The 144,179-nt window shown below is 38.6% G+C and overlaps 4 protein-coding genes and 1 long non-coding RNA gene across 9 annotated transcripts in view; 3 read left to right on the top strand and 2 right to left on the bottom strand.

The window, feature by feature from the left end:
• Nak (Numb-associated kinase) overlaps positions 1 to 29,588 on the top strand; it is a 94,056-nt gene extending 64,468 nt beyond the window's left edge. For all 4 annotated transcript variants that reach the window (XM_068347286.1, XM_068347285.1, XM_068347284.1 and 1 more), the window contains 2 exons: positions 23,787 to 23,937; positions 24,290 to 29,588. In XM_068347286.1, coding sequence (XP_068203387.1) covers positions 23,787 to 23,937; positions 24,290 to 26,684 — 2,546 coding nt within the window. In that variant the 3' untranslated portion in view covers positions 26,685 to 29,588. The remainder of the gene's footprint in view (positions 1 to 23,786; positions 23,938 to 24,289) is intronic.
• Positions 29,589 to 32,362: 2,774 nt separating this feature from the next.
• Positions 32,363 to 37,715, top strand: LOC137617287 (uncharacterized). The gene is made up of 2 exons (XR_011039603.1): positions 32,363 to 32,438; positions 32,595 to 37,715. It is a non-coding gene; the product is annotated as an uncharacterized lncRNA (long non-coding RNA).
• A 7,274-nt stretch (positions 37,716 to 44,989) lies between these two features.
• LOC137617286 (inner centromere protein A-like) lies at positions 44,990 to 93,323 on the top strand. Of its 2 annotated transcripts, none has more exons than XM_068347281.1 (17): positions 44,990 to 45,144; positions 58,816 to 58,895; positions 62,154 to 62,289; positions 63,864 to 63,970; positions 65,655 to 65,803; positions 69,261 to 70,817; positions 71,255 to 71,348; positions 72,032 to 72,085; positions 73,451 to 73,537; positions 76,487 to 76,558; positions 77,145 to 77,294; positions 78,350 to 78,564; positions 79,155 to 79,356; positions 81,934 to 82,067; positions 85,632 to 85,743; positions 87,984 to 88,167; positions 92,427 to 93,323. In XM_068347281.1, exons 2-17 carry the CDS (start codon positions 58,818 to 58,820, stop codon positions 92,618 to 92,620), a joined length of 3,525 nt encoding a protein of 1,174 aa, XP_068203382.1. In that variant the 5' UTR covers positions 44,990 to 45,144; positions 58,816 to 58,817; the 3' UTR covers positions 92,621 to 93,323. The 2 variants fall into 2 exon arrangements, with proteins under 2 accessions (XP_068203382.1, XP_068203383.1); XM_068347282.1 differs by lacking the exon at positions 44,990 to 45,144 and adding an exon at positions 45,230 to 45,249.
• Positions 93,324 to 100,044: 6,721 nt separating this feature from the next.
• On the bottom strand, positions 100,045 to 136,000 carry LOC137617285 (transmembrane protein 121B-like). Its single transcript, XM_068347280.1, has 2 exons — positions 135,910 to 136,000; positions 100,045 to 106,154 (listed from the first exon to the last, which is right to left on the bottom strand). The coding sequence occupies exon 2, from the start codon at positions 106,150 to 106,152 to the stop codon at positions 105,067 to 105,069; it is 1,086 nt and encodes a 361-aa protein (XP_068203381.1). The 5' UTR covers positions 106,153 to 106,154; positions 135,910 to 136,000; the 3' UTR covers positions 100,045 to 105,066.
• Positions 136,001 to 141,523: 5,523 nt separating this feature from the next.
• Positions 141,524 to 144,179, bottom strand: part of LOC137617021 (high mobility group nucleosome-binding domain-containing protein 5-like) — a 16,329-nt gene continuing 13,673 nt past the window's right edge. The window contains exons 5-6 of the mRNA XM_068346879.1: positions 144,176 to 144,179; positions 141,524 to 142,083 (exon numbers count right to left, since the gene is read on the bottom strand). The exon at positions 144,176 to 144,179 is cut by the window's right edge and continues 78 nt beyond it. Of these exons, the coding sequence (XP_068202980.1) occupies positions 141,727 to 142,083; positions 144,176 to 144,179 (361 nt within the window). The 3' untranslated portion in view covers positions 141,524 to 141,726. The remainder of the gene's footprint in view (positions 142,084 to 144,175) is intronic.

Raw genomic sequence — 144,179 nt, 5'->3', positions numbered from 1 at the left:
ACAACACATGAACATACACTAACAGGGTCTAAGCGATGTCAGGCTGTGCAGCCGATCAGGACTATGGTCTTCCCCAAAGCCAAAGCAAAGTCCTTCAGAAAGAAGGCAGTTGTGCTTACCCCATACAAATGGGAAAAACACATTAATAGAAGAAATTTTCAGTATTATCATCTACCAGGAGTAATGGTAATGAGAAATTCAATTTCAAGATGATGACATTGTAGAAACCTAAGGTTTCCACGTTTAAGTAACTTAGAAAAAGAAAATTCCTTGGCAAAGTAGTAGAGACTTTTAAATACATCTTGTGTAATTTCATACCAGCATTTATATAATATTTTAGAAACCCAAAACGCTCTAGATGTTAGCAGGAAAGTAAATCTTCAAAAGAATCAAGTTGCATTTATTGAAATATCCGAAGCATTTGTTTTTTTATAGTTAGCTCTCTCAGATCACCTATCCATTGCGGGAATATAGAATGCAAATGATAGGTTTTATAGTTTTCTATCTCATATTCAGTGTTGTTATGCTTGGCAATGTGAGTTTGACTTTTCATATACGATTTTCAGTCGGAATTCCTTTCCCTGTTTTCCCTGACCGTACTGAATAGAATGCTCGGCTCCTTTGCTGGTAAATAAGGACCACTCCATGTTTCAGGCCTTTTCGTTACCTCCACCAACGATGTTGAAAGGAGGTTATGTTTTCACCCCTTTTTGTGTGTATTTGTTTGTGAACAGCTTCCTGGCCACACTTTTCACCATAGAAAAAAGAAACTTGCAGGGATTAACAGTTTTGAAAGCTGGAAATGATTAAATTTTGAAAGTTCAAGGTTAAAGGTCAAGGTCATAGTCAAGCAAAATGTCCAATTCACGTAATCAGCCATAGATTTGGACATCGTTGTCACAAAGACTTCAAACTTGGTTCATATTTGAGTGTATGGAAATCCACGCCAATTAATACATGTTAAGGTCTAGGCTGAGAAATAAGCTGCCGTGGCGGAGGTCTCTGCTTTACTGAGTGCCCCTCTAGTTTCTGTTATAATCAGTCATAAAAGGAAAAAAAATACAGACTTATAAAACTGGTTTGTAGCAGTTTCCGATGCCGTTCTCTTTGAATATTGTTATCATTATTATTATTATTACTAGCCAAGCTACAACCCTAGTTGGGAAAGCAAGATGCTATAAGCCCAAGGGCTCCAACAGGGAAAAATAGCCCAGTGAGGAAAGGAAATAAGGAAATAAATAAATGATGAGAATAAATTAACTATATCATTCTAAAAACAGTAACAGCGTCAAAACAGATATGTCCTATATAAACTATTAACAACGTCAAAAACAGATATGTCATATATAAACAATAAAAAGACTCATGTCAGCTTGGTCAACATAAAAACAAATAGTCGTGGATATGCTTAAAGAGGTAAAGGATGTACAAGTGATGGGTATTAATACCTCGGGAAATCTCCCACTACGGTAACACAATAACGATTACTAAAAGGAAGAATAGCCAATACTATCTTTAAGTCTACATCCGACAAACTGCAAAAGAATCATGTATCTACAATTAATTGTAAATTATGTTTACTTTACAAAGAAAAAGGAGCTAACTTAAAACATTGAGATCTGTTGAATACTGTTTCTTGAAGAAGGCATGGAAAATATCTTGTCTATTTTGTCTTCATTTTACTTTCACATTTAAAAGTCTCTGAAATAGTTGATGTTATTTCTATTCCCATATTATGACTGTTCCACTCATATCTCAATGAAAATACAGCAAGTATAGTACTTTCTTCAAACGAGAAAGCATTGCAAACCAGTAGCCATCATGTTGATGAAGGTTGCAGTTTCTTTGAAGTATCATTTCTTATTCACCAGGAATAGTTATGTTTTTCGGTATTTATTCATGACCAATTATCCTGTTGACCCCATAAAGTATCATATCAGGTTGTACCACATTGCTGCTTGCCTTCAGGATCAACATCATCCGGATGTTTTGAATGAAACGGCAACTCCCAGTATTCGTACGAATAGGCCACTTGCCATTGAAAAGCCAAAACTTTACTAATGATTAATAATCTCTGACTTAATGCAGTACTGTACATGTACAGTAGTTCATTTTGAATGGTGTATTTTCTCCAACCATAGGAGAGCTGGGAGTTTAACAGAGATGTTGGAAGTTCAATAAGATATGGATTTTAGGACCTGAAGTACTCAAAGAAAAAAGTATTCTGCCGATGTACACTCGATTTACAGGCATTGCCAAAGTTCCGAAGCCTACAACAGTGGCAAAGCAACAGTGTTTTGCTTCCATCCTTGTCATCTTTTGTCTAAGATTTTGGGGCTTAGAATCTTGCACATATCATTACTTGCAACGGAGAGAATCTCCAGTATCACAGGCTTGAGTTTCATTCTGTTGAAAGCACTTTAATCTTGAAGCATTAGTTGTGCATTAGCCACAACATGATGTATTGTGGAAATAAGTGCCTTAGTAAATGAGTAAGGTTATCGAAATTAAGTGCCTTTTGTATTTTATTACACGAGACATTGGGTTTACTGCGTATGATTCTATGACTTGAGTTGGAAAATTTAGTAAAGAATAACAGCATAGTTTGTTCATTATAATGTAAATATAATTAGTTGTGCCATACTTTATTAAGTTGCAAGATATCCTGTACACAATTCTAACATTGATGTGCTGGGAAATACAATACTTTTGGCAAATTGTTGATGAAATTGGCAATAAGCTGCATCAATATACATTGTTTTATACATTATTATCAGAAAATTGGAAAAAAAGTACTAAGATTGTTCCTGTAATAATTTCTAGCGTAATCTATTATTCCTACTATCGTTCATGGATTTGCATTTTATTGTATTTTAAAGTTGAAAATTAGTATGAAATTGTCCCGTAAGACTCCATTGAATGGTGTCTGAAGATTGAAAGAGATCAAACAAAACTGATGAATTCAACAACTGAAATGGGTAACTGCAGTAAATGCTATGTAGATTCACAACTGAACATTGTATAGGTCTTTAACATACAAACACAAATTCTACTGAAAATAACAAAGACAAGATGAAGAAATACTGTAATAAAACATTATTATATTCTTTAACCCTTTTACCCCCAGGCTCTTTGGAAATTTCCAACCCTTAACCCCCAAGGGGTTATTTTTCCCCCAGAACATTTTGCAGTATACATTTTTTAAATTGCTCTAACAGCCTTAATTTTCGTCATAGAGAGGTCAGGTTGGTCTCATTCTCTTGGAAAATGCCTGAAGTTTCTCAAAAAATTATAAAAAATATGCAAAAAAAAATTTTTATAGCATTTTTTTGCAAGGACGTACCGGTACGTCCATGGGGGTAAAGGGATGAGTTTTGTGAAACGTACCAGTACGTCATTTGGGGGTAAAAGGGTTAATACAGTAGCAAAACAGCATATGTAATAACGTTAGATTTATTTCATATGAAACCCGACTATTTCTTGACTTTTGTAGCTGGAAATCATAGACTTGGTATTCAGGTTAGGCCTCCCCTAGGCCAAAATTTAACAAAGTTCGGCTTACAAACGACTTCTTGAAACCAATTAAGTTTGTTAGTTGAGGACGTATGTATTTGGAAAAACATTGAAACTTTCTTAAAGCCAAGTAGATCTGAACAGACAACAGTAACAACATTGAAATAGATCATTCATGCATGAACTATAAAAACTTTAAAAAGAAAATCAAGAGGAAGAGAAATAAGATAGAATAGTTTGTCCGAGTGTACCCTCAAGCAAGTAGTCTTTTATTTCTTCCTTCAGTTCTACATGGAATTATGATAATCCCTTGGTATCAGCCATGGCAATTCTGGGTCAAGTTGTTGTGTTTAACAAGCCAGCCAGAATCCTTCCACACTTTCGTCATTCCTCGCTTTGTAATGTTCAATAAAACTTTTTTTTTTCTAAATAAACTTCAGCCTTAAGCGTTGATATGTTTGTAACATTTTCTCAAGTCACACACTTGGTGCTCTCTGTCATAGTAAGCTCTTCATCATAGATTTGAAAGAAAATAATTGCTGTCTTAACTTGTGTACTTCCACAATTTCTTCTCTTTCGCTTTGTGGATGCTCGATTTTCTCGTAACTCACCTTGCATCTTCAGCCACTTCAGTTACTCAAGTCCTAGTCAAATATGATATTTTCATTTTATTATCTAGAGTCTGCACTTTCTGCAATTTTTGTATGCTTTTCATTAATATTTTTTACCCTTGACTGCTTCTTAGAAAGCATATTAACCCTTTTACCCCCCGGGGTATTTGGAAATTTCCAACCCTTAACCCCCAGGGGGTTATTTTTTCCCCAGCACATTTTGCAGTATATATTTTTTAAATTGCTCTAACAGCCTTAATTTTGGTCATAGAGAGGTCAGGTTGGTCTCATTCTCTTGGAAAATGCCTGAATTTTCTCAAAAAAATATCAAAAAATATGAAAAACAAATTTTTATAGCATTTTTTTGCAAGGACGTACCGGTACGTCCATGGGGGTAAAGGGATGGCTTTTGTGAAACGTACCAGTACGTCCTTTGGGGGTAAAAGGGTTAAAAAAAAAATGGAGCTCAACAGTAAGGAAGATTTGTACCCGACCCAGATGAGTCGTACAAAGAATGTTTTGATTCTATCTAGACCCGTTCAAATGCCACTCCGGAACCAGCTTCGGGCTGCAGCATATGTCGATAAATCTCTCTATTTCTGTGGATTTCACAGAGTACAGTACTTTGCCCTCGACGATTTCAGTACAGTACTTTGCCCTCGACAATTTCTTTGCCCCTGACAATTTCAGTACACTACTTTGCCCTCGACAATTTCTTTGCCCCTGACAATTTCAGTACAGTATTTTGCCCTTGACAATTTCAGTACAATACTTTTCCCTCGACGATTTCAGTACAGTACTCTGCCCTCGATGAATTCTGTTTTTGCATTTGAGGACTTCCTGATATTTGTTCTTATATGCTATGATACTCATAGTACACTAGTTAGATGGAAAACCTGTGCCAAATTGATTTTTAAAAAATCAAGTCCGTAGTTAGATAGCATTGACTGCACCTAGTTGTCAACTAGCGGCCTGTTTACATACATGTAAAGAATAAAGGTTATAAAGGTTTGCCTGAGCATTTACAATAGGTTAGGTTGGTTCATTCTTATGAGAGTAAAGTAAGCACTAAAAGGTATATCATAATATGATTAATAATTAAAGAATATATATATTTTTAAGTTTTTTTTATATACTTGTTCACAGTTTCAACACTTAGTGGCTATTAATACTTTTGATAGTCTTTCGTATGTGTTGAGTAACTTTATATTTAGTCCAAGTGGGTATGCAGTGACATTGGCACCATAATAATTATCATGTTTTTTTAAACCATTTTGATTTAGCAAATTTGTAATTTTATTAGGTTTGACTCTTGGCGGGATATCTGATACCATAGAAATGGTCAGTTTTGCTCAAGAAAATATCTCATTCCATCTTTTATCGAATAGGGTTTGTTTGGTTAAACTTTATATCATCTTGTATATAGTATACAGTGGCTTAGCTAAGACGGGGGCGCCCAGAGGGTGACCTCCGAAACTGGGTCCGAAAATAGACATAATGTAAGTATACTTTTTAAATTATAAACAATTCCGATAAATGCGTTCATTCATACTCCATTTGTTATTTTACTATGAATAGCTTTTTATTTTCAAAAGTTCCTATAAAACCAACCTTAGTAGCATCTTGGAAAGTCTAAATCTGCCCCTAAAAGTACTTAAAATTTGTATTCATTAGTGCCCCTTCCTCTTCAGTTAGGCTTTGTTAGCTTCTCACCAGGGTAAGGTGAAGGGGGTGCTTCTTCACTAACCCCCCCCCCCTCCTTGGGCCTCCAAGTCTTTAGCTACGCCCCTGTAGTATATCTTGAAGTTTAGTACCGTACTGTACACAAAATTTGAGTACCGTACATATCACTATCGGTTGTAAATACAGAATGGTTATAATGTACACACACTCAAGTTTCGTACATAACTATAGGTAACATTTTGACTATTCATCCATCTTATTGTAAATATTCATGACTTTGGTTCTTATACTTAACTCTCATTTCAACCTCATAGGTGTCGTTATTGATGCAAATTTCTACCTAAAAGTAGTCGACTGTTCATACTCGTACAGCGGTAGGGAAGGATTGTCACACACGCCACACCACACTCAGACACACATCTTTTCGTGCTCTCCCTCCTCATGTCTCATTTATCATTTCGTGTATATCCAATGAAGCCTAAGTAACGAGTTTGTTATTTTTATATGTTACCTTCTTTGAATTAATGGTCTTTTTTTTATATAATGTCACTAACTGTCTGTTGGAAAGTATCCAGACGTAAATTTAGTATGTGTGCATATTGTATTTGTAACTTTTAAAGAAAAAAATTATGTGGACCATTATGCTCGTAAGGTTTAGAACTCTGTGGGAAGTGTTTACGTATTCATTTCAGTATGAATATTTCTTTTCTGCCTTATTGATAAGTAGCTGATTCTTATTTTTTTTTTTACTTGAATCCTACAGCCATGTTTGTTTAACCTGTGTATCACTGGAACAGCCCTTGTTATATAATTTGATACCCTTTTCTTGTGTTCAATGTTATATATTCTCTTGTTTCGCAATCCTCCACTCTGTAATACCCCTTTGCACGTTATTAATATTAGTTCTCAGATTGCATTATATACATTACAATATTCTTAAATATTTAAATTGTTAGTGACCTTGATCCAACACTTTATTATTCTTATGTGTACAAAGGAAAACATGTTTTCTAAACCCGTGGATATTCACTTGTTACATGAACATGAACCAGAAGAAAAGGCAGTTTTTTTGCTTTGATCTTTTGATTTCATTCTGTTTAAAATGAAAGTTATATATAGATAAATTTATATGTATGTATATATACTTATATATATGTGTATATGTATGTATATACATGTATGTATATGTATAATATATATATGTATACATGAAATATATATATATACAGTATATTGGAATTCAGGCAATAAAAGTGAAATGTAAATCTTATTGCGAGACTTTCATTACATATCCTCTTTTGATACAGGGCTGTTCCAGAGATTTCACGGAAATTGTGTTTTCACGTAATACTGTAATTCTGTAATGTAGTTTTTTCGGTCTTGTCGTGGCGACAGTAGGGGGCCTCCCCGGGGCGTTTTATATTTTCTCTTTTACATTTGGTGATTGCTTTGAATAGCTGCATGGATTTTTTTTTTCTATCTCTTTAACTTTCTAATATACACAATTTTTGTACATCTTTATGGTCTCTGTAACAGCCTGAATTAACATTTAATGCCTTGTAGTGACAGTAGAGGGATTAAGCATGGTAAATTAGTCGAAGACAGCTCGTGCCGTTTTTCTTGCTGTTGCTGCCATAGGCAAAGACATAATGCACAAGTTATTTGGATTTTAATGTTTTGGAAGGCGGACATTTTGCTCGTAAATAGGTCCATTAGGTGTTTACAAAGATATAAGGTCAGCTAAATGTACTATCATTTTGTAGCCTCTTTTTATCTGTATTCTATGGTATTGGTGACGTACGCGTCACCAGTGTTCACATATGTTCATTTTATTGCTGAACATTTAAGTGCTTCACATAGAAAATAAAAAATCTGGAGGTAACCAGGCTAAATGCTGAAATGCTTTTATTTTAACAAAGGAAGAAAAAGAAATGCTTTTTAAAAAGATTTTTGCTTTTTTAATTCTATTTCTGCTAAGTAGAAGCTGTCATTGCCGACTTAATAATAGTAATGCCATAATCAAACTTTAATAAGTAGAGTATTATCTTCACTGTTTAATTACTGTACTTCCATTTTATAAATAATTCTCACAAACAGATTCAATTTAATTGTTGGTCCCCTCTGAAATCAACAAAAGCAAGAATTTTAATACAAATCTATTAATCAAATAGGCCTTATCTCTATGATGTATAAATCCCAGTCTAGCAATGCTCATATCAGTCAACAAATAGAAGGTTGTCGCTGTGTACACTTCATTCTACGTACTGATGCTGTCTCTTACAGTTCCTCTTTATCTTTTTGTGGAGTGAAAAGAAGAAAGGTTAAGTGGCAAGGAGGAGGCTGTTTACTCTTATCGTTAATTTCTATTTTGTTAAAACATGGTATGATTTATACTGTACAATTTCATTAATAACGTATTCTTGGTTCTTCAGTTATATTTGAGAATTGCTTGAAATGACTTGACCAACTGGAAATACTGTACTGTATTGTTGTAGGTCATGGATAGGAGCCAGATAAAGAATATTATAGCTATTTCAGCTATTTCACCTCACATTTTGCTACTAAGACCAGGATAAAGTTAACTTTGTATTTGGAACATGAATCAAAGTTGTGCCATGTATGCAAGTGTCCATAAATTAGATGAGGTGAATGAAGAAGAAGCCATCCCTTCCCATAGCCAAGACTTGACTAGCCTCTTGGAGCCAGCGAAGTAACATCAAGCTTCGTGCGCAAAGCAATCTGGCGGAGGATTCAGTAAAAGTTAAAGACCTCCTACAGGTATCTGCCGTTCAAGTGGAATGCAATCTAGTGAAGCATTTTATTCAAAGTCAAGCAATGGGGAAATCACACTGACTTTGTAGCTGAAATTCGCCTTCACCGCTTTCGCCTCAGTTTGCCGAATATATGGAATAACCTGTATAAGCCAGGGAGAGATTCTCTGTACTCTTTTGCTTCTGACCTTTACTCAGGAAGAGGCAAGGATTATTAAGTCAGACACCCTTTGAACTCTAGAAAATCTGTACGGCTTTCAAGGAATGAGAATCATTAATCTTCAGTGCTTTAACCCTTTTACCCCGAGGCTATTTGGAAATTTCCAACCCTTAACCCCAGGGGGTTATTTTTTTCCCAGCACGTTTTGTAGTATATTTTTTTTAAATTGCTCTAACAGCCTTAGTTTTTGTCATAGAGAGGTCAGGTTGGTCTCATTCTCTTGGAAAATGCCTGACTTTTCTCAAAAAATTATAAAAAATATGAAAAAAAAATGTTATAGCATTTTTTTGCAAGGACGTACCCGTACGTCCATGGGGGTAAAGGGATGGCTTTTGTGAAACATACCAGTATGTCCTTTGGGGGTAAAAGGGTTAAGCAATCAAAAATCAATGCAGTACCAATCTGGTGAAATGTGTTAGTCATATTTTGGCCATCAAAGAATCTAGTTGACCACAGTCTTTTAGAATCGTGATGGAAAGAAATCCATGTCTTTGATACATGGCCTTATATATAAAAAAACACTAAATGGTTGTGATATAGATTAATGGAATAAGTTGAGACTCGGGCAAAACCAACCCTAAGATGTAAACTAGCCTGGGATGTCTCATACTCCTGTGTATAGTCTGAAATGACACACCATACATGTCATCTGAAGTCTATACCTCAGCATGATGAACAAAATGACATAGATGAGTTACACGATATGCAGGGAAGTCTTGGGACTGATAGATTTGATGTTTTCTGGCAGCCTGACATCTTAGGTCATTGATGCCTATATCATTTATTATAAATAAAGAATAGAAGAATTTTCCATTAAAAAATAAAAGCGAAGATTTCATAATAAAAGTTAAATGGCTTTCAGAAGATCTGTTTCTGAAATGCATCTTAAAATGCTGCTAGCAAAATACTATACATGACCAAGAATCTTAGTAAGGATAAACCAGCCATCCTCACCCCGATCCTCAAACAGATATATATTTCTTTCGGTACTATAAGTGGGGCATTCCATCAACAAATGTTTCACTGTCAAGGGCACCAAACAGTCATCCCAATATGGCTGGTATTAGCCAGTTAGCAGAAATTCATGTCAATCGAATATGACCAATGCGGAGACGACAAAGAGTAGTCTCCCACTTTCGGGGACTTATGTTATACTTCCAAGGAAGTCTTGAGATGTACATGATTTTCTTAGACATATTATCAGTTAGATAGATGCTATTACAAAAAGCAAGCACTGGATCATAACACTGAATTAAACAAATTGATAGGCTACAAGTGAAGCCTTGGAAGAGGAAGTAAAAAAACAAATCAAATAAATAAACTTAACAAAGGGATACTTAGAATTAAATGAAGGATGAAAGGAAAAATTCACTATACTAGGCAAGATAAAAATAGCTTATGCCAAGGAAAATTTATATAACAGTACTTGAACCAATAGATGAAAGCACAAGAAAAAAATGTAAGATTTTCCTCAATAATTTACCAGAGGAGAAAATATGTAGCTCTTTATGGTAGCCCGAAAAGGAAAGATCCTAGACAACAACTCGTGTTCTTACACAATTGCAAATCAAATATATACGGTCGTAACATGGAAACAAGAATCCTATGAATAGGAAGCAAATATGCCGATATGATATGAGTCAGGACTGCTGCAAGTAAGCCTTGTCCTTAGAATGACGTGCTGGATCTGCTAAGCCTTTTAGTAAAGGATAGCTAGCTTGGTAGCGTCGCGGGCTTCTGTTTCAGAGGTCCCAAGTTCGCGTCCCCGCTAAGGCGCTAATAGTGTGAGACCTTCTACCGGGGGTACTCCCCAGGGTGGCACCTGGGGGGCGGAGGTTAGAGGGGGCTAGTGATAGTCCCAGCTGGCTCATGGTCGCCCGAGGAAGATGATGAAGGTCGTCTCAGGGGAGACCTAAAACCCACAACTTTAACTTTTGAAGTGAAGCAGAAATGGAGACTGTGTCAGTAATTAGTATAGAGTCTGTACAATAGACCTTTATGGATGTTGACTGGCATTATTATAATTACAGGTCCCAAACGTTCAAACGTTCGACTCCCAAACATTCAGATACAATCACAATTCCAACTTAAAATATTACAGAAGGTCCCAAACGTACAAACGTTCGACTCCCAAACATTCAGAGATACAAACACAAATCCCACTGAAAATAACAAAGATAAGATAAAGATGTACAGTAAAAAACGATATCATATCATTTAATACAGTAAAAAACAACATTTGTAATAACTTGATATCTATTTCATATGAAACCTGACTATTTGTTGACTTTTATGGCTAGACATCATAGGCATGGGATTCAGGCTAGGCCTACCTTAGGCTAAAATTTAACAATTTTATTTGCAAACAGCTTCTTAGAGCCAATTAAGTTTGTAGGTCGTGGATCTTTTATAGTATCATTGTTGATATTATTAGCTAAACTACAACCCTAGTTTGAGAAGCAGGATGCTATAATCCAAAGAGCTCCACCAGGGAATATATCCCAGTGAGGAAAGGAAATAAGAAAACAGAAACCGTAGAATAGTGTGCCCGTGTGTACCCTCAAGCAAGAGAACTCTATCTCAAGACAGTTAGAGACCATGGTACCAAGGCTATGACACTACCCAAGACTAGAAAATAATGGGTTGATTTTGGAGCGAGACTGGGATTCTTTCATCAAGGAAATAAGGCATATATGATTATTGGTGTTGTAGTAAACAAATTTTATCAATAGAAATTCATTCTGTAATTAGAAGCCATTGCAATGTTATAATCTTTTGGCTGATTTTGATTATGAAATTTCTTTATGTAAGTTCTCTAAAGCTTAAATCTTTCAGATACTTTTTTATGTTGAAAAATACTCTCACATTCCCTTGTTATTGAAGGATTATATATATTAGTTTTATGGCATTTAATTTTAAAGGCATAAAATGTGAAGATGATATTTGAATTCTAACAGATGCGATAACACCGAGGCTTATGTTTATGTACATATTGGTTTGACTGTAGTGTGGTTTTGATAATTAGAGAAATATATCAGAAACTTGCAAAATGGAAATTTGCTGAGATTAGTTTATTGAAACTTTGTAGTTTATTACATTAAAATGATGGCACACTTAGGTAAGCAACAAGCAAAGTTTTCATATGAGTATATTAATGTAATATTGTATATTAATAGTAAAAATATTTAGCCATGAGCAGTGAAACTCGTCATAGAAATACAAGCAAAAATTTTAAATATAAGAATGGAATAGAATATTGCTCATACAAAATATCTATTTAGTAGATAGAACCTGAATATTTTGAATCTTCAATACACATATTGCTAAGTAAACAACTCTATCAACAAGACTTGGAAGAAATTCGTGAGTCATCACCTCAGATGAGTACTTGATATGTAAGTGGTCCTTCGTCTAACCTCAAGATTTGGATAATGGTCAGAAAAAGTGAATTATTTTGCCGCTGCAAACCCATTACTTATTATTAATTCTCCTACTGAATCATCCCAGCTGATTCAGTGCCCCTAAAGGATAAAGAAAATGGTAGTCTGGTAGTAGCACGTTGCATGTGTGGGCTATATCCTTGTTTCAGGTGCAGGTAGCTATGATGCTCATTATTTATGCACTCGATCTGCAAGAGAGCTGGGTACTACAAAGTCCCCAGAAATTTTAATCAGTTGTGAGCCTCCTAAGGATTATTATTATTGTTGTTGTTATTATTATTATTATTATTATTAGCTAAGCTACAAGTCTAGTTGGAAATGCAAAATGTTATAAGCCTAATGGCTTCAACAATGAAAAATAGCCCAGTGAGAAAATGGAATAAATAAACGATTTAAAAATTAATGAACAATTAGAATAGAATATAAAAACATTAACAACATTAAAACATAAGTTTCATATATAAACTATAAAGAGACTTTTGTCAGCCTGTTCAACAAAAAAATATTTGCTGCAAGTTTTGATCTTTTGAAGTTCTATTTGCAAGAGCTGGATACTCTCATAGAGTCCCCAGAAATTTTAGTCAATTGTGATCTTTTTAATGATTGGTTTTATTCATTTACTGTTCATTCATTTTCCTCATGATTTATTGTTGTTAGCTCCTACAGTAAGGTGATTAGGGTTGTAATCTTGTACAACTCCTGGAAATAAGGTTGTCAACCATACTAGGTGGGTTTCCCTTCCAAGAGTATCATCATCTCCTCTTACGGCTATTGACGCAAAGAGCCTTGGTTAGATTTCGCCAGTCGTCTCTGTCTTGAACATTTAAGTCAATATTTCTTCATTCATCATAACCTACTTCATGGTTCATCGTCCTCAGCCATGTAGACTTGGGTCTTCGAGCTCTTCTAGTGCCTTGTGAAAACTAGTTGAAAGTTTGGGAGTGCAAAGAGCATGCCCAAATCATCTCAATCTACCCCTCACCATGATCTCATCCGCAAATGGCAAATAGCACTTGAGTAATGTCTTAAAGTTTCAAGCTAAGAAATTTTCTTTTAAAGTGCATGGCTCATGAAGGATTCGTGTTAATCCATGTCGTTTATGATTTTTTTCAAACACTGCCAATTCATAAAAAAAGCCAAGTTCCTATGTCAATTTATTTAAAATTCTATATTTCATTACAGAAAGGTGAAAATACACCATTACATATGTTTATTACACATTTGGTACTGCACAACCTTTTTATATAGGCCTATATCTAAACCACATCACAGTATATTGTACAGTAATCATTATTGATAGTGTTAGCCATGTAAAAAGAGGACGTGACTTTGAAATTACAGAAAAGTAGTACTCGAGCTGAAAAATTAAATAAGAGAGGAACGTAGAGAGGAGAGGTCCCCTTTTTTGTTTCATTTGTTTGATGTCGGCTACCCCAAAAAATTAGGGGAAGTGCCTTGGTATATGTATGTATGTATATACGTTTACCAAAATTGTTACAAACAAATTGGTATTGTGTGTAAAACCATTCACAAAACAGCATTACGAGATAAACAAATTTAAATTTGAATACAATAAAGGAATTTCATATCACTTACAAACTTGTAAGTCCTTTAATTATGCATAGATTGGAGATTATTATATGTGGTTTAGTTTTCTGTGTCGTATCTTCCTTTTCATCGAAAGATAACTCTTGTAAGCTAGTAAGACTTAAAAGTATTCAAGGAAATTGAAATAATTTGTTTGATAGCAAAGGTTTTTCACCTTAGCTCTCTGACTATCCGGCTGTGAATGATCATTAGCTCAGTGAAGTTTTTCTTATAAGAGAAGTTTTATAGAGGAACCTTAAGATTTAGTTGTTCAGCTTTTGTTAGTTACGGCACATGAATTCTTGACCATTGCCTCTTCCTGATCGACATCATCTGCATTGAGAGCATTTATCAAAAATTTTCCTTCTTTAGAGGACTTGTTGACTAGGTTACTGAGTGTATTTCTAGTGCCACTCCTGTTCTTTTATAGTTGAGCATTTTCCCATTCTTTCCTTCTAGTCCTACCAAGGCAATATAAACCTGCATTTCTGCAGGCTGACAACCAATGCCACTTACAGATCCTGCTTCTCATTGCATCCACTCTAAAACTAACACCATCATTATCATCTTCGATTATTTTCATATTAGATAATGTTTGAGGAAGCACTCGGTAGTGCTGGTGAGCTACATCACCACCATAGTGACTTGCATCAACAAGGAAGGTGGCATCGTTTCGTGCCCTCTTTGCAAGCTAACAAACTGATGTGCATCTGGGCGTCTTTCCACGCCTTAGAATTATCAGGCAGATGCATTCTTGGCTAGAGAAATGTACTGGTAGACATACCCTGCTGCTAGGGCCAGAGTGGTCCCTACATCCTTGCTCAGCAGAGATGCTTCGTGACCTTTGTTTAAGGTTTAGGTAAATAATATGTAGCATTATATTATCAGTTTGATTGTGTAAAATATGTTTTCATTATATTATAATTGAGTACAGTATTTGATGGCATAGAATCATTGATGAATATATATGCTTAGGGTTTAAAGTTACAACTCAGAATGTATGTGATTGTATGTGTGTGTAGATCATGAATAAGTTAAGTGTAAGTAAAAGTGTGTTTGAATCTGGTCCATAATAATTCCGAAGTCCACGACACCGTAGGAGCCTTTGAGAATGGCGTCAGACATAGATCTGACTCGGGACTATCTTTATGCTAGGCTTAGGATTGACAAAGAGAGAAGGAGACTAACATTCTCTCTTACTTAGTCACCTACCTTGAGGGGTGGAAGGAAGTCTCTTTTAGTGTGTGCCTGGCTTTTTAGCCAAAACACACAACCAGTTTGTGCGTGACCCCAGTTCGAGACCTTCTCCATCCCTTCTGTACATGAGGAGATGCTTTTGTTTCCTATTGGTGCTCTTCGGTGGTATGTGAAGAGAACCCAACACCTCAGGCCTGAGTGTAGGTGACTCTTTGATAGCACTGGTAGGAAAAAAAAAGGTGTCAAGGAACACAATCTCTTTCTGGCTTTGTGAGAAAGAGTCAATGTGTCAGCTAATACCAGAGCTCACAAAGTCAGGGTTATAGGCCCCACAGTAGCCCTCAAGAAGACCCTTTCAGTTGGTCAGTTGCTGTAAGCTGTGGTTTGGAAATGCTAGATCACCTTCGTAGCCCGAACACCTTAGTGCCTGGTCCTGTGGTGGCTACTCAAGTCGTCGTTTTCTAGGCAGCCCAGCTCTCACATGGGACTGGAAGTATCTATGGTAAGCTATAGATGTAAGTCTGGAATAAAAGGTAGAATGACAGGTTCTTCCTTTTTTTTCTGAACCCCCCTCCCCCCTTTTAGGGGCGAAGCTGTTGAGAAACATTATAGTACACACTGAATTTGACTTGAAGCTAGTAAGTTATACTTCTGAGCTCCATTCTTTTTCCAAAGAAGTATCTTCCCCATCCTTCCTAACTAAGGGGAGGATGGTGGAATTTATACCAACCCATTGATATGCCAAGTATATAAATCTGGACTGATGATTCCTTCAGGGGAAGGTACTCCTCAGTTGGCCACATTCAATCCATCTTGGACAAGCCAGGCCCTGTTACTACCCATCCTTATGAGAGGCAGATAAAAGTTTGCTAAAATCATCTCTTTCGCTCCCTTATGGGACCAGGTAGATTAACATTTCCTGGGAAGAAAGGGAACCAACCAGTTTGGTTCTAGTGGGACTTCCAACCCACCAAGCAGTGAGTCTCCCTATTTTAAAGGATGAGAAGTTTGTGTAGGAACAAATAGAAAATGTTTAAAGTAATTTTTATTTTTCCTAGCTATATAAACCTGACCTGTGGCCTTTGATTTAAACTTCCCTCTCAGTCCTTAGCTGAAAGGTCAGAGTGAAGAACTTTTGATGACAGTTGGTTGCTTCTTGCCCATACTCAACATCTGCCATTAACTGCCTCATTAATGAATTGAAAGTTCATACCAGCTCGCACTAAAAACATCTCCGTGTTTAAAGGACTTAAGTTGTATAGCTTGGAAAATACATATTACTTTGAATTTGTTTTTAATTTTATTCAATGAAGAATAATTCTAAATATGGTGTTACCTACGGATGGAAATATTTACGAGGCGTTTTTGTTAATGTAGAGCATCAAACATCACTAAATCCTTGATAAGGGTGTCACTAACTTTATTTTCTGTTGGGGAAAGACATTATTTGTGAGAAATTTTCCATCATCGTATTATACTTTTCCTCTTTCAAGACTGAGAATCAGGATGCTAGAAAAGACGGGAAAAGAAATTTAGCTGTTTCAAGCTTGAAATACAGATGACAAATATTATAGGATGTCAAATCGAGTTTACCATATCTATATTTTCATCAGTTTTTTCATCATATTCATATGTTTATTTCACTTTAGCATCATTTGAACATGTTATGGTCATTGTGTAATCCTCTAGTAATCCGGGCTGTGACAAAATTATTGTTAGGCTCAGGACTTGACCCAGGAGAAATGACGTGTCAACGTATTTATGTTTATGTCACCTTTCGTGTCAACTTATTTACGTTGATATTTTATAGTGTAATTAAGAAAGGAATAACGATAGAAATAAGCTGAAAATTGCAGTAGAAAGTTGAATAAATTCTCTATATAACACGTGAATGGAAGACGCCAAAGTGCGTCTTCGTATTCTCCGATACTAAAGAAGCCAAAATACTAGAAAGGGTATAATTTTCTTTTAGCAACGATCTGAATGATGACTTGGGATTTTAGTTTTAAACCCATTCATTATTATTTTAAGAAACCCCGTCACATATTTCTTATTTTGATTTATTAAGAAATATTTAAGCTTTAAGCTAAGTTTTCAAAAGGCAAAGGAAATCTATATGGAATAATATATTAAAAAGAATACAGATAAGTCCTGTATATCTCGCTGTTTTGTGTTCAACCTTCACACATCATTGATCTCTTGCGTATAGCAGACCACTTGGCTAGTACAGTACAGTGGTAACGTGTTTGCCTAGCGTTTGCATGGCAGCAGATCGATCCCAGCCTGGGACTGTGAGATTAAGCTGTTTACTGGGGAGGCCATTGCTATGGTTGAGCACCATAGTGGGGGTTTGGGCTTGCACGGCTGACGTTCTGGTGAGCATCTATTTAGATGAAACTGAAACCAGACGCCTTTAGCCTTTTGAAAACGTGATGGCTGTCATTTTTTCTTGGACATTACCCGCAGCATTACTGTTGTGGGACTACTTGGTCGAGACCTGCTATCATCACTTTTCTCTGTACGCACCAGGTTTCTCAATTTCACATATTGAGCAGCCCTTCTAACAATTCCCTTGCGAAATATGCAGTTCTCAGTCTTTTTTTTTCTTTCTTTTTTTTTTGTAACTATTGCTTTAATAATCCTGTGAACTTCATTTTAATTCTGATTTTCATTACCTTGTATGAGAAGTTCATTCCTACTAAGTTTTCTTGCAGGCCAAACTTTTCTTTTGGCAGTTTTGCCTATCTTAGTTTTCTGAAACATTTCATTAGAGATATTTTCTCATTCGTAAGCCCCAGTTGGCTTATTACAATTATAATTTTTTCTTTACATGCATAGATGGTAACTTGACATGTTTGCATGGAAATCCAATGTTTCAAAATGCATTATTTTCTTATTGTTTATGAAATGAATGAATTTAAGTGCAAGACAATTATCCAGTTTTACATTTGCTATTTCAAAAAAGATTTTGTTTTTTACCCTATACGCTATTTATGATTATTTGTTCATGTCTCGGTTTGTGGGTAAAGACTCCATATTATTTACGCTGCATGAGTTTTTATCGCCTTATGCCTAGTCGAAGAAATGCCATGATATGTATCCATCCAGAATCAGTTCTTCCGTATCTCTACCCGACCTTCCCGTTTTACCTCTATCACCTGGTCATTCATAAGATGTACTTTTTGTTACAACAACACATCCTACTATCTGATCTTTTTCCTATCTTGTGATTTTCTATCCTTTTTAGCTTGTCATATTATTTTTGCATTGGCAAATGCATTCCTGTGAAGCTCTTGTCAACATTTTATTCTAATCTTAAGACATTTGGATTTTGGTAATATCTTAACTCTTTTACCCCCAGGCTATTTGGAATTTTCCAACCCTTAACCCCAAGGGGGTTATTTTTTTCCCAGCACATTTTGGTGTATATTTTTTTTAAATTGCTCTAACAGCCTTAATTTTTGTCATAGAGGTGTCAGGTTGGTCTCATTCTCTTGGAAAATGTCTGAATTTTGTCAAAAAAATTATCAAAAATATGAAAAAAATAAATTTTTATAGCATTTCTTTTGCAAGGGCGTACCGGTACGTCCATGGGGGTAAAGGGATGGCTTTTGTGAAGCGTACCAGTACGTCCTTTGGGGGTAAAAGGGTTAAGTCTTAGTTGTGTGTATGGCAAACATCTTATTTACTATAAAATGCTTTGCACTCTGTATTCATTCAAAATGCAACACTGATGAACTTGTAGGGTTACTTTATGCTAGGCTCCTGTGATGTCATCATGACAGTTTTGGGCCTCTGCTTACGAGGGTTGGGCATGTATAAGAAATAGAGTAGCAGTTAGTATGAAATTCAGGAGGCATGGTGGAAATAAGACAAAAAAACCAGCCGGAATCCCCTTAAATTATGGAAGAAGGAGATGAATAAAAACATTAACTAAATAAGAATTCAAGTACAAAGTATGCAAGACAGGAGACATTTAAGAAAAACTCAGTTGAAACGCAATTCACTTAACCCTGAAAAGTGTTTAGCAGTTGTAGGGTGTTTCAGTTAATGCAAAGTTAAGTTAGCATGGAGCTTTTTGGGTTCAATTTACTGAATATTTGAGTTTTGAAGTTTTTTTCCTTAATTTGCAATTGATTGTATGTTGCATCTGCATGAAACGTTGACACTCAGTTGAACGTGATCAGAATCATGGCCCAAGAGGGTACAGAAGGTTAAATTTTCTATTGAATTAAGACAACTAACCTAATAAACTGTGAATAGTCTTATTAGTTTACTGTATTTCTTGAATTTAAGATGAAAATGTCTCCCATATCTTTGAATTGTCAGAAAAATGAACTACCTGTGGAATTATATTTTGGTATGTCAATTATTAAAGATAAATTTATCATGTCTCCTTTTCTAACAGCCACGCTGGGTAGAATCATTTGCCTAAATATTATAGTTGAATTCATTCTTATATCAAAGAACAGTTGTATTACAGTTTACTACAATGAATTTAAATGATGTACACATTGTTGGATTCCAGTAAATATTTTCTTTCGCAAGTTGTGTTAATTTGCGTGTGTGTGCATTAATATTTTATACGGTTTCATATCCAAGTTTAGATATTTAATCCAGGGTTTGGTAAAATAGAAAATACTTTAAGAAAAAAATCCTTACACTTTAATCCTTTGAAATATTTTCAAACACATCTACTAGTTTATGAAAACTTCTATTTTTCTGGTTTAATATTCTACAGTACAATGGAATTTCTTTACTTTATATATTCATTCATAAAACATTTTGTTTAGGAACCTCTTGTATCTATCTGATGACTTCCACTGAATGTCATATTTATTACAGTATGAAAGCTATTCCTTTTTGGTCGGCTTTGAAAGTCAAGTGTTTTAAATGTTGTTTATCCTCACTGATTGAAAGTCTATCTTTATCATTACAGTATTAAGTTAAAAAAGTATTTAAGCAGAGTAAAAGCATTTTCTATCAGTGACATATTTCTGACTTTTTTACAGAATTAGTATTGAGTTAATAATAAGTAAGATAAGGCTGTAGTGTGATAGTACCAATTCATAATGATACGTATTTCTATTTACTTAATTCAAGAATTGGGATTTTCACCGAGGGAACATTGTGAGTGTTGTGAATGTTCTGTGTTCCTACGTGTTTACAAACCTTTCGTCCTTTTAAATAGGGAATATCTTCAGCAGAGCTGGGACTGTTATTGAAATCTATGACAAGGAACTGTAATTAACAACACTTGGTGAGTGCAGGTGAAGCCCCGCACACAATCCTGTCAAAGACTCTTCACTTTTATCTTTTGCCGCAACGAGTGCTTACGTCCTGTTGCAACATTTTGCAAAGGCTTTTGATTCTTTTTCTGTACGGAAAGTCTATTGCTTGATTGTAGATTTAACTTGACGTACTTTTGGGGGAAAAGATGGTTGCGGCAACTGGTTTAAGACAACACCAGATGTAGACCCACACACTCTGTGATTCTTGAAGGAAGTATGATTGTTCACAGTCGTCCTCATGTGCCGAGTGAAGATCGTGCCCTCCTGTTCAGTGTCACTCTTGCACTTTGAGGAGGCTATGGTATACAAGTTCAAGACTTTCAGAATGTATGTTGCCTCGAAGGTGTTCATTCTAGCTGTAGCTTCGCTGTAGTTTGTTGATGTATCTCGATGGGTGGCTGGTCCTTGCCTCCTCTGTGAACCTGTTACTACAAGAGCAGAATTGGTCCCAATTTTGACTTCAAGAGCTATCTTGCAGTCGGCTAGTTGTTGAAGGTGGTAGTTTAAAAATGGTAAACAACATAGCTCCCACATGGGATAGTAAACTTCATGTCTATAGTAATGTGTAAATGTGAGTGCATACAGGCTTTTCAGCTTGTTTCCTTATCGTCTCTTGGGAATGAAGTGGTTGTACCGTTACCAGCTGGGTAAAACATTGATGCTAATAAGCTACACTTCTTAGTGTCGTTCTTATTAGAATACTGTACACCTATAAAAAGTAATTATCCCTTATCCTCCCGTAATAAAGGTGAGGATATGGAAGGGTTACCAACCCATTGGTCATCTCATACCAGGTATTTCAATCTGGATTTCATATTCCCCTCAGGGGAGAAAGGATTCTTTCTTTGACCACATGTCATGTATGTACCAAGTACATGCCAGGCCCCATCACCCTATGATATGATTGGCAGATAAGGGATAGCAGGAGTCATCTCTTTCGCTCCCGTCCGGGACCAGGGCGACTAGCACATCCCAGTAAAGATAAAGAACCAACTGTTTGGATCAAGGGGGCTACTTCTTACCCACCAATAAATGAGTCTTTATTTTAAAGGAAAGAATTTTAAAACTAATTTGTATTTTTTAGCTATACAAACTAGTGTCTTTTTAAAGTTGAACTTTCTACCTCAACTACCTCTCTCATTCCAAAGCCAGAGGTCAAAAGGGAAGTCTTTGACACAAGGGTGTAGGTGGGGCTACCCACCCACGCACACTGCCTGTCATTAACTATGTCATTAAAGATTTCAACGGCCATTCCAGATCTGCTGAAGGTTCTTTATTTTAAAGGGCTTGTGCTTTTATAGCTAAGAAAAATGCAAATTACTTTTGAAACCTGATGTATATATACTTTACTGTACAGTATATGCTATAGTTGAGTAAGGTGTAAAGCTTTACTTCGTTCTCCACTTTTTGACTGTGATTGGAACCAAATATATTTTTATCATTGGCCTGTTGACCAGTGTTGTACATATTCTGTTCTTTAGTAAGATTTGATTTGGAATTTATTCCTGTAAAAATGGAATGACAAGAATGAGATCCCATACCAAAAAAATAGGAAAACTCCTCCTTATATTTAAGATGGGTAAATCTTTGAGGAGTGGGCAAAAGAAAATAGCAATAAATCCTGAGTCATTTGAAAGGCAGGAAAATATGTAGATATGGTGTCGTGTTATGACTGTGCATAAGTTATGTGTTTGCAAGCATTTGTCCTTTTTCATGTAGGTAATTGTAGGAATAGAGTATAAATTTTCTAGTACTAAATTAATTAAAAAGAACATAAATGAAGAGAATAATTTATGTTCTGTAAATTGTATTGGATAATTACAGTACAACTTATTAATCATAAGATGATTATCTGCCATGAAATGGCTTTCCATTTCCACGCACTCTAGATGAAGTGAATTTTCCCACCACCTTTCCCTGGGCTTTTTCAACATATCCTCGTCTACCTTCATTTCATGTTGCAGCTCTGTAACATCATCTCAGTATATCTCTCAAAAGTTATCTTTGTGTCAGCATTCATTGTGTCTTTATTCTCATGTTAAGTCTTTCTTTTTTATCTTTTTTATCTTGACTTACTTGCTTATTGTGGGTGAGATGGAAAGAGCCTACCTCCACAAAGACATGGTTCTACCTATGGCAAAGCCTCTCACCACAATTCTTTGAGATATCCTGAGGATGAAGGGCAACAGCACCACAAGGAGGTATCACTACTGTACGAGTAAGCTCCATTTGTCCTCCCTCTCGGAATGAAGTCTTAGAAAATTTAACTAGATCCAAAGTCGTGATTCAGTCTCCTGGTTATACACAGTGGAATGAGGGTAGCGAGGAATATTTGTTAATCCGACCAGAGCTAATTATTATTATAACTAGGTAAGCTACAACCCTAGTTTGAAAAGCAAGATGCTATAAGCATAAGGGCTCCAACAGGGAAAAATAGCCCAGTGAGGAAAGGAAAAAAGGAAATAAACGATCTCAAATAGTAAACTATTAAAATGAAATATTTGAAAAACAGTAACATCATAACAGATATTTCATAAATAAACTATAAAAAGACTTATGTCAGATACATTCTTTTCATTTAAAGTGGGTATGATTGGAGAGGTATATGGCAGATAAGACATCTTTGTCTGAATGGGTCTGTATGAAAAAGGCGTTTATGTATTTTTAAAATATTGTACTTTTATTACTTACTCTCTATTTCCTGCAAGTTTATATGAAGTATACTTATTCAGTATTCTATTAATTGAATCTTCCAACAGTGTTATATACTTGGAAAGCAAAGCACATACATACTTTACAGTATCTGAATTTGCACACACTTTTTTTTAAGTAGAATTTCAAACGTAGAAACTTTCGGAAAATTATTTAAGGTGCATGAATTTTCCTGTTGTCATGTTGCATTTTTATTTATCGCATGAAATTTTGCATATTGTATTAATTAGTGCAGCAAATACATTTGAGAAAACATAGCATTTTGATTTTCAGTTTTTCTTTTATTTTATGGATACTTACTCAGTTGTTTCTTCCTTAATTTTTCTGTATTTTAACATTTCTTGTTTTTCTAATTATTTTCTTAACTTGTATAAAGTGTCAATTTATTCTGTAATGCAAACTTTCAGAAGAAATTGCCACTGATAAAATCTAATCGATTTGAAGAGAAAATTACAAAATAACTGTCAACGTGAATGCATTTTGTGCAAAAGTTTGAAGTAAAAATTACTGGTTTGTTCCGAGACAAAAATTCAGGCCTAAACAGTGATGTTCTAAATTTTTTCCAGAATCTTAAGTGGCAGTTCTCCTGTTTTGTATATAACTGTATAATTTTGTCTGCTAATATCTCATGATACTGTGTTTATTCATGCTTCTTCTTGCATTTTCCTGTACTTCTTTCTCCTATGATATGCATACAGTAATCCATTGTCCTTGTACAGATCGTCCTGTGTTTGTGTATTCAAGTGCAACCTTTCCTCCAGATTCTTCCAGGGAACTGATTCCAGGTCTTGGGGAAGGAGAGAGACACTCGAGTGCGTCGTCTCATTCGCAGGACTCCCAGGAAAATCCCGCCGAGCAAGCGTGCGGTGGCCCTTCGGCAATACTTTTTACGCGGCCTCCCCTTGAGGACAGGTAATTGTGGTTAGCCTGCAAGTTGAAATGAAATCATGGTGAGAGTGTATTGGGATGTACAGATTGTAGGTTGCATGTGTGATCTATCATGGAGATTGTAAATGTATGTAACAAACCTTTCTTTTTTTGTATATTTTATCTAAAATGTGTTACTGTGCTCTTTTCAGTTACATACTAACATCATTTTTGTATTTTATTATAATAATGATGATAATAATAAATAATAATATTATTATGATTATTATTTTTATTATTTTCATTAAGTAGTTCAGAGATCACTGAATCACTTCAGTTTTATGAAAACTCATCTGATATGAAATGTGAGTGAAGGAGATTTCTGTTTTTCTCGCAGATCCAAATACGAGAAGCTGCAAAATGCTCACGACGAAGAGAGCGAAGAGGAAGGAGAGGATGGAGTAATCAGCCAGCCTAGAGAAAGCCAAAAACAGTCATTAGCCCAGGTTCAAGCAAGGAAAGCACTCGAGGGCCACTATCGTAGACGCCGTAAAGAAAGGGCCCACAGGAGCCGTCATCATCCCCATTCCAAAGATAAAGAATCAGAAGGTGGTAAACCTGATGGGGTTTTTATTTGCAGTGTATCCGACGACGATTCAATCGGATCGGCGAGTGATTTAAAAGCTAGGATTAACGATGAGTATGATTACGATAACTGTGACAGGGGCGATATATCGGAAACCATTAGTTCATCTGTTTATCATGCTGAATGCGAGAGTGTAACAACACACGAAGACGATGCAAGGGCAGAGGGATGCGATCCGACCCAGTTGGTCCGTCGGGGCCCAAAACCGAGTCGAGCAGCTATGAGAGCTCGGGCTAAGGCTCTCCAAGAGCAAGAAAACAGGAAGTGTCCCCCTGATAGGTTGCTAGGTCATGAATATGGTGAAAAGCCTCTGCTTCAGGATGATGAGTTGGATTCTGGTGAAGAAGAAGGTAAGTTGTCGGAGGAGGATACTGATCACCAAAATGAACCTCAGCCGGTTCACCAACAGGATCAGGCACCTCTTCGGCAGAGTATTTTTCAGGTCCCCAGACCTTTCCGGAAAACTTCCTTGGACGAATCTTATAGGCAAAGAGAACACTGTGCAGATGAAGATGTATTTGCTTCAGCACCTTTCAAGACTTCCTTGAAGAAATTGAATAAAAAGGTTTTTCATAGTAGAAGTCAGCCTTCCAGTAATACCGTTTCTCCCTTAGAAGCCTCAAGTCAGCTTGTAACCCCTCCTATGGCTAATACATCCCCAGGGCCGGCTCATATGAGCAGCCCAGAAGTATTAGAGCAAGTTGTTGAACCTATTAGATTACCTGTACAAGCTGATATCATATATGAAGAGTCTCCGAGCGAGGAATATCCTATATACGAGAATGTTGTTATCAATCCAAGCAATAGTACAACTGAAAATGGAGTATTAGCTCCTAGGTATCATCATTATGAGAATATTCCAGGGCCTTATTCAGTCTTAGCTTCCTATGATAAACCTACTGTTGTTAATCCTGTTCCTACGAAAAACCCTTTTGTCAACCCTTTCATTGGTGATGAACAAGTTGTTTTGCCTACTGACGCAGTCGAGCCTCCCACTCTACAGTCATCGAGTGCTTGCATTAATGAACAAAATCACCCTAGTAATCAACCAAACATTGCTCAGCAACCAAATCACGGTCTGATGTCCCATAGTATAGATTCCTTAACGCCCACTTCGGTTGTTGGATCCGTAAGTTCTCCCTCTTTTCATAATACAGATCTCTTTGGTTCAACGCCTTTTAGTGACGTAACTATGTCATCAGCTACACCGGTTGATACCAAAGAATTCTCTTCCATGAATCAAACAGCAGTGAATGGAAGCATAGCACAATTTCCAAACAATACTCAACCTGCTTATTATACCCAACCAGTAGATTTAAATACCCATATTCCTGTACACACATCCACACCACGCTCACTGAAAATTCAGCCAATGTCTGCAAGTAGAGAGACATTTTCGACTGAAGTAGACGATGCAGACTTATTTGGTGCTGTGCCTTTTAAACCTGTAATTGGTCATCACCGTAGACCATTTCAGAGTTCTTGTGGTAAGAGTCAGACTTTACCTGCCAATATGAATTCGGTGTTTCAAGCTCAGATGGCTCAAATGGCGAAGGAAGGGGGTCAAGATAGATTTTTTGGAGATTTCAAGGCTCCAAAGTCTCTTATGAAATCGACCCCGCCTAGTTTCCGTAAACCTAGAACAACCCATCAGAAACTCTCCGATTCGGATACGTCGAGCGACGAGGGAGTTGCCATGGCGAGCAGAAAGCCAAAGCACAGAGACAGAAGTAAAGACAGGTTGAAATATAAGAATATAAGTGAAGAATTTGAAGAAGAAAATATGATGGTTCTTCCTATAAAACAATTTGGGCACTTAAAGAAAGAAAAGATCAGTAAAAAGAGTAAAAAACATGATAAATCTGACAAAAAAGTTGAAAAACCTGAAAAGAAGCCAGAAAAAAATTCAAGCTTCGAATCGGCAGGAATCTCTAACATGAGCTTTGAGGATTTTACGTTAGAGGAAAACCGACGCGAAATTGAGAGAAACCGACGAGAATCGGAGAGAAGTCGACAGGAAGTCGAGAAAGTCGAAGATTCTTTGCAGAGCCCCGAAGAAGACGACTCGGACTTGAGAATGACTGGCGGCACTAGATTCGGTTCATTAAAACGGGGCATAAACCCCTTCTCGAAATTAGGTCGCTAATAACGACGGTACGTAGTAGGGTATTGAGCTGTATATTCAACAAGAAATGATTCCAGGAGTAAAGTAGCTGGTGGTGTTTTTCTTCCATAGATTTATAGATAACGTTCTAAATCTCTACCTTAGCTGGAGTGGAAGGACTATTTTATGTGAATTTCCAATCATAATGGGTCCTTGACAATTGTGTGATATTGAAACAATTCTACAACGTTAGGCTAATCTGCTAATTTGTTTACTCTTTAAAAGCTACTTTTCATAATTTTTTTTTTTTGACTGAGGTGGCAAAAACATATCTGGTTTAAATATAGAATTAAAGGGTGTTAAATATTATTCACGGCATTTTTATCTCGATAAGTAGGATACCATATATTTTAAAGGTTTGTAGTTTCTGTGAATGTAGGATGATTTTGTTTTCTTTGTGGTAAACTGGTTTTTGGGTTTAATTTCCGGGAAATTGCAAACTATTTTCACACCTGCAAAGACTGGCAGCAATAAAAAGAAGCTGAAATCATTAAAATTTTAGTATTTTTATAAATCTTTGAATAATAAATGCTGATCTTTACAGGTTGGTCAGTTTTCTTTTGCTTTAATATGTTTTTTCCAAGATAATCGAAAAATTAATTTGGGATAATTGCGGAGAAAGCTAAAATAGCCTTTTTTGTAATCGAGTATTAAAGTGAATTTATACAAATTGTGTTTTGTAAAATTCAGTAAAAAAAATACGAAGAAAAGGAAAATAGCATACATATGTAGGAAAAGTTTACAAAGTATGTCGTAACAATTATCGTCACATCACCCAAAGAACAGTTTACCACGACTGGACGGATCGCAAGCACCCAAAGCAAAAGTTAAATGTTGGATAATCTTGCCTAGGCATAATAAGTTTTGATAAATGGAAAGCCAATTTTTTACTTCCGAATGCCAGTATTGTTGGGGCAGCTGGTGTTGTTATTAGTAAGTAATATAAGAAATAATTTTTGCAATAATATACATATTGTAACCATAGTTGGAGTGGCTGAAAAGAAGTCAAATATTCCTTCACCATATGTGATAGCTAAGGGTATTTTTTTGGATTGAGTATGGAGGCATGAATTTATTTATAACTTTATTGAATCATATATGATGGGTTTCTTAATATTTCAAAGCATGTGTGAAGCATATATTCCTTTATGTAAAATTCAGTAGCTTTTCGTTGATGTGGAATGGTGTTGATTACTCGCGAAAAACCTATTGGGCCACCTTCTCCATCTTCTCTGATTTCCGTCAACATATTGTTGTTATTTAGAGTCTGCCTTGGTGATAGAGTTATTATCATTGTTTAGCTTATGCTACTTAAAACTCAAGGGAAACCGTACTTTAGTGAGCGTTATACGCGTGCATCATAGGTGGCTAGTTTCTACAATCACCAAAAAGTCCATTACTGCTGGTACCTATCTCAATTAAGTGCTAAAACCTCAGTAACCCATGTGATGATTGATTGCATAGTTGAAATATCTAGAAAGTAATCTGTAATGTTCTGTATTGTGCAATGAAACTACCTTCTTTTTATAGTTCCCTTCGTTCGTGCTCCCATTTGTGAAAACGATACTAGGGTGAATCTTTTTCCTATTTCAAGGAGTCCCGGGTAATATCTAAACTTCCGATTGGTGATTCACTGAATTAACTATATTAAACTTTGCCTTATAGTAATGCTCATATACCAGATGTTCTTTGTACAAAGCATTTTCTTTTAGCAGGGCAGTATTGAATGTAAAGCATATAATAGAGTATAATTGTTTCAATATTTTATTGCAAATAAAGTGGCTGTGTAAGATTTTTATGGAAGTTTAAACAGTATTTTTAAAGTAGTTGGGTTTTATTACAGGAGAATTCAGACAATACAAATACCATCGTTTGGATTTTCAAAAAAGCTCCTAAGTTATACAAGAGATTCGCTGGAATCAAATTTCATTTAAGGCATTGTCTTGCAAACACGTTTATTGGCCTTGTTTTGCGTCTTGCCTTCAAATTTTGCGCCGAGTAGCCAATATTTTCCTCAAAATTTACACTGAGTAGCCAATATTTTCCACAAAATTTACACTGAGTAGCCAATATTTTCCTCAAAATTTACGCTGCGTAGCCAATATTTTCCTCAAAATTTACACTGAGTAGCCAATATTTTCCTCAAAATTTACACTGAGTAGCCAATATTTTCCTCAAAATTTACACTGAGTAGCCAATATTTTCCACAAAATTTACACTGAGTAGCCAATATTTTCCTCAAAATTTACGCTGCGTAGCCAATATTTTCCTCAAAATTTACACTGAGTAGCCAATATTTTCCTCAAAATTTACGCTGCGTAGCCAATATTTTCCTCAAAATTTACACTGAGTAGCCAATATTTTCATCAAAATTTACGCTGCGTAGCCAATATTTTCCTCAAAATATACACTGAGTAGCCAATATTTTCCCCAAAATTTAAATCTCGTGTAAGTGCTGCCTGTGACGTTTCCACGGCGAACATGCGTGACCTCAGATATGTACCAATATAGGAAAAATATCAGGTGTTCGGTACAGAGTTTGATGGCAAGATTCTTTTAAAAAGATGACTGAAAATATGCTTTGGTAAAATTGCCTTTGAACTAAGTGAAATTATTACATGTTACTGTTGTAGAAACATTGTATTGTCTGATGGCAGCTAATGCAATATCATCTTTAGTTTTTGCAAGGATAATATGTCATTTAATATTTTGTTGATGTGCTGATGATACTGTGCTGGGATAACCATAGCATTTTTATAACAGTTGGAGTTTATATTTGGAAATTTGTGAGATATTAGCATAATAAGCCATTTTCTTTTTTTAAGTTGTCATTAACATGGTGCATTGTCTGTTATTTTAGGTTATGTTGGGGGAAAATAGAAACAGGTTTCTAAAGAGAGTTATTGAAAACGGTTCCATAGTTTATGCACTGTTAATTTACCTGTGACAAAGATACAGTATATTTGAATTCAACATTCCAGTAAATATGAAAGACAAGAGACATTCCAAAACGAAATGATGTTTTTAAAGGTAAATAGTTCTGATGGTTAAAATGTTTTAATCTTGACTGTCTTTGGTAGGACATTTGAAGTATTTACTTTAATGGTTTAAAAACGGAACATTGTGGGTCCAAATTATGATACAGATTAACTTGATCAATGAAAGTTTATATAGATATAAGATTAACAGAAACAATTATGTTCAAATTTAACAGTACTGTATACCATTGTTTTTCAAGCATCGGTATAAAACAGGAGTGTTCATCATCATCATCTTCTTTACTTGTGTCTTAAGTTGTTTTAGTTACACTTAATGAAATTACCCATTAATTCATACATATTTTTACTTCTGAAATGTGTATATTTCATATATTTCCTTCGTGGGAAGTATCTTTCTTGGGAGTATATATGCACAATTTGTTTTCTCATCAGTGACGATGCATCATCTATGCTGACATGTGATGTGTCCAATTTCTCATTCTTCTTTGTTCTTTTCTTTAGGAGTTTTGAAGCCTTGATTAGCTGTGGAAAGGGGGAAAGGATGATAATACAGTGGTAGGATATAGTGTTTGCAAATGATCAGATATCAGTTCTCTCCACACCTTTGACTAAGGTAAAACGAAGCAGGATAACTGACTGTTTTTTTTCTGACTTACGTTGTTAGCCATACGTGTCCTTAACATCATCTCATGTTTCATTGTTTACTAGAAACTCTCCTCTATCCTATTTTAACTTTCAACCAATCACTTTCTCATGTGGTTTTAAGAAACTTAATCATGTTTGTTTTTCATGGCTGAATTTTTTTTTTTCCTGAAGTTGCCTTAACTTTTTGTCTTTCAAGTTCTGATGTCAGTTAATTCTTATCTGACAGTTTTCAATTTAAAACCACTTTTTTCTAATGAAATTATGCCAATAACATCATATAATACATATAGCCAAAAAGATCTGAGCCTTAATTTTCAGTTTCTGATGTAGGAAGATAAATTTCATGTTAAGCCTTTGTGCTTATACACTAAACAAGCATCCTATTTTACGTACATTGTGATGCACAGTAGGTGCAAGAGAACCAAGTCTTTATCCATTATTTTTAGACAATTGAAGGAGAACTGCAATGAGACCTCCCACTTTTAGGAGGAATGTTGTTGCTTCTCTTTTACTGCACTTCCATTTTCTGCTGAGTTTGCATCGCTCCTCAGTTCTTGTTTTCCACGCCGTTCTGTTGTTGCAATCTAAGTTGTTATAGTATAGCATTTTTCATATAACATAATTATGCACCAATTAGTATTTATTGTTGTTGCTAAGCACAGTAGTCTTCATTAATTCTGGGACACTTGACAGGAAGTAAGGAGACGTCTGACAGCTATGCATTGTAGAAGGTAACGATATGTTCTGCAAAAGAGAAACCGTTGGTAACGCTCCCAGTAAAATAGTCGGTGAGCTTGTAAACACATGATCAAAAGACTTTTTATTAATTTTATGAAGTTCCGTTAAGCAAATAATATTATTTTTTCCATACAGCACTTTGTAAAATATATAAAAGATTACTTTGATCACGTGTTTACAAGCTCAGCGACTTTGTTTTACAGGCAGCGTTGCCGACAGTTTCACGTTTGCTAATCACAGCGTTACCTGCTATCATGTACAGTTGTCGGACATCTCCTTAGCATACCTTGAAGTGTACCGGAATTAATGAAGTCAACTGTACAGTACATAGTATTTTTGAGCACTTAGTTTAACAGAGATTTCCTAGCTTTGTGTTTAGATTGTGTTGAATGCTTTCTTTTCTTATCTTATTGAATTCATTTTCTTTTCTGTACGTTTAAGAACGTCACATGAAATTTATCGATATATTTGTTCTTTTGTGTGCATAAATTTATGCTTCTATTTATGCAACTATTTTTATAGTAATTATCAAGTTCTGGACATCATTTTATTAAGGAAATCTTTTCAGATTCTCAAACCTATTTGGTTTATCCAATTTCAAAGTTGACGATAAGAAGATTTACTCTTCTTCTTATTCCTTTATTAAGAAAAGCTTTTCAGCCCAGCCACACTGGAGTTACATTTTCTTAATGGTTGGGTACTATTGTATACTGTACAGTATAACTAATCCTAACTTTTATCACCTTGTTCTAATACAATTTTTTTACCTAATTTGTACTCCCAAAATTCTCGGGATGAAGCAAAATGGAGGCCAACTTCATACAGCTCTTGACCATAGTTTTTTGCCTAGCTTTATGGCTAACTATGTTAGTAAGATGCAAGCAAATTGTGGTGATCAATATTCCTTTTACCTTTCAGGTGAAAAAGTCGAATTGTTTTCATAGTACGCATCATATATTCATTTCCTGAGTAAGCAGAGGAAACCTTTCCAAGCATAGGTTAGTTAGGGGATTTCTGATTTTTCTAATTGATGGTATCAATGGAAAAGTTATGTTAAAGTGAGACCACAATACAGTATTACAATTTATGGTTTCATGGATCTTACAGGAAAAGCAGAATCAGAAGAACTAATGAAGACTATAGTACAAACAGCTGAAGTAGAATCAGTCAAGACCCTTGATGTATAGTTGCTTTTGGATACATTCAGCAATAAGGATTGATTATCTTGTAAGGAACAAAGCAGAATTATTAGAATCACATTTATAGAGTTTATGTCATCAGAATACTGTAAAATTATCGTAGGGATCATGGTTGATTTCAGCTTATCCAAAATGGAGAATCCAAAATGGAGAAGGCAGAGAGAGAAGACATAAGAAGGAACAAAGCAGAATTACTAAAATCACATTTAGAGTTGATGTTATCAGTGCAGTCAGACACATAACCAAAAACAGAATACTGTGAAATTATCGTAGGGATCATGGTTGATTCCAGCTTATCCAAAATGGAGAAGGCAGAGAGAGAAGACATCAATCAAAGTCAGAATTCAAATGACTAAGATGAACTTGACCAATTGAATTAGAGGGTAGATTTAAGATCAATATTAATTCAAAAGTAAAAACAAACTTGAAAAATCTGAGGAGGAAATTTATGGTACGAGAATAAAGTCATATTTAGGCCGCTAACACGAGCGAGATTGACATGGCTAAGAAGAGTCAAGCAACTTTTAAAAGCCGGACTGATATGATTGAAATTACAGAAAAAAATAATGATGTTGAAAGGATTGCATCCAACAGACTGTAATGGAGGCTCCTTATATCTCTATGGCATTGCCAAAGGAATATCTTAAGTTATTCTAGAAAAGCTTGTAGAAGGAACTATACCACCTAATTTTTCTGTTCATTTGCGTCTAAATACTACAGTGAAAGTAAAATGAGCTACATGGATGCATGAAACTTTGAAATTTCCATATTTTTCATTTGGTGGGAATTTTTTTTTCAGTGTTAATACATATAGTAACAGTGATATTATTTCTAATATGAAAATGAGCTTTCATAAATTCTTACCTAATTAACTGTCAATACTAGCTACAGTTACCATTGCTGGTAATTACAGTCACTTGTTATGTGCAAAGTGTCAGCAGCTAGCTTGTACAATACGCAACTATCCTAAACTTTTTTTCGTTTGGCTGTGAGCCTTTTTAACTGCCACATTCACCGTTGGGTTCGATGTCCGTGGTGAAAAAGTCTTTTTTTCCTTCCATTTCCAGTTAGCTTTTGTTTCCTTCCATTTCCAGTAAGCTTTTGCTTCCTTCCATTTCCAGAAAGCTTTAGCTTCCTTCCATTTCCAGTAAGGTTTTGTTTCCCTCCATTTCCAGAAAGCTTTTGTTTCTTTACATTTCCAGTAAGCTTTGGTTTCCTTCCATTTCCAGAAAGGTTTTGTTTCCCTCCATTTCCAGAAAGGTTTTGTTTTCTTCCATTTCCAGAAAGCTCTTGTTTCCTTCAATTTCCAGAAAGCTTTTGTTTCTTTCCATTTCCAGTAAGCTTTTGTTTCCTTCCATTTCCAGAAAGCTTTTGTTTCTTTGCATTTCCAGTAAGCTTTTGTCTCCTTCCATTTCCAGAAAGCTTTTGTTTCCTTCCATTTCTAGAGAGCTTTAGTTTCCTTCCATTTCCAAAAAGCTTTTCTTTCCTTCCATTTCCAGAAAGATTTTGTTTCTTTCTATTTCCAGAAAGCTTTTGTTTCCTTCAATTTCCAGAAAGCTTTTGTTTCCTTCCATTTCCAGAAAGCTTTTCTTTCCTTCCATTTCCAGAAAGCTTTTCTTTCCTTCCATTTCCAGAAAGATTTTGTTTCTTTCTATTTCCAGAAAGCTTTTGTTTCCTTCAATTTCCAGAAAGCTTTTGTTTCCTTCCATTTCCAGAAAGCTTTTGTTTCCTTCCATTTCTAGAGAGCTTTTGGTTCCTTCCATTTCCAGAAAGCTTTTGTTTCCTTCCATTTCTAGAGAGCTTTTGGTTCCTTCCATTTCCAACATGTTGCTGATAGAAAATTATGCCAATTAAACCTATTATTTAGCACCCATGTATGGGCACTTTTCGATACATCAGGAACTGACTTTTTTTTATTGTTGAGAGAGATAACGACGAAGAAAAAGAGTGCAGTAGTGGTTATCATTTCCAAACACTTTAGAATCCATTTTTTAGGTAGTCAAGTTCATTGATATAATTTGATACAATTATCAAATTGTATCATAAGTGTCATGGTAATGATGAAGGATCAATCTGACCAATGGAGGTGTATGGTTCATAAAAAGTTATTAGTGGCTCGTTTAGAAAGAATTTTTTATAGCTTACACTGCTATGAAGAATTTGAAACTGAAAAGTATCTTTCTGAAATAAAGGGTTTTTATGATGTCCAAGCCCTGTTTTGGCATCTATAGAAGGTTATAATGTATAATGCATGCCAATGCAGTTTTGACATATTTGACAAGCAGGAGACAATAGATATGTTGCAAACTGATCTTCCCTTCCCAGACAAGGTTTGCTTTGAATAGGATGTCAGTTCATAGCATATATTTTTGAGGGGTCTTACAAGTTATTTTCAATTACAGCTCTTTTGTTCTTTGTCTCTTTGTCTTCTTCTCTTTCATTCCCAGTCAACTTTTGACTTACAAGATTCTGCCAGACAAGATGACATTATTTTTAAGAACATTTTCTGACTATTTCTATGAGGCTTTAGAATGTTTAGTCAGTGTTCCAGTCGAGCTAATAAATGATATCATAGCGGTCTGGTCTACCTGTTGATTAGAAATAGTGACAACGGTAATAACAAATTCTAACTGTCTTGCTTCAGTTTTCAGTTATGAACCATCATTTTCAGGCAAGCATGTTAGAGTTTGAAATATTTTAATGCAGTTATTTTTTAAAATTACTTTTGTATTAAGGCTAAGACCTTCTCTTCTATATGCATTAAACTAACAATGGTAGGAAATATAAGTTTTACGTAAATTTATATGAGGTTCTTCCGTAATAAACGTAATATCTGGGAGATAAAACTTATGCACTGTATAAATGGGTCTAGCCATAGCCTTTACAGTTGATGTACCTTGGATTGCAATGCTTTGCTTCATCAGACTTCAGACCAAATATAAGAGTCAGATTCTTAATTCCTTGTTTTGGTTTAGCAATCCACAAGATTTAGATCTGCAGTTGTTTACTCGATGAGTATTCATTGTGTCAACTTTTATGTTTATCCAATTTATGGACGAGCAACATCTATGGACAGTCTCTACTCTTGTTAATTTGTCGTTTTGACTTTCTGCGGAACTATTAATTAGCCCTTTTTTCCTAACCCTTTTACCCCCAAGCTATTTGGAACTTTCCAACCCTTAACCCCCAGGCATTTTTTTTTCTTTCAAGCACATTTTGCAGTGTATTTTTTTTTAAATTGCTCTAACAGACTTAATTTTCATCATAGAGAGGTCAGGTTGGTCTCATTCTCTTGGAAAATGCCTAAAGTTTCTCATAGAATTATCAAAAATATGCAAAAAAAAATGTAGATAGCAGTTTTTTTCAAGGACGTACCGGTGCGTCCATGGGGGTAAAGGAATGGGTTTTGTGAAACGTACCATTATGTCCATTGGGGGTAAAAGGGTTAACTGACTTTCTACAGAACTATTAAGTAGCTCCTTTTAAGTATTGTTGATTGATTCAAAATGATGGCTGATGTTTGTACTTTATTTATTTCTAAGAAGGCATATTTACATAAAGCAGCTGCATCTCAAATTTCTCAGATTATTTCATTCAAAGTTTTGCTACAAAGTATTGGAAAACCTCGAGTAAACCATTGCTTTAATTAGTTACAACACTGTATTTGCACACATAACATATTGCTGTAAGTGCATTTTTAAGTCCAACTCATTCTCTAATATTTTAAAATTGTTTTTCATTTGCTGGGTGAGAATGGATACTCAATACAGACTACTAAATTATATTTTGCATCATGTTTGCATTTGTAGAAGTGTCGATCATAAAACTGTATAGTTTTATGATCGAATCTATGCTTTATATCCCTCTTATGATAGATCAAGTGCCCACTATATTTTTCCTTACAATTTTCCTGCTCATTAATTAAGGATTTTCAATGGGTCGAGTTTCTTGAAAATTTCTTTCACCAATATCTAACTCCTCTCATATTTTTGTCATCCTCATTTTGAAATAATGATGACCTATACAGTTTCTAGTATGCTGACTGTTGAAACACTCAAGTTTTTTACAATTCAGTGAATGACTGTTGTGCATTATTCAATGAGACTGTAATGACTGAGATCCTTATTGCAATTTCATACAGTATTTTCCAACTACCACTGGATTTTTCCACCTGGAGTTGAAACCGAGAAAGACTACGGCTTTAAGGAAGTTGAGCATTTATTAGAAAAGATTTTACAATCTCGCTGTAGTTTCACGAGTGACAGGTTCGTAATTTGACGTTAGGTTTACATTCTTAAGACTGGCAAACATCTGCTCGACAACTTCGTAAACTTTACAGTGGTTTGAAGGCTCATGCTTTTTTCTATTATCAACTATTTAGAAAAAGGATTTTTCATGGCATACTTAATATTTTTTATATTTTCAGTATTTATTTAGAATACTGTTAACTTTCATGGAGAGATGTCTGTTGTAAATAATTATGCAGAAGACGACTGCGTATCAAGTTAAGATGCTAAAGAAATAGATAAACAATTTTTTTTACTGCCTTCATTTTGAGACAGACATATGAATTCAAGAATATTCTGCAGCAAATTTTTTTTTATTTATGATTTTATTCATTAATTCTTGAAAGACATCTAGTGTTAATAAGCTTTTTTCCATTATTTGTCTGTAGGTTTAACCTAAAAGTGACATCCAAGTTATTTGTGTTCTCATTTAGGTAGTTTGGGTATAATTTACTATACAAGGCTCAAATTCATTTTGAATTTATGTATCTTTGCCTATCCTGTGTAGCTTTCTAAATTATTTTACAAGCCTAAAGAACACTTGGGCATATATGATGATAGAATGTCAGCAATATGGTTTCGAACATCCTCATTGGGAAAAGAACTATTTACTCCGAAGCGTGACTAGTTACCGCAAACATTGTATGCGTACTGTTTTCATTCTGAATCTCAAAAAAAAAAAAAAATATATTACCTTATGGCAAATATACTGTATCCGTGTCATTACTATAAATACTTTTTGTGAAAGTATAGATGAATTTCCTTTTATTTTGGGTAATATTCTGGGAAATATATGGTGAGGTAATATTACCTTTAAAAGTTATTCGTGTTTTCAACCTAGGGAAAAAGTGATTCATGCTTATCCCCATGAAAATAATTGCATAAATTGAAAGTAAGCATTTTTTAGTTTTTGTTTACACTTCATGCTAGTCATGATATAGGTTAATGAATACCCCTTTTGTTTGCATGAGACCAAGGTATTGAAGTTTATTGGTTATTGAATGTTTGTTGAATAGCATTTGATTAATACAGTATGCACAGTTAATTTATTTGTATAGCCATCCATTCTAAGCATATGAAATATATCTTGAAAATATATTATTTATTTATAAAACATGAAACAGAATAAAAACAATGAAGATTGAATGCTTGTTCTTCGATGTTCCTGTCTTCCAACAATATTTGAAACACTTCTTGAACTTGTCACTTGGTGATGTGTACCCCCAGGGAATGTTAAGATGCAGTGATCCATTGCTGGTAATGATGGTTTCTGAATATCATCACCCTCATAAACTAACTGCCTAAGTCGTTTTCTTCACTTGTTGCGAAATAAAAAAAAACCTTCTCATTTCCTAATTCTTTATATCATTGTATTGAGCTTCAATTAACAAATTCTAATTCACAAATTCTTATGTTAAGAATTTGTGAATTGAAACTCAAGACAATGATATAAAGAATTAGGAAATGAGAAGGTTTTTTTTTAGGTTCCCAACAAGTGGAGAAAATGACTTAGGCAATTATTTTATGAGGGTGACGATATGTGAAATAGCTCGAGTTGGATAATGAGGGAGTTTATACTATGTGTAAATTATAAATGAAGGATTGATTGAAAATTGTATAAGGACATTGAAGAGGACACTAGGAAAAAGATAATGAAAGTAATATAGACCAATACATTTAACCAATTTGTGAAAAACTAAACTTAGTCCAGTAAAGTTCAGTACCTTTTTTTTTGCTATGAAGGAATGGGAATTTTAATTTGAAAAAGCTTTTTATAATGTTTAAATGCATTATCAAGTTTTACCATATACAGTATTCTAATCAGACTTGAATTTTAGCTGAATATTAATTCTATTTTTGATAAGTAAATACTCTGTTGTTTTAAAGTGGGGAATTGTTAAAAGGTACCCCAAGTGCTTGCCTAAATTCATTTCATAGGTAAAAGCAGAAGATAGAATTCCATGCTTGTTAAGCTAGTAGTGTTACCAGACTCCTTCAAGAAATGTACACTTCATCCAGATGTCTGAGATCCGAGTTGTTTCTGTGAGTATCTGTGCTTTATCTCAATTCATTTTATTCATCTGTTGGCAAGATAAGTCTCAGGTTATCAGAAAAGCTCTAAGGGAGCATGTAAGTTAGTTATGTTTAATATAAATATGGTGAACACAATATGGACTTTATATGACCATGTAAGTTGATGTCTTACACCATTTGTGCTATCTGCAAAGGAAAGAGAAAGAACTTTGAAAGTTTATGGGGAGTTAACAGCTGAACCCTGATATTATTTACTATAAAATATCTGATTCTTAGAACCAGATATGCAGTTCAACATCAGAGACTGTGGCATTTAAAAGGACTTTGAATTGCTGAATTAATTTCACTGAAATGAAAAGTGACGGGAAACCCCTTAATTTACGTCGACCTACTAATGGGATCAAGTGGAATTAAAGATTTGAGACGATTGAGTCACCACCTTAAAACCTCTTCAGTCAAAATGTCCTACTTTATTTATAAACAATCCATTCACCACTTACCCTGTAACAGCCAACAGAACAAGTGAGTCACTGAATGTACTGTTGGACTCGGGAATTCCTGCCGCACCTCGCTCTGAGGAAATGCACCCTGTCACACCATTACTGCATGGTGAGTAACCAAACACATGATGTAGGGAGAGATAGCATAGGTGGTGGGCAAGACTACACACACGAGCTCGCCAAGCAGAAGGAACACTATGTCATTGTACACATCCTGAAAGCGAGATGTTCCAAGAATCCCTGTCTAACTTTACATATAAAATTCTGTATACAGTACTGTAATACTTATGATTTTATGCAAACCTCAACATTGTTGTATTGTACTCACTTGTACTAGAGTATCATTCTGTTACAATCAACTGCCAAATGAATATTCATATAAAGTAAATCATCTTAACAACGAAAGATAAAACAAAAATTTATTGGCATCGATTTGGAATTTATGAAAAATAAAAAACACAAAAAGAGGACTTGAAATGAACAAAAGCAATGCAGACAAAAAGATTTTCATTAAGTGAGGAACTGATAAAGACTATAATGGACTTTTACCCAAAGAAATTAGTAATATTGTCGTTGGTGGTGGTTATCAAAAGACATTTGAATCCAACTGAGGTACGTGTGTGAACACCACTAACAGAGAACCAGACACGGAGAGTGATCTGTTTACTTTTTACTAAACTTGGATATTGTAGTTGAACTTCAGTATCTGAGTAAAATCTAAGAATAGCAAATTGATCAAAGCATTCAGTAATTGATGGGGAAGGGAAAAAAGATGAAAATGGCATGTGGTTTAGTGCTTGTTTGTCAAAAGTTACGCGAGACAGTGAAATTTTATCCCCACCGTTATCCCTACTTTAAGGGGTTGGTTGCCTGATGCATCCTCTCTGATATCTTCTATCAATGGCATCCTCTTCCACCAAACCTCTTCTCTCTATATCATCCTTCACCTTATCTCCCCATCCAATTCTCTGCCTCCCTTTCGATCTTCTCCCTGTTCGTAATACTAGGCAGGCAGTTAATTCTAATTTCCAGGCTTTCTCCATCATGAGGCTCAATACTACACAGTATTCTAGAAGTTTTATTCCAGCTGTTACCAAGTTGTGGAATGATCTTCCTAATCGGGTAGTTGAATCAGTAGAACTTCAAAAGTTCAAAGTTGCAGCAAATGTTTCCATGTTGACCAGGCTGACATGAGTCTTTTTATAGTTTAGATATGACATATCTGTTTTTGACGTTGTTAATAGTTTATTTAGGACATATCTGTTTTGACGTTGTTACTGTTTTTTAGAATGATTTATTGTTAATTTATTCTCATCATTTATTTATTTCCTTATTTCCTTTCCTCTCAGCTATTTTCCCTATTGGAGCCCTTGGGCTTATAGCATCATGGCTAGTAATAATAATGATAATAATAATAATAATAACAGGTCCCTCCCAAGCCCTCCCCACCATTCATTCTCACCATGTGCCCACACCATCTCAGTCGTGATACTTATCACCTCTGTAATCTTCACTATCCCTGTTATTCACTCTTCTCATTTCGTAATTTTCAAATCTTTCACTCAGTTATATTCCCATAATGAGACATTCTAATTCGATGGGAGAAATCTGATCGTTGGTTACATGGACAAGAAAAATCTAATGATAAAATCAGTGGAGGGGCATTGTTCATGGTACTGAGGACATATGATATAGAATATAGGGTACTGTGAAAGATTAAAACTTCCAATGAAAAAAAGTGGTCTGTTGAGAAAATGTAAAGTAGGTAAGAAAGTTATCTATAGAGCTGTTTCCTCTATGATGGTAGTGTCAATGCACTTCGTACTTCATATTGTAGGTGTTGTTTAAAGGCCTTTGCATTAATCCCACCCCAAGCTGGGCTTTCCTTATATTCTTCTATATTATCGCTGTCCCCTTTTATTTTCTTGCACTTTGCTGTCCAGCAACTTCTATTTTACTTCATGGTGGAAATGCAGGTTTTCCTCCCCAGTTGCATTTGGGGTTGAATGGCCTCACAGGCCCCTGTGCTTGGCTCTATATCCCAAATTACATTTTTATGTTGAGTAATATTAATTAAACTCAGTATGAGAAGACAGCTAAATGTACCGTAATTAAATGAAATTGAAAGTAATGTTTGAATCCAGGGATATGCTGACGTAATAAATGATAAAAAGGATAATGGAACATAAAGGGGAAATCTATATAATACAAAAGATATAAGAAATGTGGAAGAGCATATTAGTGTGAAAATGATTTCTGTTAAAAGGTTGTGAATAAATCTTATTTATATTTTTGTAGGGTTGAAAAAGAAATAAGACAGAATGGCAGATAATACATGGTCATTAATGAGCCCACTGTTAAAAGGTTGTGAATAAATCTTATTTATATTTTTGTAGGGTTGAAAAAGAAATAAGACAGAATGGCAGATAATACATGGTCATTAATGAGCCCATATAGATTGCAAAAGAAGCAGGGGATGGAACAGAAGACGGTTGATTGAAAAGGTAAGAAAATGATAATGAAAGTATTTCTGACGCATATCCCGTTGTATTTTTTATTGATGTCTGGAATTCCCGCCGAACTGGTTATATAATCATTGCACTTTTTAATGATCACAGCACAAGAAAACTTGTGGTATATAATATTAATATGATTCACCAGCCATTAATTTGATGTTACTGTTTCAGTGCAAGACATTATAAAAGAGATTAGTTGAAAGATTGATTGATTAGAGTTTACTGGTATTCTGTCATTTCAGGTTTATAGTTGATTTCACCTAGGGAATGTGTAAGGTGTCTTTTGCATTTTATATCCATTTATTTTCTATATTTGCTTCCAAATAGGTTATTTTTTTATATGTTAAATATTACGTTTGGTTGTTTTTTAAATAACCGGAAAGGTTATGGGCTCGATATCGCTTATCCCATACACCCTCAAACTGAATGCTTAAAATTTTAATATATGGTGATTTTATGTTTTAAATTTAATCTAATTTTATTTTACTCTCCAAATAAGTAAAAAATTCATTCATATTTCCAATATTATGTTTATTTACTTGTTTTTTAAACCGAACAAAATATGGGCTCGAGATCGCTTATCCCATACACCCTCAAAACTGATTGCTTAAAATTTTATTATATGGTGATTTTAGATTTTAATGTTAATTTAATTTTATCTTACTCTCCAAATAAGTTAGAAATTCATTCATTTTTCCAATATGTTTATTTCAGGTTCAGGTTCAGGTTCCAGGGTGAGGCATAGCCTTTACAACGGCGCCTCTAACGCTTATCTTCTTGTACTGTTTTGTCTTTTCTTCCACATTATGTTTAATACTTCTTTTTTCTTTTCTATATTTGTTTCACTAAATAAAAATAATCCTACTATTTTCTTTGGGTCTTCCTCGTATGGTTGTTGTAGCTCAATTACTTTATTCCTTTCTTTTCTATATTCCTGGCAAAATAACAAAAAATGTATCAAATCTTCCTCCTCATTTTCACAAAAATTACAGTTTACATTCCCTCCATTGTGTCTATTTACAATATTTAGTTTTAACGTATTAGTTCTTGCTCTAAAAAATATCACTGAAGCAAATGTATTGTCATAAATTAACTCTTCTTTAATTTCTTTCTTCCACGTTCTATATATTTCTAGGCTCACTTTACTTTCTATTTCTTCTTTCCACTTTTCAGTATCCCACTTTCTGGTTTCCGTTTTTATTTCTGCCTTGTTCATTCTTCTTATTTGTCTTATACCTAAACTTAATTCTTCCAAATACTTTACAGGTTGTTTCCACCATCTTCCTTCTTTTTCTTGAATATCCTGGATAATTATTTTCAGTATTTCCTTCTTTCCATTCAGGGTACGATTTAAGTACTGCAGCTTCCCATCCATCACCCTTGTTTTCATAGAAGATGCACCTATCTCCCCTCTTAGAGCAGTATTAGCTGTGCTTTTAGTGGCACCTAAAATCTTCCTAGATACCCCATTCTCTATTCTTTGTAGTTTCTCTATTTCAGTTTCTGTTAGATTTATAACATTTGTTCCATACAAAATAGATGGTAAAGCAATACTTTTCCAGAACGTTTTTCCTATCATCACTTTATTGCAACTTTTCTCTATAACTGAATATGTTAGATTAGCTAATTTTTGTGCCTTTTCTATCATTACCCTTTTCTGAGTTTTAAATATATTCCTACTATTGTCTAGCTTTATTCCTAAGTATGTCAAACTTTCTACTACTTTGATTCCCTCTATGTTATCTGGCTTTTCTTTCATATTGTAAATCATAATATTACTCTTCTCTTTATTAATTTCCAACCCACATTTTTTACTAGTTTCTACTAATATCTGAATGTTACGCTTAGCATTATGTATATCCTGTGCAATTATTAAGGCATCATCTGCAAAAAATAATGATTCTATCTTTATTAACTGATTTCTGAAACAGTTTCCTTCCTCTTCTATTTTCTTCATGATAATATACGTAATCAGTTTAAAAAGTGAAGTTGATCCTGTGCAACCTTGTTTAATTCCACTTGTAACTTCCATTTCTTGTTCTATACCTTCTCCTAAGTCAATGCCCGTAGTATCTCCTTGATAAATATTTGCAATTGCACTTATGATTTTGGTGTTAATTTTATATTCTTTTAAAACTTCTATTAATACCTCCCTTTTTACCGAGTCAAATGCTTTGCTAAAATCTATCGCAGTTACTATTAGAGGTTTCTTGTTACTATAGCTCTCTTCCACACAATACTGTAATATAAAGATTTTGTCCTCTATCCTGCCTCCACCTGTAAATCCTGCTTGACATTCATTGTCTTCTTCATTCATTCTTATGTGGTTTTCTATTTCATCTTTCACCATCATCATGAATATTTTATAAGAAATATTTAATAGAGCTATGGGTCTTAAGTCTTTTGCCATTGGCTTTCTTTTCTTTTCAATCATCTTTGTTCTTGACTTCTTCCACATATTTGGTTTTTCTTTTTCGTCCAACTCATTTTGATAACATTTCTGTAAGGTTTCAAGACATATTTTGCTTTTTCCTAGTGCCTTATATAGTTCGGGTTTTAGGCCATCTGGTCCTGCCGCTTTTTTTGCCTTTAATTTTCCCAGGCAATTCTTTACTTTTTTCTGTTGTGATTTTTGGATTTTTCATTTGTTTTATTTTTCCTTTTGTCACCATTACAAGGTCATAGTGTTCCCTAAGTATGTCCGGGATATTATATTCATCTATTCTTGTTGTATCTTCCTGATGTGCTATTTCATTTTCATATTCTATCTGTTTTTCTTCATTCCAAACTGAGTCTATTCTATTTTCATGTTTACAATATATAGTTTTCCAGTACTTGATTAATTCCTCTTTTGTTTCTTCCATATTTAGCCTATTTCCTTGTTCTCCATAAAGTTGTATAACTTTGCCATGGGCTTTCTGTCTGTTCCTTATTCTATCAATATTCTCCCAGAGTTTTTTATTTTTATCCATTTTTATTTCTTCTGTTACCTTTTTTTCAAATCTAGTAATTTCCTTCTTTATCATTTCTTGCACTTCCCTCTTCTTTTGATCATATCTCTCTTCTAATACATTTTTTACTTCGATGTTGGATTCATTTCTTTTCTTTCTGTTTAAATCCTACTTTTTTAAATAACCGAACAAATTATGGGCTCGAGATCGCTAAGGCCAAACTCGCGCGCTGATTGCTTAAGAATTTAATATATGGTGATTTTAGGTTTTAATATTAATTTAATTTTATCTTCCTCTCCAAATAAGTAAAAAATTCATTCATATTTCCAATATTATGTTTATTTGTTTTTTAAAAAACCGAACTAAATATGGGCTCGAGATCGCTAAGGCCAAACTCGCGCGCTGATTGGTCCAAATTTTAAAGCGCGTCGCTGATTGGTCGATTCAAAAGCCTCCTCCCCGATCATATGTTTGTTTGTGTAGGTTCGTGCTCATGGGTGAGGAGGGCGCGCGTTAAAAAACCCTTTAAATAGTGTCAGTGTCTTCAAATATCCGTTAATATTATTTATAGCAAGTAAGTATTACTCCTTCTGAAGGTGTTGTGAACGAAGTGGCAATTGTGTGAGCTTTTGGAGTGAAGTGGTGAACGAAAACTGTGTTGGAACCGTAGTTCGAAAAAGTAAACAGCCCCATCTTGGCTATGAGCCGGATGGAAAGCAAGTATATATTTTTATCTGTTTCATGGAGGAGAATATCTATCTATCCTATTGGATAATACTACATGCCTATCATAATTGTGATACACTAATGTAGGCCTTTAATCTTTTATTTACCGTGTCGTACTAGGTCTAGCGCCACCTTACAAAATGGCCTTTTGTTTATCAATGTTATTTTTTACGTATAATTACTTGAATAATTTATACCTCAAATTAATCTCTGGGTTCCTATAGGCCGTTTGGGCCTCTATATGTATGAAAGGACCATTAAAACATCCCTGAAATTGAAATTAAGCCAATAATTAAATCTTAATGTTAAATTCTGAGAAGCCTTTGTATTTGGTTGGGTAAATATTTACTGTAACAATGTTCTTATTGAAGTAAAATATTTCTGGTATATTTAAAGATACTTTGAGCTGTTCTGATGCTAATAATTGGGGGAAAACCCATATTTTTCAAATTTTAGGTTTTAAAATAAAATTTGACTATATATGTATGATAGCGGCCACTTGTGTATCATGAGGGCCAGTTAAGGATACGGCAATGTAAGGGTGTTCGAAGGGGGACATAACATCAGCCCCTTGTTAGGTTAGGTAAGGGCACGGCTTGCAGGTTAGGTTAGGGTGGGGAGTTTAGGTTTGCTGGTGTCCCATTTTTTATGCACTCGGTAGGAACTGGCCGCTGATATACAAAGGCCCCTATGACTAAAACCAGGAAAACATCGCCTCATCCAACCCAGGAGCGCTATCCTTACCTACTTTCCTACTGGGTGGGCAATGCCCTTTTTGCAACCTCCCCCCATTAGACCACCGTGTTCTTAGCTTACCCAGAGACGGTTTCAACCATGTGTTAGGTTCAGGTGTTGGCCGGAGGGATTCGCCTTCCCATTAGCACCTTGTGGCCGCTGATATACAAAGGCTCCTAGACTAGGTTCATGTGACAGTAGCCTAGGCTGTCTAGAAATAGCTTGACATGTACATTATGTTGATGAGGTTACCTCGCTAATGGCTATTAAGTAGTGATTGTCGAATTTCGATGTTAAATCCTGATGCCAAGGTGTATCAAAATTCTTTACGAACAGCAGCCTAACTAGGGTCATTTAAAAGTTGTCTAGGTAATCGGGTTGAATTTGATAGGCATGCTATTTTTACGTTTATTTTTAGTTAACGCAGAATTCAAAATGGCTATTATTTCCCAGATGTAGGATGAGAGGCTGAAAGATATTCTTTGTGTTATATGTAAAGTTGTGTATATAGAATTTACAGTTTATTCTGAATCCTGTAATGGTAAGAATATTTATTTTTTAACTCATTTAGTTTTCAGACATATGCTTACATTAAGTACCAAGATTTTGACATCTCTTTTCTCTTACAGTATATATCCAATTAATTTTCTGGGTAGTTTGTAGCGCTACAGCCAAGCGTCCTAATTTGCTTATTATCGCTCCGACTGTTATCTTGTATAGAATGAAAATATGTTGTGTAAGGGGGGGGGGTAAGGACACGGCTTCTAGCATAGGTTAGGTGGGTTAGCTTCTCCCGTCGTACTCGTAGGTAAGGAAACTGTTGTGTAAGGGGGGGTCCGGGGGTTGCAGCCCCCCTGGGTAAGGATACGGCTTTTAGCATAGGTTAGGTGGGTTTTTTAAGTTAGCTTCTCCCGCCAAAATCGTTTTTAGAACGACGGCCACAGTTCAGAATATTCCCGTTTTCTACGGGATCTGGCCGTCACCCCACAAAGACTCCAATTTTCTTTTATATAATTTAAAATTTTTGTGATAATAGAGAGGAAAAGTCTGTATTCAATTAAATACGTTCAATTTATGGTGTCGAACTGGTTACAACCACAAATATAAAGTATCAAGAGTCCAACAATTAGTAGTTAATAGTATTGTATAAGTTGAGGTGGGATCCATACAAGACAGTTTTATTTTTCTCTAATATCAAATAGGTAAGGATTGGGTAGCCTTTGTTATTAAAGGGCTGATGGCGAGTTTAATTATTCTAAAGATTTATACATGCAAAATCATAAAATCAAGCAACATAACCCTTTTACCCCAAAGCTATTTGGAACTTTCCAACTCTTAACCCCCAGGTGTTTTGTTTTTTTTTCCAAGCACATTTTGCAATATATATTTTTTAAATTGCTCTAACAGCTTTAATTTTTGTCACAGAGAGGTCAGGTTGGTCTTATTCTTTTGTAAAATGCCTGAAGTTTCACATAAGTTATCAAAAATATGCAAAAAATGTAAATAGCAGTTTTTTGCAAGGACATACCAGGACGTCCATGGGGGTAAAGGGATGAGTTTTGTGAAACGTACCAGTACGTCCATTTGGGGGTAAAAGGGTTAATTTGAAATACCCATACTGTGATCCTTTCTAAACTTGTAACTACATCCCTAGCATGTAGAGTAAATTTGCTAAGCAACTTATTTACCTCCACAAACGAAGTTGGATGGTGGTTATGTTTTTGCCCTGTTTAATTGTATGAGTGTGTTTGTTTGTGATTGGCATCAATGACCTTAAATGTCAGGATGCCTGAAAGCCTAAAATCAATCCGTGTTTTTTTGTGAACAGCTTCCTGGTCACAATTTTAAGTAGAGTAGTGAAACTTGCAGGAAATTATTAAATTTTGCAAGTTCAAGGTCACGGTTAAGCAAAATGTCCAATTCACGCAGTCAGCCAAAAGATTGGACATCGTTGTCGCAGACTTCAAACTTGGTTCATATTTGAGTGTATGAAAATCCACGTCAATACATAAGCTGCTATGGGGAAGGTCTGTGCTCTACTGAGTTTCTCTCTAATTTATTTATATTTTTCCTTTACTAAAACAGCTGTTGCTATTAGCATAGGCTTACTCAAAATGGAGTCTGACAGAATCAAATGCTAATCATTTTATTAGGGTTTAAGGTCTGTGTGATTTTTTTAACCATAGGATTTTTTCATTTTCACATATGTGCATACTTCTTTTTTCATTGTGATAGACATATATTGACAGTTAAAACTATTCTATTATTGATAGGTAATCACTTGTCTCTTTAAATTTGGGATTCTGTAGAATAACACAACTCATTACAGTATTGATATGAACAAAAGTATTTGTAATTCATGGGAAGAAATTAGTTCGGTTTTTATACCTATGGTCAATTTATATAAGATATATTTCTGGGCTCGACCTGTGTCGCTCCGTGAAATGCTCCTCTAGCACCATTTCTAAGGCATAATTATTGCTGAAAATACCAGAGAAAAAGATGCATGGGATGCCAGGAATAAACCTAGCTCGCTCACTCATTGAGTGTCGGTATAGAAAACTGGGGCGTGATTGAACCCCGACCATAGATCCCTCACCAATTAAACCTCTCCTTCATCAACATACCCCCATCTCTACCCCTACATCTTCCCACCCCTATCTTCATTCCTCTTCAGCACTTGCGTTAGTCAGACGTGTTTTGTTTTGCTCGTGTGCTTGGTGTTATTTTTGGAAGATGATATTTTCTTTTGTACCTGTTAGGCTAGCCTAAAATGATTATTCATATGTAAGAATCCATGCTAGACCTAGATTCCACCCAGCAATACCCTGTTTTATGCACATTGCAGTATATTATTATTATTACTAGTCAAGCTACAACCCTAGTTGGAAAAGCAAGATGCTATAAGCCCAAGGGCTCCAATAAGGAAAAATAGCCTTATGAGGAAAGGAAATAAGGAAATAAATAAATGATGGGAACAAACTAACAATAAATCATTCTAAAAACAGTAACACCGTCAAAATAGATACTGTATGTCATATAAACTATTAACGTCAAAAACAGATACGTCATATATAAACTATAAAAAGACTCATGTCAGCCTGGTTAACATAAAAACATTTGCTCCAACTTTGAACTTTTAAAGTTCTACTGATTCAACTACCCGATTAGGAAGCATAGCATTTAGAAGGCATCAACAAAATTATTTTGCCAGGCATTCTGTTAATTTATTATCATCATTATTATTTCTCGCTAAGCTACACCCCAAGTTGGAAAAAGCAGGATGCTATAGGCCCAATGGCTCCAACAGGGAAAATAGCCCCGTGAGGAAAGGAACTAAGGAAATAAACTACGAGAGATGTTTAAGAATAAAAGCATTAAAATAAATCTTTCACATTAACTATCAAAAACTTCAAAATAAGAGGACATCATTGTTATAGAGACTTCAAACTTTTTTCATATTCTTCGTGTTCTTGTTTTGGGTTTAAATCCAACCCTCCACTGAAGTCGAGTGAACTACTTCTCGGGCGGGTCCATATTAATCACCTAACGAAACATTTTCATTATAACTTATACAATTCTTTGATTGTAGCATCTTCCAAATCATATGATCTTGTGAAAAGTAATGTCTAGTTTCTTCTTAAATTCAATTGCTCCCTTTAGGTCCTTCATTTCAGTTGGCAGTTCATTATAATGTCTAGGCGCACAGTAGCTAAAAGCCCTTTCACCAAATTTACTATTTGTTCTTGGTTCAGATAGCCTATGTTTGTCACTCATGTGTCTTATGTTAACATTTTCTAGTTCTAGTTTGTTCAGGCATTCTTTGAGATATTTTGGTTCAGTATCTTAAACGTTAGTAAGAGTAGCTTGTATTCAATTCTCGCTTTTACCGGCAGCCAGTGTAATTTAATTAGTGCAGGGCTAACTCTTTCCCTATTGTGTAGTCCTTTTATTAATCTAGCAGCTCTGTTTTGTACTCTGAATTTTCTTCAGCTGATAATTTGGTAAGCCATAGAACAGTGAGTTGCAGTAATCAATTCTTGAAAATATGTGGTGATTAATGAGTATGGCCATAGATTTTTCATCCAAGTATTTACTAATAAATGCTATGTTTCTAATATGATAGTTACAATTTCTTACCATAATGTTCATATGTTCATTCATTGTCAGTCTATCATCCATGATTACTCCAAGATTTCTGACATATTTCTTTAGGTCAATGATCGATTGACCTATTTCAATTCTTTGGAAGCATTCGATTCTTTTTATATCTCTTTCATTTCCAAAAATAATACATTCACTTTTATCTTCATTGAGCTTGAGCTTTTTTGTAAACATCCATGCCAATTAATACATATTAATTTCAAGGTTGAGAAATAAGCTGAGAGGGCAGAGGTCTGTGTTCTACTTGCCCTTATTGTATATTCTTTTTTAGCTATCATATACAATAGCTGTTGATTACCAAAGGGCCGTTTGTTCCTTCGCGATTTACAAACCCTCGTTCTTTGGTCAGGTCAGTGCAATCTCCTTAATTAAAGGACTCATTTATGTTGGTTAGATAAATATAAATTATTTTTCAATATTAAACTTACCCGATAATCATGTAGCTGTCAACTCCGTTGCCCGACAGAATTCTACGGGAGGGATACGCCAGCTATCACTATACTAGAAGGGGGTGTACTCACAAGCGCCACCTGTGGCCAGGTACTACAGTACTTGTTGTTGACGCCACCTCACTTTTTCCTCTGTCGTGCTTCCGGCAAGACGTTCTTGGATACGCTTATGATTTTGGAGTATTGTTCACGGTTTGGTGAAGTATTTCTCTAAAATTTGCAGCTATTCGCTATACTAGAAACTTCTATATTAGCTTAGTTAGCTTTTGGAATTAATTTAATTATGGTGACGAAGAGAGTATGAACTCTCTTTCACCTTTAAATGGCCGACCCTTCCCTTAGACGGAAGTGTTGGTGTCTAAGAGAGTATAGACTCTCTTTCTTAATTTTGCTTAACAAAAGTTATAGATTTATTTTATATCTCTCCGCCTTTTATAGGCCTCTTCGATTAACTTCCTTTTATTATAAAATTATTAAAATTAATTTTTATATTTGTTTATATTCAACCTTTCCTAATGGTAGGCGGTCTTTTCTTGTACCGAAGTTAATTAACATTGAGCCCGTCATTTCGGTTTTACCTGTTAACATATTATGCTATTTTAATGTTTTTGAAAGAATTTCTTTGATAGTCTCGTACTGTTTTCAAAGTTGAACTAACGTTTTGTTTTGTCTCTGTAGTTGTTGACGTTTCAGAACGTTCAACTTGCGCTCTATCGTTACGATAGAGAGAGAATTTTCACGGTGTCACGTTGCAGTAAGAGTAACCGTGTCTAGCGTTTTGTTCATTCTTTCTTAACTTAATGGTTTTAATTCTACAAAGGAACTTTTCATTTTGGGAAATATTTTCCTTTAACAATAATATGTTTTAACGATATATATGATTGGGCTCTTCTCTCAGGTTCTAAGTCGAGAGAGAGAGAGAGAGATAGAGACGGAGGGAGAAAGAGGAGGATAAACGTTTCGTTCAAGCGAGTAACGTTGTTATCGTTTTTGCTCTTCTCCCTAGTCTCTTTAGGGGAAGAAGGTAAACGTTTCTAGAGTTTTTCTTGTTCTCAAGCTTTATGCGGTGAGAGATTTTAAACGTAGTTTATTTGATCTAGTGTTTAGTCTCTTTCCAGCCACTGAATTATTTATCTTTCATTAGATTTTTCTGTTACATTGTAATTCTGTTTTCGCAATTACTAACTTTTGAGGAAGGATAGAATTGCGTGTTTCAGGTACAAACCACTTAAAGTTTCGAGTTCAGTGAAATAAGTGCAAACAGAAAATCAAAAGTGATAAGTGATTAGCTCAAAGTGTGTCAGTGTTGTGCGTGAGGGTACTTCTGTGCGTGCCAGTCGTCCTCCCAGTCCGGGACCTCTTGCAAGCTCCCAACCCCAGGGGAGAAGCAATGTCGAAGGGCAAAAGGGTTCGGCAGGCCTTGATCGGCGCACAGAAGTATCCTCGGTGGTTGCGGGCGTGTCTTAAGAGACCGTCACTCCCACCCGCAGACGATTGAGCCCTTATTTTGCTCGTCTGCAGAAGAAATTTCGGGGAGAAAACGCTGGTCTCAGGTCTCAAGACCTCTTAAACGTAAAGTCCAGACCTATGCCAGACGTACGAAGTTAGAGTTCAACAACCCGGATGCAGTCATTGGGTTAGCTCTGACTCTCCTCAGTCTCAGGTGACTGCACACCTCCTAAGAGAGGTAAGGCGATGCCACAACAGACCTTATCGTCTGTTGATCCCAAGACGACTTTGCTGCAGTCCATGCAGTCGCAGCTTGGGGTCTTAATGCGTGAGTTTCAGGCTGAGAAGGTTACACCTCCTCCTGCGAACGCTCCGCCTCTCCGCAGTCCAGTCTGCCAGGCGTACGAAGTTGAGGTTCCTCAGGCTACCTTACCGCGTTCTGAGTTGCCAGTTACCAGCGGTGTGCAGCAACCTCCGCCTCCTCCTGCGAGAGCTCCGCCTCACCGCAGTCCAGTCTGCCAGGCGTACGAAGTTGAGGTTCCTCAGGCTACCTTACCGCGTTCTGAGTTGCCAGTTACCAGCGTTGTGCAGCAACCTTAACCTTCCTTAAGGCAACCTCAGCAATGGGAGCAGGAGTCTTATGCCTTACTTCCTCCGCTTCCGCTTGCGGTTCCACCAGCGAGGCAACAATCTCTTGAGGTACGACAACCTCTTCCATCAATGAGGCAGCCACCTCAGCACTCGCTGCAGCTTAGGCTAGCTCCTCAGGAACCTCAACTCGCGAGACAAGAACTGCGTTCTGCGCAGCCGCTATCTCAACTCTCGCAGCTCACACCTCAGGAACCTTAACTCGTTCCTCAGGAACCTGCTACTGCGCATCCGCCAACCCTTACAGCAAGCGCAACTCTTGAGGCAGCAACCTCATGCTATGAGTCAGCCACCTCAACGCATGCATCTGCCACTTTCTCCTCAACTTGAGAAATAACAAATGACAATAATAACACCTCATTACTTTCATAACTTGCATTTGTAATCATATACATGTATGCCTACACAAACATTATGATAATGGAGGTTATTTGTCTTACTTATATAAAAATATATATGTATTCCTTGCAACATATTTTTAACAATATCGCAAAATATGGCAAAAATATCTTCAAACAAAAATGAATCATGAGTTATGAATGTAAGGTAAATATTATGTTGATATTAAAACCCCATGCAAGCATGCATGAAGCACTCTAGCACTGGTCATGGAATTTCTGAGAAATGTTAAACGCCATGCAACACGCTCTGCTTACCTTACAGCATGCTCTGCATACAGCATGCTCTGCATACAGCATGCTCTGCATACAGCATGCTATGCATACAACATGCTCTGCATACAGCATGCTCTGCATTCAGCATGCTCTGCATACAACATGCTCTACATACAGCATGCTCTGCATACAACATGCTCTGCATACAGCATGCTCTGCATTCAGCATGCTCTGCATACAACATGCTCTGCATACAGCATGCTCTGCATACAACATGCTCTACATACAGCATGCTCTGCATACAACATGCTCTGCATACCTTACCGCATGCTTCTCAGTCATACATCTTTGGTTGTTGCCAACTCACTAGACTGTCAAGCAGTTTCATAATGTTGCCTTCTAGTCTGCTGCTTTTGCACCATTGAAACCCTCACTGAGAGAACTTAACTTTTCTCGGATATGGTCCCTGTAGATGAGAAAGTGCTTTTCTCCCTCCTTCTGATATTCCCTTGAGGACTCTGTCATTTGGAGAGGAGCCTTTAGCTGCGTAGCCTCCTATGGACTTTTATTTAAGCATAACATGCTTCCAGGGAAGGTAATGGTTCCACTTCAGTCACTAACCCCGTCTGTTACCACACCTGCTCCCATAGACCTTGAGCTGTGTTGCAAGACATGCAGTCCAAGCTTAGTCCTTGTTAAAGGATTTTTTGTTTACGGAGTCAGTGTGTCACTGGGAAGACGTTCAACAACCAGCAGAAGTGACTTGTTGTGACGCAGTGCGGCAACCTCAGCAACCCGATAAGGAGTTGTCTGTACGACCCAGACAGTCTAGACAGCTTCGGGTTGTCACTGTACTTCCTCGCTTCCCCATGGTTGACAGTTCACAGACTGTGCAGCAGTACCATGATCTTGTGTCCGGCTCCGTCAGACGACTGGCTTTTAAGAGCTCCCACAAGTCGTCGCTGTCTGGAGATTCTCAGATGGACTATGGATCTGACCAAGGAACTGGGCCTCCTGGTCAATTTTGAGGAGTCTCAGCTCATCCCATCCCAGACCATTGTCTCCCTGGGTATGGATCTTCAGAGTCGAGCTTTTCGGGCTTTTCCGTCGGCCCCAAGGATCTTCCAAGCCCTAGAATACATCCAGAGCATGCTGAGAAGGAACCGATGCTCAGTCAGGTAGTGGATGAGTCTAACAGGGACACTTTCATCGCTGGCCCTGTTCATCGTGTTAGGGAGAATCCACCTCCCCCCCTTCAGTATCATCTAGCTGCTCACTGGATAAAGGACATGACGCTAGAGACGGTCTCAGTTCCTGTTTCCGAAGAGAGGAGGTCTTCTCTCGCGTGGTGTAAGAACAGCTTTCTTCTCAAGGAAGTCTACCTTTGGCTGTTCAGAAACCCGACCGCCGTCTCCTCTCGGACACATCAGACACGGGCTGGGGTGCGACTTTGGACGGACAGGAATGATCGAGAACATGGAATCAGGAGCAAAGGACACTTCACATCAATTGCAGGAGTTGTTGGCGGTTCTTCTGGCCTTGATAAACTTCAAGTCCCTCCAGCTTAACAAAGTGGTGGAGGTGGACTCTGACAACACCACAGCCCTGGCTTACACCTTCAAGCAGGGAGGGACTCTTTCGTGAAGTTGTTCTAGATCGCAAGGGACCTCCTCATCTGGTCTAAAGATCGAAAGCTCACGCTGGTAACGAGGTTCATTCAGGGCGGTATGAATGTCATGGCAGATCACCTCAGCCGGAAGGGTCAGGTCATCCCCACAGAGTGGACCCTTCACAAGAATGTTTGCAGCAGACTTTGGGCCCTGTGGGGTCAGCCAACCATAGATCTGTTCGCTACCTCGATAACCTAGAGACTCCTATTGTATTGTTCTCCGATTCCAGACCCAGCAGCAGTTCACGTGGATGCTTTTCTGCTGGATTGGTTCCATCTCGACCTGTATGCATTCCCGCCGTTCAAGATTGTCAACGGTACTTCAGAAGTTCTCCTCTCGCAAAGGGACACGGCTGACGTTGGTTGGCTCCGCTCTGGCCCGCGAGAGAATGGTTCTTAGAGGTACTACAATGGCTGGTCGACATTCCCAGGACTCTTCCTCTAGGAGTGAACCTTCTACGTCTACCTCACGTAAAGAAGGTACACCCGAACCTCCACGCTCTTCGTCTGACTGCCTTCAGACTTTCGAAAGACTCTCAAGAGCTAGGGGCTTTTCGAAGGAGGCAGCCAGAGCGATTGCCAAAGCAAGGAGAACATCCACTCTCAGAATCTATCAGTCTCAAGGGGAAGTCTTCCGTAGCTGGTACAAGACCAATGCAGTTTCCTCAACCAGTACCACTGTAACCCAGATTGCTGACTTCCTGTTTTATCTAAGGAAAGTAAGATCCCTTTCAGCTCCTACGATCAAGGGTTACAGAAGTATGTTGGCAGCGGTTTTCCGCCACAGAGGCTTGGATCTTTCCACCAACAAAGATCTACAGGACCTCCCTAGGTCTTTTGAGACCTCAAAGGAACGTCGGTTGTCCACTCCAGGCTGGAATCTAGACGTGGTCCTAAGGTTCCTTATGTCATCAAGATTTGAACCTCTCCAATCAGCCTCTTTTTTGGACCTCACATTAAAAACTCTTTTCCTCGTGTGCTTGACAACAGCTAAAAGAGTAAGTGAGATCCACGCCTTCAGCAGGATCATTGTTTTCACATCTGAAACGGCTACATGTTCCTTGCAGCTCGGTTTTTGCTAAACGAGCTTCCTTCACGTCCTTGGCCTAAGTCGTTCGAGATCCCAAGCCTGTCCAACTTGGTGGGGAATGAACTGGAGAGAGTACTTTGCCCAGTTAGAGCTCTTAGGTACTATCTAAAAAGGTCTTAACCTTTACAAGGACAATCAGAAGCCTTATAGTGTGCTATCAAGAAACCTTCTTTTCCAAGTTCTAAGAACTCAGTTTCCTACTATTCAGGCTTCTGATTAGAGAAACACATTCTCATCTGAAGGAAGAAGACCTTGCTTTGCTGAAGGTAAGGACACATGAAGTGGGAGCTGTGGCTACTTCAGTGGCCTTCAAACAGAGCCATTCTCTGCAGAGTGTTATGGATGCAACCTATTGGAGAAGCAAGTCAGTGTTCGCATCATTCTATCTCAAAGATGTCCAGTCTCTTTACGAGTACTGCTACACCCTGGGACCATTCGTAGCAACGAATGCAGTAGTAGGCGAGGGCTCAGCCACTACATTCCCATAATCCCATAACCTTTTAACCTTTCTCTTGAATACTTTTTATGGGTTGTACGGTCGGCTAAGAAGCCTTCCACATCCTTGTTGATTTGGCGGGTGGTCAATTCTTTCTTGAGAAGCGCCGAGGTTAAAGGTTGTGATGAGGTCCTTTAGTATGGGTTGCAGCCCTGTATACTTTAGCACCTTTGAGTTGATTCAGCCTTCCAAGAGGAACGCTGCGCTCAGTAAGGAAGACGATCTTATTAAAGGCAGAGTAACGGTTCAAGTCGACTTCCTTACCAGGTACTTATTATTTCATTGTTATTGTGGATAACTGATTATATGAAATACGGGATACTTAGCTATCCTTTAGTCTTGTACACTGGTTTTTCACCCACCCCCCTGGGTGTGAATCAGCTACATGATTATCGGGTAAGTTTAATATTGAAAAATGTTATTTTCATTAGTAAAATAAATTTTTGAATATACTTACCCGATAATCATGATTTAATTGACCCACCCTTCCTCCCCATAGAGAACCAGTGGACCGAGGAAAAAGTGAGGTGGCGTCAACAACAAGTACTGTAGTACCTGGCCACAGGTGGCGCTTGTGAGTACACCCCTTCTAGTATAGTGATAGCTGGCGTATCCCTCCCGTAGAATTCTGTCGGGCAACGGAGTTGACAGCTACATGATTATCGGGTAAGTATATTCAAAAATTTATTTTACTAATGAAAATAACATTTTTAAAATGTGTCCATAACCTAGGAAAACTTGATACTGTGGTAATTTAGATTTAAATTATGATTTTTATTTAAGTAGTACTTGTATCCATTTTTTTCGATGAGTATTCGTCCAATCGGAACTTGTAAAAAAATATCAGTTTAGTCGTCATTCAATGGTTAGAGAGTATTTTGGGCATTTTTTTTTTTTTATTTAAACCTGTTATATTGTTGTTAAGGTAATTTTTTTCACCTATTTTCTTCATTTGACATTCTTTAAAAATGGATAATACTGATAAGACTAAAAAAGTAATTTCTTCTCGTTTCCATTTCATAGCTGCATAGGAAAATTACATATAAAAATCAGGCTTTATATCAGATTAGCGAGATCTTTGTTACTGTATGGACATGAGTCGTGGTATGACAATGAAACAATCTCCAACAGATTTAGTAGATTTGAGAAGAAAGCCCTTAGTAGAATATTCCGAGTTAAATGACAGGACAGGATTAGAAATGAAATTGTAAGAGATTACTCGAGTTCCATATGTGGGTGAGATCATGGTAAGGTGTAGATGAAGATGGTTTGGGCATGCTCTTTGTTCTGCCCAAGAGAGATTAGTTCAGAAAGCTAAAAACAGGGCTTCACAAGGCACTAGAAAGAGTTGGAAGACCCAGGCCTGCATAGTTGAGAACTATGAAGCATGAAATGGGAGATGAGTGGAGAAACATTGAATTAAAAGCTTAAGATAGAGACGACTGGCGAAATCTAACTGAGGCCCTTTGCGTCATTTGGTGTAGGAGGAGATAATGGTAGTGAAATAATAGTATTCGATGACAGATGAAAAGTGGATGGTGAATGGTTGGTTGCAAACTGTCTGGATGAGCGGATGGAGCTATCAAGCATGGCTTGATCAATTGGATGGTGCTGCTTGCATCCTGGGCAGGACTAACAGGAACTTGGGGGAGTTGATGTTGTGTTTTATATATGCAACATGCTCTGAAGCCTTGTGTGAATTTGCCTTTAGGTTGCATTTGCAAAGGCTGCAACATGTAAGCTGCAGGCCAGAGCAAGCTGAAGCTTAAATTTGAAATTTTGTAGGACTCCGAAGTGATTGCCTTTCAAAGCACTTTTCGCTTAATCATACGGTCTCGATATAAGCAGCAGATGTTAAGTTTAACCATCAACCTCACCCTGTCTGCATCTGCTAAGTTGCCTCCTGTGTGGATGCAGCCTGATTACTGTATAGCTTATCTTAATACATGAGTGTTAGTGAATGTTACTGTATTGACACAAATGATAGTTATATTTATGATGGGTTAGGATCTCGGCTCATTTCTGTTATGAATGGTGTTGAAAATAATGAATACTGTTAATGGTTTCTTTGTGTTCATGCTCTTATGTTTAAATACTAGCCATAGTGCTAGAGTAGAGGAGCCTAGGTGTCTACTTTGCTAATTAATTAATTTATTTATTTTTTTATTTAAGAAATGGAATTAATAAACACTTATTTCTTTTCAGCTATGAAGGAAAATGACCATTTGTTTGAATTATTTCTTCAGGCTCAAGAAAAATATAAAACTGCATCAGAATCTTTTGAGGTAAGGTTCCGTACATATCACGCTAGTGTCTATTTTTTTGTATTAGAAATTATTTGTTAATTGAAATATAAGTTGTATTTTAATGTTATATTTTAGAGGTAAACTATCCTTCAAGGATTAGCCAGTCTCTCTGATATTGGTTCTCTTTTAGATAGTCGTTTCCTTGTTCCCTATTTTACCCGCTTTACATAAGTGACAAAGTTTAATATAGTCTTACAGCGCACTCATCATCGCAGGCTGTTACTATAATATTATTATTATTATTATTATTACTACTACTACTTGCAAAGCTACAACCCTAGTTGGAAAAGCAGGATGCTATAAGCACAGGGGCCCCAACAGGGAAAATAGCCCAGTGAGGAAAGGAAACAAGGAAAAATTAAATTAGAAAGCAACATTAAAATAAATATTTCTTATATAAACACTAAAATCTCTAACAAAACAAGAGAAATTAGATAGAATAGTGTGCCCGAGTGTACCCTCAAGCAAGAAAACTCTAACCCTAGACAGTGGAAGACCATGGTACAGAGGCTATTGCACTACCCAAGATTAGAGAACAATGGCTTGATTTTGTAGTGTCCTTATCCTAGAAGAGCTGCTTTCCATAGCAAAAGTCTCTCTTCTATCCCATATCATTGACTACTTAAGGTGGTGATGACTTTACCCACCTGGTTAGGTTAGTTCATTTTTAAATGGTAAGATTTTCCTTTAAGGGAAGGCGGCTCTAATATCAAATTATTGCTTTCCAGCCTTTTATAGTTCCATAGGCTTTTTATCATGGCCTTCCTATGTCTTGTATTAATGTACTCTTTCATTAAAAACAAAAAAAAGCTCGCTTTTCAGTCTGTTTGCTTCTTGCTTTCTCTAATGAGGTGTTGAAGAGACTTGATGGAAGTACCTTGGATGCCTAGTTGTTTATCAAGAGGGTCTTTTATTTATATCTTTATCTTTTAAACCCTCTTTACTATCCCTCCTGTTAAGGCAGCTACCAAATCTAGGATGAACTCTACTTTAAAGGTTACTCATGAATGACAAAGGTAATGGGTAGAACAATATCCTAGAGTGTGACCATATATACATATGATCAGCATCAAAGGACCTTCTTACACTCCAATGCTGTACAGAAATTCCTTGCGAGGGTCAAACCCCACCCTGGGTTGCAAGTCAAAGACATTTCCAGTTGGTTACTACTTGAAGTAATCTATGTTCTCCAATTTCTTAGCTTTTCTCTTGATCCATCAGTCTTGTACTGGTACTTCTAATTTATCAACTTCCAGCTGAAATTACAATGTGGCTTGTATAATCGAAGGACTTTAGTAGAAAATAAGTTTTCTGTGTCATATATCATGCAAAAGTACTCTTCTTATGCTTCCGCATTCAAACCAAAAACGAGGTATATAAGTTACCATATATCAACAGGATCGAAGGTATTCACACATGAATTATTACTATTAATTGTTTTAGAGATTTTTTTCTGGTATGGATGGTGTGAAAGCTGAGATGTTGAAGGAAGGGGGTGTGACTGTAATTGAATGGTTGGTGAGATTGTTTAATGTGTGTTTTGTGTTGTCAATGGTACCAGTAGATTGGGTCTGTGCATGTATTGTACCACTATATAAGGGTAAGGGAGATGTGCATGAGTGTTGTAATTCAAGAGGTATTAGTTTGTTGAGTGTAGTTGGAAAAGTGTATGGTAGAGTACTGATTAATAGGATTAAGGATAAAACAGAGAATGCAATCTGGGAAGTACAGGGGGGTTTTAGAAGAGGTAGGGGTTGTATGAATCAGATTTTTGCAGTTAGGCAGATATGCGAGAAATATTTAGCAAAAGGTAAGGAGGTGTATGTTGCGTTTATGGATCTGGAGAAAGCATATGATAGAGTTGATAGGGAAGCAATGTGGAATGTGATGAGGTTATATGGAGTTGGTGGAAGGTTGTTGCAAGCAGTGAAAAGTTTCTACAAAGGTAGTAAAGCATGTGTTAGAATAGGAAATGAAGTGAGCGATTGGTTTCCGGTGAGAGTGGGGCTGAGACAGGGATGTGTGATGTCGCCGTGGTTGTTTAACTTGTATGTTGATGGAGTGGTGAGAGAGGTGAATGCTCGAGTGCTTGGACGAGGATTAAAACTGGTAGACGAGAATGATCATAAATGGGAGGTAAATCAGTTGTTGTTTGCGGATGATACTGTACTGGTAGCAGACACAGAAGAGAAGCTTGACCGACTAGTGACAGAATTTGGAAGGGTGTGTGAGAGAAGGAAGTTGAGAGTTAATGTGGGTAAGAGTAAGGTTATGAGATGTACGAGAAGGGAAGGTGGTGCAAGGTTGAATGTCATGTTGAATGGAGAGTTACTTGAGGAGGTGGATCAGTTTAAGTACTTGGGGTCTGTTGTTGCAGCAAATGGTGGAGTGGAAGCAGATGTACGTCAGAGAGTGAATGAAGGTTGCAAAGTGTTGGGGGCAGTTAAGGGAGTAGTGAAAAATAGAGGGTTGGGCATGAATGTAAAGAGAGTTCTATATGAGAAAGTGATTGTACCAACTGTGATGTATGGATCGGAGTTGTGGGGAATGAAAGTGATGGAGAGACAGAAATTGAATGTGTTTGAGATGAAGTGTCTGAGGAGTATGACTGGTGTGTCTCGAGTAGATAGGGTCAGGAACGAGGTGGTGATGGTGAGAACGGGTGTGAGAAATGAGTTAGCGGCTAGAGTGGATATGAATGTGTTGAGGTGGTTTGGCCATGTTGAGAGAATGGAGAATGGCTGTCTGCTAAAGAAGGTGATGAATGCAAGAGTTGATGGGAGAAGTACAAGAGGAAGGCCAAGGTTTGGGTGGATGGATGGTGTGAAGAAAGCTCTGGGTGATAGGAGGATAGATGTAAGAGAGGCAAGAGAGCGTGCTAGAAATAGGAATGAATGGCGAGCGATTGTGACGCAGTTCCGGTAGGCCCTGCTGCTTCCTCCGGTGCCTTAGATGACCGCGGAGGTAGCAGCAGTAGGGGACTCAGCAGTATGAAGCTTCATCTGTTGTGGGAAGTTGGGCTGTGGCACCCTAGCAGTACCAGCTGAACTCGGCTAAGTCCCTGGTTAGGCTGGAGGAACATAGAGAGTAGAGGTCCCCTTTTTTGTTTTGTTCTTGTTGATGTCGGCTACCCCCCAAAATTGGGGGAAGTGCCTTTGGTATATGGATCTTGACACATGCTACTCCCTTCATCTCCCAAGGATTAAAACTGTGACTGATGGAATTATTTAATTTCAGGAACATTTCCTTTGGCTCGAGGAGGCCCTAGCTGCTGCGAAAGAGTCCTTTTCACACACTCATCAAGTATTACTCCCTAAAACCCCAGCAGCCAAGAAGAGGGGTCGACCAAAGAAGATAGACCATGAAGATTCAGGTTAGTTGAGAACATTTCTGAACTTTATAGATGGACGATTGTTCATCGTAGATCGAGTAAGGGTCCGTACCTGAGGAATTTATTTGGAATATATTTTCTTGGTAACTAGGTACACGTTTCTTGAAGCAAAACCTCGGGTATAAAATAGAAATATTCTTCACATATACTAGATTAGTTCCATGTGTACAAGTGTATCAATCCTTGCATGCAAGTTCAACATCAATTGATTTGATTATTAACTGTTAGAGGCTTTGCTGATGAGTTTTATGTAATCTAGTTATTAGATGAAGTGGCAAATTTGTTAGGACAGGACTTATGCAGTGTTTGAGTGTTGATCTCTAATGAGAGTGGTTGTCACTCTTTCGTGCTTTGGCTGTTATAGGAAACTTTTCATGTATTATTTAAGTTAGTGACATTGTGACCATGACCCTTTACTTGAAATAGAAATAGTGAAGGTTTTCAGTGTACAGTAAATGAACAAACATTGGGAGAGTTAGTATAGGAAATAAAGATGTTTACCCAAAATGTGTAGTAGGTCTTTAAGACCTTAAAATTTTAGCATCAAGGGACTTTAGAGATATTCAGTGAATGTACATGAAAGAACTTTAAACAAAAAACTACCACGATTCACGTTGAAACTACGTTTTTAATTCAGAATCAATGAGGAGACCAAAAGCAAGGTGGTTTTCTCTCCGCCATACACCTCCATAAAACCTCAGTACTCCACTAGAGGGGCAATTCTATTGCAGTGAAAGAAAATAGAACATGTTTAGGTTGTAGGATAGATGTTGACGTTTAACCAGCTTCGAGAAGGAGCATTGTAAATGCCAGGGGAGCTACTTAGATGGATGTTATAGAAATCCTTCAGATGATATTCAGGATGCCAGTGGTATACAGTAATATATAAACAAGTTCCCTGAACTGGAATCTTGCTCGTAATGTTCTTTCCCTATTGGATGGTCATGATGTCAGGATTGTATGTTACATTATAACTTAATCTTGTTACTTTTCATTTTTGTTGTCTATATCTATATGTTGATTGTCTTATGGTAAAACTATACAACAAAAAAAATACTAATGAATTATATTTCACATTAATGAATGTGAATCTTATTTTTATATCCGCCAACAAAGTTGGAAGCAGGTTATGTTTTACCCTGTATGTTCGTATGTCTGTGTTTGTTTGTGAACAGCTTCCTGGCCACAATTTTGATTGCAGAGTAATAAAACTTGCAGGTGTTAACTGTTATGTAAAATGCTGGAAATGATTAAATCTTGGAAGGTCAAGGTCAAGCAAAATGTCCAATTCATGTAATCAGCCATAAATTTGGACATCAATGTCACAGAGACTTCAAACTCGGTTCATATTTGAGTGTATGAAGATCCACGCCAATTAGTACAAGTCAAGGTCGAGAAATAAGCTTTCTAGGCGGAGGTCTGCGCTCTACTGATTGCCCCTCTAGTTTCTTATGTTATTGGCAAACAATAAATTTAGTGAATGATTCAGGAGGAAGTATATTATGTTAGCCCATCTCCATTTTACATTATAATAACAATTTTGTTTATTCTTGCAGACGATGACGCATCATCAAGTAAGAGGTCACAGACAGGAAGCATCTGTCAATCGGAATATGCCAGCCCCGAAGGCCCTCCAGCTAGACGAGGGAGAGCAGCATCACGGGTTAGTTTCTCAGAGTTTTTCTTTTGGAGGAGATAGATATATGTAAAAGGAAAGTCACATTTTCAGTTAGAAAAAGAGAGCAGTTATTGGATACTAAAACTAAGGGCTTTGGGATTTTCAAATTAGGAACCCCTAATGATTTTACTTAGCTACCCAAAGCCCATCTATGATATCCAAGTCCTCTCTAGATATGTCTATAAGTTGAAAGTGACAAATGTCATCATCTCTTTTCATTGTTAAGCTGGAATCACTAGATATTTCTTGCTTGAGGTTTTTGGCCAACGTCTAGCCGTTGTTCGCAGGCGAGTGTTGTAGCGTCACACTACGATCTCGTTCAAAGAGCATTAGGAAAAAGTGTAAACAAAACCGATCAGCTGACGTCATTATGGCACACAGATATTTTTGGAATGTTGCAAGATACGCTACAGTAATATGTATTCTCAGAATGATACGTGAAATGAATAAGAAAAATATTTGTTTCTTAGCAATATTTATGCCTAAGAAATGGTGCTATAAGGAGCATTTCACGGAGCGACACAGGTCGAGCCCAGAAAAAATATTTGTAGGTTTGAGAGTGGCTCAGGATAAGAAAAGACGGAGGTATCTTTGACAACCTTTGTTGGGTAATGAGGCTGGAGGATGGTTCTGCCTTCTGCTACTACCACAGGATGAATAAAGCAGATTTTGGTTATCTCTTGAGACTTGGGGCCCAAGATTGCAAAGTAAGAGCATAACCTATTTACAGCAGTCATCTTGTTTGTTAACCCTTTTACCCCAAAGGGCGTACTGGTACGTTTCACAAAAGCCATCCCTTTACCCCCATGGACGTACCGGTGCGTCCTTGCAAAAAAATGCTATAAAATTTTTTTTTTTCATATTTTTTGATAATTTTTTGAGAAAATTCAGGCATTTTCCAAGAGAATGAGACCAACCTGACCTCTCTCTGACAATAATTAAGGCTGTTAGAGCAATTTAAAAAAAAATATACTGCAAAATGTGCTGGGAACAAAATAACCCCCTGGGGGTTAAGGGTTGGAAATTTCCAAATACCCCGGGGGTAAAAGGGATAACATCAGAAATCATGCTCGTGGTGCTCGCCGCTTCACATCCATTTGGGAAGCCATTATCTCGAGCATTAAGCTCCCGATTTTCCCATTTTAGCAGCAACAACTTGCTGTTGGAAAAAGAACCCTAGTGTATTCCAGCTTTACTTGTAACTATGAAGTGCAATAAAGATTAAGGCAAATGATACCTGAGATAAGAAACCTCTTTATCAAAAGTAGATTATTAAGCATTCATACACTACCACTCCCTGCCATAGGTAACAATATTTTGTTAAATATGAAAAATACTTCCATCAATAATAGATTTTTCCACTGTAATATTATACATGAAGTGTATGTCTGTGTACATTGTATTATCTATCTAAATATAGTGCATATAATCTTTATTAAGACTTACTTAATTCTGTAATGATGCCAATAATGTTCTGACTTAATTCCATTATCCTTCCTCAATGGTGCATTAGTTGTTGGGGCATGTTATTATTATGTTGATGCTAAAGATAACAGATTAGTCAAAACAAAACTTGCATTACCTATTTATTACCTATTTCCATTTGATATTTTCTTATATTTAAAGCCTCTTTATTTATATTTACTTGATTTGGCCTTCCTTTTATTAGATTGCACAGGAAAGAATGGCGAAGTCTTACAAGGAAGGCGCGAAACGTAAGTTAAGACGTCCATCCACCCCTGAAGATATCTACACAATCAAGAAGACGAGACCCACAAGACAAGTGACAATCAATAAAGATTATGATGAATTTGAAGAGTAAGTACTTTTATTGCTTTAACCATTTAAACGGATAAATTTATTTTAACCCTTTTACCCCCAAAGGACGTACTGGTACGTTTCACAAAAGCCATCCCTTTACCCCCATGGACGTACCGGTACGTCCTCGCAAAAAAATGCTATAAAAATTTGTTTTTTATATTTTTTGATAATTTTTTGAGAAAATTCAGGCATTTTCCAAGAGAATGAGACCAACCTGACCTCTCTATGACCAAAATTAAGGCTGTTAGAGCAATTTAAAAAAAATATACTACAAAATGTCCTGGGAAAAAAATTTCCAACCCTTAACCCCCAGTTAAGGGTTGGAAATTTCCAAATACCCCGGGGGTAAAAGGGTTAACTTATACAATGCTTTATGAGGAATGCAAATTCGTGCATGCAGTGTTTTTCTAATCATCCGTGTCTACGGTAACCAACCTGCGGATTATATACGACGCCATTTTCTTTCTAAATTTCCTAGAAGATATCCAAGCGTGAATCTCATGAAAGGAATAGTAACAATACTAACTGATTCTCCTAAATTACCTTGACTATTTTCTCTGTTCGCAACAAGACAAGACTGAAAAGTCACGCATACTCTGCTCTGCTTCTAGTTTCTTAATGATACCAGTTTGTTTAAAGAAAATGAAAGTTTGCCTATGCCACCCTTAAAATTTTGTCTTCGATATATGATTTCACTATGTATGCTATGTATTGTGCGAATTAGTTTTGCTTAATTACGTTATGCTAGGCTAATTAAACAGCCGCTTTTTTAATTTTTCTTACCGTCACCTTACGTCCACTTTCTCTCCCCTAACTCCGTTAAAGATACATACTGTACAGGTGTGTACAAAACCATTAGAAAGGGTCATGGAAGTAATAAATATATTGAATTCTAATTTATTAAAAAATTCGTTGCTGTTTTGGTATGCGTTCTCATTTTATGGCGTGATCTCAGAAATTATTCTTTTGCTTTAGTATGCGATCTCAGTATTGTGAATAGGTAAAAAAAAATAAGAATGTTATAAAATCTCATGGTTCTTGCTTCGCTCGCTAAAAAGTAAAAACATCAAGCTCTGTATGTACTGTACAGTGGTACCTCTACATACGAATTTAATCCGTTCCACAACCGACTTCGGAATGTTCGGATGTAGAAACGAATTTTCCCATAAGAATACATTGAAATAGGATTAATCCGTGGTTGAGCCCAAAAACCTATGATAACTCCTTAATAAATTACTACACATAATTACACATGACAATATGCACTCTAAATTAGATAATAGACATGTAAAAAAGAATAATTATGAAGAAATGATAAATAAGAAAAGAGTTTTTAGCGTCACGTTACCTTAAAAAGTCCAGCGCAGGTGTTGGTCTCGCTACGCAGAGAGGAGACGGACGGGCGGCGAGGAGGTAGAGAGGTTGACTACGATAAAAGTACACTACCGTAACTTATTCCAACTTACACTAAGTAAACTTTAAACCTAACTTAGCTTATTTATTTTTTTTTATTTATATTTTTTATTTTTTTTTACATTTTCTTTTTTTCTTTTTGATGATTAATTTTAATCACTTTCACTCTACACTTAAAATTGATTGAATTTTTTTCATTTCAATCCTTGCCGTTTTCTTTGTTTCACTTTCTTTCGCTTCAGTCTTTGCCGTTTTCTTTGAACCACTTCCTTCCTCTTGATCACGAGTTCGCTTCGTAGTTTGTTTAAAGAAGCTATCGATAGAAAGTTGCTTGGTACAGCTTTTTAGAATGTTTCAAAAATAAATTAGGGAAACATCATCAAACTGCGCAACTACACGACAAACCTGCAATTTCTTTAGATGGTATTTGTCGATGAAGTCGACCGCGTCTTGATATTTTCCTAACACCTCTTTTATTTGCGCCGAACCTAACACATGTGATGCTTTTCAATAATTCCTTGCTTTACTTCTAAAGAAAGCATTTCCTTATTCTTCTTCTCACCACTACCACTTGCGAAACTAAGCCTTTTAGGACCCATGATTTACGTAAAATAACGTAAAAGGATGAACGTAAAAAATCACGATTAAAACACAGTTAATAGCAGAACGCACAGGGCACAACCACACGAAGCCAACAAGAACAGAGGAATGTCCCAAGCCACGCTAATTGAGGGTCCCTCCGAGGTAGAAATGCTGCCTTCTATTGGCAGAAATAAAAAATACATCCGGCGCTATGAGTACCATCTACGTGCACGGGTATTGTTTACTTCGGGTGTCGAAAAAAAATTTGGGTGTAGAGTAGGAACGTGTTCGAATTGTACTTCGCGTGTCGAAAAATTCGGATACAACCGGTACGACGAAAATTGCTTACTTCGTGTGTCGAAAAACTGCTCGAATTTTACTTCGGATGTTGGAAAATTCGGATGTAGATACGTTCGTGTGTAGAGGTTCCACTGTACTGGCAAGCGGTAATGATTGATTATTTATTCCTGGTATATATTTTTTTTTAGAAAATCTAATGGTTCTTGCTTCGCCGTGAAGTGGGATTGCATACCAAAGCAAAAGCACGACTTAGAGATCTAATATAGTACCAAAACAGCACCAAAAATTCTGATAAGGAAGTCAATAGACACAAAAGATCAAATCAAATACTCGGCAGTTCCTAATAGGCGGCATACCATAAACGTTAGTAGGTCGTATGGAATAGTTCAACTTTTACTTTTATAGTGATATTTTTATATTGATTTTGGCTGAACTTTAACCCTTTTACCCCCAAATGACATACTGGTACGTTTCACAAAACCCATCCCTTTACCCCCATGGACGTACCGGTACGTCCTTGCAAAAAAATGCTATAAATTTTTTTTTTTTTTCATATTTTTGATAATGTTTTGAAAAAATTCAGGCATTTTCCAAGAGAATGAGACCAACCTGACCTCTCTATGACAAAAATTAAGGCTGTTAGAGTAATTTAAAATAAATATACTGGAAAATGTGCTGGGAAAAAAATAATCCCTTGGGGGTTAAGGGTTGGAAATTTCCAAAGAGCCTGGGGGTAAAAGGGTTAACAACTAACAATGGTATAGTCAGTTAGGCTTCTCTTCCATTTTGAATTGTATTTCATCAGCTGACAAAACTATCCAGAATCTATATTTCTTTTTCTTGAACAATTTTTAAAAAGGGTAGGCATTGCAAGTTTATATAATATGATAAAAACAATTGGAGCTGAAATTAAGTATTAAAATACTACACTTGATATTGTGACATTATTCTAAACGGTTAAGTTTTCATAACTGAATGAAAAAAAGAAAATTGTTTATGGTATTGAACAGTAAACAAATATTTTTAAGGTAGATTTAGGAGTTTAAAGGATGTAATTTTCAAGACACGTTTGAAGTAATTTCTTATGTCTTTATATAATGAAAATTGTAAAAATTATTGCATTTGCTGATTTTCTCATTTTTTTTCTAATTCTAAACAGTTGTACCTCAGAGAGTTTGGAGGTATATAAGAAAGATTCAGATGATGCAGGTAACGAAGAGCCGAAAAAAGAGAGCCTGTCGAACAGCAAGATAGTAGAGAATCACGAAACACCAAAGAAACTGAGCTCTAGTATTAGGAGAAGCAGTAGCATAGGGAAGAAACTTATATATACTAAAAGTAATGAAGATGATCAAGGGGAAGAGGTAGATTGTAAATTGAAACTTAATGTCAATGGACTCGATGAAATTGAAACAGACATCAAGAAGTCTGTATCACTAACTTCTACACAGAACAGAGACAGTGGAATAGATGAATGTCAGGAGGAGATAGATTTAAAGAAAAAGAGTATTGTAGAAATACCTGATACTTCTCAATGTAGCGATGACACCACTAGTGTATTAGATAAGAAGGTAGATAATTTGGAAGTTCCTGAAGTTATTGAAATCAGAAGTGAAAGTGATGATTTAGATTCTCGGTCAGATCCTGTTCCAAAAGCCCGTTCAACACGCACAAAACAGATGACAGCAGTAAGTTCCCAAAGTCCTCCAGTTCCTAAACCCAGAACAACACGTACTAAGCAGCGAACAGAGCCCCAGACAGACACGGATACCAGCGAAAATGAGGTGAATGTAGTCGTGTGCTTGAATTCTCAGAAAGAAAACGTTAAAGAAGTTGAACAAAGCAAGGTAGATATGCTCCCACCCCCAGAGCTCCCTAAAGCCCGATCCACACGCACAAAGAGGAAGCAAGATGATGCTGTTACCGTTAATAGTTTTGAGCCTCCCACTAGTTCCTTGAAAGTAACCAATGAATGTTCTACATCTGATGCTGAATATGCTACAGAAGCAAACACTTCGACAGATTCGTTTGTTCCCCCTGAAGCTCCTAAGGGAAGATCAACTCGCACTAAGAAAAAACAAGCCCCAGATTCGAACTCGGAGGGAGTGGAAATCGAAGAGCCTAAATCGCGGTCAACACGTACTAAAAAGAAAATGGATGAATGCGTTAATGGCGATCCGGTGATGCAGAGTGAAAATGAAACATCGGACTCCACTTCAAGGTCTACTCGAACGAAGAAGCGGCAAGTAGAGCAGGAGGTTAATCAGCCCTCGAGATCAACGAGAACAAAACGCAAGAAGGTGGAGGAGGAGAGGAGTGGTGAATCTGATAAAGAGAATTCTACAGGTTTGTCTGCTGTCCAGACAAACAATTACTATTGCAGTCCTGGTTCAAAGGCTGCCAGACTTATTCAAAAATACCAGTCTACAGGAATTTTATCTTCTTGTGATAAGGACAGATTATTGTCAAAAACTACAGAAGTGAAAAGCACAAATCAGCGATTAACACGCTCCAAAATAAGGCAGGTTCCTGTTGTTAAAGTAACCCCTAAAAAGGATTCTCCATTTAACGTTAGAAATTGCAAATCTCCTGCCACCAAGATCGAATTCCAACGAGACTGCTGTTCGCCTCGGTCAGAAAGCGGCACTCCAAAAAATAAGCAAATTATATCCAGAGTAGGCAGTCCTTTGCGATATTCACCTCGTCCTAATAATAGGTAAGGTCAACGGTGTATTTTACCCAATAGTTTATTTTTTACATTCTGTGGTATAGGTTTATTAGGAAGGTTTGAAAAAAAAAAGGTCATAAGGGAGACAAAACGTGTGAGTGGAGGAGAGTTTTAGATTTATTGTAGGGGGGCAAATGGATAAAGAGTTCTTAAAATTTTGACTGATAGAGAAAAACTGGAAACCTGAAGGAAGAATCATGGTAGAATAAAGAGTGGCTTGGGGAGAGAAAGCAATGACTGATGGGAAGAAATGGTAAAGATTAGATAGCTGTGACTGCCTAACATCGTGGGAGACGTATACATTAATGTTTAAATTATAGATATTCAATATTTTTAAGTTATAACTTTCTTACCAGGTATGGGGTTAAAAGTAAGTTACTTTGTATTTATGCAGTCCCCAAAAACATTATAAATTTTTTCTTCAGTGACAAAGAGGGTCGACCTGGATTTATCGGCAGAGCACCATTCCAAAAAGACATCTTACAGGAGGTAGAGGAGATTCCATGCAACAGAATAGAGGTGAGTTGCCTGTTTGTTGTTTTATGATAATTTTAACTATGGCCTCGAAGCTTGTTAGATATTAGATATTCGTAAATTTGCCGTTAGCTTCGTTTGCTTTAGAGCGAAATGGTTGTATAACAGTAGAGCTATATCTATTTAAAATTTCTCCTGTGTTGATTTCACTAGACTGCAAAATATTGTACGGCTTAGTGTGAATAATGTTTCGGATGATAAGCCAATTTTGACGGTGCCTTTATAGTGAAAATTCCTCTATTTTGTACTGACCAAACAAATATGTTCCAAATTTTTGGTGATATGCAAAGTCCCATTTCATCATTTTTTACTTACATACATATACCAAGGCACTTCCCCCAATTTTGGGGGGTAGCCGACATCAACAAATGAAACAAAACAAAAAAGGGGACCTCTATTCTCTACGTTCCTCCAGCCTAAACAGGGACTCAACCGAGTTCGGCTGGTACTGCTAGGGTGCCACAGCCCACCCTCCCACATTATCCCCCACTCAATACTGCTTGGCTCTCAAAACTATCCATACCAATATTTGAGGACAATTGGCAGTGTTCATAAAGAATTCAACTTATCGCACTTTCCGAGTACATGCTGATATATACTTTGCATGAATTTAGAAATATAATTACATTATTTACTCTGATACTGAAGAATTATTTCATAATTTACAGGTTACTCATTCTCCAATAAGAGTCACTCGCCATTCCGGAGGCAAAGCAACAAGGGTAAGTGTTTGCATTGTGGTTTAATAGAAAAAGTCAACATTTATGAATTTCAAAAAGTTTTCTTTTTTTAATGATAGGTAACTGTATGTGTTTGAGAACTTTTGAAGGTGGAAGTGGAGAGCAGAGGGTTCTCAATTTATAAACTTAATAGGTTCCATGAGGCTGTTTACGAGTCTAATTTTGTTAGATTTTAGCTTAGAATAGGGTTCACTTAACTCGCATCCCTACAATTTTCAGCTGCAAAAGTCAACGAGTAATCCCATATTGCACGTGTTGCCTTGCTTACTGCATTAAATTGTATGTGATTTTTGGTATTTCATCATGAATTTTTGATACGATATCGGAGGTTTACGATTTCAGTGGGATATGTGTTTGTATCTCTTAACCCTTTTACCCCCAATGGACGTACTGGTAGGTTTCACAAAACTCATCCCTTTACCCCCATGGACGTACTGGTACGTCCTTGCAAAAAACTGCTATTTACAAATTTTTTTGGCATATTTTTTATAACTTTATGAGAAACTTCAGGCATTTTTCAAAAGAATGAGACCAACCTGACCTCTCTATGACAAAAATTAAGGCTGTTAGAGCAATTTAATAAAATATACACTGCAAAATGTGCTTAAAAAAACGCCTGGGGGTTAAGGGTTAAGGTATTTCATTATGAACTTTTCATACGATATCGGAGATTTACGATTTCAGTGGGATATGTAAGTTGAGGTCTTTCGAACAGTTATTACATTCACGTATTATATTCGGTTACACACTTTCAGCTGATGTCTGTGTTTAATAGGTATAGGGTCGGGCAAAGAAATTGAACCCAAATACACCACTGAATGAATACATAAGCCCATAGATGTGAGCTGTTTGTTTATGTAGAGGACATCAATGTTATGTCACCTGTCTTGTGTCACTGAAGAAAGGTGTACAAGTTTCTTCTTGATGGGAGGTAATTAGAATAAAATGTAACGACACTGATTTCATAAATAGAATTTATATTATTTGCTGTAATTAATCCATTTTTCCCGGAAATTCAAATGTTAATTGGACCTGGGTAGGGGCAATATTTATAGTAATTTCCCAAGTACCTTACTGATTTAAACTTTAAGACCATAAATACAGTTGGGATTATGTAAGCTGAGATTATTTTAGTTTATACATTTCAAAACTATATATTTGACGGAAGAAATCCTAGTAAGGTTGACTTATTTTCGTTGTTTGTAACCAGAGGAAAGAAATCTTGTGAATTATGTCTTCGACTTCATCACGTCTTGTTCTATTCAGTATGATTGGCGTATTAATTGCAATGACTTCACTTTGGAGAGTTAATATCTGCCAGCTTGAAAGATAGTTTCCTTTGAACAGCGGGAGAGTTCAACTAGACGATCTGCCCGCGAAAGCTTAAAGCGCGCCAAGAAGATAGCACTTAAAATGATTAACGAAAGGACTGAGGTGAGCAACTGGGTAATGAAGTGTAGGCTAGCAATTTCTTTCTTGGTGTCTGATAGTTTTGAGTCTATAACTGGGGATGTTATCATTGAAATATGTAGTCTGAGTCCTTAATTATTTTAGAATTGTTTCTTTTCTCGTGTATTGAAGTAAAACAGATCTCTAGTAGGTAAGTGTATCTGGTGTGGTTCTGTATAAATATACTTAACAAAGTTTATTGATTTTTGAAACAAAATTAGTTGTGGTGCATCATTATGCGGGCTTGTATCCCTAGCCTGGTTTTCTTATGGTAATAAGAAAAAAATTCTTGGTGATATTCTTGCTTTTTCATTAGCATTGGTGGTAGAGAAAAAAGCTGTGACCATTGTTCCATGTCACTTACATCAGATTAAATCAGTGTTCTCAGAATTTTTGGTATACAGTGTTGTTTACAACTGTAGAATACAGTGAACCCTCGTTTATCGCGGTAGATAGGTTCCAGACCCGGCCGCGATAGGTGAAAATCCGCGAAGTAGTTACACCATATTTACATATTTATTTAACATGTATATTCAGACTTTTAAAACCTTCCCTTGTACGTAGTACTGTTAATAAACTACCCTTTAATGTACAGAACACTTAATGCATGTACTACAGTACCCTAAACTAAAACAGGCACAAATATTAAAGGCAGTGTCTCTCTCTCTCTCTCTCTCTCTCTCTCTCTCTCTCTCTCTCTCTCTCTCTCTCTCTCTCTCTCGTACGCTTATTCGAAATGTGATTTTTTGCAACAAAGAATATTATTGCATGCAGTACTACGTACGTATACATACAAAAGATTCATGGAAAAGAAGCACATCCATTACATTTGTAGTACACTAGTAGCCATCAGCAGCCTTACACCATTCTAATATGGTATGACTGCATCTGATTTGCGTTTCATGTTCGATTTAATTTTACTACGTACTGTATACAGTACTGAATTATCGTATGATCACATTCTCTTTTCGTGTTTTATTTCTTTCTGTGCTTAATTATATGTCATATGTAATGCAAGGAACAATCAGTAAGAGCAGATATTACTAATTACAGTATTAATGGAATTACAGGTAACGAAATATCGTATTTGCGGTCTTCAGATATCGCGGTATTTTCGAAATTTCCGGAAAATCCGCGATATGTATATATATATGGGTTATGGAAAAAACCCGCGAAGTGGTGAATCCGCGATGGTCGAACCGCGAAGTAGCGAGGGTTCACTGTATGGGATTTTTTATTTTTCTATTACTTTAGTTTGCTTAATTGATTAAGAAAATAGGGAAATATCCAATTTAGTTTTTATTAGCGAGTTGATATACCTTGTCCGGTCATCCCTGTCCACTATGAATGAATTCATTGTCTCTCGGTTGTGTCAGAAGATATAATCCAAAAATTCTGCCGAATTTAACATGAATTCAGCGTAAATAAAGTGAGAATATTGGATTCACTGTAGCTGTGACATGCCAAGGATACATTGTTCACATAGGTGACTGGATAGGGTATATGATTTCTGGGACAGAATTTTTACGTACACTACGTAATTGTTTAGTTTATTTACTTTCAGTAGGTCATGAGGAAAATAAAAGTAGTTCGGGTGTAGAGTATAGATTAAATACTGTGTATTAGATATATACAGTAAATACTGTATACATACATACATATACCAAGGCACCTCCCCCAATTTTGGGGGGTAGCCGACATCAACAAAGAAACAAAAACAAAAAGGGGACCTCTACTCTCTACGTTCCTCTCAGCCTAACAATGGACTCAACTGAGTTCAGCTTGTACTGCTAGGGTGTCACAGCCCACCCTCCCACATTATCCACCACAGTTAGTCTATTTACTTTCTGTAAATCATGAGGAAAATAAAAGTAGTTGGGGGTGTAGAAAATAGATAAAATACTGTGTATTTAGATCTGTACAGTAAATATATATAAACAAATTAACATTGTCAATATAGTATCCTCTCAACTTGGGTGTTGGCCTTCTCATACAGTCAAAATATCCCTGTTTCTGTATTTTGATATAGGATGTATCATTAATTAAGATTTACATTGCATTTATAATGAAATCTGCAAAAAAAAAAATGCCTTCTAAAAAAAGTCTACCGAAAATCATAGTAAAAATTAACATTACAAAAAGCCTTTATGATATTGATTCTTCAGCCATGTGACAGAGATTACTGTATTTCAAAATATGTAAACTATTTCATTAATGTTTTACTTTAATGAATAACTAATGGTGGAAGTTTCTATCTTGGAAATACTCTGCAATATGAGAAAGGGCTCTATTTTACCCTGTAATTTAATATAGGGCTCTTTTACCCAGTAATTTGATATAGGGCTGTATTTACCTAATAATTTGATATAGGGCTCTATTTTACCCTGTACAGTAATTTGATATAGGGCTGTATTTACCAAATAATTTGATATAGGGCTCTATTTACCCAATAATTTGATATAGGGCAATATTTACCCTATAATTTGATATAGGGCTCTTTTACCCAGTAATTTGATATAGGGCTCTATTTTACCCTGTAATTTGATATAGGGCTCTATTTTACCCTGTACAGTAATTTGATATAGGGCTCTATTTACCCAATAATTTGATATAGGGCTCTATTTTACCCTGTAATTTGATATAGGCCTCTATTTACCCAATAATTTGATATGGGGCTCTATTTACCCAATAATTTGATATAGGGCTCTATTTACCCAATAATTTGATATAGGGCTCTATTCTACCCAATATTTTGATATAGGCCTCTATTCTACCCTGTAAATTGATATAAGGCTCTTTTATGGCTCCATTTTTCACTTGCATTTTATGCTTTGAAAAACCACCTGAGGTTTCATTGGCCTTTTTGAAATATTGATAATTTATATTCCATAACTTTTATATGTATGGTAATTGAAATCATTCATTCATTTTCAGACTCCCGACACCAGATGGGCCAGAATAAATCCGCAGCCCAGAACGCCATCTCCTCAGTGTCCGCCAGATAAGGTAAATAGATTATCCTTTGAGCTTAGTGCAGAAACCCAGCTTAAGGTCTTTTTTACGTTAAGAAAGCATTGGAAAAAAAGCAAGGACTACATGTGTGGATTTATTCCCACAATTAAGTAATACAATGAGATTCCAAAGACTAAGAGTGAGGGGAAAAATCGACATGTATACTTAGCTAAATTCAGGTGATTAGGAACTTAAGATTTTATAAACTAATTTTTTTTTTTTTTTTTTTTTCGGTTTTATGGTACGGTACTTTGCTTAGCTGATATCGTCTGATTAAGTATATCTTCAGCCTATTTATCAGATAGAATCCTGAACATATAGTATAACAATTATATATAGAATATAAATTTTATGAATTTGTGGGAATCAATTTTCATTAAACGGTAGGGCTTCTTTGGGATTCTTTTTTATTTGATATTTATAAAGTATTCAGACTTTCTATCATTTAGTTTAGAAAAAAACAAATCAAGAATAACATTTCTATAAGTACAGTCAACAGCAATTATTAATTAATCTAAATCCGGTGGAACTTTAATGAAACTTTGGAGTATCTTGTACAACGGATAAACATTCTTTTCAGGTTATTCGTCCAAAAATGGGGCTTGTCTTGACTGGCAATTCTACCTTTGGAAGTTCAGGTCGTATAACACCCAAGACTTACTCAAGAATTAAACCTGGTCTGATGAACTCTGCATCGTCGTCTTCGACAGAATACCGAAAAACTCAAAAGGTAGGGCTACGATCAAGTGTTGTTACAACATGAGTGTTCTCTGGTATTTTTGGTGATGGATACTGTAGAATGTATCAAAATTATTATTATTACATACATACATACATATACCATGGCACTTCCCCCAATTTTGGGGGTTAGCCGACATCAACAAAGAAACAAAAACAAAAAGGGGACCTCTACTCTCTACGTTCCTCCCAGCCTAACAAGGGACTCAACCGAGTTCAGCTGGTATTATTACTACTAGTTAATCTACAACCCATGTTGGAAAAGCAGGATGCTATAAGCCCAGGGGCTCCAATAGGGAAAATAGCCCAGTGAGGAAAGGAAAAAATGCAAAATGAAATATTTTTAGGACAGCAACAAAATTAAAATAAATATTTTCTTTATAAATATAAAAACTTGACAAGAGGAAGAGAAATAAGATAGAATAGTGTGCCTGAGTGTACCCTCAAGCAAGAGAGCTTCAATAGCCCAGTGAGGAAAGGAAAAAAGGCAAAATGAAATATTTTTAGGACAGCAACAAAATTAAAATAAATATTTTCTTTATAAATATAAAAACTTGACAAGAGGAAGAGAAATAAGATAGAATAGTGTGCCCGAGTGTACCCTCAAGCAAGAGAGCTTCAATAGCCCAGTGAGGAAAGGAAAATAGGCAAAATGAAATATTTTTAGGACCAACAAAATTCAAATAAATATTTTATTTATAAATATAAAAACTTGACAAGAGGAAGAGAAATAAGATAGAATAGTGTGCCTGAGTGTACCCTCAAGCAAGAGAGCTTCAATAGCCCAGTGAGGAAAGGAAAAAAGGCAAAATGAAATATTTTTAGGACAGTAACAAAATTAAAATAAGTATTTTCTTTATAAATACAAAAACTTAACAAGAGGAAGAGAAATAAGATAGAATAGTGTGCCCGAGTGTACCCTCAAGCCAGAGAGCTTTAATCTGCCTAATGCTATTATTTGGTTTTGAAAGTAAAGTCAGCATTTTGCTATCTAAATTTAAAATTCTGTATATACTGTAATACCATCCACCTTCTGTCTTTTTATAGAAAATGTTCACTCCTACTGAAGTAAACAGAACAAAAAACGTTGGCAACATTGTCTCTGCGGTCAGTAGTTTCATCAAGGTCCAAGCCCCGAAGCCCACACGAGAGGATTTGGAGGCTAAGAAGCAGTTGGAAATGCAGAAGAAGAGGGAACGGGAGGAGGAGATTAGGAAGAAAAAGGAAGAGATGTTGAAATCCAAAGCAGAAGAACAAAAGAGGTATGCTTTCAGCTTTTCTAAACTTTCATTCTTATGAAAATAATTGTTTTTTTTTCGGTTCATAAAAACTAAGTTAATGTAAGTTGTGAGGAAAAAGTTAAAATGATTAATAGGACAAGAAATATAGAAAACCTTTGGGAAGACGAACCGTAGTAAGATTAAGTCAGACATGAAAGGGTGCCAATGTCTCCCGGGAATGTTTTTATTTCTGAACTTTGGCATAGTAAAAGTTATACAGTTATGTTACAATTTACATCATGAACAATTTAGTCACTAAATTTCTGTTAAAGAATGTACATAATATAATTATTTAAAAAGCATAAAACTATTACATACAAAAAATAAAGTTATACAATGATACATTATTCGGAGCAAGAGAGGGATAGTAATTATTGAATATATACAAATATTAATTCATTTAAAAAGTATACAATGTATGGTTAAAGATGGTTAATAATATAGGAAATAAAATTAAGATACAATGATTCAATACTCCAAGGACTATTTCAGTGCAGAATAGACTACTGTATTGATCATTTTTGCCTATGTAATTGATTGCATTGTGATGTTTATTCTATTCTCTCAAAAAGGCGTAACGAGGAGCGAATGAGACGGGCCAAGGTGGCTCGAGAAGAGCAGGAAAGAAAGGCTGAAGAGGCCAAGGAACTCCAGCAGACAGAAAGAAGGCAGCGGGAGGAACGGCTGAGAGAAGAACAGTCGAAGAAGAAGCAGATTTTAATGGCCAGAAAGCAGGCCGAGGAAGAAGCCAAAGCTCGGAAAATCAAAGAACTGGTACGGTGTGACGCTAGTTCGTTAGACAAGATGGATTTTAATGTAGATCTCTTTTTAGATAATTTGCTAATAATCTTTCACTCTGAAAATTAATTAATGCCTAATTTTACTGGGTGTTTGTCGAAATAATGAGTAAACTTATATTCTTATTTTCATCCTCACTTCAGCATGTCTTATTTTGTTAGTTTTTTTCAGCTTCTTTTGGTTTCTTCTCTTTTCTATTCCTCTATAATTAAAAAATCTTATTGTCGTTACGAATCTTTGTACTTGTTTCTGGTTATTTTATTTATACACAAAGGACTTCATTGCCTATACTGTTTGTTATTTAGGGGAGCAGCATTAATCTTATGTTCAGGAAAGAGGAAGCTAGAGAATGAATTCATTCTTCAATTTCTTCACAAGATGGCAAAGATAAACTTAACTAGATAGCTTGTCAAAGATGAAATGACAAAGATTGGAATAAGTTAATAAAAAGGCATTAAATGGTATAGGTAATAGATCTTTCGCATTTGTTTTTGACTGTTGTTTACATGACAATTGTAAGCATTTTATTTACTTTTGTTCATGCATGAATGTAAGCCTTTCCTTTAATAGGAATATGTTTTCAGCGTAAGTGGAACTCGGCCATTAAGATTTAAAACAAGCTGTCAGTTGTCACTGGTGTGGCTGGGAAGAGTAGCTAACTTTTTTTCAGCTGCTAGAGTACAGTTAAACTCCCAGTTTTAATTTTTTGTTGCTGTTATGTGGATACAAACTTTCATCATTAATTGGGCGAGCTCTAGCGCAGCTTTGTTACGGAGGAAGGATGAGACACTAATGAGTTCCTCCCATCTATAGGGACGTGATCTACAGAAGGCTTGCAACGTTACTACTGTACTTAATAAGCTTTCAAAATTTCGATAGCATACATTGCTTAGTAGTGATGATGGACAAAAATGCTTCCATTCGTGACCAAAGTTGCGAAGGGTCCCCATTCACAAACCCTTCACAAGCGGATGCTGTCTTAGGAGTAGAAAATACAGTAGAGCTGTGCGAGGATCTTTCAGGTGAGAGACCTATTTGAGCAACACGCTCGATCGACAAGAGTCCTGGTGTAGGGTTTTGTTACCAATTCATCATTTCTTGACTAAGTCTTTGGTTCTCACCATTGTTCAATCTACTCGCCCATGTAGAACAGAAAACTTAGGATTCTGCCAGTCCCAGATCATCAGCAAAATTCGAAGACATCCTCCAACATCTCAAGGGAATCCTAGACACTTAGTGCCTTTTTTTTTTAATGGTACTCAGATTAGCTGTTTGTCTCTTCCTTCGGTGGGTAAGCTTCTTAATTCCCACTGTATAGACACTGCTCAGTCTTTCATCTTGGATTCAAAACTAGATTCTTTATGAGAATCAATAAGACAATTGAGCTTAAGCATCATGGAGCATTTTACGAGTCCTCAGGTCTCTTAAACACGCTCGCCGAGTCCATGGTAGCTGTGGTGAAGTGAGTAGGAAAACGGCATATCTTTCTCTGTTTTACTAGTCGGTCTGAAGGATAAAAGATCATCGCTTTGGTTCACGAGTTCGCGACAAAGATTTAAAGCCCACCGTCAAAACTTCAATCCTTCTTTAAGACCAAGTGCTTTGACATTTTGTGGGAGAGTAAACCATACAGTTAGTTATAGGACTTCACTCGTTAGGATATGACTCTTAATAAAGGATGGAGTTTCTATTCTTCAAATTACACTTCCTGCAAGTCCTAGTTTTAGGGTCACAGTGACTTCTTATTGCGTGTGTGAGTGGTTCCCTAATACCCGCTAATAACTACTGAAACCTCGTTATAAAATTTAAAAGCTGAGTTCCAGCTACATTGATAAAATAACAGCACTTGGGAGTAGTTATCTCCAAAATGTCGGACTTCTTCAAAAACACAAAAAAACACAGAGCTATGAAAAACACGTCTGAACCTTCGCTGGTGCTAAGGAGGATTGAGGGAGGGAGCGTGGGGAGGGGTAGGGGTGAGGGGAGGATAGTCGTAGTAGAACGCAGCAGTCGGGGTGTAGATCGGCACCTCGTTGTTCCGGGGGATGTTGAAGAAGGAGAGGTCTAACTGGTGAGGGACCTATGGTTGTGGTTCTATCATGCCCCAGTTACAATACCGACGCTCATTAGAGTGAGCGAGCTGGGTTTATTCCTGGCATTCCATGCATCTTTTTTCTCTGGTATATTTAGCAGTATTTATGCCTTAGAAATGGTGCTATAAGGAGCATTTCATGGAGCGACACAGGTCGAGCCCAGAAATACTGCTGTTAAAGCCCTCAGGTTTGTAAAATTAGGAAAAAGACAAATTACTTAAAATATTTAGATTTTAAGTGATTGTTGTAGGAGTGAAATACTTTCCAATTAGAATTATTTTTCATTCCGTTGTTGCTAGGCTGCAAATGTATCTTATGATTTGAATGTATCTATTGTTACTAGTAATAGTGAATAAAACTTATAATTATCAAGTCTTACTATTGTTAAATTAAGTATTAATATTAGTTAAATTTTGTATTAAATGCCTCTCTAATTCTTCGTCCCTTCTTACTTCTCTAGATGGAAGAGGAGAAACGAAGACTTGAAGAAAAGAGGTTAGCGGATGAAGCACGGAAAGCGGAGGAGGCAAAGAAAATTGAAGAAGAGAGAATAGCAGAGAAGTTAAGACTTCAAGAAGAGGAAAAGAGAAAGAAGTAAGATTTGCTCGTTTTTTCTATTTTATTGGTTATTTCATATTTTTCATACCTTATATGTATAAAGACTGGCAATATAAAATTCTTACATAGTATGTGTTCGGCAAGATTCCAATCGTTTGGCTTATTGAAAGGTCAAGTTGGGTTATTAACCCTTTCACCCCCAAAGGACGTACCGGTACGTTCTTGCAAAACACTGTTAATTAATGTTTTTACATATTTTTGATAATTTTATGAGAAACTTCAGGCATTTTCCAAAAGAATGAGACCCACCTGACCTTTCTATGACAAAAATTAAGCTTTTAAAAGCAATTTAAAAAGAATATATAGCAAAATGTGCTCAAAATTTAACCTTATGGTGGGGTAAAAGGGTTAATATAAACCTCCATGACATGCATATTGCTTCTTTCTTGAAGCTGGATAAATGTGCAATGTCTGTCCTAATATTTTTAAAAAATCCCCTTTTTATTTTCCTGAAATGTCTTTGCTCTTCTAGTGGAGTATTTGGATATGTCAAGAAAACTAGGGTAATTTATCTCTGCCTTGCCTTTTCATTTCTCTTGACGTTTCTGATCTAAACAGACATACAGAGAAATATTCCACTGTATTCTCAGAGAAAGTGTGTTTTCTGATGTCCCCTAGAGTGTTTATATTAGGCTCTGAAATGCAGTTTACCAATATTCTCTTCTAACCCTTTTAACCCCAGGCTATTTGAAAATTTCTAACCCTTAACCCCCAGGGGTTATTTTTTTTTCAAGCACATTTTGCAGTAATTTTTTTTTAAATTGCTTTAACGGCCTTAATTTTTGTCATAGAGAGGTCAGGTTGGTCTCATTCTCTTGGAAAATGCCCGAAGTTTCTCAAAAAATGATAAAAAATATATTAAAAAAAAAAATAAATAAATAAATAGCATTTTTTTGCAAGGACGTACCGGTACGTCCATGGGGGTAAAGGAATGAGTTTTGTGAAACATACCAGTACGTCCTTTGGGGGTAAAAGGGTTAACATACATATTGCTTCTTGATGCTGGATAAATGTGCAATGTCTGTCCTAAAATTTAAAAGAAATCCCCTTTTTATTTTCCTAAAATGGCTTTGCTCCTCGAGTGGAGTATTTGGATTATATGTCAATAAGAGAACCAGGGTAATTTATCTCTGCCTTGCCTTTTCATTTCTCTTGACGTTTCTGGTCTGAACAGACATACATGGAAATGTTCCACTGTATTCTCAGAGAAAGTGTGTTTTCTGATGTCCCATAGAGTGTTTATATTAGGCTCTGAAAGGCAGTTTACCAATATTCTCTTATAAAGACATTGGAGGACCTATTATGTTTAGTGTAGTTCCAGGAATGTTTCAGCAAATAAGGGTTATAGATCTGTGTTCATTACCATTCTCAATCATCTAGGATTAGATTTATCCACTTGTGGTATTATCACCAAAGTACTTAGGTCCTTTATTATTGAAAAACCATCTGTTGTAACAAAGAAGGTCTTATGGAATTTAGACGTATTACGTTATTTGAAGAGTACTCTTTTTGAGCCTTTGGGACATCTTTATTTTGAAGATCTGACACAGAGTTTTTATCTTATGTTAGACCTCTGCTAAACATATAAGTGAGCTACATGCTTTATCCAGTACAGTAATGTGGTAATTAGTGTTGAGAAATTATTTTCTCCTTTACCTACCTTCCTCAAATTTTCATTTTTCTTCACTTGAGATAAAGGTCGGTAGTACTTCAGAAACTAGGTTTCTTTTCCCCATTTGAGAGGTTTGTCACAATGCATGAAGGAGGCTTGAGTTAATGATGAGTTCCCACATAAATAAATGGGGTAAGGTATTTATATGCCCCCAAAGGGTCACAATAGGTGACAATTACATGTGTACATTCAAAGGCTTTTGTTGTTTCAATTTGAATGGATTCCAGTGTCGGTTACTATGTGCACAGACTGCGTTGAAGAAGCAGAGAGAGAGCCTTCTTCTTTGTATTATATGTTGCTTGTAGATTGCAGGTTTTAAGTTTTGTTCAACCGACTTAAAAAAATTAGGAGAAAGGTTTCTAATTCTTTTTGTGCAATTCATCATCATCATCTCTTCCTATGCCTATGACGCAAAGGGCCTCGGTTAGATTTCGCCAGTCGTCTCTATCTTGAGCTTTTAAATCAATACTTCTCCATTCAACATCTCCTACTTTATGGAATTAGTAATCCAATATGTCTTCTTCCCAAGGATGACTTGTCATTCCTCATCAAGGGTTTTAGTGACAGAAGCTCGGAGAAATGGATTTGGATCAGATAAAAGACTTCTCTTACATTTTATAGTAATCACTTTGGGAAAAGTTTTGGCAGCAGCACTGTGGCGTGTCAGGTCGGTTTTTGCCAAGCATGTCTCCTTAGACTGGTTTTCTTATAAGGATGCAATGATAGCTGTAGGGCTTGCAGGATAAATAATCCTATTCTTTTAATCAAATTTTTTAGATGTTTGAAGTTATGGTATTAAATTTCTCAATAAGAAATTGGATGCTATTGGGAACTAGATTGTAGAAGGTATGTGGCTCCAGCATTGTTTAGTTGAGAAAAATTACATATGAAATCTTAGTTCTTTCATTCTTTTGTATTGATGTTTCCTTTTACCCCTCATGGTTATGGATTTCTATTTCTAGATATGCAAGTTATTACATGAGGCTGTTCAGTTAAGGTTGCTAACACTGAACTTTGTTTTGATCGGTTGCGAGGCGAGGCTGACGGCTGTAGATTTATTATTGAGGGTTAAATTTCTTTCCTTCTCGTCCCACCTCCATCAGAGGGTCGGATTCAGCAATATGGCTGACAGGGGAGGTTCATACATACATATACCAAGGCCCTTCCCCCAATTTTGGGGGGTAGCCGACATCAACAAAGAAACAAAACGGGGACCTCTACTCTCTACTTTCCTCCCAGCCTAACAAGGGACTCAACCGAGTTCAGCTGGTACTGCTAGGGTGTCACAGCCCACCCTCCCACATTATCCACCACAGATGAAGCTTCATAATGCTGAATCCCCTACTGCTGTTACCTCCGCGGTCATCTAAGGCACCGGAGGAAGCAGCAGGGCCTACCGGAACTGCGTCACAATCGCTCGCCATTCATTCCTATTTCTAGCACGCTCTCTTGCCTCGCTCACATCTATCCTCCTATCACCCAGGTTCATAGAAGTAAGAAATTGAATTTTACTAATATAATCTATTATTTCTTGCATTCATATCATCATCATCCCCCACTGACAAATGATGTCAAGAGACAGTTGGGTTTCTATTTCAAAACTGAAAGAGTAACGTGGTGATAGGTTACTTAAACATCCTCATAGCCATACACTCCCGTATAATCTCAATAGTCCACTGTGAAAGAAAATTCAATCTTTTTAGATTTTACGATGGAATAAGACATTTAACCACCTTCAAGAAGTATATGAACATCAGGGAAGTATAGAAATAATAAATATTGATTTAAATTCCATGTTTTTATCACACTGATTTGATTGAGTGAATTTGGTTGTTAAAGCAGTACTTTAAAGTGGTATGATTTTCCAGGAGAGTTGCGGAAGTCGAGCGCATTGCTCGTGAAAGGAAAGAAATGGAACAGCTGAAACTCCGCGAGAAGGAAAGACTAGCTGCGGCAAATAAAGCTGGAACAAGCAAAACGGTAAGGTTTACTTCTGCTATACATATTCTTCTCATTTATTAAGATTGGCGTACTGTAGTTGAAGTGGAGATATTTCTTCGGTACTTGACTTTTGACAAGGTTTGGTATGCTTTAGAATTACTTTTGACAAGGTTTGGTATGCTTGAAAATTACTTTTGACAAGGTTTGGTATGCTTTAGAATTACCTTTGACAAGGTTTGGTATGCTTGAAAATTACTTTTGACAAGGTTTGGTATGCTTTAAATTTACTTTTGACAAGGTTTGGTATGCTTTAAAATTACTTTTGACAAGGTTTGGTATGCTTTGAAATTACTTTTGACAAGGTTTGGTATGCTTGAAAATTACTCTTGACAAGGTTTGGTATGCTTTAAAATTACTTTTGACTAGGTTTGAGGTATATAGTTTATATGTGAAGGGTATAATTTAAGGTTACTGTTCCAACCAACCAAATGCGGCTGAATCCCTTGTCAGGCTGGGATGAGCAAAGAGAGGAAAAGTCCCCTTTTGTTCTTCCCCCCAAATATGGGGAAAAGTACCTTGGTACATAGATTGATAGTTCTTGAAATATTTTATTTTGATTGTATATTCTTCTTTTGTAATTCTTTGTTTCCTTTCCTCACTGGGCTACTTTTCCCTGTTGGAGCCCTTGGGTTTTTATAGCATCTAGCTTTTCCAACTATGGTTATAGCCTATAGATAGTTCTTGAAATATTTTATTTTTATTGTTTATTCTTCTTTTGTAATTTATTTCTTTTCCTCTCCTCATTAGGCTATTTTTTCCCTGTTGGAGCCCTTGGGTTTTTATAGCATCTTGCTTTTCCAACTATGGTTATAGCCTATAGATAGTTCTTGAAATATTTTATTTTTATTGTTTATTCTTCTTTTGTAATTTATTTCTTTTCCTCTCCTCATTAGGCTATTTTTTCCCTGTTGGAGCCCCTTGAGTTTTTATAGCATCTTGCTTTTCCAACTATGGTTATAGCCTAGCTTGTAATGATAATATCTTGGTCATTGAAGGGAGAGTAATGAATGAATATTTATTGATTACCTTTTTTCTCCTTTGATGATAACTTGTAAAGAGTAAAACTACTGTTAAAAATATGACTGAAAATCTTTGACCAAGGATAGCTTGTTTGCCTGCTAGAGGGACCATGGTAGAGTATTCCACTTTATTTTCATTGATTTAACAAAGGTTTATTTTTTTATTAAGTTCAGTAAACTTTAAAGTAAGGATGGTATAGAAAGTATTTAAGAGTAGGAATATATAGTTCAAAAGAAGTAAATTTGGATTATGATATTTCACTAGAATTTGCAAATATATAAACCAAGGGTAAGAGAAAATTTGAGTCGTACTGTACAAGAGTGAAGAGAACAGCTCAAGATAGGAAGCTATGGGTGGACAGGGCCAACTGTAGATAAAGGGATTTCGAAGAAGGAAAAATCTATTTCTGGGCTCGACCTGTGTCGCTCCTTGAAATGCTCCTTAAGCACCATTTCTAAGGTATAAATATTGCTAAATATACCAGAGAAAAAAGGAATGCATGGAATACCAGGAATTAACCCAGCTCGCTCACTCAATGAGTGTCGGTATAGATACTGGGGCGTGATAGAACCACGACCATAGGACCCTCACCAGTTAGACCTCTCCTTCAACAACATTCTCTGGAACAACATCCGACTGCTGCCTCTACTATGACTACCCTCCCCTTACCCTTACACCTCCCCACCCCTTTACCTTCATTCCTCTATAGCCCCAGCGAAGGTTCAGATAAGCCGTGTGGTGACTGCTAAAATTTTCTCTTTACCTTCACCAACTTTTTTGCAAAGGTTATGCTTCGATAGGCACATGTTTTTATGTCTGTCTGTTTGTGATTCATATAACTAAAAACTATTTGACTGAATCTCATTAAATTTGGTGAGGTGGATAGCTTATTTAATTAGATTTTGGGAGTCATTTGGTAAAAAATGAAGTCGTAGTAAGTTTTAATTTGATTTGCATGAAACTTGTGCCAAAATCTGAATAATTCAAGATATAGGCGAAGAAGGTATGCGCTCTACTGAGTGCTCATTCTAGTTTTTAGTTTATATGCACTTATTTATGTTTATTTTTCCCCCTAAAACTTTATAGAGCAGACCTTAAAGAGGTCTCATTATGCTCAGAGGGCTGGTTAAACTTTATATATATAATTGATTCATGGTCATAAATAGAGAATATTTAAACAACAAACTTGATCTTTGCAGGCTAGTGATAAACACAATGAGACATACAACAAAGATTCGCCAGAAAGTACGAACGCTAATTCAACATTCACCATGGCCACTGGAAGTAATAATCCACACGATTATGGTATCAACAACATTAAAAGCGACGACTCAACTGACGATGAAGAAGCTCCAAAGAAGGTTATTCCAACATGGGCTCAGGGTTTGTATTCTATTATTTTTGGTTTTGTCGAGTAAAAAAAAAAATGTAAGTACCATATTTCGCAAAAGCAAATGCTCGTTTATAGAATGGTATTGCAAGTATGGTAAAGAATTTCTCATACATTCAAAAGGGTCATTTTGCACAGTATCACAACTTTTAAAGTAACGAAACTGAGTTCTATAACAGGATTATGATTACAGATATATATATAGTTAGAAAAATAAAAATTGCTTAAGTTACTGATCATTTCCTACACAAATGCGAACCTTCGTCCTTTAATAGGAGACTTGTCCTTAGGAGGAAGTAAGTTCCTATAAATGAATTGGCTGGTTTACTTACCCGAGATGTCAAGCCACTTGGACCTATAAAATAAGTGCTGACTCATGTCAACCTCCTAATGACCTGGGCAAAGAGATGTCACAGGTGTTAGGTAGGTCCCCTACTAGGTGTTTGGTAGACGGTCATGGAAGAACCTACATAAGTATAGAGAATATAATGTCTGGATGTATGATCATTTACATGATATGAGTTTGCATCCATTTTCTCCAACCACCCCTCATCTGGGAGGATGGAGGGAGATACTTCTAAACAAAACTTGTACGTAAGGAAAAGTTCGATCATGCGGCTAACCTGCACCTAATGTTCGGTACAGCACATAAAGGTACGACTAGTACACCCCAAAGGAGGAGAAGAAAGAAGAGGAAAGTAGGCCAGCCACTCTTGTCTCTCATTCTAGTCTTGCATCACGACTGCCATCCTGGATGTGATGCTTCATGTCTTGTGAGGGAGCTAGGTTCTCTACACAACTTATTGGGAAACTACCATCGGGCGAGTAGTAAAACTATCCAGTAACTCAATGGTATAATCCCATAGGTAGTGAGCAACAAAGGGTGTCTTTTGTTTGAAGTTTCATGCCTTGAAGATCTGCGCCACTGACAGGTTCCTCCTGAAAGCTAGGGTAGATCTGATATCACTATTCATTCGCGTTAGTACTGGGATGGTTTTCCTGTCCCTTCGCTTGCAAGATAAGCACATCTGATCATCCCAGGATACCAGAAAGTGTTGTTGGATCTCTTCTATTCTTCTGGTGCTGAGAAAATCTTTGGGGGAGACTGTCTGAAGTTCAGAGTTCTCTCTAGGTAGTGTCATCATACAACAAGCAAGTTATCTTGATCCCCGGTAGTCGCTTATTGTTGAGAAATGATTTAGAGGAACTTAGGTGAAGCAGACATTCCATTCACTTCATTTGGGGCTAAGAATATAATGTCTTCTGACTTGAGGGTGAGATTTCTGTCTGATGCGCATCTCAAGGGATCGTACTGCTTGCTTGAGACACCCGAGGACTCGAGTGACTTTCCATTTTGTTGTTCGAGTTCCCATGGAGGGCAAGACTGTAGCTCCTCATGAACCAAGAAGATTCTCATGAAGAGGAAAGATCTAAGCTCTTAGTCTAAAAGCCTGGTTCAAAGCTGAGCAACAGCCTCTCCCCTTCGGAGGAGGAGCTTTCTCAACGGAGAAAGATATGAAAAACATTCGGTGTTTAGCCACTTGTGAGTCATCAGGATCATCCTGAACCTGGATGTTGGCAGCTATCTATTAAGTAATCAGTGAACTGGGTAAATGAGAAGAAAGGTATGTAGGTAGATTTACCTGGCATCCTCGAATGCTACCAACAGGTCTGGACTGGAGACCAATACTGTATACTGTACTGGAAGTTTTTTTTTTATTCAACCAAGTGGTGTAATCAGTGCCAACTCCCAAAGAGCAAGAAGCCTTTCTGCCATGCAAGGATGTAGGGACCACTTCCGAGCATACACCATGTCCCTGACGACTGAGTGTGTTCACTAGACCATTCCTGTTTTTTGGATTGAACCTCACCAACAGTTCTACCACGTCGACAACTACCCAAGTATGACCCTGCTTTTCCAACATGAACAGGGTTTGTGAAACAGTGGACCCCTTTTTGGTTGAAGTAATCCATAACAGTAGTGTTGTTGCTCAAAACTACCAAGGGCCCTATCATACTCTGTTTGAAAGCTTCCAATGCTGATTGCATTTCCAGAAGGTTGATATGCAAGTGATTTTCTTCCATTGACCATATCCCCACGCCCCATCCCTCCTTGGATGTATCTGTAAATTGTAGCATTTCTGAAGGTGAGGAAGTTCCCCTGATGAAGTTTTTGTCATTTAGTCACCAGCTAGATTATCCAGTATACTGTATGTTGTTAGTCTGGAACCAGATGGTTGCTAACTATTGACGCTTCAGACCCCACTGAAGCGATATCAATTGGAGATGCCAATGATACATTAGCTTTTCATATGATAAAAGTAGTGCCAAAAGATGTAGCCTCTTTTGATCCATTAGTTTATTTTTGTGCAGAAAATGTTGCCCAACTTCCACGTGTCTGCTTATGAACGTCGGATAGGAAACTTATCCCTGTTGGCCGCGATCCAGAGATCGTTGCAAAAGGAAAAGGGTGTCTCTTGATCCTATTGCAACTATATCTTGGAGGAAGACAGAATCTGCCAATTGTTGAGATATTCAGCAGATGAATCCTGTTCCAGTCTGTCCAACTGGACACCAACGTGAAAATTTTAGGAATGGTAGACAGTCCATAGCACAGGGTTTTGAACGAGTACACTACTCTCTGCAGGACCAATGGATGAGTATCAGCATTTAAATATTTAAATCCACAGGAAGCATGAAGTCTTTCCAGATACCGTAATGGACTGTATGGTGGTGCTTGCTGTGTCCATCTTGAGTGATGGATTATTGGTCTCTGGCCCCCAGTTGACTTCTCCATCAGGAAGAATCTACTGGGTCACATCTGGAAATTTCAGATTGTAGGTCTGGAATGTTGTTCTGAGTGAGGGGAGGGCCAGAGTTGGCAATGGTAGGTGGAATCAGTCTTGGACTTCTTTTTCATCTCTCTGCCACATTGCTTAACAGCTTTACAGGCATCTCGCCATTCACAGTAGCTGTAAAAGGGAATTTCTGACTTCTGTTCCTCTACCTGTTTTTTTGAGGTGGGGTCTTGACATATACTTCAGTAGAATCCTCCTCCTTGAATACTTGCATATCTGAGGAGTACCTGTACCCTGACAAAGTCCCTTCTTCCTCGTCAGGGTAGACTAGCCTATAGTAGCCGAAGTGCCCCTAGCTCTTGTGCTCTCAAAAGCTGAAAGGCTGACAAAGTACTAAGTGCTTTTGCCTTTGAAAAGTGTGACACAAAGTGTCTCGTGAGTATCTGCTACTGGGTGAAGATTCTTGCTTTATGGGTTGGTCCTTCATATCTCAATGTCCCAATCAAGCAGGGCAAGATCGATCAGAGTCTATGCATATGTAACTTCTATCAATTAGTCTTTCTGGACTGAAATGATGTCTTCTACTTTTTCTTCTAGAAATTAGTGTGAAAAATCTAACTAAGATTAGACAGAAAACTTTAAGTTTACCTTCGACTTGGTCGTGCAAGCCAACGATGATGCACCCCAACATCAAAGCGGAGTAGACAACACTATCAAGTGATAGGCTCAGTGTCTTTCTTAGGTCAGGAAGACACTGCAGGGATAGAAAAAGGACAATACCCTTCCCCTTAAATGCTCGGTGACAGCAAAACCTTCCTCTGATGGACCATTAGCAATATCTAAGTAACGGCAACTTCCTTAGGTTAACGTTGTCGTCGATATAAGGCCTGACTAGGAAGGGAATGACAGCAACAGACATGTAGTATGTGTATCTCTCAAACACGATGATCTGCCATCACAATTATTCTATCTAAAAGAAAAAGAAAAAGAGTGAAACAGTCAGACAAGGTAGCAAAAAGTAAGTCTGTGCTAGCATGCAGCTGAAACCAAAGCGAGAGCTTTGCCGTCCACCTGGCAGCAACCCCATACTCCTATAACAGGACAAAGGTTTTTGTTTATGTAGGAATAAGTGATTGATGGGTTTTATGAAAACATTTTTACTTTAAAAGCTTTTTTTTTTCCTGGAAACTAATAATACTGCAGGCCAGCCTCTTAAAGAGCATAGAATTTTGAGCAGTTAGCATTTAATTTACTTCATGTTGTTATCAGTCAGACAGTCTTGTATTCTTCAAAATCATATTTTAACTTTGAAAGCAATGTAAATATGAAAGGAAAATATGCATATATAACCATTTTATGGAGAGACTGCCTTTCCATACTGTAAAGAGGTAGAATTGGGGGTAAGAAAGTGATTGTAAATGGTTTTTGATTGTAAATTGTTTTTCATATTGCAGCAAATCAGTTGAGGTCCGCCCTTATAAATCAAGAATATTACCCACCAGACATAAATACCATATTTGCCCCAGAAGATCTATTATCTATGCCAGATCTTGTGGAAATCTTCCCAGTAGCCCGCAGGAGATTCTTCAAGCGTACTTCCTCGGCCATTTGGACGACTCCACCCCATAAACTAATGGATCAATATTAGATAACTTATTGTTTATAAGTTGATGTTTAGATTATTTCTAAAGCTGTATATTACACATGCCCTAGATTTTAAGTTTCTCGTAGTATGTATGATATATGCGAGTGGAATGCCTCATTGCAAATTATTTAGTGTATGAATGTTTGAATAATTCTTAAAAGTACTGTTATATTCTGATCTGAATAAAGTGTGTATGTGTCAACAGTGTATTGTTTAATTATTTTTCTCTTTGTCAGCTCTATCCATTTACTACTTTACTCTTTTAATGTGACATAACTGTACCTGTATTTAAGATTTATTGTTATGTACAGAAAAATGACAGTAAATTATCCATGATTTAGAATTATTCACTTCTTTAGCATTAGAATGGTTAGTATATAGTTTGTCAAACAAACTTTGAGTTTTAGAGTAACCCAACATGATTTACTGTCATTGAAGAGGAACTATGCAAAGTGTTGAAGTTTCTTTATGTTATTCTAAACTTAAAAATAATCAAATATTAGTTAAATATGACTTTAATGCTTATAGATTCATCATAGATATTAATTGTATATTTTATTCATAAGGGTGTAATCTCAAAGCTCTAAACTTGACTTTCAGGGAAATTACAGTGTTTAGTTTTATCTTTAGTCAGTAAAAGGTTACTCTTCAACATTACATGATTTTAATGGTTTTGTACATAGTTTGAATAAAAGAAAATAAGTCATACATTATTTTTTAAACATTAATAGATGATAATGCCATCAGAAATGAGGTAAAATTTTTTGCTGCCATTTATGTAATATCATTGTTTAACCAGCACATCAAATTAAAAGGGGCCAACTTATGTTACTCAATTTTTAGGATTATTGTATTGTAGAATAATTAGTTTTACATAAATACAAACCATTGTCTAATACTGTAGTTGGTTGGTTTTGGCTTCAGATGTAAACAGCCTCTAAAGTTTGTAACAAAGTTAGTTGTAGGATAGGCCCTGTAGACCCTACTGTAACCTTCACTTTGATTTCAGCTGTATTGCAGCCTTATTTATATCCTGGTTTTATTAATCTTCTGCTTATTCTTTCAGTCTGAATAAAAATGCTGGTGGATTGTGTTCAAGGGATATTAAAGACGACTAGCATATGCAGAAGTTTTCCGGATAAACAATTGACAGTTTCCTCTGCAAAACTGGTGTTATCCAAAAAATGATTGTTCCTGTTGGGGGCTACGTTTGATGCTGTTCATTCCCTCGCTGGTGTGGCCTTACGAATGATGTGAACCTAAGGAAGTTGGTATTCCTTACGTTTTCCTAACGCTCTGCCAGAGGAAGGAGTTTCTGCTGCAGTGCGTTTTCCCGACCCTGGAAAGGACCCAAGGGCATACAACTTGGTAATGCTGTCTCTTCAACGAGTCCCATGTACTCTCTTGCCGTGTGGGAGCTTCGTTACTTAAGTTCCACCTCCACTGCCTCATCTTCGTCAGTTTTTATGCTGCAACTTCTAGAAGAACAGCAAGTAGAAGATACCATTGAAGAATTCAGCAAGACCAATCAAGTCTTATCATACGTTGACTCTTGCCTGATCTCTCGTGAGCACGCTTGGGAGAGAAACTAGACCATCTCGAGTACCAACCCATCCCAAGTTGGTGTCTTGGTATGCGAGTGTGCTTGCTGTCAGCCAGGATAAAGAGCACCGCCCTTCTTCGCCCCCTTTTCCAGATGTATAGTCACACACTACTGCCTGTATAAGGTCTCTTACTGAGTGGGATCCTTGGTGAAAACTATATAGTACTGGGAAGTATCGACAAGCACTGCGCATGATACCTGTGCTCAGTCTCATGCACACAATCGCCTTTCTTTCCTTATATCTGAACGATTGACTGGTCTCCCAATTGCCGGGAAAAACAATCGGCACACGCTGCTGGGACCAAGCACTTGCTGTACTTTAACTGAATGCCGAAAATTATCCCACACCGGAAAGTAATGGCACGTATTGCTTCTACTGTAGTGTCGTTCCAAATGGAATGTCTCAGACTGAACTTACGAACACTGCTACTTCCGAAGAAGCTGTTGAAATCCAAGATTACCGATCAACCCAAATTTAGTGCAACTGTAATCTCTCCCCACATAAGCAAGGGAGGGATGATGCTCACCAAGAACTTATCCCACCTCAGAAGTGGTTCCAGTACGTTTCCCCTTTGTACGCAAGGGAGAGATGGTACATATGAATGTCGTCGTCGGCGCCCACTCGTGTCCGAGTATTGGGTTCTGTCGTTAGCCATCAGCCTCCTATCTATGGGGTGGGTGCTTGTGTCTGATGTGGCTGTTAAGTCCTAGTCTGTGGTGGAAGAGTCGCGGACAGTGTTCACAAGGGAGGGTAGGTGGTGGCGGGGCTGTTCTAATCGCTCTCTCCTTCTCCTCCTAGCCTCCTCCTCTCCTCGAAGTCCACGGTGCCATGGTGTACTGTACTCCTCCAGGTTTTCCTGTCTCTGGCTGTTTCTTCCCATGAGGAAGGATCGATGTCAGTTAGAGCCAGGGTGGGCTTTAGTTGATCTTTATAGCGCATTTTCGGGGTTCCTCGTGGTCTGGTGCCCTGGGTCAGTTCTCCGTAGAATATTTTCTTTGGGAGCCTAGATGGATCCATCCTATGCACGTGTCCTATCCAACGGAGGCGGTGGTGGATGATAGTGGCCTCCACGCTGGTCAGCGAGGCACGTTCTAAGACTTCAATGTTGGTGGTGTGGCTCTCCCAGGGAATTTTCAAGATCTGCCTGTTTCATTTGTTGGAAGCGTTCTAGGTTTTTAATATCGTTTCTATATAGCGTCCATGTTTCACATGGATACAGGTGCGTGGAGAGGACTACTGCCCTGAACACCATTATTTTGGTGGTTGTTAAATACGCGGCAGTTGAGTCGGCCAAAGGCGGAGTGGGCTGCCCTAATCCTGTTCTCCACATGCTTTTTGCTTGTGGGAGCTGATGTTAGGATGCTCCCTAAGTAGGAGAACTGGTCCACCTGTTCTAACGGTTGGTCATTCACTGTGGTATTGAAGTTTGGGAGCATCAGTCCTGGTGGATGTTGGACGCGGGTCTTGGTTTTATCTGTGTTGACTTGCATCCCAAAACGTTCGTAGGCAGAGTTGTATGCATCAGCTAACGACTGCAGGTCCTCTGCCGTCTGACCTGGGGTGGCATTGTCGTCAGCATACTGCAGTTCTCGCACTGCACACAAGGTGGTCTTGGTTCTGACGCGTAGTCTGGCGAGGTTGAAAGCGCCTCCATCCATGCGGAAACGTAGGTCGATTGAGGGTGTCTGGGGGAATCTCGTTGAGCATTGCTGCGGTGTATAGCGAGAAACACGTTGGGGCTAGAACACAGCCCTGCTTCAGGCCGCCGTTGATGGGGAATGGGTCTGAAAGAGAGTTCTGGTGGCAGACTCTCCCAACCATTCCGTCATGGAGGGCACGCACCAGCTTGACAAAATCGGGTGGGCAGCCATATCTTTTGAGGACAGCCCACGTGGCTGTCCTCAGAAGATGAACATTATGGGCTGTTGTTGTTCGAGGCTCTTCTCTTGTAGTTGTCGCGCACAGAAGATCATGTCTACGGTCCCGCGGGAAGGTCGAAAGCCGCACTGGGACTCTGGCAGGACGTCTTCTGCGAGAATAAGGAGGCGGTCAAGGAGAATCCGATGCTTAGTAGTGATATTCCCCGGTAGTTGTTACAGTTCTCTCTGTCTCCCTTCTTGAAGATGGTAACGATGTTTGCATCGCGGAAGTCACTGGGGAGGGTCTTGGTCTCCCATATTTTCAGTATAAGGAGCATCAAACGGTTCCTCAAACCGGGGCCACCGCGAGTGAGGAGCTCCAACGGGATGTTGTCTGGCCCTGGGGCTTTGCCAGGCTTCATGCGCTGCAGGGCCTTGTTGAAGTCATGGATGGAGGGTGGTAGTGCCATCCAGTGACGGACGGGATGCTGGGGGGTCATTCGCAGGAGATCGTCTGGGGTGTCTGCTTGGTCATTGAGGAGGTTCTCAAAGTGAGACCTCCACCTGGCCAGGATGCCGTCGCTGTCGGTGATGGTCTTGGCCCCATTCGCGTCCTTCAGGCTGCCCACTGATGACCGTGTGGGACCGAATATTTCCTTTGTTGCTGCATAGAAGCTGCGCAGGGCACGTTGGTCAGCGAAACTGTATTTCTGCAGCTTTTCTTTGCCACCAGGTGTTCTGGGCTTCACGGATCCCTCTTTGGCAACCAGCTTCAGCCACCTTGTGAGCACATTTGTTAGCTGCTGTTGGTTGGTTTTCCAAAGTCAGGCGTGCTTGTCGTTTGGTTTCAATGAGAACAGAGATGGTAGCATCATTCTCATCAAACCAATCCTGCCGTTTCTTGGTGGTGTAGCCTAGTGTTTCCTCCGCGGCACGGGCCATGGCGTTTCTGAGGGTGGTCCAGTGGTGCTCAACAGTGGCCTGACCCACGGGGTCTGCGAGGTGTTGTTCGCAGGCCTCCTTGTAGTTCTGTGCCACCTGTGGGTTGCGGAGCTTACTACAATCAAAACGTACCCATACATCAATACGTGATGCAGGTTCTTCCACACATTACCATTCCTCAGTATCGTATGGGACATAGCACTCGTACCGTCAGCCTGAATGAAGGGTTCTTCCCTCCTGCACATTCGAAGGACATCAGGATTTCAGCCCTCAAAGAAGAAAGAATTACCTCGTGGTGGAAGACAAACTTATGATCAGTCTCCTCACACATTCAAATGATGAAATCTTCCCTCATACACAAGAACCCTTCCACACATTGAGATCTCTCTCCACACCGAGATGGTTCCACGGCTCTTAAATTTTCCCACGCACCGAGACCAGTCTACAACAGGTCTTCCCACACTTCAAAACTTAATGCATTGGGCATGGTAAGAAATTAGAACAGGTAACTTCTCAGGCCAGCTTTCAACACTCTTACGAGCTCTGAAATGTCACATTGCAATCATGCAATTGCCTGCAAGGCACTTGCATATCACTAGGTGCCTTAATCTAAAGAGGCTAAGGCACCTAATGCTGCTTTAGCCATTTGAGGGCAAAAGTGCCAAGGTTAGTTTGATCTGTCATCCCTTTTTCCTCTGTAGGGAATCCCCAGTTCTGTTCATAGTCTGGAAATACGCCAAGGGAAAGGTGGATTCTTCTGAGATGTCAAGAGAACCCCTAGTGATGGAGTCCTGGTACGGCACTCAACTCTTGAGTCTACAATTGTATAGGTTATACCATTTTACAGACCCTTTCCATCTTGGGAATGCAAGTGCCTTCTCGGGCAGCCAATAATGCAGTAGAAGTGTTAGGAAGGTTCATTCCTGACAAGAGCAATGGTTTAGCAGATACGCTCATAGCCAAAGGCACTGTAGAATCATAGTGGTTCATGCATCCTTATGTAGTAGATAGGCTTCTTGCTCTTCATGGATCATAATGAACTGGTCAATAACAAACTCCCATTATTCTGCTCTCCAGTTCCAGGTCCATCAGCAGCATTCTGGTACACCTCTCAACACCCCAGAGGCAATCTGGATGCATATACTGTACCTATTTCCCTCCATCTACTCTTGTTGATAGAAGCTCCTCCCAGTTTCTGCAATAAAAGGCTGTCACTCAGCCTCTAGTCAGGTTTCAAACTGAAGAATTTAAACTTCCTTTTCAGTTGTCAAGGCTCTGTCTAACTTTTAGTAGTCTTGCTCTCCCTATGAACTTTAGGAATCTCTAGTCCTCTCATCTCAAGCCGACTCAAAACTAGCTATTGAGTAGCGCATCAGGTAGGGATTGGTGTAAAGTCACGTGGTTTGCATAACATTTTGTATGTCGCATGGCATTTTGGAAGGTGGTCTCCTTCACCTTTGATCCAGAGTTCACGTCCAAGAACCCAGATATTCAAGTCTCCATGTGAAAGTTTTGCCAAATGTCTTCTTAACAAGTGACATGCAGTGATCAGGACGACACTCTTCTCTGCCTTGTAACGAAGATATCCAAGAACACTTGCCTCTGGTTTTGTATGATAATCGGACGTGTTTATACAACAGGAGGAAGTAAAGACCTTCGGTAGCGTTGGTCTTGATACCCATAGGTGGCTGGATAACTTTACCCTTGATCCTGTAATAATTTAGTAAATGTACTCAACAAGTTGTTGGACTACTTAGATCCCTCATGGCACAATAAGCATCTCGACCAAATACAGTAACTGTCTTCGTCAGGTAACTGATGTAAGTTTTGTTGAGGTACTGGGCACAGTTTCATTTGGCATCTTTCATAAATGACAAGTTACATAATCTTGTACCGCCTTACCAACGTCCTGTGGAAGCATACCGAATCTTGATTATAATAATTGTTTAGCAACACTTTGGTAGTTTGTTTCTAGGCTGTTTGACTAGTATTTTGATGACATTTTTTCTAGGCTGTTTGACTAGTATTTTGATGACATTTTTTCTAGGCTGTTTGACTAGTATTTTGATGACATTTTTCAATTTTCTTACCCTCATGGAGATAGAGGAGTGCTAGGTACAGCTTGTTCACTTGTACTTTGAGCCCGGAAGGAATCCTGTAGATGTCCTTTCTAGTGTTCAGTCCTGTTCATGGTGAATGTCATCAAGTGGTTGTAATATGGGTATTGCATATGCCATCTTGACGTAAGTTCATAACTGTAATGGTTTGAAGACCCTCTTCTCCACTGTTTCTTTGTGGTCAACGTGTTAACGAATATTTAAGTATTCTGCACCAATATCTGAAATATAAAGAATCAATGAATACAATCATTATAGCATAGACTATACCCAGTTGAAATGCCAAGGCATTAATCCCTCTGATATTCACAGCTTTAGAACCAAACAGGAAAAGCTTGAACCTTTGATGGAATGTGCCCTCATTTACCCAGGTTTCAGAGAATGCATCGAAGGTTAAGCATTTTGCTGATTTATTGGGTATTTCAGACCAGAAAGACTTCTATCTCAGAATTTACAGCTGTAGAATTCTCGTCCTTGATGTTCAGGTACTGAAATAAAAAAAATTAAGTAGATTTTTACCAAGACACCTGCCAGTATTGAAGAGGGTAAGGTTTTTCAAGTGGATAATGTAACACCTGAAAAGTGATATTTCAAGATTAAGGATCTTACTGGCAGGCCTCAATTGATACTAAGAATTGGACAAGAAAAGGATGTTAATGCTGGAGACCACAATTGAGTTGGCCATGCACTGAAAAACACTTAGGAAAAACATTTTTTCAATTACTTTTACAATATTAGGGCAACAATGGAGGGTTTCAATTTGCTAAGTCAAAGCTTTTATCTAACACTGCTTTTCACAAAAATAATATGTTATAATTGAAGCTACAGAATTTATTTGAATGCTTAAAAATAGTTTTTATCATGAATTTTTATTTTAAACTTCAAAATTGTTCAAGAAAAACACCTTATAGAGAAATAGTTTATTACAATGAGATTATAAAACTCCATAAAAACTGAAGGAAGATAATTTCATAATGGAAGATTGTACAAAATTCAAGACTATAAAAATATTTGGTATTTTGGTATATCTCGGGATTTATCATAGGTTTATGAGCAATACATTTATATTGCAGTTTGGGAAAACCAGGTAATACTGTACATAGACAACCTGTGATGGAAGACCACATTTTGTGCTAGTAAAAGGCACAGAAATACCAAACGGTAATGCTTTCAACAAGCATAGCCAATAGAAAGGTTTTCAACTCAGCAAACCAAACTTGTTTCTCAACAAAAATATATAAAAACCAGATTTAACATTTTTTGAAGAAAACCACTTCATTTACACTACCAATGAGCATTGATTTACAAAAGCATAATTTTACATAACCAGTATCCTCTTAACATTTTTAATTCAACAAATATTTGTGGAGTTAAAAATTCTGTGATTTGTGAATGACAGCATAAGAGCCACTGGCATATTCCAAGACAATTTTAGCTCTAAAAATCTAACATTTACAAAATAGATGGCAATATAAATATATATGTATATATAAAAAGAATATACAGTATCAAAATATTGGGATATATTTGCATACATATCAGTATCTGCTCCTGTTTGATCTTCGAATTATCAACTAAACACTACTTTCAGTCCGAGCAAAATTCAGCTCGGAGGCAAATTTTTGACGGTGGTTATCTCGGCAGGCAACAGAAAAGTTACGAGAAGACAGCAGTTTGGGAAAGGTTAATACTGGATTTGGGATATGTAGCCCGATGGTGGGTCCTGTGAAGACATTCGGCACCCAAGTGAATTTACGGTAAATCAAATGTTACACTATTAATGCAAAAGTTAGTAGAGGATTAAAAGCAAAATGGAAGTAGGAACAGGTAATGAAGAATATAAAACAAATGCAGTGGGGGATAACCAACTCGACTATAGCACATAAAATTCACGGAAGAATCTCTTTTTAACATTAATTTTATTGCACTTTTAAACTCCATTCATTTACAATATACTACTAGCTAAAGATTTTGAAAATGAAATTAGTAGTACTGGTATTTTTTATGATATATCAAATTAATTTTCTCTTGAATAAATTTTGATTTTATCTTTTGCAAGGCCTTTTTCTGTTGCCTTTTGTACAAAATAAAAACTGATACAATTGGAACTGATGTGCTAGGATGAAAATGCAAGCAAATAAAATAAAATCCCAGATTTGACCATTTTCGGGTAAAATAAAGGCAAGTCTTGACTTTCAGCATAAGATGCGAGTCTTATATGCTGTCAAAAACAATGAACTGTTAAAAAACTTGTATGCTACTTTTCAAATGCAAAAAAAATTACCACTTTCAAAAATTGTACCATTAAAAAGACTGACAAAATAAAAGTACATGTCTAATAAATATACTTAGTCCTTGTATCTCATAAATCATTATTGGAGATGACAGCTTTTCAAAATGCAAAAAAAATTACCACTTTCAAAAATTGTACCATTATAAAGACTGACAAAATAAAAAGCACATGTATAACAAATATACTTAGTCCTTGTATCTCATAAATCATTATTGGAGATGACAGCTTTTCAAAAGAGAAATGATTTGATTTATTGCAACTGAAAACTATTCATACGTTTAATGAAAACTAAAGAATACAAATGCATTTAGTAACTACAGTTTAAGGATCGTAGCCGTTTGCTAATGAATTTGTAAATGGATAATACTGAATCTTACATGTAGTAAACAGGTCAGTTATAAAAAATATAATTTAAGAAGTCCCTATAACGTTGCACTTTTAATAAAATGTAAATACATTTTTTAGTCTTTAAAAATAAAATGTTTAAAAAGTGGAACTATCAAACAATTTGTAGTATTAACAGCAATACAGAGTTCAAGGGCAGTTTTTTTGAAAGGCACATTCCTGTCGGAAGCTTTTTCCGTATCAAGTCTAGTCTTGATACCAATTAACAATGTAACGAGATATAACGGCATACATGCCCTAATAAAAATTTTTACTATGTCAAAGTTGGAATCACTCAGATTACATATATCAAAACAAGGTAGAAATATGGATTCTACATTAACTCAGTTTGATTCTCCAGTAAAAGTTCCTGTGGTGAATACTGAACTACAAAAAAAAATATACATTTACACACTGGAAAATCACCACTCCTATTCCTGGATAAGAATATTGCATCACAATGATTACCTACAATAAAAATAAATATATACAGTACATGAATAAGCATTCCTTCTTCCGGATCTCCTAGTTACATGGGTCACTCAAGAACCTCAATTTCCTAAGTCTCTTATGAAACCTATCGCTTAAACTCTTCCACTCCTCAGTAATTGGGGGCAACCTGCTCACAGTCAAAAACTAACCCTTTTCATTCTACTAAAGTTTTTTTCAAATACTGTATCTGTACCTCATCTCGCCAAATGGTTCACTAACTTACATATTGCACAGGGGTCTGTGTTATTTGTGACTAAGAACCCACTTCATAATATAACAGAGTAAATCCTGATTTAGAATGATCATAAGTTATAATATTTGGCAAACTTCCATTAGCACTCATTGTTTCGAGGCGCGACACTTGACAGTGCCCAATACAGTACCAAAACTTGCGTTGATTCCACAAAAACTGTGGTCTATTTTCTCTAATTATTACTGTTGCCAGTACTTGCAAATTCAAATGAGGCTGTGATGCTATTTAAAATTGCCATATAAAACATTAGGTTCGGGTAAACTGACTTGCTATGTCATGAATGCATGTACAGATTTATTATATTCATTTTCTAGTTTTCTAAATAAATATATTCTATCCTACTGAGGTTTTCTACTAAAGGTTCTAGCATTTTAGGCATATTCCATATTCAAGTTTGGCCCTTTTGAATCGCCTACATAACAGAGGAAGATACGTGTAATGGAAATTTTAGTTCAACACCTACATCTCGTATAAACTTATTTTCTACAGCCTCCATTTCCATATTCATATACTAAATGTTCCACTGCACAAATACAAATATGTTTATTTAGTAGCTTGATTTCCAGGCCAGAATATTTTTCTCATTCTTTTCCATTAACATCCTAGAAAACTTTCCTGTTCGCAAACCTACACCTTCAACTACAACGACTGTCCCATACTGAGTTACCAAAGTGGATACCATTTTCTAGTACAACATCCCTTATTATCTATTCCATCACAAACACGAGGAACTACTAAAGACGTACATCCCTGCTTTAAACATTTGCAAACCATGAAGGAGTTCTCTCTATCTTAGTTTAAAAGGTCATATACATAAGTAAATTTTTCAGGGATTCTGAACTCTCAATATTCATAATACGTGCCTTCTCAATTCCATAAAAAAAGGTATGAAAACTTTAATGCACTTAATTATGATCCCTTTTTATGCTACAGTCTACAGTATTTTCATTACTATTAACCTTATGAAATCAAAATGGATTTCCGTAAAACATATATCACAGTGGACTGGACCACTCTTACACGCTACCTAAATACCTAATCAAAACTAAAATTAACAGATCAAATTTAGAAAATCCAGCATAAAAATGACAGCCATCAATATTAAGTGCACTAATCAAAATTGAGTAATTTTGGTAACAACACTTAAAACTTGTACAGTATTGAGGACAAGGAAGGGCTCACACAGTATTTACAGACACCTTTTGACAGTATTATGTAAACGATTGGCTATTGATAATAAAAAAAAAGAGCAGCAGCAAGACATATTACTAGACATTTTTTTGTATTCTTTGATATTTTATATTTCGATATGACAGGAATAAAATGAAATCTTCGTGAACTAAATGCCTTGACTGAAAATCTTACATAAGTAATATGTAATTAACTGTCACAAAGCCATATCTTCAATTCTACCCAAAGAAAACAAACATTATGTGGTCATGTAAATTTTTACCTTTCTGTCTTAAGCTGCCAATAAACTATTTAAAAGATTACACTTTGATCTTACCCAAAAGGCTGAGAATATTTAAGAGTTAATTGATATGCTAGTCACTTAAAAATTACATCGGAGTCCACTGATAAATTAACTCAATCAAAATGTATGTCCTTGATAAATTAACTCAATAATCAAAATGTTTGTCCTTGATAAATTAACTCAATAATCAAAATGTATGTCCTTGATAAATTAACTCAATAATAAAAATGTATGTCCTTGATAAATTAACTCAATCAAAATGTATGTCCTTGATAAATTAACTCAATAATCAAAATGTATGTCCTTGATAAATTAACTCAATAATCAAAATGTATGTCCTTGATAAATTAACTCAATAATCAAAATGTATGTCCTTGATAAATTAACTCAATAATCAAAATGTATGTCCTTATCTGTACATAGTAATACATAAGGTAGATGTGTAAACATTCCTTTGGCAAATAAATTTTATAATTAATGTCATATACTGTACTCATTTCTCAAAAGATAAAAACTAGGACCCACATTTCACACAACTAAAGGTACTCTTGGATCTTTTATGAAGTTAATGAATACAATAAAATTGCTAACTGGCAAGCGGTACAAAAAATTTCCTAGTGCATGTCATTTCAAACCAGTTTCAGCCATAGCCTTTTGTGCTAATAACATTTTGTACTTTCAACGCGCATCATTTTGGGATTAAAATAAACCTGAATAAAAATCAAACCTAAAAGTCACAAAAAGAAAATTCAGATAAACAGCATGTCTGCAATAATCTTAAATGAAATCCATTTATCTAAAAAATACATAACTGACAACTGAAACCATAATAATTCAAATATCAAAATAAAAATTATACCCGAGTGTCAAAACAAAACAACTCCATTCTCACAGAAAGACAACATTGCATGTTGTACTCCTTCATAGATTGAGAAAAGTTCAGACTGTCATAAAAAATAAAAAAGTTAAAATTGTTCATTTAAAAGAAAAAGTTATCACAGCCTTTACATCATAGTTACGTTGCATACAACTTACTTAACCTTAAGGTCTATCTCTTCGAACCTGTCGCTGCCCGTTGCCGAGTCCTCGACACTGCTGCTAGTTGCATTCATTTCTATACCTTCAGTCATTTCTGTTGGTTCTCTATCCTCAGCTGAGGAATCCTGCACTCTCTTGTGTTTGTTTACAAAGCCCTTCAAAATGCTCCACAGGGGCTTGGACTCTCTCATTATGTCATTCATATCAGAAAAAATGTGGTAGATGTTCTTTACAATAAAGGGCGAGACTTCCATCGACAATCCACCCCACAGATGTACTCTGATGATAAAGTAGGTAACATTGATAAACCACAGATGACTAAATTTATACAAGACGGAGGACACTATGCAAACTGGACTTTCCCCATATTGACAACGACTGAGTTTAATCAAGGCTATTCCCGGCAACATGAAGTTCATACACGAAAAGAAGATAATTGCATTTTCGAGGGTTAAGGGCAAAACCAAACGAGACTCGGACTGGATAAGCAGGGAAATGAAAGTGACGGAGTCTAAAATCTCGAATGCCGTACCATGCGAAAGGGTCTTGATGTAGTTGTTTTGTTCAAAGTTCTTCTCTGGGCTAGTCTGGCCTTCCACCAAAAGGGCAAAGACGATACACGACAAAGACATGGCTATCTTGAGTAACTGCGGGCTGAGTCTTTCTTTGGCATCGAGCTTGTTTGGCACTTGCGACTTGAAGATGATGGCTATCTTGGCTACGAGTAAGATCGAGTACACCAGCCAAATATAAAACGGCAAGAAATGCTTACCGAGAACTTTAGCATGTAGCGACTCGGTCTCCTCCTCCCCCTTGACCCTGTGGTCGTTCTGGCAAACTTCGCTTTTCTTGATTTTGTTACTTCTGTAACCACTAGCCATTGCTGCTACAAACCCAAACACCAACAGAAAATCGGGAACTAGCCAGAAGTAATTTTCGATAAGTGTGTGGTCACTATAAATGATATAAACGTCTAACAAGACACCCTGTAAAATAACGACTATCAATAACAATCCCGTCAAAAACGAATGATAAAGGAGTTTCTTTGTTAGCGTGAACGGACAAGCGCCTCCCGCCATGGCTGAAAGAGAGAGAGAGAGGAAGAGCTAGTCAAAACAGAATTAACCCTTAAACACAAAACAACGAGGGAAGAATGAAGCCAGTGTAAATCAAATTGATTGACAAGTGTTTTTTATTTTAAATCTCATGAAATTTTTATATATAGTAGTGTAATGATGATTCCACAGGCTGCATTCTTACCTCGTTAAATCAACCCACACACAAGAAACCACCACACATACGTTTGCTTAGGAAAAAACATTCTTATTTACAAACTATTCTATGAGCATGTTCCTGTCAATATATGACCATTTTTCACTAAATATACAAATTTATTTTTCAAATTATTATCTTTCTCTTGTGCATCTTTGTTGTTGGGGCAAAACCACTCATTTCTAAATCTATTCAACAATTAGGGATGGAATTTGACCTGAAATTTCATTACTGTATATTCTATCAAACACTTTTACCATCAAGGCCATATAAATTTTTAAGTTTGCTAAGTGAAAAGTTGAAAAGTGAAAATCTTTGGAAATTTGGGGAAAAACTATTAAAATAATAAATTAATTTTGTGTACACAATAAAGGATCCTAATATCACTTGACCACTAGATCTGGTAGGGTAAGTACTGGTCTATCCATTTTGTACTATGAACTTTGGGTACGCATAGTAGACTATTACAAATACAGTATATATCAAGCTCTTTCGTTAACACAAATTTTGTTATATGTACAATATAGAAATGCTTTTCAAAGTACTGTATAATCTATACATATGTAGCCTACAAGTTCACCTTCACAAGCGAAAAATCTCAACTGTACAATCTATACATATAGCCTACAATTTCACCTCCACAAGTCAAGAATTTAACTGTACAACCTACACATATAGCCTACAATTTCACCTTCATAAGCCATGAATCTCACTCCACTGCAAGTTACACAAAACATTACGGGACAGTAGACACCAACACAAACAAATCTTCCGCAATCTTAAAACAACACAGTACCCTTACAAATAATCACACGCAAATTGTTTTAATGAGTCTTTATACAAACCTACCTTTCACTTTTGTTCAAGACACCCAAGAGGTATAATTAAGTTTCTCAAGGAAACTTTTTGATAGAAAAATGTTATTTTTATTAATAAAATAAATTTTTGAATATACTTACCCGATAATCATGTAGCTGTCAACTCCGTTGCCCGACAGAATTCTATGGAGGGATACGCCAGCTATCACAATACTAGAAGGGGGTGTATTTACCAGCGCCACCTGTGGCCAGGTACTCAAGTACTTCTTGTTGACACCTCCTCAATTATTCCTCGGTCCACTGGTTCTCTATGGGGAGGAAGGGAGGGTCGATTAAATCATGATTATCGGGTAAGTATATTCAAAAATTTATTTTATTAATAAAAATAACATTTTTCAATATTAAACTTACCCGATAATCATGTAGCTGATTCACACCCAGGGGGGTGGGTGAAAAACCAGTGTACAAGACTAAAGGATAGCTAAGTATCCCGTATTTCATATAATCAGTTATCCACAATAACAATGAAATAATAAGTACCTGGTAAGGAAGTCGACTTGAACCGTTACTCTGCCTTTAATAAGATCGTCTTCCTTACTGAGCGCAGCGTTCCTCTTGGGAGGCTGAATCAACTCAAAGGTGCTAAAGTATACAGGGCTGCAACCCATACTAAAGGACCTCATCACAACCTTTAACCTTGGCGCTTCTCAAGAAAGAATTGACCACCCGCCAAATCAACAAGGATGTGGAAGGCTTCTTAGCCGACCGTACAACCCATAAAAAGTATTCAAGAGAAAGGTTAAAAAGTTATGGGATTATGGGAATGTAGTGGCTGAGTCCTCGCCTACTACTGCATTCGTTGCTACGAATGGACCCAGGGTGTAGCAGTACTCGTAAAGAGACTGGACATCTTTGAGATAGAATGATGCGAACACTGACTTGCTTCTCCAATAGGTTGCATCCATAACACTCTGCAGAGAACGGTTCTGTTTGAAGGCCACTGAAGTAGCCACAGCTCTCACTTCATGTGTCCTTACCTTCAGCAAAGCAAGGTCTTCTTCCTTCAGATGAGAATTTGCTTCTCTAATCAGAAGCCTGATGTAGTAAGAAACTGAGTTCTTAGACATTGGTAGAGAAGGCTTCTTGATAGCACACCATAAGGCTTCTGATTGTCCTCGTAATGGTTTTGACCTTCTTAGATAGTACTTAAGAGCTCTAACTGGGCAAAGTACTCTCTCCAGTTCGTTCCCCACCATGTTGGACAGGCTTGGGATCTCGAACGACTTAGGCCAAGGACGGGAAGGAAGCTCGTTTTTAGCCAAAAAACCGAGCTGCAAGGAACATGTAGCCGTTTCAGATGTGAAACCTATGTTCCTGCTGAAGGCGTGGATCTCACTTACTCTTTTACCTGTTGCTAAGCACACGAGGAAAAGAGTTTTTAATGTGAGGTCCTTAAAAGAGGCTGATTGGAGCGGTTCAAATCCTGATGACATTAGGAACCTTAGGACCACGTCTAGATTCCAGCCTGGAGTGGACAACCGACGTTCCTTTGAGGTCTCAAAAGACCTAAGGAGGTCCTGTAGATCTTTGTTGGAGGAAAGATCCAAGCCTCTGTGGCGGAAAACCGCTGCCAACATACTTCTGTAACCCTTGATCGTAGGAGCTGATAGGGATCTTACGTTCCTTAGATGTAACAGGAAGTCAGCAATCTGGGTTACAGTGGTACTGGTTGAGGAAACTGCATTGGCCTTGCACCAGCTTCGGAAGACTTCCCATTAAGACTGATAGACTCTGAGAGTGGATGTCGTCCTTGCTCTGGCAATCGCTCTGGCTGCCTCCTTCGAAAAGCCTCTAGCTCTTGAGAGTCTTTCGATAGTCTGAAGGCAGTCAGACGAAGAGCGTGGAGGTTTGGGTGTACCTTCTTTACGTGAGGTTGACGCAGAAGGTCCACTCTAGGAGGAAGAGTCCTGGGAACGTCGACCAGCCATTGCAGTACCTCGGTGAACCATTCTCTCGCGGGCCAGAGGGGAGCAACCAACGTCAGCCTTGTCCCTTTGAGAGAGGCGAACTTCTGAAGTACCCTGTTGACAATCTTGAACGGTGGGAATGCATACAGGTCGAGATGGGACCAATCCAGCAGAAAGGCATCCACGCGAACTGCTGCTGGGTCTGGAATCGGAGAACAATACAAGAGGAGCCTCTTGGTCATCGAGGTAGCGAATAGATCTATGGTTGGCTGACCCCACCGGGCCCAAAGTCTGCTGCAAACATTCTTGTGAAGGGTCCACTCTGTGGGGAAGACCTGACCCTTCCGGCTGAGGCGATCTGCCATGACATTCATATCGCCCTGAATGAGCCTCGTTACCAGCGTGAGCTTTCGATCTTTTGACCAAATGAGGAGGTCCCTTGTGATCTCGAACAACTTCCTCGAATGAGTCCCTCCCTGCTTGGAGATGTAAGCCAAGGCTGTGGTGTAGTTGGAGTTCACCTCCACCACCTTGTTAAGCTGGAGGGACTTGAAGTTTATCAAGGCCAGATGAACTGCCAACAACTCCTTGCAATAGATGTGAAGTGTCCATTGCTCCTGATTCCATGTTCCCGAGCATTCCTGTCCGTCCAGTGTCGCACCCCAGCCCGTGTCCGATGCGTCCGAGAAGAGACGGTGGTCGAGGGTCTGAACAGCCAATGGTAGACCTTCCTTGAGAAGAATGCTGTTCTTCCACCACGTTAGAGTAGACCTCATCTCTTCGGAAACAGGAACTGAGCCCGTCTCTAGCGTCATGTCCTTTATCCAGTGAGCAGCTAGATGATACTGAAGGGGGCGGAGGAGGAGTCTCCCTAACTCGATGAACAGGGCCAGCGATGAAAGTGTCCCTGTTAGACTCATCCACTGCCTGACTAAGCATCGGTTCCTTCTCAGCATGCTCTGGATGCATTCTAGGGCTTGGAAGATCCTTGGGGCCGACGGACAAGTCCGAAAAGCTCGACTCTGAAGATCCATACCCAAGGAGACAATGGTCTGGGATGGAACGAGCTGAGACTCCTCAAAATTGACCAGGAGGCCCAGTTCCTTGGTCAGATCCATAGTCCATTTGAAAATCTCCAGACAGCGACGACTTGTGGGAGCTCTTAAAAGCCAGTCGTCTGACGGAGCCGGACACAAGATCATGATACTGCTGCACAGTCTGTAAACTGTCAATCATGGGCAAGCGAGGAAGTAGAGTGACAACCCGAATCTGTCTAGACTGTCTGGGTCGTACAGACAACTCCTTAACGGGTTGCTGAGGTTGCCGCACTGCGTCACAACAAGTCCCTTCTGTTGGTTGTTGAACGTCTTCCCCGTGACACATTGACTCCGTAAACAAAAAAAAAAAAATCCTCTAACAAGGACTAAGCTTGGACTGCATGTCATGCAACACAGCTCAAGGTCTATGGGAGCAGGTGTGGTAACAGACGGGATTAGCGGCTGAAGTGGAACCATTACCTTCCCTGTAAGCATGTAATGCTTAAATAAAAGTCCATAAGAGGTTATGCAGCTAAAGGCTCCCTCCAAATGACAGAGTCCTCAAGGGAATATCAGAAGGAGGGAGAAAAGAACTTTCTCATCTACAGGGACCTTATCCTAGAAAAGCTAAGTTCTCTGAGTGAGGGTTCACTGGTGCAAAAGCAGCAGACTAGAAGGCAACGTTATGAAACTGCTTGACAGTCTAGTGAGTTGGCAACAACCCAAGATGTGTTGAGATGCGGTAAGGTATGCAGAGCATGATGTATGCAGAGTATGCTGTATGCAGAGCATGCTGTATGTAGAGCATGTTGTATGCAGAGCATGCTGAATGCAGAGCATGCTGTATGCAGAGCATGTTGTATGCAGAGCATGCTGAATGCAGAGCATGCTGAATGCTGAGCATGTAGTAAGCAGAGCCTGTGCATGGCGTTTAACATTTCTCAGAAATTCCATGACCAGTGCTAGTTGGTATGAAAATGGAGGTAAGGTATGCTGAACAGCAGAGTCAGAACGAGCTGGAACAACAATAGTTGTGGTTTCCTCTTCAAGACTCCGATGAGGGAACACCTGAGGCTCAGTCTGCAAAGGCTGAATAAAAGACAAGCAGAAGGAAGGCGCATGGGTGGAGGAGGCTGACTCCTAGCATGAGTGGTTGAACCCAAGGGTTGCGCTTGCTGAGCGGTTGGCGGAAGCGGAGTAGCAAGTTCCAGTTCCTGTGGTGTGAGCGGAGCGCGATGAGGAAGAGGCTGCGCAGAACAAGGTAAATGTCTCGCAAGCTGAGGCTCCTGAGGCGCAAGGCTAAGGTGTTGTGGTGCTTGCCTTGTGGAGGGTTGAGCTCGCTGCAGCAAGAGCTGAGGAGACTGACTCATGGACGGGAGAGGTTGTTGTACCTCAACCGAGTGTTGCATCACTGGTGGAGCAGCAAGTGGAGGCGGAGGAAGAGAGGTATAATCCTCCTGATCCCAATGTAAAGGTTGCCTTAAGGAAGGAGGAGGCTGAACACCACAGGGAGCAGCAAACTCAGCACGTGGCTCAACATCGTACGCCTGGCAGGTGGAACTGCTGGCAGGTGATACTGCGATCAGGCGGAGCGAGTGTAGGTGGAGGGAGTGTAGGCGGAGGCGGAGGAGCAACACTCTCAGCCCGACACTCACGCATCAAGTCCGAAAGCTGTGCTTGCATGGACTGTAGTAGAGTCCACAACATCGTACGCCTGGCAGATGGTACTGTGATCAGGCGGAGCGAGAGTAGGTGGAGGGAGTGTAGGCGGAGGCGGAGGAGCAACACTCTCAGCCCGACACTCACGCATCAAGTCCGAAAGCTGTGCTTGCATGGACTGTAGTAGAGTTCACAACATCGTACGCCTGGCAGGTGGTACTGTGATCAGGCGGAGCGAGTGTAGGTGGAGGGAGTGTAGGCGGAGGCGGAGGAGCAACACTCTCAGCCCGACACTCACGCATCAAGTCCGAAAGCTGTGCTTGCATGGACTGTAGTAGAGTTCACAACATCGTACGCCTGGCAGGTGGTACTGTGATCAGGCGGAGCGATCATAGGCGGGGGGGAGTGTAGGCGGAGGCGGAGGCACAACACTCTCAGCCCGACACTCACGCATCAAGACCGAAAGTTGACTTTATGGACTGCAGTAGAGTTAACTTGGGGTCGGCAGACACTAAGTTCTGCTGAGGTAAAGCCTTAACAGCAGAGATCTGTTGTGGCAGAACCTTACTCCTCTTAGGCGGAGTGTAATCAACTGATGACTGAGGAGAGTCAGAGCTAACCCAATGACTGCATTCGGGTTGTGAACTTTAACTTCGTACGTCTGGCATAGGTCTGGACTTAACGTTTAAGAGGTCTTGAGACCTGAGACCAGCGTTACTCTGCCTTTATTTTCTCCCCTAATCTCTTCTGCAGACGAGCAAAATAAGGGCTCAATCGTCTGCGGGTGGGAGTGACGGACTCGGTAAGACACGCCCACAACCACCGAGAATACTTCTGTGCGCCGATCAAGGCCTGCTGAACCCTTATGCCCTTCGACATTGCTTCTCCCCTGGGCTTGGGAGCTTGCAAGAGGTCCCGGACTGGGAGGACGACTGGCGCGCACAAAAGTACCCTCACGCACTAATCACTTATCACTTTGATTTCTGTTTGCACTTATTTCACTGAACTCGAAACTTTAAGTGGTTTGTACCTGAAATACGCAATTCTATCCTTTCTCAAAGTTAGTAATTGCGAAAACAGAATTACAATGTAACAGAAAAATCTAATGAAAGATAATTCAGTGGTTGGAAAGAGACTAAACACTAGATCACTCTAGAAACGTTTAGTTTCTTCCCCTAAAGAGACTAGGGAGAAGAGCAAAAACGATAACGACGTTACTCGTACGCCTGGCAGGCTTGAATGAAACGTTTATCCTCTTTCTCCCTCCGTCTCTATCTCTCTCTCTCTCTCTCTCTTGACTTAGAACCTGAGAGAAGAGCCCAATCATATATATCGTTAAAACATATTATTGTTAAAGGAAAAAACTGAAAAGTTCCTTTATTAGGATCAAAACCATTAAGTTAAGAAAGAATGAACAAAACGCTAGACACGGTTACTCTTACTGCAACGTGAAACCGTGAACATTCTTTCTCTATCGTAACGATAGAGTGCAAGTTGAACGTTCTGAACGTCAACAACTGCAGAGACAAAACAAAACGTTAGTTCAACTTTGAAAACAGTACGAGACTGTCAAAGAAAATCTTTCAAACTCTGTGGCGGAAATAGCATAATATGTTAACAGGTAAAACCGAAATGACGGGCTCAAAGTTTATTAACTTCGGTAAAAGACCGCCTACTATTAGGAAGGTCGAATATAAACAAATATAAAAATTAATTTTAATGAGTTTATAATAAAAGGAAGTTAATCGAAGAGGCCTATAAGAGGCGGAGAGATATAAAATAAATCTATAACTTTGTTAAGCAAAATTAAGAAAGAGAGTCTATACTCTCTTAGACACCAACACTTCCGTCTAAGGGAAGGGTCGGCCATTGAAAGGTGAACGAGAGTTCATACTCTCTCGTCACCATAATTAATCAAATTAATTCCAAAAGCTAACTAAGCTAATATAGAAGTTTCCAGTAAAGCGACAGCCGAAATCAAAGAGAAATACTTCACCAAAGTCGTGAAAATACTCCAAGAACATAAGCGTATCCCAGAACGTCTTGCCGGAAGCACGACAGAGGAATAATTGAGGAGGTGTCAACAAGAAGTACTTGAGTACCTGGCCACAGGTGGCGCTGGTAAATACACCCCCTTCTAGTATTGTGATAGCTGGCGTATCCCTCCATAGAATTCTGTCGGGCAACGGAGTTGACAGCTACATGATTATCGGGTAAGTTTAATATTGAAAATTTCTTTTGAATTTACTACTGGATAGGAACTAGTTGGAATACATAACAGGGCACCTCAGACAATGGCAGCTTCAATAACAATAGAAAGTACCTAGACAGGCCCTCGTAAGTTAATTTCTATCGTTAAGAGTCTGGCAATTGTTGGAATGATATTAGCATTAATAAAATTTTGTCAAACTATACCAACCAGAGCTACAATTCAAACCAAAATAAAGCACTTTAGTTTAGTTGCTATGACCCCTACATTACACATTCAATGCAAAACCCAGGCCTAAAAATTCTCAATACAGTAGGCTACACCCTATATCACAAATTTTTAAGTAATTTGTATTTGTCCTAACATACTTATCTCGAACTACTTTCTTAGGAGTATCTGGGATCTCCTCCCATCCGACCAGAATTTTGTGTAGTTTAACCTTCTCCCGTTTTCAATGCGGGGCATCTCTGGCGGAGTGATACGCGCCCAGAGACAACCCAGGGTCAGAGAGCATGCTTGCTTAGGTCTCGCTCTCCAGTAAGTTTTGTCAGATAGGTTTCTATCAAGTCCTGTAAGGCACTCGGGGTAGGATGGGCGGGCCATAACCCAAAAGTAGTTCGAGGTAAGTACTGTTAGGAAAAATACAAATTACTTAAAATCTGTGATTTGTTCCAACACGAAGTACTTACCTCGAACTACTTTCTTAGGAGACTTATACCTTAGGAGGTGGGAGTGTACCACAGGACCCAGAGACCGTGATGAGGAGAGAAAAGGGGGGAACCTAGATAGGAGGCTAGGTTCTGCTGACCCATCAAGTGAAAACCCGAGAAATAGGGGAAACTACCCAAAAAACTATCTTAGAGTGTCTAAGTAACTCACCTCTGTAAAAATCTTCGGAGACATATCCATTCACTGACGATGTATGCCCTGGTAGTTAAAGGGCTTAGTATCATTTCAGGGGGGGTAATAAGAGAACAAGGGGAGTAAGGAAGGAACCTGTGTCTCTTGGACTTACTGCCCGTGATTACCCTGGGGCTACACCTTTAAATCTTTTGAAGCGCTGAAATGACGGGACCGAGAGAGAATCCGTCCAAGGACCTCCTCGAGCCTTCCTTCAAGTGGTGAGCTGTGAAGGTTGACTGATTGGCCCAAGTACCCGCCCGCAGGATTTGGCCGACTGCCATGTTCTTATCAAAGGCCAACGAAGTACTCAAGACCTCTGATGTCGTGGGGTCTAGGCTTACCCGGAATAGGAATCCCAGCACTACTGTAGGCTCTCATGATCACTTGCCGTAGCCAGAAGGAGATAGTGTTTTTCGAGACTGGTTTCTTCACTAAACCTGAAGAAACGAACAGACTCTTGATTTCGGGTCTAAGCCCGACTGTCCTCTCCAAGTACTTCCGCACTGCTCTCACAGGGCACAGCCGCAAGTCCTTCGGGTTGTCTGAACGTGGGATTGCCGGCACCGAGAAGCCTTCAAACTTAGGGTCCCAGACTGCTGGGTTCTGGGTCTTGGCCACGAAGGATGGTACGAACTTGAAGGTAGCTTCACGCCAGCCCTTTAAGCGTGACACCTCGTATGAAAGTCCATGAAGCTCCCCTTGCCGTTTTGCCGATGCCAGTGCTAACAGAAAAACTGTCTTCAGGGTGAGCTCCTTGTCTAAGATGTTCTTTAGGGGTTCGAAGCGAGGTTCCGACAACATCTTCAGGACCCTACCCACATCCCATTGGGGCACTCTAACCATTTGAGGATGGCATGATTGCTCGAAGCTCTTGATGAGCATTGAGATGTGTCTGGAGGAACCTAGGTCGATGCCCTTCAGGAGGAAGACTTGTCCTAGGGCGGCTCGGACTCCTTTAATGGCTGGGATGGACATCTTTATCTCGTCCCTGAGATAGACTAAGAAGTCAGCTATCTCCGGGATGGAGGCTTTCAATGGCTTGATGTTCTTTGCGACGCACCACTTCGTGAAGGTCTCCATTTAGCCTCGTACACAGCGGCTGACGACCGTCTCAGGTAACCCGACATCCTCGTTGCGGTCTTCGCCGAATACCCTTCCTTCCTCAGGAGACGCTCGATAACCTCCACGCGTGAAGGCAGAGGGACCGAGGGTTTTCGTGGAACCTTTGAAAGTGTGGCTGCCGGAGAAGGTCTGACCTGTCCAGAAGGGCCCAAGGTGGAAGGCGCGCCAGTGCCTTTAGATCCGTGAACCACTCTCTCTCCGGCCACCAGGGCGCTACCAAAGTTATCACCCTGTTGAGGACTTGTCCGAGCATTCCGAAGGGAGGAAAGGCGTAAACGTCGAGGTTGTCCCAAGGATGCTGGAAGGCGTCCTTGAACGCCGCTCCTGGATCTGGCACAGGAGAACAAAACGCGGGGAGCTGTGCGTTCAGCCTGGTGGCGAAGAGGTCTATTACTGGCGAGCCCCACTTCTGAATCAGAGTCTTGGCCACTTCTGGGTGCAAGGACTACTCAGACCCCACCACTTCTGCTGAGGCCGTCGGCCAGGACGTTCCTCTTCCCTGGAATGAACCTGGCCGAGATCTTAATCTGCTCCCTTTCGGCCCATTCCATTAACTCCAACGTGAGGCCGCACAACTCCCTCGATTTTAGTCCTCCTTGCTTCTTTATGTAGGCCACCACCGTGGCGTTGTCGCACATGGTGTTTCCCCGGAGCTTCTCAACGAACTCTAGGCATGCCCTTTGCACCGCCATCATTTCCAGCACATTGATGTGCAGGTTCTTCTCCTCAGCTCCCCATCTTCCTCTTGCTGTGCTGTCGAAGAGATGAGCACCCCAACCCTCCTTTGATGCATCCGTGAACAGGAGCATCTCCGGAGGATCGGCCGCGAAGGGCATCCCCTTGAGGATGTACGAAGTGTCGTGCCACCACTCGAGGACCTCCTTCGTTTCCGGGGACATCGGGACCACCTTATGCGGGGAGTCTCTCTGGTTCCAGGCCTCCTTCAGGTTCCACTGTACGGTACTCCCTTGAGTTTGAGTCTCCCCTGTGGGACTAGCTTCTCCAATGACACGAGGTGACCTATCAGTCTCTGCCAGTCCTTGGATCACCTGGGCTGACCCGACAGGAAGGGCCGTAGGTTCTGTCTCAGGTTGTCCAGTCTTTCCGCGGAAGGGAATGCTCTCGCCAACCGGGAGTCCAGGACCATCTCGAGGTAGGTCATCCTGGTGGAGGGTATCAATTGGGACTTCTCCAGGTTGATGGTGATACCCAGGACGTTGGAGAACTGCAGGAGCTTTGCGCCTTGCACCCTCAGTGCTTCCCTTGAGGCTGAAAGCAACAACCAGTCGTCCAGGTACCGAATCAGGCAGATGCCCTGTTCGTGCACCCAGGCTGAGACTGTCGAGAAGATCCTCGTGAAGACCTGAGGGGCTGTGGACAGACCGAAGCAGAGGGTCTTGAACTGTAACATTTGGGTACCCCATTTTACCCTTAGGTACTTCCTGCTGGAGGGGTGGACAGGGATCTGGAAGTATGCGTCCTTGAGGTCTATGGACATCATGAAGTCTCCTTCCCTCAAGGCCGCTAGGACCAACTTCGGAGTGTCCATCTTGAAGTCGGTCTTGCAAACGAACTTGTTGAGGGCTGAGAGGTCTATGACCGGTCTCCAGCCCCCTGTTGCTTTCTCCACCAGAAAGAGTCTGCTGTAGAACCCTGGACCTGGGTTCTTGACTGGTTCCATTGCCCCTTTCGCCAGCAAAGCAGAGACCTCTTCTTGCAGGGCCGTCCTTCTCAAGGGGTCCTTCGGTGCCAACCATTCCGCCTGTAGATATGGTATCAGAGGTGGGGGTCCACCAGGAAGGGCAACCTGTACCCTTCTTTCAGGACTGTCACAGTCCACGGGTCCGATCCGTGGTCCCGCCATGCTTGTCAAGAATGTTTGAGGCATCCCCCCACCAGGGGCTTCGGCAGGAGTAGGGGACCTCTCTCCCAATCTCCTTCGGGAGGCGCGGCCCAAACAACCTCTTCTGGCGGCTGAATAGGAGGGCCTGAATGCTGACTGCACAGCCGACGTTCCCCTACGGGAGGGCTGCGAAGCTTGCTGCCAGGATGTAGTAGGGGCGTCTCTCCTGGGCTGGTTAGGTGAGGCGGAAGGAGGGAGAGGGACGTCAGACGGAGCTCTCCTATGGGTAGGTCTTCTTGCTGGCAGGGGCCTGGGTTCCGCCACATCCTTTAGTTTCCTCACCCTATCCACCGTCTCTTCCACTTCCTTGAGGGGGAAAACTGACTCGTCCCACAGTGGAAGGCTCCTCAGGGACCTCGCTTCCCTGTCAGGGAGCCTCTTTACAAGCCTGCTGAGCACTGTGTCCCTTTTCCTCAGTATCCAGTTGGCGGTTTGTGTTATAGACTGATGGGAAGGGAACTTCAGGACCTTACCTCCCGAGCTAATCAGCTCCTTCAGCAAGGCCTGATTTTCCGGGATTGCGAGGTCATGCGAGGACTGGAACCCTACCAGCGTGGAGGCCCACCAATCCAGCCATGATGACACGTGGATCAAGTACCTGGACAGCTCCTCCATCATGGCAGTCTCTGCGGGGGAGAAACAAACCGGTGCCGTGGTAGCCCTCTCCTCTGCAGCACCCTGTCCCAAGATGGCGACTGCTGGTTCCACTGCGCAGGCCCCCGCACTGTGTCCTTTTGGGAGGTAGAACCGGGACTGTGTCTTCAGGCCCTGGAGAAGTCTAGATGCGCTCTGGTTCTTGGGGCTTCCGCATGGTTGGGCACGACCTTGCTAACGTGCGCCAATCCAAGCTTCACATCCCTTGCCAAAGGGAGGGCTAGCGAGGGCCTCTGTTGCACAGGCGCATCCACCAACCTGTTGAGGCTCGAGAGCCAGACCTCGTCAGTAGAGGAGTCCGGTTCGTCCAGCCTATGGTGACGTCGGATGAGGCCTATCACCCTCCTGTATGCGGAAACCTCCGCTGGCGAACCTTCTTCCCCGTCCTCTACCTTCTCCGTTGGGCGTCCCAGTTCTCGTGACGGAGGACCTCCGACGGGGGGAGCCACACGAGGCGGAGGCATCCTCCTGGAGTGGTCCAGTCCCCTTGCTTCAGGCAGTAGGACGGGCATTGCCGCTGGAACGGAGTCCTCCATCCTGGTTCTATCTCTTCTTCCGGTGGACCATGGATCTGCAGGCTTGCCCGTCGAGGACAGGTGTTTCTCCCGTTCTGGACGACTCATCGAAGATCTTGAGGCCGGGACGCGGCTGCCAGACCGAAGGGGCGACTCTCCCCGCTGGACGGGTGGAGTCGGAACCTTCGCGGACTTATGCCTGTCCCTTGGTGCCTGATGAGACGAGTCCCTCCGTCAGTCATACTTCCTTTCGTCGACAAAACCTACCGGTGAGCGAGGCCTGGGACGCCATCCCGAGGTGCCCGCGACTGCTGCAACCCCCAGGAGTTGGCTACGGGGAATGGAGACTCGCACCCATTCCTCCTCCGGCGAAAGACTTCTCCTGAACTTCCTCCTGGGAGATCTGGAACGTCTACTCATGTGGCGAGATCGTGAATGGGAGCGCGATCGAGATCTCCTGCGGGACCTATCTCGCCGTCTCCTATGGTCTCTCGGGGCTCCGTCTTCCGACGAGTAGGAGTAGGCCTCGACCGAGGAGCCCGAAGACCTGTAGGAACTCGTTGGAGGGCCTGAATCTTGCCGCGTCGCTGGTGGTTCTGCATGGGGTTCGGCCAGCGACGAAGGCTCCATGAAGTCCGCCGGGAACTTAGCTGAAGGCGTTGGAGGGGAGCAGGGGAGCTCCTCACTGTGGAACCAGGTCTCAAACTCCTCTTCCATCCTCAGGGGCGATCTGAAGGGCGTCTTCGGAGGTGCCCACACGAGAGTGTCTGATGGCGGAGAGTCGTCCTTCTCGACGGCACCCTCGGCTGCTGACGCACCTGAAAACCTGCCCAAGAGGCGGGAGAAGAGACTGCTGCCGTTTTACCCCACATCGGATCGTCCGACGAGACGGGACCTGCTTTCACCAGGGCTCCATCCCCCCGATACACACCCGGCCCCCCCTCAGGGCCCCCACTTGCCTGGACCGAAGACACAATCCCACTGTCAGGTAAATCAGACTCCTGGGGAAGAGCCACAGGCCGCTTCCCCGCAACAGACTTACCTCGACCCCTACCATGGGTAGGGGAAGACGGCAGAGAGAGACTGTCCGACGGGACGCTGGGCGAAGCGAGGGGCGAAGACGCTGGACTTCCTAGGGGACCGTCGAGAGGCCTTCTTCTTCTTAGTGCCGTATCGCACCCACTGCACTTCATTCCAGGACTCGCACTCCGGACACGTGGCTGTAGGGGAACACACACTGCCCCTACACGACGAACACAAGGAGTGCGGGTCAACTTCGGGCTTAGAGAGGAAAGCGCCACACGATTTGCCGGCCACAGGCCCAGGGCAACGACGGGGATGCTCCATAACGCACTAGTAATACACCACGAGACACAGGAACACAGAGGGAAAGGATAGGGAAGTACACAAAGGGACCACGTGGGGAACGCGTGAGACACAAAGGGGTCGGGGACACAAAGGGTCACACTGGATTAAGAGAGAGCGTCGGGGTGTTAACGCCGACGCAACCAGAAACTTACTGGAGAGCGAGACCTGAGCAAGCATGCTCTCTGACCCCGGGTCGTCTCTGGGCGCATATCACTCCGCCAGAGATGCCCCGCATAGAAAACGGGAGTAGGGCAAACTACACAAAATTCTGGTCGGATGGGAGGAGATGCCAGATACTCCTAAGAAAGTAGTTCGAGGTAAGTACTTCGTGTTGGAACAAATTTCTTTTGAATTTACTACTGGATAGGAAATAGTTAGAATACAAAACAGGGCACCTCAGACAATAGCAGCTTCAATAACAAAACAATTGAAAGTACCTAGCCAGGTCCTCGTAAGTTAATTTCTATCGTTAAGAGTCTGGCAAATTGTTGGAATGATATTAGCATTAATAAAATTTTGTCAAACTATACCAACCAGAGCTACAATTCAAACCAAAATAAAGCACTTTAGTTTAGTTTAGTTGCTATGACCCCTACATTACACATTCAATGAAAAACCCAGGCCTAAAATTTTCTCAATACAGTAGGCGACACCCTATACGTCATTTAAAAATTCTAAAACTGTTCAAGATACACCGAGAATCCTAATCAAAGCTGGTCTATGCACTGTATAGTGTTTTCAAAAGCTGAATTTCCATAAACAATTCAATTATCCTACCAGGATACAGTATTCAGAATGATCATAATTTACATTTGGTCATTACAGTGGATATTTTGCTATGAACCTGTTTAAAATTCTGACAGTCACCAGGAAGACTCACTCGCAAACTGTGCCTTTCAGTCAAAGCAACATGCTAGCATGCTATTTCAACCATTTTTATATTTAAGACCGTGTTATAGAAAATTTGGCTCGTCAGGTAGGCAAAGGTGTGATATCCAAGTCATTTTCTGGGCTCGACCTGTGTCGCTTCGTGAAATACTCCTCTAGCACCATTTCTAAGGCATAATTATTGCTGAAAATACCAGAGAAAAAGAGATGCATGGAATGCCAGGAATAAACCTAGCTCGCTCACTCATTGAGTGTCGGTATACAAAATTGGGGCGTGATTGAACCACGACCATAGATCCCTCACCAATTAGACCTCTCCTTCATCAATATACCCCCATCTCTACCCCTACATCTTCCCACCCCCCATCTCCATTCCTCTTCATTTTATGGACAGTAACTGTCACCTAGTATACAAAGTTAAAGTTACAATTAATACTTCTAGCCTACTTTGAACACCTCAGTGCAAATACTGCAAGAACAGAAGATCCAATAAAAAGATTCTTTAGTTACTAGATATACAAACTGAAGTCTTTTATAAGTACATGCTGACACAAGAAAGAAACTGCCACTGAGGTATTCCAACAGCCCCAGTTGGATCATCGTTTTATAGCCTAACAATATACATATATTCACATTTACTTTCTTCCACCTTGTTGCCCAACATATTTTATCTTTTAGTTCATAGTTTCACTGCAGAGTATACTACCTGCATTGCATCTGGTCACTAAATGGCTTCCTAGTCCCCAGTTTTAGGACATATAACTTTAATTTCATAAATAAAATGACCTACTTTAAGTAACCTAACCACTTTCCCTTCGACATAAGGCCTATAGAAGGGTGGTTAAGGTGGTACTTTGACAAAAAGACTTATATTTGTACATCTAGAACTACAAATGACCTTTTCAGTTTGTCATTTGTACAGTAAGAATATCTAATGCTAAGACTCTAATGGCTGACAGTATACCCTGTCAACCATCTTGTAGATGGAAAATCATAAATGAAAATACCCCTTTTTCTAGTCAACAAGCAACACAAGGAAGGGATAGGATCGGGAAAACACAAAGGGAACACGTGGAACACAATGGTGGGTTGGACGGGATGTGAGAGAGTGGCGAGATGTTATCCACGCCGCAACCAGATGCTTACTGACGACAGAGACCCAGTAGCGCACCCACGCGCTGAACCCGGGTCGCCTCAGGGCACGTATCCATCCGCCACGGAGGGACCCGACAAGGGAAAACGAAGGTAGGGGGGACTGCGCAAAATTCTTGGTCGGATAGGGAGGAGATCCCAGATACTCCTAAGAAAGTAGTTCGAGGTAAGTACTCCGTGTTGGAACAAACCCCTTTTTCTAGTCAATGGAGTAGCAAAAGAAAAATGACTCCCACACCTAGCAAAACACGAAGGAAGTTAAAGCTGTTAGGGCTTCAGCTAGTCATGATTAGTTAATTTGTTAATTAGTTCCATGACTCGCCACTTAACAATTTACCCTTATAAAATCCACCATACCGCAGGGAAAGGAGATCGCCTTGTGGGACAAGAAGTACCAAGCTCCCGAGAAGAGTAACGATCCTTCCGAGGGGATTGTCGGCCGCAGCGAGGTTCCTCCACAGAGGATACACTCGTTGGTCTCTGTTAGATCTCAGTTTCTCTACTGGGGGCCTCACTCGCGGACAAGAGAGACGACCTCCTGCAGGAGAGACTCGCCTCGGAGCAACCCCTTAGTCACTGGTACACTATACTAAGTAGCTCAATAGTTCAACCTCTTCTATGTCTAATAAATTCATGCATTTAAATTGAGATTCATAAATTTCAATTAAAGAGAAACAAACAATTGTACAGTACAATTTCTTAACCCTTTTATCCCCAGGCTATTTGGAACTTTCCAACCCTTAACCCACAGGCATTTTTTTTTTCAAGCACATTTTGCAATATATATTTTTTTAAATTGCTCTAATAGCCTTAATTTTCATCATAGAGAGGTCAGGTTGGTCTCATTCTTTTGGAAAATGCTTGGTTTCTCATAAAGTTATCACAAATATGCAAAAAAAAATGTAAATAGCAGTTTTTTGCAAGGACGTACCAGTACGTCCATGGTGGTAAAGGGATGAGTTTTGTAAAACGTATCAGTACGTCCATTGGGAGTAAAACGGTTAAAAAGACATCAAGTAAAGTATGATATATGACTGCTAGAAAAAATTTGAAAAAAGAATACCACAAGCAGCTTCTGATCTCTCAAGGATATGCAAGAGATGGTACTTTGTGGAAGGCTCTAATACTGTCCTCCCCTCCTGTTAAGAAACAGGCAAAAGAAATTGCATTCTTATCAAGACTGTGCTCCAAAAGGAACGCTACTCCAGAGATGGCTTATCTGCTGCTCATCCGAAGGATGAAGTAAGAGAAGTTCTTGTCCAATCAAACTTTCAACCCCCTAATTATGTCATCCTTGTACAGTAAAGCAAGATGTTTTTATGCAGGGTAGTAGCTAGAAATTTGGGGACCCGAGGGATGAGTTAGTGAGAGCCGCCCTCCCCTTATGCTGGCGTGAGCCGAGCAAAGCCCGATTAGCTAGAGGGGAGGGGCACTTATGTAAATAAAAAAAAAAATCACTTTTTAAATGCAATTTTATACTTAATAAGATGCTACTGAGGTTGGTTTTATAGATACTTTGAAAATAAAATAGAAATTTTAAATGTTTACTTAATAATTTTATTTTCTGACCCTACTTTAGAGCCAAAGGGGGGCATTTTCAAAAAGGTCCCATTTGTATGGAAAATACTTGAGAAACTACATACTGTGTAGCACCATAAGTCTTAAGAAGTAATTGTCCAAGGACTTGTAGACATCCCTTAAGGAGAAACAGATAAATGTGGTCTACCAAAGCCAGGCACTGGCACTCAATATCTGCGGAATCGACAAGTTCTTCCTAAATGACAGGGAGAGAGGTAATGTCTCTAAATCACAAAATTTAAAAGTAATTTGCCTTTTTCCTAACTACAAACTTTTGTCCTTTAACAGGAGTATGTTTGCAGAAAAGTTGGAACGGACATATAGACGTTTAAACTTTTACAAAGGCAATTATGATTACTGGCGGGTACAGGGTAGACTCGGCCCCATCGCCAGGTAGTACAACCATTACATTGACCTTCATTCACAATTTGTTGGGTGTTTGAGACAGGCAGTGTAACTTAAAGGACTTGTAAAATACATTTGTTCCTATACAAACAAACCTTTGTCCTTTGATAGGAGACTTATCCTTAGGAGGAAGCCCCTATAAGCAAACGACTTATTTACTAACCAGGTTAATGGCAATGCACTTGTGTCCCGTGGTGGAGCAAAAGGGATGACACCTATAAACCTTATCATGATGTTGCAGGGTTCAACAAGGTCCCTGCCAGGAGACTGCTAGGCGGTCTTGGAAGAACCTTCAGTATAACCCCAAGGATATTTTGTCTGAATGTGCTACTGACAGGTCCTTCATGAAGGTTAGGGCAAATCCACCGTCGCTGATTTTGTGCGCTCAAACAGGGACGGCCCTCCAGTCCTATCGTTGGATCAGCATAAGCCAGAAAAGTCTGATCTTAGATATCTTCTTTATCCTTTTGGCACTGAGAAAGTGACTCTAGTGCTCCTCATGGGGACCCTAGTACTCTCGGTAGCGTTGTCACTTCACAGTACAGTGGAGTAAGTCGTCCTGAGCCCTTTTAATTTCTTGTAAAGAAGAGATGGAGAAAGCCTTGAATCTAGAGTTGTAAATGGCTAGATTCTGGATCTTGGACACAAACTCAGGTTCAAAGAAGATAAAGACTCCTCAATTTCAGAACGAGAATGACTCGTAACATACGAAACGTCATGTAATTTGCCTATTTGCAACACTGAGGCTAAGGCTCGTGAGCTGTCTTGAAAGGTAGACCCCTATATGATGACTGTCTCCAGGGATCATGCAGAGAAGTGAAAAATCGAGTAACAACTCAAAAGGGGCTATGCTTGTCTCCATGACTCATGCAGGGTCCACTTGACAGACGTAAATACTCAAGTGACCTCCCCAAAAAAGCTTAAGTTCCTGAAGAGGGGTGACTGTTTGGAACTCCTCATGAGCTTAGGCTATTCATCCAAAGGGAAAGATCTGAGCTCTTCAGTCTGAGACCCAGTAAAAGGCTCAGTGGCAGCCTTCTGCCACAGAGACAGAGCAGCCTATTTTGAAAAAGGTTGATGATGAGAATCGCAATCCATTGCAGAGAGCCTCCGACCAGGGAAGTATCCCTTCTACGATGCTAATCACAGAAGCCTAATAGTTTTCCTAGTACAGTACTTCAATGAGGAGCATTAGAACATCCAGATACCAACTAGCATTTGGCACTTGGAAGCCACACACTAGTTATCCTGATGACTGATGTCATCAACAGTCTGTTGAGTGATCGGTAAATCAGGCAAAAGGAGCGGAAAAGCTGATGTGTCCAGAATGGACGAGGTGTGTTGGAAGGTGTTCCAAATGCTTCAGGCATTCCTGAACTATACTGGAAGTTGTGGATCGACTGGGAGCGAACGTAACCTTCGTGGTGATCCCTGAAGAGCAAGAAGCCCTTCTGCCACGTACGGCTGTGGGGACACCTCTGGTCTAGCACCACGCTCCTAGCAATTGAGTGTATTTGCTAGAACATTCCTCATGTTAAAAATTAACTTTGCTGACAGCTCTACCATGTTGTTGGCTGCTGAGATGTGTATGTTCTTCACTAACTTGCAAAACGTCTGTGAAACAGTATACCTGTGCTTATTCATGCTGGTGGAGTTGTCATTCTTTAATGTAACCAGGTGTCCTATCAAACTCTATTGGAAAGCTTGCAATGCTAAATGATAGTTGATATGCAGGTATTTACTTTTGTGGACCACATTACAAAGGCAGTCTGGTTCCTAAGGCGTGCAGACAATCCCCCTTTTAAGATACACCTGTGAATGATAGGTCGAGTGGAACTCCCCTAGTGAGGTTTTCGTCACGTATATCCTGTTCTACTGAAACTAACAGTTAAGGGAATTGCTGGCTGCTGATCTAAGATGCTTCTAATAAACACTGCAGCAATAGCTGGTTAAAAAGCACTTATAGAACGAGTTCTCCAACAAGGAGTTGTCCCAGAATATGTTGCCACTGTAGATCTGTAAGCTCTTGGGTCCTGGAGGAACAGCTACAATAACCCCCAACATTTGCCGATATGATCATTCAATGAGTTTATCAGCATACTCTAGTACTCGATCCTCTGCTTGGCCATGAGACTGGGCTTACCAACTGAACATGAATCTCAGATTGTGGCAAAAAGAAAGCCAGCTGTCTTAGCGCTGGAACATTGGTTCCTAGAGAAAGAAAGACATATTAAGTCTTGAGAAATCACAAAAGGCAAATGTCTATCGAGTAGGCACCAGAATAGGCGAGCCTGAACGCTTGGGGGCAGCAAACAATCCGAAGTTCAGGGCTTTGAACTCTTATCTATTGCCCAAAGTACAAAGAGGCAGTATTTCCTGTAGGACTGAAAGATGGGTATCTAGAAGTACATATCCTTCAGGTCCACAAAGCATGAAGTGCTCTTTCCTGATGGCAGACCTTCCGGTACTCAACGTCTTCATCTTGAGCAGTATCAAGGAAGGGGAAGACTGTCGGTTCCCGGGACCCAGTCAAATTCTTCCCAGATAGATTTGACTGTAATTATCTTGCTTGAGGGTACACTCTGGCACCCTCTCCTATCTCACATCATCTCCTCTGTTTTATTAAAGTTTTTATAGTTTATATGGGAGATATTTATAGTTGTTACTCTTCTTAACCCTTTTACCCCCAATGGACGTACTGGTACGTTTCACAAAACTCATCCCTTTACCCCCATGGACGTACAGGTACGTCCTTGCAATAAAATGACAAATTCGGAGATATATATTTTTCCTAAACATACAAACCTTAGCTATTTACATAGGGTATTACTTTCGACGTAGCTGAAAATGACGAGCCATTAGATTTTTAACGAGGGTTAACTACCCACGTCCTAGTTAGCAAGGGGGTAGGGGAAGGGGTAGCTTGCTACCCCTCCCCCCCACACACACCGATGAATTGTCTCACTTCACTTAGAAGTAGGACTTGTCTTGGGGGACAGGGCTGGCGGGCAAATATGTGTAAATAGCTAAGGTTTGTGTGGAGGAATAGAGTGTGACTCGTCTTAGGAAGTTGACCTTACTGAACAACGTTCTCTCTTCAGCATTAGTTGGACTTTGAGCAGGGCTTGTTCTATTCGGGTGGCAGACGGAAAAGCCCGAAAAACTAGACTGCGAATCTCCATCCCCAAATATAGAATAGTCTGGGATGGGATCAGTTGGGACTTTTCTAAGTTGACCAAAAGTCCCAACTCCTTGGCAAGACCCAACGTCCAATGTAGATCCTGCAGACAGCGATGACTGGACGATGCTCTGAGAAGCCAGTCGTCCAAGTACAGGGAGGCTCGGATTCCCGATAGATGAAGGAATTTTGCCACATTCCTCATGAGCCTCGTAAACACGAGAGGAGCAGGACTGAGGCCAAAGCACAGGGCTCGAAACTGGTACACCACATTCCTGTAAACAAACCTCAGAAACGGTTGGGAATCCGGGTGTATAGGAATGTGGAAGTACGCATCTCGTAGGTCGAGAGAGACCATCCAGTCTCCCTCTCTGACCGCTGCTAAGACGGACTTCGTGGTCTCCATCGTAAATTTTGTTTTCGTAACAAAAACGTTGAGCGCACTGATGTCTAGCACTGGCCTCCAACCTCCTGTATGCTTTGGGACTAAGAAGAGACGGTTGTAAAACCCCGGTGATTGAAGGTCCGAGACTTTCACCACCGCTCCCTTCTCTAGCAACAGAGACACTTCTTGATTTAGGGCTTGTCTCTTTGACTCCTCTCGGTACCTGGGAGAGAGGTCTATGGGAGTTGTTACTAGAGGAGGTTTGCGTACAAACGGTATTTTGTACCCCTCTTTGAGCAACAGAACACTCTTGGTCTGCACCCCTCTTCTCCCAGGCCTGCCAGAAGCTGTTCAATCTGGCCCCTACCGCTGTCTGAGGCTGTGGGCAGTCAGACTCTGCCACGGGAGGACTTGGCTCCTCTCTTCTTACCTCTCTTTCCCTCGGCACGAGAGCCTCCCCTGCTGGGAGCTCTGCCACGAAAGGGCGGGATAAATCTAGACGCAGGAGTCTCGATCCTGGGTCTCACAGCAAAGGATGAAGAAGGAGCTCCCTTGCGAGCAGAGGACGCCATCAGGTCATGTGTGCCCTTCTGCACAAGCGAAGCAGCTATATCCTTAATCAGCTGTTGTGGAAACAAGGCAGCCGATAAGGGAGCAAAGAGCAGTTCCGATCTCTGACAGGGAGTAACTCCTGCTGAAAGGAAAGAGCAAAGGGTTTCTCTCTTCTTCAAGACTCCCGACGTAAAGGTGGAGGCGAGCTCATTGGAGCCATCGCGGATGGCTATGTCCATACAGGACATGATAAGTAAGGAAACATCTTGGTCAGCAGACGAGATCTTCCTACTTAATGCTCCTAAAGACCAATCAAGAAAGTTAAAAACTTCAAAGGCCCTGTATACGCCTTTAAGTAGATGGTCAAGGTCCGAGGAGGACCAACAAATCTTCGAGCGTCTCATGGCCAGGCGACGGGGAGAGTCTACGAGGCTTGAGAAGTCACCCTGGGCAGAGGCAGGGACTCCCAAGCCGAGAACTTCTCCCGTGTCATACCAGACGCTCGATCCAGAAGCAAGCTTAGAAGGTGGGAAGGCAAAGGCCGTCTTCCCCAAACTCCTCCTGGTATCCAACCAGTCGCCTAGAAGACGTAAAGCCCTCTTAGAAGAGCGAGAAAGCACTAGCTTAGTAAAGGCAGGCTTGGTAGCAGCTAAGCCTAGAGCAAACTCAGACGGAGGCGAACGAGGAGCAACAGCAACAAAATGATCTGGAAAAAGATCCTTGAAAATCATCATGATCTTCTTAAAATCCATCGAAGGTTGAACAGCCTTAGGTGGTTCTACATCTGACAAAACGTCCAAAGGATTATCATCAGGATGAGGATTAGCAACGTCCTCATCTGAAGGAACCTCGTCCGACAACTGATGAGTCTCAAGCAAGGGAGAGACCTGCCTTGGTGGCAATGCTTGACAAGCAGAGTCCACACGCACAGGAGCATCAGTAGCAGTCCAGGACGCTACGTCATGTAACTGCTTAACGGACTGACTAGCAACAACAAGAGGAGCGGGAGGACGCTCGACGTCAACTCGAGACTGCCTTGACTGCCTAGACTGAGCAGTTAAAACAACTCTTGACTGCGGTGCTTGACGCTCAACGTCAAAACAAGTCAACTTCGCTGGTTGGCGAACGTCCTGAACGTCAACACGAGCATGCGGCAGCGGCTGAACGTCCACAAGCGGCTGAAAGTCAACACGGAACTGCATCGAGTGAGGCTCTACGTCACGTGACTGACGTGACTTTGTAACGTCAACGTCAACAGGACGAGCAAAGGCTCGTTTGGGCGGCTGACGGCCAGGATCTCGACCAGCTAAACGGCGAGGATCATCGTGAACCTGCTCAACAGTATAATCCTCCATAAGAGAGGCAAGCTTATTCTGCATATCTTGCAGTACAACCCATTTAGGATCAACGGGAGTGGGTGCGGTTCGAGACGAGGGTAACGTCTGTGACTGCAAAACATTGCCTACACTAAGACTCTCGGAGCCTGTGTTACGCTTCTGTTTAGGCGGCGAGCAGTCTTCCGATGACTGCACAGGGTCAGAGCTGTCCCAATGGCTACAACCAGGACGCTGGACCTGTCCTGAAGGGACTGACTTTCGCTTTAAGGGTCTCGAAACCTTGCTCCACGGTTTCTTACGCGAGAAGCCTTCGGATGACGAGGAGAAAACCGCCTCGCTCGTCTTATGGTAGGGGCGGTCTTGACGAGACACGCCCGAAACCATAGAGGGAACGTCTGTTCGTTGGTTAAAGCCTCTCGTACCCATAAGTCCTACGACATTACTTCTCCCTGGTGCATGGGAGCTTGCAAGAGGTCTCAGACTAGGCGAATGACAGGCACGAACAGACGAATCCTCGGTCGCAACACTGATAACACTTTGCGCACTAATCACTTTATCCCCACGATTTTCTAATGTGGCACTCTGACACTTTAACTCTTTTACATCCGCCATGAGTTGATTACGGTCCGTAGCTAAAGATTCAACTCTCTCGCCCAAAGCTTGAATGGCACGTAACATATCCCGCATCGATGGTTCATGAGTGCTAGTAGAAGGTTCAGGCACAACTACTACTGGGGAAGGATTAGGTTCAGGGGCATGGGAGGAGGAAAATTCTAATGATCTAGAGGAACTTCTCCTCACCCTATCTCTCTCTAGCTTACGAGAATACTTATCAAACTCTAGCCAGTCGAATTCCGAAAGTACCACGCACTCATCACACCGATCTCCTAATTGACAGGTTTTACCCCGACAATTAGAACACACAGTATGTGGGTCGAGAGAGGCCTTTGGAAGACGTTTGTTACAATCCCTAGCATTACATTTACGAAATTTAGGAATTGGAGAAGGGTCAGCCAGTTTGAAAAGTCAAAGAAAGTCCAAAAACAATCCAAAGTCATCAACAATTAAATCTATCCAAAAAAGAGTTCAAGAGTTTAAATTGAAGATAAAAACACCTGCACTGCGAAAGCTCAAAACCAAAAAGAAGTACTTCACCAAGACTGTTGAAAAACTCCAGGTTAACAGCGAGTAATGGAATCAACTTGTCGACAAGACCGACAGAGAAGAACTGGAGCCGTTTACATGTATATGCGGTATCTGGCCGATAGTTGGCGCTGGTGGGCACACTCGCAACCTTCATGGCGATCGCTCGCGAGTTTTTGTGTTTTTCTGTCGAGTCGCCGGAGACGTCAGCTATTATATATTCACCGGCTAAGTTTAATATTTAAAATTTCCAATACAGTAGTTAACCCACATGAACACGCCTATGTTTACGTTCATGTTACGATCAACAGCATACGGAGAAAGGAATCTATTTTGTCTTTTTTTATATGGATTTATGTTAATAATACTGTAAACAGTATATTATTTCATACGGTAAGTATATCAACATTTGTAATAACATACTATAGTTTTTAATTAATGCTCAGTAGTTTATGTATGGCAACTCTTACACTACTGCCATAGCTACCCGATAACTTGGGCGAGTTTTGTGATCGACTTATACCTCAGCTATTAGCTAGAATTATAAAAATTTACTCAGATTTTTGGGGTCGACTCAACTGCGTGTCGCCTTATACACCGTGATATACGGTAAATGAGAACAAAGACCTTGGCGATCATAGACTCGGTCTTGAAAATCTCTTCCTACCGAGGTACCGAACCAAAGTCAAGTGGCGTAGGGGTCGATGTTTCTTCCCAACGTTCTTAGAAGAACCCTCCTTCCACTTAGGGTATTCACATGCAGTCCAAGAATGGAACAGGCCAAAACCCTGTAGGGAAAAAAGGGACGATTGAGCGTTGTCGCACAAGTGTCTGTCCTTAGTTGGAAAGAGCCTCATAATGGTTTTTGCTTTACCAACTTCTCCAGTACTCCTCTCTTTCTCAAACACCAATAGACTAACCTTGGTACCTTGTCATGAGTAAACTTTCCTGTTTCCTTCTAGCAAAGTTTATACGTGTTTTGCGCGTCTTGAAAAAGCATATGATAAGGTACTAAGGTCTGAAAACTCCCTCAGGACTCAAAAGGATTGGATTGCTATTAGACATAGACCTTTGGGGAATGCACGTTCTATCTCACTCCAGAGGACAGATTCAGTGGTGGGCAAGATTGTTTGAAGCTTCACATAAGGCTATCTATGCCCACCAACCTGAAGACTTCGCTTGAGGCTAATTAGTAGCCTTTCACAATGAGGACTAAGAGGTGCTTCTGTTAGCAAAGGCACACAAGGAAAAACACAATCTACTGAAGAGAGGCTCCAACTGGTGACACCAATGACAGAGTATGGTCCACTTTCCACAGTTGCCGATGGCCTTCAAAATTACCGGTACACCTGTCTCTCGCTAAAGATGCTCGATATCATCTAGCCACGAAGTGCTAAATATTTCACAAACTGGTAGTGCCTTGGAATGTGGGGGCCATTTAGAAGTATGGGCCACTGGGGAACATCTTACAGCATACAGTATTGATAAGCAGAGCTGGCGGATTTGGATATAGTACTCGAAAATCAGGATTAATCAGGGTTATCCAAACTAGAAAATGGATTCTTGATGAATCAGGTCTAACACAAGAAAGACAAACATGTTGAGATTGCCCCAAGGGTACTGGAAGATGTACTCCACATAGCTGCTTCATGGGTGCTGGCTGCCAGAGTATCTGGAATAGCATGACAGAAAACCGGGAACTTACTTTTCAACATTATTAAAAATATGGATCACTGGAGAGCACCACAAACCTAAGAACCCTTCTGCCAATGCAAAGGTGTAAGGAACACTCCCTACAAGTTGCCTATGACAAATGTGGTCTGTCACTATAATTTTCCTGCTTGCAATGTATCCGTCAGATAGGGCCTTCTGTACATTGCTAAACTACAGTATAAAATTTCAAATAACCCTAGTAGTATATGGCTACACTATAAGATTCTAAATAAAACTAGTAGTACTATACATTGATTTGTAATGAAAACAGCAGAAAAGCTAAAATCTGTCACAACTCCCCAAACATATGTGCTGTAAACACCATTGAATGTAAGAGCATGAGACACAACAATCCTTCAACAAATTGGCTGTTTAAGACTATAGTCCATTTCCTTTATCGAGGCAGATTTGCACCGACTCGCAGCGGTGCCCTTTTAGCTCGGAAAAGTTTCCTGATCGCTGATTGGTTAAAATTATCTTGTCCAACCAATCAGCGATCAGGAAACTTTTCCGAGCTAAAACGGCACCGCTGCGAGTCGGTGCAAATCTGCATCGCTAAAAGAAATTGACTATAGTTATCCTGTAATGTTATGCAAAGAAAAGATAGTGTTTTGACCAAGAGGAGTTTGGGCAGTCCCTACGGGTCCAAGAAAATCGTCCCTATGGGAGAAAGGAGTAAAGGTAGTCTGGTGACACCAAACATCCACGCTACCACCTTGCAAATGCGCTTACTGACATCCTGTATACTGTACCATGACAGGAATAGCCATCCTGTCAAGTTACCAGTGCTGTACCTCAAACTGAAACCAACAATTTCAGCGTTGTACTGAATCAATATCCTTCACCAGCAAGATATTCCCTTCCAACATATAGCAGAACCATCTTCAGTAGAAATTTCACATAGACATTTCAGTCGTCAAACCGTCATCTGAGACTGTTTCACTTCGTGTCAAACCTGTACCTTCGTCTAAAATGAAAATGACTACCTCAGAGAAACAAACAAAAATACTGTATATACATTGTTGTTCTAGTATTCTTCATCCTATGAACGCAATTAGAATAATAAGGTAATATAGTTCACATTAACATCGAGAACTCATATTGCTTAGAAAACTGAGACGTCTGATAACATCTAAAAGTGACAAGCTCCCGACAGGAGAGTTGTTACCAAGCTTCACCAACAATTTTCATCTCAGGCTAGCCACACAACTACACGAATTGCATATTTATCTTTGAGCTGTTCAGAGATACTGCGATATTCAACATATGACAGTATCCAAGTTCAGTTTTAGGTGATGGGAGACCTGCACACTATAGGTTAGGATTGAGGAATATCGTTTCGATTTATTCAATATCGTACGTCTAAATAACTACCCAAAAAGATCATAGTTTATACTCCCATTGGAGCAAACAGGTTTAGACACCTGCCTTACTTGTTTTATCATACACAAAACATTCAAGCAGCCTTTTAAATCTTTGAGGTACGTGTGTAAAGCGTCGGGTTACCCGGCCTGCTCGCACAGAAAACGAGAATCCTTATAATCATTGTCACCCAAAATATTATCGTTTTTACGAGTATGTTAGTTAATAAACTAACACTAATTATTCACTTGCTGGTCTTCGCTTCGCCGTGGCATGATACCTTTACAATTAAACTATTTTATTACTGTATTACCATTATTACTAGCCAAGCTAGAACCCTAGTTAGAAAAGCAAGATGCTAAAAGCCCAAGGGCTCCAACAAGGAAAAATAGCCCAGTAAGGAATGGACAGAAGGAAATAAATAAACAATATAAGTAGTAATGAAAAATTAAAATCAAATATTGCTCCTCTGTCAAGGTAAACGGTACATGATGCGCAACGCACATTAGCCGAGTGGGTAAGTATTTTGGCGGACAAAAAATTGGTGACCAAAAGTTAAACACAAACGTCTCTGAATGAGAATTAAAAGTGAAATAGGTTACATCGTCCTGTAATACAGTAAAATAATACCAAAATTCTTAAATTTCAATTTACACAACAGAACTCATTATTCATAAAACTGGTTCATAGCAAAATATCAAGTTAGGGATAGGCTATTTGTTAGTATTTCGATGGAGTCTCACCCAGCCATTACCGCTTGCCAGTATATAGGAGCTCAATTTTATTTTTCTCAAGCGAAGCGAGCTCACATCGGAGCAAAAACCATTCACTCGCGGAAAAAGAAAAACATCAAGCTCCTATGTACTGGCAAGCCGTAATGTCTGGATGGGACTATCGAAATATTACCGGCTATTTTCCCAGCCTAATCTACATTATTGTCGATACCATTTTCATTAAGCTGCGGTGGAGGAAACTATGGGGTAGTTTGTAGCAGGATGGATAATAGGATAATTTCAAGGTTAGGTTAGGGTTAGGGAGACATTATAACATAACTTATTGTAACCCTCAAATTGGAGCCTTTGTATATCAGCGGCCACTTCCTCATGTTGATTACAAATAGACATCAAGTAACCTCAACATTCCCCCCTAACCTAACCTACAACCCGTGTCCTTAGCTACTTACTTACCGGGGGGGGGGGGGGGGCTGACCCCTCCCTGCTACCCCCCCCCCCTTACACTGCCGTATTGTAAGTTAACCATAATAATACATACAGGTGGCCGCTATCATACATACACCCCCTTAAATTCCCTATAAATACTCCAAACTATCGACTATATATAAAATAGGTTACCAAAATAGGTTACAACCTCTATATAAAATCTGACACGTGTATAGGCCTCCAGTCACCCATACCTTCCCGGTGAACAATATAGGCCTTTTAGGATTTATATTTAGACTTTGAGCCCACTTATATATTTCATGGCTAATTTTACTTGACTTTCAATACTTAAGGAAGAAAATTAAACTATAATTTGGCTTAAATACAAACCAGGATATGATGGTAAGGATACGCCTACCTTGACAATTGCAAATGATTAACAGTATAGAATAGACGTCAGTCTACAACTAGTAAAAGATCTCCAGATGTATTAAGTTATGTAAGATGTTCTATAAAATAACATGAAAGTATAAACAAGTTAAAATGACATAACAACCTGTTGCTATCCGAGGCAGACCCGTATGCAAAATCACGTCCGTCTCACAGACTGAAAAGTCACAAACTATTTTTGTGGTGTTGGTTTGACGTCTTTTGTAGCAGTGGAAAAAACTTAAATTTTTTAAAAACTTTAATTTATTAATTCCAAACTTTAAAATATATATAAATTTGTGTATTTATTTATACAATTTATAATTATATAATTATTTACGTAGTTTGAACAGCTGTTTGTATTAAAGATTTTGTAGCTACGGAAAAAACTTAAATTTTTAAAAACTTTAATTTATTAATTCCAAACTTTAGAATACTTATAAATTTGTGTATTTATTTATACAATTTATAATTATATAATTGTTTTCATAGTTTGAACAGCTGTTTGTATTAAAGAGCGCTGAATGTTTGGCGTTACAAAAGACGTTGTCTCTTATATCGAAGTTCCTAAAATGACAGCTTTTAGCCAATAAATCCCTATATTAATTCCAAACTTTAGAATACTTATAAATTTATGTGTATTTATTTATATAATTTATAATTATATAGTGATTTTTATAATTTGATCTGCAGTCTGTATTAAAGAACGCTGAATGTTTGGCGTTACAAAAGACGTTGTCTCTTATATCGAAGTTCCTAAAATTAAAAATTTTAAAACTTTCCTTTATTAATTTCAAACTTTAAAATACATATAAATTTGTGTATTTATTTATTTAATTTACAATTATATAATTATTTTCATAGTTCAAACAGCTATTTGTATTAAAGAGCGCTGAATGTTTGACGTTACAAAAGACGCTGTCTCTTATATCGAAGTTCCTAAAATGACAGCTTTTACCCAATAAATCCCGATATCAGATTGCAATGGTAATTTTTAACAATTGAAATTACATTTTAAATAATTCTAATACTACATTGATTTAAATCACGATCTTTTCGCCTAACAGCATCTAATAGTTGGTGTTACAAATTATGCTGTCCCTTATAACGAGGTTCCCTAAATATAATTCAACCACAGACCCAGTGATGCCAGTTGGGCGTCTAAAATTCCCCAAAACTCGTGATAAGAAATCCCCAAAATTCCCCATGTCCACAATTATATTATATTCTGATCCTGTAGGCTATACTAAATCAGTATAGAAATGACTCACTTTACTGCATGTAAGTGCAAGCAAACTAATTGCAACAATATAAAGGTTTAATCATCTCTGTCTCTTCATGGAAATTTGTACTGAATATCCCCATCAGCCACCCAAAATCCCCAAATCTAAGGAATAAATTCTTATAGCTGGCAACAATTAGATTGTTTGGTTGTTAGAAAATTGAATATTTTTCATCAATTGAATGCTGAATAATTTTGAGAAATCCCAGGTGTGAATGATAGGCATGAGTGCATTTTATACATTCCAAAGGAGAGAACCATTTTCAACAATAGTTTGTGGGTCGTGTCCTGTGAAGGGCAGTCATTATCAATGGTCTGTTGAAGGAGGAAAAATATTTCACAAAGAATTGCATGAATTGAGGAGTAAGGGAATCTATTTTCAAGGACGATATGTTTCTCATATGAATTCTTGAACAATTCTTGTTAAATCTAGGACAATATTATCTCAATTTTCATTCTGTTCCACTTCACTAAATTGAATTAAAATATTTGAACTACCCTGTACAGTACTTCAATATGTAATAAAAAAGTTGAATATTATATAAAACCATAAAAACACTTTTGGAAAAGTAATAAGAATACAAATAAGCTATTAATTGATTGATTGTAAGTTTTCTGGTATCCTGACATGCCATAAAACTAAAATCATTCAATAAATAGCTTATTTGCATTCTTATTACTTTTCCAAAGGGGTTTTTCCTTGGTTCTATATAACATTCAACTTTTTTTTATCATATTTATAAGTGACTTGCTTAAGATGATCTTCACTATAATACAAAATAAATGATGAATAAAAAAACTCGAGACATATTCAGATGGGCCATTCTTTATACTGTCCTATGAAGATCAACCTCAACACTCGTAGGTTATTAAACAGCAATTATATATATTAGCCACGGGACATATGACCCACAGTCTCACCTAGCCGTAGAATAAAGGAAATTGGACACTAAAATTAAATAAACAAGGAATGTAGGTAAATTAAAAAGGATAAAAAGGGAGTGTACTTGTGTTACTAAAAGTCTACAAACCTATTTTTTTTTCTTTAATCACATTCTAGTTCCTTCAAATAACTTCTTGTCCTTATTTTCTTTCATAGGGTTTTTTCTTATATTAAAACTTTTTGGTTGACTCCCAAAGAGAGATTAATTCACCAAACTTTCAACTGGGCTCCACAAAGCACTAAGAGAGTTGGAAGACCAGGGCCTACATGGCTGAGGACTATATTTATCTATCTATCTATATATATATATATATATATATATATATATATATATATATATATATATATATATATATATATATATATTCTGCTCAGTTTCAACTCTCCCCATCCCTCGGGTATGTGGAGTCGAGGAAGTAGTCATACCCTGGTGGGAGTGGGGTGTGTGTGTACTTAATATGTCTAAATATTTAGCCGTCATTTTTGACAGGCTGTGTACACCAGGAGTCTATAGTGAGAGAGCTATGTTAAGTGCAATAAGCTATGAGCCATTTTGTTTTAGTTTGATTTAAGAATTTGGACTAAAGGGTTTGGTGTTGTGCCCAGGGAGGTCATTCGGTACCGAGATATAATTGGGCGGAAACTGCAGAGTTGCACGAAGAGATCAAAGTTATAAGAAGTTGGGTAATAAAATGAAAATGAGGATTCAGGAACACTGCAAAGACCCTTTACTTATGTCCACAGTCCACCCCATGACATCACACTTAGACAAGATAAGGTATATGTAAAGGGATTGCGGGCTCATCATTCTTAATAACACTATTCAAACAATTCACTTAGTCAAACTTGTACACAGAGGTACAAAGAAGTGACCTCAGTACAGCGTATATCCAAATTACCTGATGACCTTACTATGACTAAAATTAGTTAAATTTTGTTATATTTTTCATTCTCACAATTAGGATCCAGGGTTGGGCCTCCCAGTGCTGACTGGACACCTAACCCCCAATGAAATGTGCAATGGCATCCTCATTTATCATTTTTATGATGGCATATTTTTTGTTTTTATTCCTTTAACAAGCAGAAACTCAAGCTTAATAAAGATGGCTGTAAACTTATCCTCCAGGGATTTACTAATAATTGGTCTGTTTGCTTATTCGATTAATTACGTTAACTTCATTCCTGATTTGGTAAACTGTTATGAGAACGGCTTATCTGTGATTTCATCACAAAATCCACTGATTTGATTTAGGGAATTTCGGTCGTGAGAATACTTAGCACCAAGTTGCAAGTCTGGAGGGAATCCTGCAGTTGCACTAAAAATAAGAGATTGGACAGCAAGAAGGGAAGTAAAGCCGACAGCGAAAACATAGGGGCCAAGGGGACAGGGCAAAGACCATATAGTAATGTTAAGGTGAGCCATTTCAACTGCACTAACTTCATACAGAGCTACGGAGTATTCATGTCAAACCATTCCCTTTTCTACATACGCTATATGAAACTTATCCTGGAGAGCTGCTCTAGTATTCTGGAACTGTAACATAACCAAGACCACCTGCCCTTGACACTTCAACATTCTAATCTATTTTCTTACTTGATGATGACACGCTAAGTGAGATTAGATATAAAACACTAACAACATCCTATTATACTTTATATTCTCACAATTGTTGTTTTGTCATCAAGTTCCACAACTTTTAAATCATGGACCCAATCCTTGAGCAGATACCAAATAATCTACCCCAATAACATTTTCTTTTTGTTATAGATATTTATTATATGGCCTTCATTATGTAATGAGATTGCAATGGATGTGTGGAGTCACGAGAAGGGACAGGATCAGAAATAAGTATATTAGAGGGACAGTCAAAGTAGGAAGTGTGAATAACAACTCAGTAAAGAAGACTACAGTGGTTTGGGCATGTCATTAGGAGAGAACATCATTATGTATGCCGACGGGTCACGGACGTGGAGGTGGATAGAAGTGGATAGGGACAGGAGGAGGGGAAGGCTTAAGTTCCGATGGAAAGATAAAGTAGCAAATGACATGCGAGAAAACAGTGACCCCACGTAGAGATGGGTAAAGTCTATAGACAAAGAGGAAAAATAATGCATCTTTCTACCACTGTTGTTAAGCTTCAAAGGCCTAGTACCTGGTTGACATTATCATTATTATTATTATTACTATTATTACTAGATAAGCTACAACCCTAGTTGGAAAAGCAGGATGTTATAAGCCCAAGCGCTCCAACAAAAAAAATAGCCCAGTGACGAAAGGAGATAAAGAAATGAATACACTAAAAGAGAAGTTATGAGCAAGTAAAATCAACTTTTTTCAGAACAGTTAAGACATTAAAATAGATCTTTCTTAAATAAACTATAAAATCTTACACTTGAAACAGCAAAAAGAATGAAAATACTGTACTGTAAAGAAAGAAATATGAAATACATACAAATGCGGGAAGCATAGCTAGGGGACAATTCTTGCTGACGCACATAACAATGGGACACAAAAGATTGAATATAAGTACTTACCTCTGTCTAGTGTCTAACTAGTGTAGTTCACGGGGTCTTATGAGTGGTTGAAGACTTCAAAATATGTCTTGAGGATACTGACGACATAATTCTGCAGTTTAGGCTATTTATAATTGATGGGTTTGAAATGTGCAACTTATTATTACAAACTTGATTCACTTACACCATGCAAAGGATTTCAACTCAATCGTTTTACAGCTTTGTGTTCGATTACCTAGATTCAGTTAATTCTCGAGCAAGATCCTTTTTACTTATGGGGTAATTCCATGGTTTTCTCTGGTATATTGTAAGTGATGGATGTGCTAAAGCATTTTAGCAAAAGGTACCAACCGAGATAATTTCCTGCAGCTATAATTTAACCCACAAAAGTAGCAGTTTTTCTTTGAAATTGGAATGAGAGGTTTAAGAAAACGTGGAGACCATAAACTGTGGCCTTGTACAAAAATAAATGTTTTGTTTACATAAAAACCAAAATCACTAATGTTGCTAACAAAATAATAAAATGAACTATGTATACATAACATTTTACCTCTGTAATCATATTTCCACTCCTAATTTTCATATCAGCAAAAAAGCTCCACACAAAAATATATAAAAACTATTAATTCCAGACAATAGCAGTAATGATCAGTCATTTTTTTGCAGCTATTTGTGGTTGGACCAAATATTTTTATAATTTTTAATTCTAACCCAAAACAACCATTAAATTGCGATGTTACACAGACAAAAATGATTGATAAAAGATTAGTCTCAATGTAAGTTTATACCACACACTATGTAAGTACAGGTACTAAAAAAAAAAAAAAAAACGGATAAGCAATTACGTCACATCTGGAATGAAAACATCTAATGCTCGGATGTCCAGTCAACGGCTTCTACATGTTATCCATTCTATGAATACACCAACAAAATATGTACAGTAACAACATTTGTTGCAACCTCCTTTTTTACTGCTCTTAATTCTAAAATAAATGAATGAAATACAACTTTAGTTTCTCTTTAATAGGCATAAAATAAAATAAAAAACACATACTTAGAACCTTGAGTTTTTTTAATTTCATTAGACTCAATTGATCACGTGCATACTAAACATTCTCACAGTTCATGTACAATCAAAATCTTACACCATACAATACTTTAAAATACGTAAGAAAGCATAAGCGATATCAAAGTCTAAAAAATTCTTAACTATTATATTCATCGTCATTGGCATCGTCTTCATTTGGTTCCCCACCCTCTTCGTAATCCTGCTCCCCATCGCCAGCCTCTTCGTACTCTTGGTCCCCGCCTTCCTCGTACTCCTGATCGCCGCCCTCCTCGTACTCCTGGTCCGCGGCCTCGTAATCTTCGTTTTCCTCCTGGCCTTCTTCCCCGTAATCCCCAGCTTCTTCGGCCTCTTCCCCCTCCGCTTCCTCGGCTGCCTCCTCGTCTTCGGCCTCTTCGTCTGCAGCCTCTTCTCTCTCCCCTCTTGGCGCTTCGCCGTCTCCCTTGGTGGTTTCTTCGTCTGCTTTTTCCTCCTCTGCTTCTTTGTCGTTCTCAATCTGAAAAGGAAAATAATGACTTGGTAATAATACAGAAATGCAGGAGCTATCCTTGATGATCATTACTTGCTGAGCTATAACTCTAGTTGGAAAGGCAGGATGCTATAAGCCCAGGGGCCCTAACAGGGAAAATAGCCCAGTGAGGCAAGGAAATAAGGAAAAATAAATTATTTACCATCAATCAAACTACAGTATCAACTTTTTCAAAGCACTGACAGAGCTTGTTGACAGTTAACATACACATCAAGTGCTCTTTAGATATATAACGTATTTGTAAAATACTAAGCTTTTACAGTTGAATACTCAATACTACATTTATATTATTATGATAGAACTACTGTATAGTCAATTCTTTTTAGTGAAGCAGATTTGCACCAACTTTCAAGGGTTTTTAGCTCAGAAATGTTTCCTGATCGCTGATCGGTTAGACAAGATCATTCTAACTAATCAGATAGCAGGAAACTTTTCCAAGCTAAAGGGGCACCGCTGCGAGTTGGTGCAAATCCGCCTTATTAAAAAGAATTGAGTATAGTTTGACACATAATAGATTGTACATAACTGAGTAGATAGTCCTCCATTACAATAATGATTTATATTAATGTGGATGGATAGAGTGAAGAAAGCTCTGGGTGATAAGAGGATAGATGTGAGAGAGGCAAGAGAGCGTGCTAGGAATAGAAATGGATGGCGAGCGATTGTGACGTAGTTCCAGTAGGCCCTGCTGCTTCCTCCGGTGCCTTAGATGACCGCGGAGGTAGCAGCAGTAGGGGATTCAGCATTATGAAGCTTCATCTGTGGTGGATAACGGGGGAGTGTGGGCTGTGGCACCCTAGCAGTACCAGCTGAACTCGGTTGAGTCCCTTGTCAGGCTGGGAGGAACGTAGAAAGGAGAGGTCCCATTTTATTTTTCTATTTTTTTTCATTTGTTGATATCGGCTACCCCCCAAAATTGGGGGAAGTGCCTTGATATATGTATGTATGTATGAATTATCTGCACCTCCATTTTAAATGATGTCCATCACTGTCTAAACTTGTATTACAGTTCGCTATTCATTCACTATTTATGTCAATAATGTGGGCATGTGAGGGGCTAAGTCAAGATTTCAGGTAAAACTAAACCCACTTCAGAGTCCAAAGTTAAAGTCTACGAGTATTTAACAGTTCCTTATCTGTTTTCCAATTCATATAAGAGGGATGCTTGCCCTATATTGCATTAATAAAAGTTTTTTATAATTTCTTACTGTTTCCTTAAATATTTTTTAAACTTTTCCTGATATTACCTTAAAGATGAAAAATTTGAGATGCTGAACTTTGAGAAAGAAATGATGAAAGAAAACTGATGATGAAATTCAATAAATAAATGCTGTTACTGAACTCGGATGATTAAAATTGAAACTGTGGATGTTCATCTTAAGAGTCGTTCAATAAAAAGCTGTTCTTCACACTCATTAGAGTTACCTGTTATTGTTTTTAAAATATTTTATTTTATTTATTCATTATTTCTCATATCGTTTATTACCTTACTTCCTTTCCTCACTCGGCTATTTTTCCCTGTTGGAGCCCCTGGGCTTATAGCTTCTTGCTTTTCCAACTAGGGTTGTAGCTTAGCTATTATTATTAATAATAATAATAATAATAATAATAATAATAATAATAATAATAATAATAATAATAATAATAATAATACACCAACACTATAGTCCATTTCTTTTTTCGAGGCAGATTTGCACCGACTCGCGGTGCCCTTTTAGCTCGGAAAAGTTTCCTGATCGCTGATTGGTTAGAATTACCTCGTCCAACCAATCAGCGACCATGAAACTTTTCTGAGCTAAAAGGGCACCGCTGTGAGTCAGTGCAAATCTGCATCGCTAAAAGAAATTGACTATAGGTGATGATGAAATAACTAGGCAAATTCTTCTTGAAATTAAATGCTATCACGAAACATGAGCCCATGTCTATCTACAGTCAATGAAACAATAGATTTTTTAAAAAATTCTTCTGTGATTTTGATGAAGTTAAATGCTATAATGAAACATGATCCCATGTCTGTCTACAGCTAATGAAACAAAATAGATTTTATCAGAAATCTAACCTTT

This window comes from Palaemon carinicauda, chromosome 23 (assembly GCF_036898095.1).
Source record: "Palaemon carinicauda isolate YSFRI2023 chromosome 23, ASM3689809v2, whole genome shotgun sequence".
Classification (NCBI taxonomy): Eukaryota; Metazoa; Arthropoda; class Malacostraca; order Decapoda; family Palaemonidae; genus Palaemon; species Palaemon carinicauda.
The sequence above is the reverse complement of the archived record's forward strand: the minus strand, read 5'-3'. Positions and strand labels throughout refer to the sequence as shown.

Bases quoted from the DNA above. Each gene is read 5' to 3' on its own strand.
- LOC137617286 (XM_068347281.1), top strand. From the start codon at position 58,818: ATGAAGGAAAATGACCATTTGTTTGAATTATTTCTTCAGGCTCAAGAA. The intron at 65,804-69,260 runs GTAAGTACTTTT...AATTCTAAACAG, and splicing joins GATTATGATGAATTTGAAGA to TTGTACCTCAGAGAGTTTGG. The intron at 77,295-78,349 runs GTAGGGCTACGA...GTCTTTTTATAG, and splicing joins AATACCGAAAAACTCAAAAG to AAAATGTTCACTCCTACTGA.
- LOC137617285 (XM_068347280.1), bottom strand. From the start codon at position 106,152: ATGGCGGGAGGCGCTTGTCCGTTCACGCTAACAAAGAAACTCCTTTAT.